This window comes from Malus domestica, chromosome 10 (assembly GCF_042453785.1).
Source record: "Malus domestica chromosome 10, GDT2T_hap1".
Classification (NCBI taxonomy): domain Eukaryota; kingdom Viridiplantae; phylum Streptophyta; class Magnoliopsida; order Rosales; family Rosaceae; genus Malus; species Malus domestica.
Genome location: NC_091670.1, coordinates 35,639,405 through 35,758,418, shown reverse-complemented (window position 1 = coordinate 35,758,418; position 119,014 = coordinate 35,639,405). Strand labels below are relative to the sequence as shown.

The 119,014-nt window shown below is 37.1% G+C and overlaps 13 protein-coding genes, 2 long non-coding RNA genes and 1 other non-coding gene across 29 annotated transcripts; 6 read left to right on the top strand and 10 right to left on the bottom strand.

The window, feature by feature from the left end:
* Positions 1–2,104: 2,104 nt before the first annotated feature.
* Positions 2,105–7,562, bottom strand: LOC103422317 (uncharacterized). Its single transcript, XM_070806003.1, has 14 exons — positions 7,354–7,562; positions 6,999–7,232; positions 6,708–6,882; positions 6,540–6,623; positions 6,095–6,336; positions 5,677–5,914; positions 5,193–5,272; positions 5,027–5,111; positions 4,679–4,810; positions 4,464–4,577; positions 4,315–4,362; positions 2,914–2,998; positions 2,666–2,722; positions 2,105–2,570 (listed from the first exon to the last, which is right to left on the bottom strand). The coding sequence occupies exons 2-14, from the start codon at positions 7,202–7,204 to the stop codon at positions 2,428–2,430; spliced, it is 1,689 nt and encodes a 562-aa protein (XP_070662104.1). The 5' UTR covers positions 7,205–7,232; positions 7,354–7,562; the 3' UTR covers positions 2,105–2,427.
* Positions 7,563–8,849: 1,287 nt separating this feature from the next.
* Positions 8,850–8,920, bottom strand: TRNAG-GCC (transfer RNA glycine (anticodon GCC)). Its single transcript has one exon. It is a non-coding gene; the product is annotated as a tRNA-Gly (tRNA).
* A 6,062-nt stretch (positions 8,921–14,982) lies between these two features.
* On the bottom strand, positions 14,983–16,003 carry LOC114827744 (protein G1-like1). Its single transcript, XM_029110190.2, has one exon. The coding sequence runs from the start codon at positions 15,818–15,820 to the stop codon at positions 15,131–15,133; it is 690 nt and encodes a 229-aa protein (XP_028966023.1). The 5' UTR covers positions 15,821–16,003; the 3' UTR covers positions 14,983–15,130.
* A 3,989-nt stretch (positions 16,004–19,992) lies between these two features.
* Positions 19,993–22,012, top strand: LOC114827745 (uncharacterized). Its single transcript, XR_011571926.1, has 3 exons — positions 19,993–20,166; positions 20,266–20,454; positions 21,767–22,012. It is a non-coding gene; the product is annotated as an uncharacterized lncRNA (long non-coding RNA).
* A 16,721-nt stretch (positions 22,013–38,733) lies between these two features.
* On the bottom strand, positions 38,734–42,235 carry LOC103446080 (protein CHUP1, chloroplastic-like). 2 transcript variants are annotated; one of them, XM_029110194.2, is made up of 7 exons: positions 41,224–42,235; positions 40,102–41,019; positions 39,860–39,991; positions 39,550–39,731; positions 39,352–39,463; positions 39,130–39,273; positions 38,734–39,038 (listed from the first exon to the last, which is right to left on the bottom strand). In XM_029110194.2, exons 1-7 carry the CDS (start codon positions 41,998–42,000, stop codon positions 38,958–38,960), a joined length of 2,346 nt encoding a protein of 781 aa, XP_028966027.1. In that variant the 5' UTR covers positions 42,001–42,235; the 3' UTR covers positions 38,734–38,957. The 2 variants fall into 2 exon arrangements, with proteins under 2 accessions (XP_028966027.1, XP_070662103.1); XM_070806002.1 differs by having other exon boundaries at positions 38,734–39,031; positions 39,123–39,273; positions 41,224–42,232.
* A 903-nt stretch (positions 42,236–43,138) lies between these two features.
* Positions 43,139–46,824, top strand: LOC103446148 (pentatricopeptide repeat-containing protein At1g30610, chloroplastic). The gene is made up of 8 exons (XM_029110195.2): positions 43,139–43,745; positions 44,434–44,625; positions 45,044–45,125; positions 45,250–45,423; positions 45,503–45,616; positions 46,083–46,173; positions 46,266–46,396; positions 46,482–46,824. Exons 1-8 carry the CDS (start codon positions 43,279–43,281, stop codon positions 46,593–46,595), a joined length of 1,365 nt encoding a protein of 454 aa, XP_028966028.1. The 5' UTR covers positions 43,139–43,278; the 3' UTR covers positions 46,596–46,824.
* Positions 46,825–47,242: 418 nt separating this feature from the next.
* LOC103412340 (large ribosomal subunit protein uL2x) lies at positions 47,243–49,110 on the bottom strand. Its single transcript, XM_008350920.4, has 2 exons — positions 48,537–49,110; positions 47,243–47,733 (listed from the first exon to the last, which is right to left on the bottom strand). Exons 1-2 carry the CDS (start codon positions 48,974–48,976, stop codon positions 47,394–47,396), a joined length of 780 nt encoding a protein of 259 aa, XP_008349142.1. The 5' UTR covers positions 48,977–49,110; the 3' UTR covers positions 47,243–47,393.
* A 1,331-nt stretch (positions 49,111–50,441) lies between these two features.
* Positions 50,442–52,395, bottom strand: LOC103446082 (large ribosomal subunit protein uL2x). The gene is made up of 2 exons (XM_008385139.4): positions 51,614–52,395; positions 50,442–50,933 (listed from the first exon to the last, which is right to left on the bottom strand). The coding sequence occupies exons 1-2, from the start codon at positions 52,051–52,053 to the stop codon at positions 50,594–50,596; spliced, it is 780 nt and encodes a 259-aa protein (XP_008383361.1). The 5' UTR covers positions 52,054–52,395; the 3' UTR covers positions 50,442–50,593.
* Positions 52,396–63,505: 11,110 nt separating this feature from the next.
* LOC103446079 (UDP-arabinose 4-epimerase 1) lies at positions 63,506–68,960 on the top strand. 8 transcript variants are annotated; one of them, XM_017335236.3, is made up of 11 exons: positions 63,506–63,696; positions 64,496–64,649; positions 64,887–65,011; positions 65,858–65,971; positions 66,060–66,167; positions 66,261–66,352; positions 66,667–66,808; positions 66,935–67,029; positions 67,694–67,823; positions 68,100–68,244; positions 68,357–68,960. In XM_017335236.3, exons 2-11 carry the CDS (start codon positions 64,589–64,591, stop codon positions 68,599–68,601), a joined length of 1,257 nt encoding a protein of 418 aa, XP_017190725.2. In that variant the 5' UTR covers positions 63,506–63,696; positions 64,496–64,588; the 3' UTR covers positions 68,602–68,960. The 8 variants fall into 8 exon arrangements, with proteins under 8 accessions (XP_017190725.2, XP_028966033.1, XP_070662102.1 ...); XM_029110200.2 differs by having other exon boundaries at positions 63,538–63,696; positions 64,606–64,649; XM_070806001.1 differs by having other exon boundaries at positions 63,568–63,724; positions 64,606–64,649.
* A 1,813-nt stretch (positions 68,961–70,773) lies between these two features.
* On the bottom strand, positions 70,774–73,269 carry LOC103446078 (coatomer subunit epsilon-1-like). The gene is made up of 6 exons (XM_008385135.4): positions 72,837–73,269; positions 72,577–72,728; positions 71,872–72,007; positions 71,629–71,784; positions 71,245–71,324; positions 70,774–71,065 (listed from the first exon to the last, which is right to left on the bottom strand). Exons 1-6 carry the CDS (start codon positions 73,098–73,100, stop codon positions 70,969–70,971), a joined length of 885 nt encoding a protein of 294 aa, XP_008383357.2. The 5' UTR covers positions 73,101–73,269; the 3' UTR covers positions 70,774–70,968.
* Positions 73,270–73,818: 549 nt separating this feature from the next.
* Positions 73,819–74,839, bottom strand: LOC103446077 (CASP-like protein 1B1). Its single transcript, XM_008385134.4, has 3 exons — positions 74,584–74,839; positions 74,360–74,486; positions 73,819–74,242 (listed from the first exon to the last, which is right to left on the bottom strand). Exons 1-3 carry the CDS (start codon positions 74,814–74,816, stop codon positions 74,024–74,026), a joined length of 579 nt encoding a protein of 192 aa, XP_008383356.1. The 5' UTR covers positions 74,817–74,839; the 3' UTR covers positions 73,819–74,023.
* A 782-nt stretch (positions 74,840–75,621) lies between these two features.
* Positions 75,622–81,732, bottom strand: LOC103446075 (protein LSD1-like). 3 transcript variants are annotated; one of them, XM_070805998.1, is made up of 9 exons: positions 81,467–81,732; positions 81,297–81,371; positions 78,248–80,894; positions 77,965–78,075; positions 77,423–77,540; positions 77,019–77,131; positions 76,260–76,340; positions 76,094–76,147; positions 75,622–75,980 (listed from the first exon to the last, which is right to left on the bottom strand). In XM_070805998.1, exon 3 carries the CDS (start codon positions 80,892–80,894, stop codon positions 79,683–79,685), a length of 1,212 nt encoding a protein of 403 aa, XP_070662099.1. In that variant the 5' UTR covers positions 81,297–81,371; positions 81,467–81,732; the 3' UTR covers positions 75,622–75,980; positions 76,094–76,147; positions 76,260–76,340; positions 77,019–77,131; positions 77,423–77,540; positions 77,965–78,075; positions 78,248–79,682. The 3 variants fall into 3 exon arrangements, with proteins under 3 accessions (XP_070662099.1, XP_028966035.1, XP_008383355.1); XM_029110202.2 differs by lacking the exon at positions 77,423–77,540; XM_008385133.4 differs by lacking the exon at positions 77,423–77,540 and having other exon boundaries at positions 78,248–78,361.
* Positions 81,733–84,734: 3,002 nt separating this feature from the next.
* LOC103446074 (lysine-specific demethylase JMJ18-like) lies at positions 84,735–90,960 on the top strand. 3 transcript variants are annotated; one of them, XM_017335260.3, is made up of 11 exons: positions 84,735–85,109; positions 85,672–85,755; positions 86,350–86,421; positions 86,682–86,759; positions 86,878–87,369; positions 87,463–87,681; positions 87,816–87,977; positions 88,064–89,450; positions 89,584–89,687; positions 89,894–90,091; positions 90,265–90,960. In XM_017335260.3, exons 2-11 carry the CDS (start codon positions 85,714–85,716, stop codon positions 90,631–90,633), a joined length of 3,123 nt encoding a protein of 1,040 aa, XP_017190749.1. In that variant the 5' UTR covers positions 84,735–85,109; positions 85,672–85,713; the 3' UTR covers positions 90,634–90,960. The 3 variants fall into 3 exon arrangements, with proteins under 3 accessions (XP_017190749.1, XP_008383353.1, XP_008383354.1); XM_008385131.4 differs by having other exon boundaries at positions 84,743–85,122; XM_008385132.4 differs by having other exon boundaries at positions 85,079–85,549.
* Positions 90,961–92,817: 1,857 nt separating this feature from the next.
* LOC139188696 (uncharacterized) lies at positions 92,818–93,417 on the top strand. Its single transcript, XM_070806375.1, has one exon. It carries the CDS (start codon positions 92,818–92,820, stop codon positions 93,415–93,417), a length of 600 nt encoding a protein of 199 aa, XP_070662476.1.
* A 6,928-nt stretch (positions 93,418–100,345) lies between these two features.
* On the top strand, positions 100,346–105,752 carry LOC114827750 (uncharacterized). Of its 2 annotated transcripts, XR_011571925.1 has the most exons (4): positions 100,346–100,475; positions 100,577–100,659; positions 105,235–105,336; positions 105,628–105,752. It is a non-coding gene; the product is annotated as an uncharacterized lncRNA (long non-coding RNA). The 2 variants fall into 2 exon arrangements; XR_011571924.1 differs by lacking the exons at positions 100,346–100,475; positions 100,577–100,659 and having other exon boundaries at positions 105,190–105,336.
* Positions 105,753–112,030: 6,278 nt separating this feature from the next.
* Positions 112,031–118,735, bottom strand: LOC103446072 (subtilisin-like protease SBT2.2). Its single transcript, XM_008385128.4, has 10 exons — positions 117,994–118,735; positions 117,280–117,439; positions 116,676–117,073; positions 116,155–116,250; positions 114,908–114,980; positions 114,460–114,742; positions 113,657–113,982; positions 113,259–113,529; positions 112,845–113,126; positions 112,031–112,623 (listed from the first exon to the last, which is right to left on the bottom strand). Exons 1-10 carry the CDS (start codon positions 118,212–118,214, stop codon positions 112,193–112,195), a joined length of 2,541 nt encoding a protein of 846 aa, XP_008383350.1. The 5' UTR covers positions 118,215–118,735; the 3' UTR covers positions 112,031–112,192.
* Positions 118,736–119,014: the final 279 nt, after the last annotated feature.

The window sequence follows — 119,014 nt, the reverse complement described above, 5'->3', positions numbered from 1 at the left end:
ACATTTAAGAGTTTATTCATACTTTCATCAAGTATAACATAAGATTTTGTGGTATCCACTAGTGTAAATATTTTAAATTGAAGATCGAATTCATTCATTGTATTCATATAGGGTCAAGGAGTGTAGCTGTAAAAAATCATTAAAATCGAAGTTAAAATAACCGTTAAATCGTGATTTTTTGTTTATAACCGTCAAAAAGTTTTGTCTCGTTACTTGATTTGTGAATGTTTATTTTTTGTAATTTTTTGCTGATGCGATCTCGAAGCATATACAAACAAGTTTGACGGTTGAATCATTGAAATTAATTTCGTATAATTCGTATCCCATGAAGTTCAATGGTGTGTGTGTGTGTATATATATTTATTTATTTATTAAGTAGATTTAAATCTATTTATTTTGTATGTATAATTATTATAGTTTTTAGGGGTATACAATTTAATTTAAAATTTAATATATATATATATAAATATAACTATTATAGTTAATATTTTGGGGGTATAATTATTATAGTATATATAATTATTATAATTATTATAGCTAATTTAATATGTGTACATATATATATATATAATTATTATAGTTTTTAGGCGTATAAAATTGTTAAATTAATATATATAGTAATTATAGTTTTTTTTTAGGGTTATAAAATTATTAAATTAATATTCTGCTTATCGTGTATCGTGTTACCTACGTGTATACCCGAAACAACTCGTTATCTTAACAGGTGCTTATCGGGTTACCCGATAACGACCCGTTTCGTTATCGTGTCGACCCGAACACCTGTTAATTTGGTGTCGTGTCGTGTCGTGTCGGGTTATCGGGTCGTGTCAGGAATTGCCATGCCTAAGAGAGAGAGAGAGAGTTAAGATGGTATTGATAAAGGGACACAGGTGTGAGGTTTAGAAAAAAAAAATACTAAAACTTATTCGTACAAAATTACTTTAATGCCTACATTGTTGTCTTTTCTAATACTTTCTTTTAGTTTTGTATTTAAGGTTATAGTAGCAATTTTGTTAGTTTTTGATTGACAAACTATAAAATGTAGTTTAGATAAATTAGAAGTAGTAGAGAGCAAACACTTTGTGTGTGTGAACAATTTCTCTTAATAAGTGCATATTTTTTTTAATATTACATAATTACTGTTTTGTCCTCCTTATGTAAATATTATGTATCAAAAGTGAGGGTAAAATATGGAAAAATAAGTATATAAAGAGGGTAAAATAGGAAAACAGGGATATGGTTGTTATTTTGTCAAAATGTACAAAATTACTATTTTGCCATTCTCATGTCAATATTGTGTATTAAAAAATGAGGGCAAAATTGAAAAAAGTGGAGGAAAAAAAGTTGACAAGGGCTTTTCTCTTAATAATAGTATAGATTAACAGTTAAAATATTCGGTGTACCACCCAAGAAAGCCGTAGTCCTCCTTGCTTGGCTGCACGCTTTCACATATATCCCATCTTTTTTTATGCTTCATATTGTAGAAATCTATCCCTTTGTAATATAGGAAACCCTCATGCTATTTTTGGGTGAGGAACTTCCAAATCTCACATTTTGTGTGTCTTGTCTCATTGGACTACTTCTAAAAGGGTTAAAAAAAAAGTGCTTTTAACATTGTTCAACTTAAAAAATAAAAAGTAGTTACGGATCCAAAAATGCTTTCTAGAGAAGCACTCAGCGTATGCTTCTTCAAGAATCATTTTCAAATGCGTTCCAGGAAACACTTTGAGATTTTAATAAAAAATGTCGTGCTCTTCAAATAAAATCGCTTTGTTTCCTATATAAACAATCCCAAACGAGACCTTAGTTCGTTGCAGCTTTTAGGTTTTTGAGCTTCTGGCCCATTCTAGTAATAAAAATAAGTAAACATACATGGAGAGGCTGCTGTTAATAAGGAATTATGGACACTAAAGAAAAGTTCATCTCTGAGTTTCTTTACCGCTGATTTCAAAGGGCTAGAAATTGGAAACAAGTTAAGACAATAATACATGAAAAATTTACATGTCGTAGGTACGCAAAAATAAGCGTCGCTTAACTCCAACCATATGCCTTGTCACTAAACCTCTATACGAGCACAAAACATCGAGCAAAGCTCACTAAAACCTTGGAAGTAGACAACGATTTCGACATATATGAGTAACATATCAAGTGTTCACTATTCTATAGAGCAACAAACACATTTTGGCCATGACCTCGACACACGCCGACTCATAAATCAATCATTTATCGTAGCCTAATTGTCAAGCTCAACCTCCTTTCCTCTAATCTACATGATTATATGGTGCCTGGACACAAGAAATTATACTTACGAATGCAATTAAACTACAAATTACAGTATTCCCCTACCATTTTCCTTTCTTTTGCAGTGTTGTAAGTTCTCGCTTTCAATTTCCTTCCAGCTGGATAATAACTTGTACACTTTGCTTGTTATCTTCGTGGTGGTTTGTGTTGATGTAGTGGGGGTCTAGTAGATTGCCGTGAAGGCTGAGAGCCTCCTGAGACACCCAACTGGTTGGGCACTCGTTGGGGAGAGGTTTCCTGAATTGGGGGGTTCGAAGGATCAGGTGTGTCTGGAAAAGGCAAACCAAATGGAGGTATGAGACTGCAAATACAATGTAGAACTAGGAAGACGATACTGAGGAACTCGATTGCAACAGGCACATACCAAATAATGATTTAACAGATGGCCGCTTTGGCTTGGTATTCTTTTTCTTCAACTCAGCTGCATCAGAGCACATTTAATGGTCAGTGAGCTCTAGCGCTATATCAACCGAATAGCTCATCCCCACCCCCAACACAAATAAAAAGTACTACCAATTGACATGTATATTGGTTTTTCCTATTTATACACATATTCCTAATTCTTATTAATAGCTTCCTTTTTTATCTAACCATTTAATAGGTAATACTTACCAATGCCAGGCATATGATGCTCATCAACAATTTCATAATTCTTGTAGGTATAGCCAACGAAATTCGTATCCATGGAAGAAAGCATCTGGAATGAATGAAAGTACATGATTATTGATTAATCAGTCAGCACATAAAATCAACCGGATGACAGCAAGACTTACTAACACTAGCACAGAAACAACAAAGACCAACCCATGAAGAAAGTTACTAGCGTCTGAAACCAGAAGAAACCCAAGACTAACCATAACCCTTCCAGAAGAATTAGGTATAACCCTTGAGAAATTTATACGATAAAATTTGATTTTCCAAATTTCTGATATTCATTATAACTAGTATATTTCATAAGATAGAATGATTTGTGTTGATGCACAAAACCGGAGGTCTTGGAACAACGTAAATCCGATCGTGAATCTGCAAGAAAGTAAAGAACACAAGATGTATCGTGGTTCACCCCAATGTTTGGACTACGTCCACACTAATGTTGATATTGTTTCACTTTGAATGGTGAATATACAAGAAGGCTAGAGGTAGTGTGCTCTCAAGCCTATTTTCTGTGTGCTCTCTTCCCATGGCCTAAAACTTGGCCTCCCCTAATGAGGAGAGTGAGGAGTCCTTTTATAGAATAAGGGCTCCTCACTTATTACATATTTACCCCTTCATTTATTACATAATTACATTTGAGTCCCCCGAGTATTTATACGAGGTCTAAATACAGAGGCCGAGGTCTAAATACGGAGGCCCTAAGTATGGTACAAACAATTTGTATAAACCTAATGAATGTGTGTGTGTATAGTAAGTGATTGAAGATTAGGGTAACCCCTAGCATATCTTGATAAGATACCATGACTTGTATAAACTTGATGAATTATGTTAAACAAGCCAACGCAATGTGTGTGTGTAGTAAATTGATTGAAGATCCCAATCATGAACATATGAGAAGTGAAACTGAAGTATTAAATATTATTTTATGAATAAAGACCCGAAAACTGCATTAACACCCTAAAAAGGTGATGACAACTAGTATTGAAATGTCATGAAGTGATCTAACTGTTACTCAATACTACCCCCATTACTCTGAATCTCAAAACTAGCAATCAAGTGAAGCAAGAATAATGCATATTTGCTAGACCAGTGTATATTCAATATTGGATGATATCTGCCTGCAAACTTTTTCCGCAAGGCATATAATTTAATTTACTTTTCCTCACACAACAGTTCTTTTTTTACTGAGTATAGGAGAACTACTTTCACATTAACTTCCTAGACAACCAAACTAAGTGCAATCTATATTCTTCCTTTAATTTGAAGAAAACTATCAAATCCTATTTTGCAGTACTCCTGCTAAAGCTAATTTGCAGGCACCCTATACAGATGCAAACTCAAGTAAACTTCGATACTTGCCTTTCTCCACGGACCAGATTTTGTCGAAGTCTCTACTGGAGCCCCCAACTGCAACCATGAAAAGAAAACGGAATTCAAGATAATGGTGAGCTAGATAAGGAAAGATGGGAAACCGTCAACACTTGGATAGGTATCATTATTTTCCTCACCTCATCAAACTTCTCAAAGTTTTGAGTGTCTAACTCATTGTTAACCTCTGGTATGAAAGCCGCTTCCATCTGATATAATCTATCCCATTGTAACCCATCAAACCATGGGTGAGCCTATCATAAGGAAACACATTTCAACTCTTTTTTTACTTAACCAAGTAAAACATCAGTCAACCAATAATGAGAAAGAGAGGGAATCTGTGAAGCGTGCTAACTTTTATTTCATGAGCTCCTTGCGTCCCAAGCCTCTGCTCGACATTGCAGAGGAGCTTGCAAATGAGATCCTTAGCTTCAGGAGAAAGCTTTGCTTCTTCTGGGAATTTCAGATGAGTTCTCCAGTTAACAATCTGCATGGCATAACTAACGATTTGTTTGATAAGAATATACAAATAAGATGTCAGCAGGAGATTCCTCAATTAGTACTGCTTTCAAAATAACTATAGTTCCAGAAAATAAGGATACAACAGGACTCCATTTCTTAAATCTGCATTGTTAAACCTATTCAGAAATCTGAATGTTGCATATTACAAAGTCAAACAGAAAAAAATCAAAATTCAGTTTGCCTTTCTGCATGTTGACATTGGTTCTTCGGAATAGAAAGGTGGAAATCCTACAAGCATCTCATACATGATTGCACCAAGAGACCACCTGATATAGAAATTCCGTTACAAATGCTATATCACTCTCACATGTCCCAAGGTGAAAAATGTCCGGAAAAAGTGAACTAACCAGTCACATTCCATTCCATATCCTTTCTTCAGCAATACTTCCGGAGCAATGTAATCTGGAGTTCCAACCGTTGAATAAGCCTAAATGACATATGTAAGGGCCATTTTATGTAAAAATTTGAAGATTTGTTACAAAACACTTGAAGAGAAAGCAGAATCAAATTACCGTACAAGAGGAATTAACAAGAAGTTCATGTCTGAAGTATAAATTGTAAGCAACAGAGCATAGCAAGAAAAAAATAATACTTTTCCCTCAAAGATAACATTATTCCTGTTGTGCATCCCGTTTTATGTAATATCCATGAGTGTCATGCCAATCTATGACTATGAGGCACCAGTTTAAGTAATTCCTAGATGGTATATTTCCTTTTCCTTGCTTCCTTGTTGAGTAGGAATCTGAATGGGTGCATAATCTAGCACAGGAACATAGAAACACTCTAACCGGACCAAAAGCTGAGTAAACCCAGAAAAGAAACAGAACATACCAGCATTCGCCTGTTCTTTTGCCAGTGCAATAACTTTTCCTGCTGGGTCCGTTTTGGTGTTGTGGGAAGGTTAGAATGCTTATGACTCGCTGAAAGGGAATTTGAATTCCTTCCAACCCCGTTGTCATTCTCACTAAGATCTGGAAAGCTATTAGAGCCCAAAGGCTTACACAACCCAAAATCTGAAAGCTTCATGTGGCCGTGAGAGTCGAGCAATAAATTATCAGGCTTAATATCCCTACAAAAAATATTAAAATTCAGACTCACACGACATTTGAGGTGAACATCTGAGAAGCAAATAAGATAAACACAGTTCTGCATCAAATAAAGCCAGCCAAAAGAAGTTTGATTCAACTTTGCATAAGGTTGCATGGCTTAAGGTTCAGATTAGTTATACCATAATAAGTGAAAATATTACCTGTGGATGTAGTTGTGCTTGTGAATAGATTCAATGGCAAGGACCGTCTCTCCAACGTAAAACCTGGCTTCGTCTTCAGTCAAGATATCTTTGCGCATTAGTAATGTCATCATATCACCCCCCGGAAGATACTCCATTATAAGATACAAAAATTCTTCGTCTTGAAAGGAGCAGTAGAGCTTAACGATGTAAGCACTATCAACCTCAGCAAGAAGATTTCTTTCAGCTTTAACATGTTCCACCTTCCATGCAAGAAAAGATGTATGAATAAATATGAACTTATCAATATATAAGTAAATAAAAGCAAGCACATTTCTTCCAAGTTACTTTCTTTTCGCGCGGGCAAGTTCATTTCCAACAATTCAGATAGAACTCATAGTTCTTCAGCAAGACTTTATCAAATCTACAATAAAGTCAGTTGCGATTACTGGCAGTAAAACAGTACCTGGCCTCTCCGGAGCATCTCCGATTTCTTAAGCTTTTTCATGGCATATACATGCCCAGTAGTTTTTTCTCTACAAATTCTGACCTGCATTTTCGCAACACATACAATATAAAGCCAATGCATTCGACTTAAACAAAAAGCCGATTGACAACAAAGTATAATGATAACCTCTCCGAATGCACCCCTTCCGATAATAGTCAAAAGCTGAAAGTCATCAACCCCCATTTTATGCCTCTGAAGGTGCATATACTCCGTCTCCTTCTGCTCCAAATACTTCAACACATTCATCTGATCCTCCTGCGAAACATCCGCATCCGCCAGCCGCCTTTCGAGCATCCACCGCCTGCAATTCCACACACAATAACACCAGATTGGAACCCAAATTCAACACAATCTATCAACCAGCTTCAATTCAAAAAAACGTTGCCCAATTTGACAAGTCATAGCTAGTCAACTCACCTCTCCTTCCTATCCTCCAAGGACTTCATTTGTGCCTTGTAATGGTTCTCAATGTACTGTTTGGCCGCCTCCACCTTCTGTTTCGTCACGCTCGACGGCGCCTCATCGGAAGCAGAATTCTGCTGCTCGTCTTTCGAATTCTCAGCCGCCGCCTTCTTCTTCACCCTCGGCTGGAACTTCTGAAGCCAACTCCTCGCAGAATCCATGGCTGAAAATTTACAGTCCTTCTCCTCCCTGCAGTTCAATCCAATCCAATCCAACTCAATTTCCCCAAAAAAAAAACGAAAAAATGGAATTAAAAAAAAAATCGTAAACGATTAATAATTCGTTATCAATTGTGAATTAGAACACTAACTGATTGCAGAGAAGAAGATCGTGAGATTTCACGTGGGAAGTAACTGAATCAACGAGAAAAGCATATGAGTTTCTCTACTGCCTCCTTTTCTTACTTTAACCCAGAAGACTCGGGAATAAAAACAAAGATTAATTAATTAATTAATTAATTTCGTTTTTAAAACTAATTAATTAGTGATAGGTTGTCTGAAATTACAAAACAATTCTTACGTTGTAAGGCTGGAGGAAAAGGAGCGGTCTATTAAGTGAGGGTATTATGGGGGGAAGTGCGGAGATTTGCGATGTTAATTAGGAGTCGTGGGACTCACGATGACGTGGACAGGGGGGATTGCGTTCTTGTTAAGGTGGTCCTTCCAGCCGGCTAGGGAAGGGAAAAGTGACCGGCAGTTGGGTTCGGGACCGACACGTGTCGGCGAACTTGATGGCTCGAAGTTTATGGGCATAAGGGCGCGCGAACTTTGGTTTGACGCGTTTTTGAGCGTCCCTGAATCCTGGCCGTACACGTCAGCGGGGCTGTGGTTGCTGGGTAACCTGGGTCGATATTGGCGTTTGAAAACGCGTGGGAAACTAAACCATGGTCAAGAACTTAATCAATTTCTCTCTTTTTCAATGAAGTAGGTGAAATTTTGTTGAGAAAGGTTCCACCAAAAAATTGTGCTTTAGACAACCAAAAGGACAATTTCACTTTGATCATGTAGTTTCTTTCAAGTTTCATTTTAGTTTTTTTTTTTTTTTAACTTTAACGAAAAGTTCTAGGTACTATTTACTTTAACGAAAAACCACACTTTTAGACTAAAAAGTCAATTATGGTACTATTCACTTTACCTTTTATTTTGTCCTTATCGTTAAAACTCAAAGTTTTCAAATTTTTTTCATTACTTTTCCTTTTTTTTTTTTTTTTGGAAACAAAAAGTTTAGGTTGAGATTAGTTATTTTCATAATCAGCGTTAAGGCATATTTACAATCTCAAGTTGGATGGACTTACATATGACACCTAGCTGCTAGCTGCCACTTGTATGGATTTATGTAAGAATTTACAGATTGCACACTAAAAAAAATTACTAGCAGTAAAGTTCAAACTTGGATTGGGGGTTAACCACCAGCATGCCCTTACCAATTGAACCAACCATCGTTGGCTAATTATGTCAAATTTAATGTTGTATAAGCCTCAAACATGTTTTTCATGTCAATTCAATCATATGAACATGTATAAGGTATTAAAAAAATAAGAGATTGACCTATTTTATAAGGATTGAAATAACTGTTTGCATGAGGAGCGAGTGGTGGTTCCATCAAGAAAAATGACATAAAGTGCAACGCTATGTACAGATTTAAAATGAACATATGAGACTTGGGGCTTAAATTACAAGGTTTGATAAGTTTATTAAACTATTGAAATTGATACAACTGAAACGACAAGAACTAAATTGACACTTGAATTAAAAAATTACAGCGATCAAACCAAAATGATAAAAAAGGGAAAGTTATAAAACAATTTGCACCAGCCGGGAATCGAACCCGGGTCTGTACCGTGGCAGGGTACTATTCTACCACTAGACCACTGGTGCTTTGTTGGAAGAATTGATTCTTTTAGTTTAATATCGAAGACACCCCCCCTTTTTTTCCTAGTCTCCCTTTTGCTCCAAAATATACGGCTTCAAATTCTCTAGGGTTTTATTTTGCTTTTACTTTTGTTTAATTATTCACTTGTAACAACCAGTTTGCTAGTTAACTGGTCCTCAATCTACAAACAATTCATTCACAAAGCACTAATACAAGTTGACGACAGTCATGCACCATTCGTATCCGTCTTCTCAAAGACATCCCTCTTTGTTTGGAAAACTCGCAGCATAAGGCCTACATAAGGCCATCTCCAACCGATGATGATGGTTTAGGACTACATAAGGCCATCTCCAACCGATAGCTAGCCAGATGACTCGTTTTAGCCCTATGATCCTCCAAGATATTAATATTTTAATGAACAGTACATGGCCATTTTTGCCTCCATCTCCAACCGAGGGCCAAATGGCTCATTTTAACCCAGTCACAAAAAACCGTCTCCAACCGAGGGCCAAAAGGCCAAACATAATTTATTATTTAAATTTAAGAACTACAACAACTTAAATTCAAAAACTACAACTTATATTTAAAAACCACGACTTAAATTTAAAAAGGACAAATTAAATTTAAAAACTACAACAACTTAAATTCAAAACCAATGGCTAAGTGACGTCAGCTAGTCATTGGTAGCTAAAATAAAACAAATTTTGTGAAATAGAAGTTATAGGAAAAAATGGAATTTAAAAAAAATATGAAACAAATTTTGTAAAATAAAAGTTATAGGAAAAAAAATATATGAAAAATAGAAGTTATAGGAAAAAAATTTGTAAATAAAAAATAATAATAAAACTGTAAAAAAAAAAATTCAAATGCAACGACTAGCTAACGTCAGCTAGCCGTTAATCGACATGAAATATGATTTTTCTGGTCAGCCCTCTCCGATTCCATGGGGCCTTCTCAGATTCCATAGCCCCCTGCCTAGCCCTTCGTTAGAGACGGTTTTCGGGTTATTTTCGACCCTCTGGCCCTCTGGACCTTTCGGTTCCTTTTCGATTCCGTGGGGCCCTCTCAGATTCCAAAGCCCTCTGGCCTAGCACTCGGTTAGAGACGATTTTCGGGCTATTTTCGACCCTCTGGACCATTCGGTTGGAGATGGCCTAACCCATAACCATTTGATTAGGTCCTAACAATAATATAATTGCGTAGAACAGGCTATAAGTTTCAGCTTTCACACTGATTCGACAAGCTACAGATACCCTAGACACCTAAGGCCATCTCCAATCGAAGGAGGGCCAGAGGGTTCGTTTTAGCCCTATGGCCCTCCAAGAAATTAATATTTTAATGAATAGTGCAGTGCCATATTTCTTAGGCCATCTCCAACCGAAGGTCCAGAAGGTCGAAAATAGCCAAAAAATCGTCTCCAACCCAGGGCTAGGCCAGAGGGCTGTGGAATCTGAGAGGGCCCCACAGAATTGCAAAGGGCTGGAATGCTGGCTAGAAAAAATGGAAATCATGTCGGTTAAAACCAACATGAATGCTTTGATTTTTTTTATAACAATTTTATTATTTTTTTTATTTACAAAATTTTTCCTATAACTTCTATTTTTTTCCTATAACTTTTATTTTACAAAATTTGGTTCATATATATATTTTTTTAAATTCCATTTTTTCCTATAACTTCTATTTCACAAAATTTGTTTCATTTTATTTTTAATTCTATTTTTTTCCTATAACTTCTATTTCACAAAATTTGATTCATATTTTTTTTAATTCTTTTTTTTTTCCTATAACTTCCTAAGCCATTATACAACATTAAATTAAATTAAATAACACGGAACAACATTAAATAACATTAACCAACATAAAAAAAAACATTGAACAACATGAAACTTAAACAACATTTAAGTTGTAGTTTTTAAATAATAAATTATGTTTGGCCCCTTGGTCATCGGTTGGAGACGATTTTTTGTGACACGGCTAAAACGAGTCTTCTGGCCCTTTGGCCCTCGGTTGGAGACAGATGCAAATATGGTCATGTACTGTTTATTAAAATATTAATATCTTGGAGGACCAGAGAGATGGTCTCCAACCAAGGGTCAAAGGGTCATAGGGCCAAACATAATTTATTATTTAAATTTAAAAATTACAACAACTTAAATTTAAAAACTACAAATTAAATTTAAAAATTACAACAACAACTTAAATTTATAGGAAAAAATATTTTTTTTAAATGTTGTTTAAGTTTGATGTTGTTAAATATTTTTTTATGTTGTTTTATGTTATTTAATGTTATTTAACATTGTTCAATGTTGTTTCATGTTACTTAATGTTGCTTAATGGCTTAGGAAGTTATAGGAAGAAAAAAATAGAATTTTTTTTTTTTTTTTTATTTTGTAGAAAAAAAAAATCAAGTATAACGGCTAGTTGACGTCAGCTAGCTGTTGCATTCAAATTTGTGGCCCAGCCCGGGCTTGGCTGGGTTGAGTCAGCCGGTTGGCCTTTTGGCCATTTTTTGTCCGGTGGGGTCTACGAGCCATTTGGCCTAGCCCTCGGTTCGAGACGGTTTTCAAGCTATTTTCGGCCCTCTAGACCCTTCAGTTGGAGATGGCCTAACTGCACCAAGATCATATCTTATCGAGATTGCTAAAAACACTTTTTAACATTTAAAAGAATCGAGATTGTTTCTTAAATGGCTAAAAACACTTATTAACATTTAAAAGAACTTTTCACTGCGTTTTGCGCAATAAATTAGGAGATTTATTCTTCTCTAGCAACCTTTCGACAAGTCCTTCCCCCACGTTGATTCCAATAAATTAAATTAACATAATTTACTAGAATTTACGTTGGTGTTCTTGAGCTGATGAACACTGGCTTGCGGATTGAAATAATAAGTAAAAAAAAAACCTAAAACCATATCTTTGGTGTTCTTGAGCTGATGAACACTGGCTTGCGGATTGAAATAATAAGTAAAAAAAAAAACCTAAAACCATATCTTCCTCCCATGCAGGGTCGCAGCCAACCCCTTCCTCCATCACCACCACACCTCTCTCTCTCTTGTTGTGAGGCACGCGACATTCACATAAGCAGATAATGAAGAAGCTAACAAAAATTGAGACAAAAAAAAGTATTATAGATATCAAACAAAGAATGAACGGTATGATATGGAATTGGCATATATGTTATTATTGCCAAACATGTGAACTAGAACCTGTACATCACATACCAACTTCATTTTTATATTTGTCAACTAATCAAGTCTTGCTATGAAGATATTAAAAAAAAAAAAAAACATTCAAAACTACTTCATCTATGATGAATGAGAGGGTGGCAATGGATAAGGAATAAAGACATTGTTACCAACAGTATGTTGTGGAATTGTAACCTAAAACATGTCAATGATTAAACTAAATTATATGCAAATATATTAAACACAGAGTCATTATAAAGTAAATAAATAAGTTTAGGTACCTGATTAGACTTCTTTTTTCTTGGTAAGGCTTTTTCCAAAGCACTCTTAATTCTTCATTTTCGTCGATGAGACACCACTTTCTCTTCAAATACTAAACCCTATATTCCACCATGCTTGTTGTAGGAATCACATGCTGCTTGTTCGGTATCAAACTTCATATTTTATGTAGGTTTCAATTTCAAAGTATCTTCTACGTCATCATTTGGTTTATCCATTATATCATTCACTATCAAATTTTATCACAAAATTAAACCAATATTTAGAAAACTTGAGCAAAAGCATAAATTTTCAATAACGACAAAATAACAAAGGTCCAGTATTTTAGTTCAACAACTCACTTGTTGAATTTCTACAGAGGCAAGCCACTATCTAATTGCAAAATTTTCATAACGAAAAAAAAATACAATAATGGAAGACTCTTTCGTTATTGAAAATGAGTGACAATGGATGATCGACCAAGGCTCTTTTTCTTCAGAATTTATGGGGAAAGGAGACCGGTAAGAGGTGGAAGATCGGTTTCAGAAGCAAAGAAAAGTCGATGAAGGAGTGAAAAAGGCGTTGAACTTTTACCTTGATCTGCGTGAAATTTTTTTACAAGTTAAAATGGTTTATGTGGAATCCGTCCCACACCGGAATTATAATTTAAATATCATAATCTCACCTCAACTAACATCAACACATTTTGTGATAAAATTTTATATCTGACGGATTAAGCAAATGGTAATTATCAAATTAGGAACAATATCGATGTTAGAAGTTGATCATTGGTCTGTCTCTCTGATAATTTTACAATTCCTTGATCACAGGATGAAACTGAATGGTCAAGATGTTTTGATCCGTTGGCTCTAAAAGGTAAGATTCAAAGATGATCCCAATCCGAAGAGACGAGCACATGGGCAGAGGCAGTTGAAGGCTTATTTAGGCCTCTCATATTGACTAGTCTAATAAGGTCACTTAAGAAGTGTTTCGTCCCACTTTATCCTGTTGGCTAAATAGTCCAATCCTAGTTCTAGTTGAGTCAATCAAATAGGCCTTGGTGATCATTATACAGACAACCGTTATGTGGCCGCCACCCGATGATACGATATGATTTTCTGCGTAATTGAGGAGGGGATGGAAAATATGGAACGATATAATGATGATGATGGAACTCCTATCAGTACCTGACTATCTGAGACGTCGACATGACTAAAGTTGGAGATGAATTGGGACCAAAATCGTGTCCTATATTGTAGAAAAGAAAACAGAAATCTTTTCTCGACCACTAGTTTGTCAAGATAGGAAATGAGGTCTTAGTCCTCCTATATTAATCAACTATACATATGTGGATGGAAAAGTTCGTCTCCACCGTAAGGTGTAATCCAATGGCAAAAAAAGTTATGGAATAACCTAATTAATAATTCGTTTTGTTAAATACTCCTATTCATCAAATCGTATATGCTATTAAACGGATGTGGACGTGTCTAATTCAGGTTTTGAGTAAGGAAAATGATTGCCACTGATTGCCAAACCCTACATTTTGTTTCTCTGACTTTAGATTGATTAAATCAAAGAAAGAACCAAACGGACATGAAATTGATATGATTGTGTGTGTAGAGAAAAAATAGGCGTGTGAATTTTCTTTTGCCTTAAGCCTACCATTATTGTGGATAAAAAGTTTTATGTTCATTTTTTATAAATGATAAATTTGATACTAATTTATACTATCATTTTATAACTTAACCCAAATATTTTACCTTATCATTTTTATCCAAAGCGATGGCGATATTTCTTGATAGATCAAAACATGATTACAAAAAGAATGTCAAACCGGGTGAATTTCTCCCATGACCAAATCTTTGATCTAGAAATTAAAGTAAACAAACCAAACCTACATCACAACCACAAACAACACAGTGCACAAGAACCAGTGGAACAAATCTACCACAATAGATCAGTGGTGATAGATCTGTGATCAATGAACACACAAAGCCATCAGAAAAGTGAGGCTACACAACCACTATGTGGCACAAATATACTCAAACAACTAAGCTGAGAAGGAAACCACCGACGACTCATCCATACAGAGAACAACATGACAGCCTACCATCAATGTGCTCGAAATAGGGACCGGTATGTTATATGTTATTATACAAGTAGAGAGAAGTTTTATTATCAAGTGTCCTTTTAATTATACAATGACATATGAGGTGTTGCAGGCACAGTGACGCATAATTCTTTTTTATCGTTAATAAATGGAAGTTGTAACGAAACACTTCCGGTACTGTTTATTTTTAACGAAAATGGCATTTTTACTTTAAAAAATCACTCATGGTACTATTCACTTACAATACATTTTTGTCATTTTATTAAAACCAAAAAATTTCAAACCCTTTTCGTTAGTTTTACTTTAATAAATTACACAAAGGTGAAACAATCTACACGCATTGTCAAGAATCCATCATTATCTTAATAATGTCATAGATCCCATATCATAATCTCTTAATTTGTTTCTAGCTATTTTGTTCGTAAGTAAATTAATTTTGGCTGATTAACAGCAAACTACAAATTAAGGAGAAAATAAAACTGCAGTCTATGATAATTGGAGAACTGATATTAAAGTTTTCTTCTTCAATTTCGGTTGCTTCTAATTAAGAAAGAAAAGGTTAACAACTTAGTAACACAACACATCAAAATCCATTGGATATTCATATCATGATGCACCTAACTACATAAATATAATTCATTACTTAATTAATTACAAGCTTAATCAGATTAGCACAGACAAAGGCATCATAGAGCACCTAGCAGCATCAGCAGATGAAGTAACAGCAGCACCATACCCATAATCTGAACCAAAAGTACCATGTTGCCCCTGCTGCTGCTCCACATCATCTTGCCCTTCCGGCTGTTGTGATGGACCTACTTTCTTTCTCTTCTTCTTCTCATAAGCAATTCCCCTGGCCTTGGCCTGGCTGTCCCTGACCTCCTTCAGGTACAGCCTCACTGCTCGTGCCCCAAACGGGTTGGTCTCGGGCTGCCCGCCGTTCTCCTCAAACGCTGCCCGAAGCCTTCCAATGATTGCGTCGAGGCTGCCCCAGGCCTGCCGCAGCGGGCACGGACAGGGTGCAGGAGGGTTAGGGTGCCCGTAGAAAGGGCAAGCGTCCGCATGGACCTTAGTCTTCCCGAACTGATCCAAATACCTAAGGAACTCCAGCACGTGGGCCCCGCTGCAGCGGGACAGGTTCAGCGGCGGGCGGTGGTTCTTGAGGTACTGCCCAAACGAGATCCAGTCCCGCCGCTTCTGGGACTCGTACCTGCTCAGCACCGGCACCACGGCCGTTAGCGAGGACGGCTTGAATAACGGTTGGTGGCGGTAGTTGTAGGTGATAGAATTACTGTTGGTGGAGCTAGACCTACTCACTGCCGCAGCGGCGGCGGCTGCGGCTGCTGCTGACATGACACAAAAAGTTAATGGCTTTCAAAACGATTAATTGGTGCGATGGTATGAGGACAAAATGCTGTGTGAAATGTATAAGAGAAGGTAGAAGGACGTGTAGGAATATATAAAGGGTAGGGGGCCGGGGAGGAAGAGAGAGAGGGAAAGGAGAGGGGATGAGAAGAGGTGGGGGACATAATTTCAGTGAGGAGAGAGAAGATGGGGAAGATGACAAAAGTAGGATCCATACAAAAATAAAATTTACAAATTAAATGAAATGTTATTAATAAAAACGAATACATTTATTAATGTTTAATTAATAATCATATCATCAACGTACATGTTATTTAGTTTACATTACTTTGTTTACAAATTTAATCTCCTAATATTAGCCAAAGATAAAACCAACTAGCGCAAACATGGTCTAATACACAAGTGTTATTATATCATTGGTTTGAATTTTTTATTTTCAAATTTTCGACTAATTTTATGATGAAGGAATTTTTTCCTTCTTATTACCATCCATTTTCTTTTCCTCTTTTCATATATATATATTTTTTTGTCTTTTTGAAAAAAATGTAAAATAATATGTTAAAGTCATTTATTCATAATCATTTAAATACAAGGAAAAATAGAAAAAAAAAATTAGAACAAAAGAAAATTTTACTCCTTTTATCACTATACTTAATATATAATAATCTCTGTAATCTCTCCAAGTGACGACAGTTTGGATGTCACTTCAGAAACGTCACGTCATGCTGTCTATAAACAAAACATCACCTTTATTACTTGCCTTTTCCCTCTCTAAATAAAAAAAAATTGTGGTCCGAAGTACCCGATAATTTGAGTGTATTCATTCTTAAATTTTGAGATATAATTTAAAAAAAAGATTCAGTTGTTGGATACCGACACTGCGGAGTCCGTTTTCTCTCCGTTCTCTCTCTTAAGGTGTGATTATGTCATCGTAATCAAAATAAGAATGTAGAATTGAATTCTGATTACGAAGTACTTCGGTATTTATTAAATATAAATGAATAAAAAATGCAATGGGGCTCACACAAATTTTGAAATTCAATTCCTTCTATCGGTGGAATTGGATTCTCTAGATATAAGTGGTAATCCAATTCATGATTATATGGGTAATCGGAATGACACTTTTATTCCCTTTATGCCCTCACTTATTTTTTTATTTCCAAGACTATCCTTTATAAACCCATTAAAGTATATAAAATATTTGATTTGGGACAAGGGTATTTTAGTAATCATATTGGTTTATATTCTGATTCTGCTAAATTAGTAAACAATTTTATAAAATTCTATTTTGATTCTAGAACATTTAAGTAAACAGTTTCAACAGAAATCCAATTCTGACTTCTTCTCATTCAAACTTCTTTTCAATTCAATTCCTCCTTAATTTAATTCCTTCTATTTCCATTACCGTTACGTAAACGCGCCATTAATCTCTCACTCTCTCTCCCCCCTTCTCTTTCTTGTTTGAAACAGTGAAATTTTGATTACAATGAGGATTTGGATCCTCTCATGAGCTCAGCCTGCTAAATATTTGAGCAAATCACACAGACCAACATTTATAAATAAGGGATTTCTCTAAAAATTATAATAATTGTAATCGTTTGATTAAAATTCAACGATATGTGTGATTTGCTCAAGAAACTCAGTAGGCTAAGCTCAGGAGAGGATCCAAATCCTTGCAATGAAGATTAAAATGTGATTTGATTAGGCAGTGGACGTGACTCGTCGTGCGGCAAGATCTTTTGTAACCTAATTCTGGTGCGGCAATCGGTGCTCCCTCTCACCTCAACTGATTAACTCACATGCTTTTCAGTTTCAAATGTTAAACTGCCCATATTTGCTCACACTGCACATTTATTTTCGAAAAGAGAGTAACAGTGCCTACTGTTTAAGGGCTGCTAGGGGATAGCTAAGGACAGAACGGACTCTTACTATGCACAGTTTGTGCTCCTCAAAATTGGGGCAAATTTTGTATGTATTTTTTTCATCCGATGAGGTTTCTTTCATGATCTTCTTTGTAAGGAAGGATCCTAGAGATCCTTATTGTTCATCGTATATTGTGTAATCCGTTTTTATTAGGTATTATTTGTGTTTAATCTTAAATAAAAAAATTCAAAATAATTTATGGCCTCAAGATATACGATAAACGATTAGGATATGAAGATTCCTAAAATCTCTCCAATTTGGCTCCAAATGGAATCCAAATCCTATTTCATGGTAAATCAATTATATATCTCTCGTCACGTATTTTTCTTTTATAAACATACAACAATTTGTGAGTGTTACGCTCTGAATACAGTTCGCAACATGTAGCATGCAAGATCCTCATGTGCCAATTGTTTTTTCTCAAACAAGATTTTTGCTCCGTTCAATTCCTCCCGGTCTTTGATGAATTATGGGGTCTATATGTATGAATAAAAGTTAGGAATCAAGTAACTTCAGCATATACACCATTAGATTCATTAATGTGATTCCACCTATTGGAAATGGGGTGTGTTCCTAATAACGGGAAGGCTTCAGACATATTTAATTTGACCTAATTAACTTCAGCATAGTGTAACTGAATTTTGCAATATGTGAAAAATGTTTATCTCATTTCCTTATTGAATGGTAAAAGTTACTACTCCTCACATTGTATACAAATGACTACATCGCTCATCAATCACTTGTATAAGTTATGTACGACGCTCGACTTACTTGTGATGCAAGTTATTTATATGCATGAATTAAATGGAGAAAATTTAGGTCATATATTTTTTCGTGCAATTGCAAAGGGAAAATGATCATTTCCGGATTCATTCCTCTTAATCCACCAAATCAGTGAATCTGTGCCATTGAAATTTGATCAAACGGCTGAAGTTATTATAACTTTTAAAGTGAATCTCTGTTTATAGCCGTTAGATCAAATTTTAATTGCACCGATCCACTAATTTGGTAGATTATGAGGAATGGATTTGGAGAGGACCCCTTTCCATTGCAAAGTAAGATGAAAACAATAAAATATAGAACATATGAAATCTAATTTTTATTAAATTAGAGGGGCATAAAAATGGATAAAGAAAATGGATAAAGGAACTAAAAAAGGTTAATAGATAACGTAAAAGAAAAGGAAAAGAATCCTCTCCCTCAAAAGTATGGAGGGTAAATAGTAATCCAACATGATTATGCTTAGGGTTGCATTGACTGTGCAACCAGAGACATTTTGGGTTGTTTGTTTGGATCTTATTTGTTGTATCGCACTGAGTTGGGTAAGAGGTGGGGGTGGGTGGGGGCAAAATAATGTTACATCTTGTCAAACATGTCAGATCTGATGAGAGAGTACTTTCTTTCTTTTCTGTCCACTCCTTCTGGTTGCGATTGGATCAATCATGCACACACACACAAAATCCTCTGTTTTACAATTTTGCCAGGTTTGGCGCTGGATTTGTGTACTTGGGTCACCAATATCTTTATTGTGCATTATATAATTAGTTTTTATTAAGTACTGTTTGCGTTCAATTTAAAAAAAAAAATTCAGAATGATTTCTTATCGTACGATATACGATGAATGTATATAATTGATTGATCATTCTGATTCCTGCCAAGAGGATACGGATAAGATTCTAATCCCTCTTTTAAATGCTCAAACATGCCACAGCAGTCTCTCGTCCTCCTATGCTTTTTGATTGACACCTGTAACCAACGTATTTGGTTAAAGCAAACGGAAGTATTATTCACACAACTAAATTTTTTTCCCACCTCTCTAAATTTCAAGTGTCGGAATCAATTGAATAAATAAATGACAAAGGGTTAATAAATGTAGAAAAAGTAAAAATAAGTGTGGAATAGAACTGTCAAAAGCAAATTACCTGCACAGGTAATTCCGTACATGTGTTTTTGCACAATCTATGATGTAAAACTTCTTATCACACTCATATCAAATCATAATTTTATATATTAAATATTTTACCTTACTTGATCTCCACGTATTGCTCTTCGAAAAAAAAAAAATTGAATTGAAGCGGTCCAATTGTAATACACTCTTTCAAAAACTAGGCTCCAAGTAACGGGCCCACGTTTGAAGGCCATGTTTTAAAAATTGCGGAATCTCACAGGCTCCGAGTCCGAATCCGAAGCCCACTCCGAGTCCGAGTCCGAGTCCGAATCTCACAGGCCACGTTTGAAGGCCATGTTGGGAAAACCCTTTTTCTATTAACTTAAAACCTCTCTCCACTTATCCCCTTTTCTGTTGATTCCGATTTTCCGCATTGCAATTGCATCAAATCTTCTGCTTTTCTCAGTACAATCGTCCCCTAAAATCCCAACTAGAAGCGCCAATCGATTCTACGCAATTTGATGTATGAAATTATGATCGATTCCGCCTCTGATTATGTTAAAGTTTTGTATTTTTGATGTATTATTTGTGTAATTTTTATGCCATTTTTTTATGGTTTCAGGCGCGATTGGTGATTTATATGGCCTACGGCGATGCCCTGAATTTGTTGTTGGCGGCTGGAGTTTGGTGTGCTGCGTACGTGGCGGTAGCAGTTCTTGCTTCTTGTCGAATCTTTTACCACGTCTGCGGCGGCTCGCTTTGATAGCTTTGCGGCGGAGCAGAGGTTTCTAGCCCAGGAGCCACTGCAATGGTGATTCTCAATTCACTGCTCTCATGACTAATCTACTGATCCCAAAATCTGATTTTTCAGTCTGGTAATTGTTGCTGGAGAGCCTTTAAGCTGCTAAGAATCTCATGTCCGCATTCTTTTCTATATAATTCGATCGGTTTTCCGTGCCACTGGATTCTCAGTGTTAATTTAGTCGCATACGTGTTTCGACCTTTCACTCTGATATGGTCGATGATTGTATAATTTTAGATGAATGTGCGTAGGAGTTTCTGGGATCAGACGTGAGGTGTGGGAGTTGGGAAGCAAGGGACTTTTAGTCGTGACTGACGGAAACAAGAGGATGTGGGCGGCTTTATTTGAACTACATTATGCTGTTGTTATGTTGTGAGTCTTGACCGAAGGCTTATCAGTTTGCAATCAGAACTTTCTGCATATATCTAGCGTAGGCGCGGATGTGTTTGACCTGTGCTTTGCATCGGTGAGGGGATGACTTAGTGAAGGCATTACCCTGATACTAGGGCCTCTATGAGTTCGTACTTGTGCTTGAACAGTCAAGGTCGGGATAATTTTGTCCCCATACCAGGCAGTCCTTTGAGGCATTAGACTTCTATGCTTATTGTGCATGTGTGTATAGTATAACGTGACTGCATTAACTCTGATACTAGGCCGTCTATGAGTTCATATAGCCCTCATCCCTGCTTGAACAGTTAACGGCGGGATTAATTTGTCCTGGTAATAGGCAGTCTATGAGTTTGTTAGCCCTCATATCAGACAGTCCTGTGAATCATTAGACTTCTATGAAGCCAAAAATATTAAGCTCTTTCATTTCAGCTTGACAATAGATGATGGATGGTACGACGGAAAATGAACAAGGGGATAAAAGTTAAATGTGTCAAATTGGGTACTAAGGAAAGATGTACCTCAACGAAATTGCATTGATCATCCAGCCAACCTTTAGGTATTGCTTTTATTTGTCAAAGCAGAGAGAAAGGTGAGTGGTTATGTTTTGGATTCGTTAAAAATACTGTGCAGGTATAGGCAAAGCTGTTATACTTGTAGTCATTCTTATATAGGGTGATAGATATCTGCTCTTTCTTTGGATTTACTAGAAATCTTTGAAGACTTGCCATTGTATCTTTAAATGTTAGCAATGTATCGCTGTCAAACAGTGATTCTTTTGGTGGCACTGCAAAGCCTACTAACGTGGGAACCTATACAAGATCCAGAACATCTTTCTTGGTTTGCATTCGAAGTCATTTTGTGCTGTGAGAAGACAGTATGCAATTTTGAATGGTATCACAGATGATTAACTTTGACTTGTTCACTTCTGCAGTGTACGTTCGATTTTGTTCAAATTTGACAACTACGCACAATATGGAGAATATCAGACGTGACGATTAGGGACTTGGATACATAGGATGACGGCTAGGCCTTCAAATGTTGATTTACTTGAGACATGTAACAGTTGCAGGAACTGTTTTTGTATAAGAATGTACAAGTTTGTCACGGTATACTGCAAAACCAGTTGTGAATTACCAGTGTTATAATGAAAATGAGCTCCGAGTATTGGCGAAGCAAATTGGTTTACTTTTTACTGGATTCGTAATGGTTTTGATGTCCTTGATTAAATGTCTGCTCGATTTGAAAGCTGCAATTGCAATTGATATGATCTGTTTTAACTGTCTTTCATTCCAATGGATATGAGACCATGTGATTATCTATGTTTACTGCACTTAGTGCCAGGACTACTGCTGCTCCCATCTTGGGCATCTCTATTTCTACTGCTCGGGTTCACCGATGACCTCAGCTCATTGCTACTGCTACTACTCAAATGTCTTAGTTGCTATCTACACCTTCACCCTAAGTCACTGTCACCACACCAATGATATCCAGCAGATTGCACATCTCCATCACCAGAGGCCGCTGCAATCTCAACAACTACTTTGCTGTTTGTCACATCCACTGCTATCACACTCGAGCCAACTTCCCCACAATCTCAATGTGGTTTTGCTCATCATCACCAACAATCTCGATGTGGTTTTGCTCATCGTCACCAACAATCTCGATATAAAAGTAAGGGGGCGTTTGTTGCGCCAGACTATCTCGGACTGGACTAGCTTCAAGGATTAAGCTGGACTGGCTTAGACTAGACTAAGTTGGACTAACTTAGTGAAGCATTTGGTGCAGTGTTGGACTAAGAAGCTGGATAATAACAAATTCTAATATTATATTATTTAATATATAAATTATTAATATTTTATTATGATCTAGGTGACTGGAGATGACGAGGAGTCCATCGGGAGTGGTTGTTGAGCATGACGAGGACGAGAGATGATAGTCTTAGCTAGTCCCATGGTTATTGGAGGGTCTCGTTAGGACCTCTTAGTGAAGGGTTTTGTCCATGCTAGTCCCCTTTAGTCTCATTAGGGGACGTTTGTTGCGCTGGACTATCTCGGACTGGACTAGTTTCAAGGACTAAGTTGGACTGGCTTAGACTAGACTAAGCTGGACTAACTTAGTGAAACGTTTGGTGCAGTGTTGGACTAAGAAGCTGGATAATAACAAATTCTAATATTATATTATTAAATATATAAATTATTAATATTTTTTTATGATCTAGGTGACCGGAGATGACGAGGAGTCTATCGGGAGTAGTTGTTGAGCATGACGAGGACAAGAGATGATAGTCTTAGCTAGTCCCATGGTTATTGGGGGGTTCTCGCTAAGACCTTTTAGTGAAGGGTTTTGTCCATGCTAGTCCCCTTTAGTCTCATTAGGGGGCGTTTGTTGCGCCGGACTGTCTCGGACTAGACTAGCTGCAGGGACTAAGCTGGACTGGCTTAGACTAGACTAAGCTGGACTAACTTAGTGAAGCGTTTGGTGCAGTGTCGGACTAAGAAGCAGGATAATAAAGACAGTAATGTTCATCAGATTTGTGTTTGCTTACACTAGGACTACAAATTTTTGCCATCGTGTAATAAAGTAATGCTACAAATGTCATGAGAAGATACTTGTGTAATAGAGTAATCCTAAACTTTATGCAATAAAATCGAACATTAACTAATGATAGTTTTCTTGGATTATAGAGTTTAAGAAAACGGAACTCATATTAGATATTTGTCTGAAACAAGTAAAATTGCCATGGAAAATGTCACTTGAGTTCTTCACGTGCATGATATATGGTGTTCTGGTTCTCTGTTGGGTGAAGATGACTAGGATCCAATGGTGGTAGGGTTTTGAAGGAAGGGGAAACGTGAGTACTAATACTTTGGTTTCAAGAATCCTCCAAGTGTACCCAACAAACCTTGCTCAAAAGAAAAGAAGATAGAAAAGCATGGTAATTAAACAGGCTATAAGGGTCGCCTCTTTTTCCATGTGGCATAATTCATAGCTGACTAGCTTAACAAGCAAGAACAAGTACATAAGAAGATACTTGTGACAAGTCAATCTTTGCCATTGATTGACTCTTAAAACATCATTCACTAAACTTTTATCCAGGATATTTTACAAAATACCAGTGAACTATAGTATACCATTCAAAAGTAGATCTCCATAATTTACAAACTCCTAGTTAACATTAGCCAAAATACTTCATAGTGGAAAGTTAAGTTATAAGTCATAACCTAAGATTGTACGATTAATAAAATACATCCATATCAAAAGGCACCACATAATATACTCATCCGCTTGCTTTGTCGCTTAAAAGCCTTTGGACAAACACTTTCTTGAGTTCCGGTTTGATTGCCCTGAACACTCCCACATTTTTTGGTTTATCCAAAATAAGAGACAATGCATCAATTTGATCCATAGGAGAAAGACTTATTTCTTCAAGTTCGTTAGCTATGTCACTATGATCTGCAGTACCATAAACTAAAGCTTCAGTTACCATTTGCATCCTCTTCCCACTTTCAACATAAAATTCTTTCAGTCCACTGATAATTGCCTCGGTTCCATCACTTGAACTTCCCACACATCTTTTCCTCTTTCGTTGGCTATTTTCAGATGGGATGCTTTGTTGGCTTTGTTCGTTCATTGAAGAAACAACATTTTCACCTCCAATATCACTTGCACCAACTTGATCATGACTTTGTTCCTCCACCATTTCAGCAGGGGTTTCGGCTACATTACCCGTAGCCCGATCTTTTCCAAATATATATGCAAATCTATCATACAGTGGAAAATGTTTGCTTCTCCATCCATCGGTTTCTTTATTTTTCTAAGATTATATCAACATAGCAAAACTAAAATTGAGCATGCGTAACAAATATAGCAGCAAGAACAAAACTAATGTATAAATAAAATAGGATATGAACCTGCACATAAGTTTGTCATGCGTCATCACTGTCAACTTCAACGCACTTTTTGACATCATTCCATGCAAATCCACTTGTGTTTATCATGTCAACGACCATACTATATGTTTTTTTCCATTTCTTCAACTTTGACTCAATATGTGGAGTTGCCTTTATATTGGAATGAGGACATAAAACATTGACAGCTTTCGCTATTTCAATCAAAGTACCTTGTTTGAAAGCACCGGTGTCACACCGTTGCTTCCGAGCAACAAAATCCTCAAGAACAGATAGTAATACTTCTTCCTCAAATGCTTCCCATTTACGCCTTCTTCCTTTTGGCTCTTGAGTAGCATTCAAAATATTGTCTTTATCCATACCTAAACAAAAAATATTTGAATGTACTAAAATACAATACAAATAATCAATTTGCATAATATCCAATCAATTTGCATAATATCCAAATAATTTGCATACCATCTAATCAATAAAAAAATTTTAACATTCACTGATGAGCAATCTAATAATTATGCTAATATCCAACAAATGCATGATAAAAAGGAATACTAAAATAAAATGTTATCATTAACACATATAGCTAGTTCGGTTGCTGGTTCCTAATTGCTCTCCACTCATTATACATTTCCTGAGCCATGGCATTCATCTTTGCAGTCCACTGGTCAGATGTTTCAACACTACCAACATATTCACCTTCTTCTGTATTTTGTCCATCTTGTATTATTGGCAAATTTTCCAGTGGATCTACAGACATCTCTTGCCTAATAAGATTGTGTAGTAGGCAACAAGCGGTAATTATTCGACCTTGTGTCCTTATCGGATAGAAAGATAGACTTCTTAGTATCGACCACCTTCCTTTTAGCAAGCCAAAACAGCGTTCAATTACATTCCTTGCCTTAGAATGCTTCATGTTAAAATACTCTTCCTTATTAGAAGGCGTTCGTCCCTCCCATTCAGATAAATGATAAGGTATTCCTCTATAGGGTGCAAGGAATCCTTCACCATTTGTATAACCACCATTTACAAGGTAATAATAGCCTAATAAAAAAAAACGTTATTAGTGTTTTGTAGTTGACAAACAAAACTAGACATAACTTACAAAGTTGAGACTAACTAATACTCTTACCCGTTGGTACCTTAAAACCATTAGGCCTAGTAATTGCATCATGTAGCACTCTAGAGTCTGATGCGGAACCCTCCCACCCCAGAAACACATATATGAACTGCATATCTCCTGAACACACACCTAACACATTAGTTGCGACTCGACCCTTTCTTGTTCGGTATCTTGGTTTGTCAATTTCATGTACATGCACATCAATGTGTGTTCCATCTATTGCTCCCAAGCAATTCTAAAAAAATAAAAAATAAAGCTTTTGTTAATTTATACAAAGGGAATGAAGAGTTAAAGCTTAGGGAAAATGAAAAAAAAATTATCATACCTTAAAACATCGCCACCTAGGATCTGTAGAATCAATAGGCACATGCTGAAGGACTTTTAGTAGGATACCTTATAATCGCAAAATTCCTTGCAATACGCTATTGAAATACCTACTTATAGTCTCTTCCGACCTATAAAATCTACCGCCAACACTGTGATTCTTAGTATGATGTGCTAGTATTTGTAAAGTCATACACATCTGCTCCTCTACAGACACCAAACCATCAGTTTTTACCCTCCCATCTTGACGAAGTAAGTCACATAATATGGCAAAAGTCATTCTATCCATTCTCAATTCGTTGACACATTCAATATCAGTATTCCCTATTATACCATTCAGATAACACAAACTAATCTCTCGTCTAACAAGTGAACGGTTAGTCAAAGTGGGTCGTTCAACATGTCTCTGTTTGGCCCTTACCATCATCAACACAAGAATCGTACAAATGCAAATTGTCTTTAAATGAGACATCTCTAACAATAAGATCAATAAAAGCTTCCTTCGATCCATATCTATCCAAACAAAAAAAAAAGGAAAATTAAATAAGGACATTATATATGTAATATTTACTGTTATTAAGGGTGATGGAAATGAAGTGATTATGATACGAAATGAACTAGATCAAAATAAACGGTATACAAAGAATTTTGAAACAAGTAACTGCATTAACAGCCCAAAAAATAACCAACCAAGTCACAATTAATGTTGGATCAACAAAAAAAAAATAACCAGTCAAGTCACAATTGCTAGGCATTGCATGTCAAGAGGGAAATTAAAGGACACCTGTAATGCAGTAGCCTTAGCCTTATCCTTCCGTTTATGTTCCTATTCTCTGCAACCAACAACCACAGAATATTGCAGTTCAGCATACAAAACATTCACATTGTAATATCATGGTTATAAACTAAATATACACACACGCAGACACACACACTTACAGAGCACACACACACACTTATAGTGCAGAATACACACACACACACACTCACAGACCAACTAAAGATACACACACACACACACACACACACTCACAGACCAACTAAAGATACACACACACAGAAACACACCAACTAAACACATCAACTAAACTCATAGACCACAAAAAAAACATCCATTCTAGTTCAAGATCAAAAGATGAGCAATTAAGTAAGGACAAAAATAGTTCAAACCGGACACTAATCTTTTGAATGAAACTCAACCACACACACACACACACTCACAAACCAACTAAAGATACACACACACACAGAAACACACCAACTAAACTCACAGACCACAAAAAAAACATCCATTCTAGTTCAAGATCAAAAGATGAGCAATTAAGTAAGGACAAAAATAGTTCAAACCGGACACTAATCTTTTGAATGAAACTCAACCGCAACATGAGGAGAAAAGCAGAGAGATTGTTGCAGGGATGACTTCCAGTTGGAACAAAAATTCTAGACCAACCTTACCCCCTTCCCTGCCTCACCCTTTCTCGCTCCCCCTCCCCCCCACGTTAATGAGTACACGCATACACACACACACACAGAGAAATTACACACACACACAGTACACAAACACACACACCCCCCCACGTTAATGAGTACACACAAACACACACACACACACAGAAATTACACACACACACACACCCCCCACGTTAATGAGTACACAAACACACACACACACACAGTACACACACACACACAGTACACAAACACACACACACACACACACCCCCCCCACGTTAATGAGTACACACAAACACACACACACAGAGTACAAAAACACACACACACCCCCCCCCCAGGTTAATGAGTACACACAAACACACACACACACATAGAAATTACACACACACACACACACACACACACACACCCCCTACGTTAATGAGTACACACAAACACACACACACAGTAATGAGTACACACACACACACACACCCCCTCCCCCTACGTTAATGAGTACACAAACACACACACACACACAGAGTACACACACACGGACAGTACACAAACACACACACACACACACACCCCCACGTTAATGAGTACACACAAACACACATACACACAGAGTACACAAACACACACACACACACCCCCCCCACGTTAATGAGTACACACAAACACATGATGCGTAAAATAACTAAACACACAAATTAAACCCTATTTTTGACAATTGTAGTATAGATGTAAGTAGGGTATCGTTCTAGGCCGGGGATTAGGAGGGATTGCTAATCTATTCTAAATTAATTTAAAAATATTAAATAAGACTCAAGGACACAAAATTAGGCTAAAAACTCTAATAACTCGAAACACACTTAAAATGACTCAAAATAATGAAAACAATTAAATTAAACACTAGGAACTGAAATGGACGGAAATTAAATTAAAAGACTAACAATAAAGAAAACTAACTAAATAATATAATTTAATAATGGATGGGTGTTTGGTTTTGATGAAAAGTAAATTAAACTTAACTAAATTACAGAATTGACAAAAACATAAAATTAAGGTAAAATGATAAATGACGGACTGGCTAGAGGGTTCTTCTCCACACATGTTATACTTGCATACAAAATGATTTCCAGTTGTTCTTTTAATAAATTGTAAATTTCAATACTCCAGATTAACCGTGAACAGCACTTTTTTAATCTTCAAGTTTTCCTTAAGTTATTGAATTGGACGGGAAAACGCATACAACAATTCAAAACATTCTTCAAAAGTCCCCTACGTGAAAAGCACAATAGAGATACAATCAAAGATCATTAAACTTTGTGAAAACTATAAGCATTGACGAGGCATTCGTAACTATGAAAAGTATGATACTCTTGCCAAGAATTCACTTAACACGATTGTGGATAACAACCTTCACTACTTGTGAATATAAGTTCATAACGATTAGGTGAAATTCACTTATATTCTAGCATCAAATTCATGCATGTAAATTAAGCGTGCACTCTCAACCAACATACACAAATCAGTTTTTATACGAACGGATAAGTAAATTGAAATCACAACTTATGAAATCACAACCGAAGGTAATCAATTCATATTACAAATATATTCATGGCTTTGAATTAACCTCTAGCCAAAATAAATTTAATTACACATTATTAAAACAAAAATAAAATAGAAGTTTGGAAAGATTAAACCGAAAGAGGAGAGTGCTTCAGTGCCAGTCTGCCCGTGCCTCTAGTCTTCTGCCCATGTGGATTGCGCCTCGCTGGCGCCCTCTCCTTGTCTGACCTTGCTCTCTCTACTGACCTCACTCTCCTCACCAATCCACGCTGCCTTCCCTTATTCGCACTCCCTCTCCAACTCTCCTGCACGTCTCTCGGTCCTCACTCTCCCCTCTGACTTGGTTACGCTGCCCAAGGCAGCGCCCCTTCCTGCTCTCTGTTTCTCGCGTCCCCTGCTGCACGTGTTTTTCAAAGCTGCAAGGGCAGCTAAACCACCCCCCCGCTCTCGGTTCTCTCCCTCTCGTTGCTAATCTCCTCTTTTCTGTCCGTCTCTCCCCTCCTCCAGCTGCCAAAGCAGCTCATTTTCTTTCTCACTTTCTCTCCCTTGGATTCTTTCACCGTCCCCCCTCTGTCCACTTCTCTCTGTCGGTTTTATTCTTCTTTTTCTGCTGTCCACCATCTCACCGTGCTGTCCCCTCTTTTATTTTTCCGCACGCTGCTTCTCTCTGGCTTCACTTCTCTCCCCGCGCCTCCTTTTATTTTTTATTCAATCCCATTTTCTTTTCTGACATGTTCTCCATTTGCCAAGACAGCCCACTTCTCCTGTGTTCTCTTGCTGTCCAATCCGTGAGTCTCCACTTGTTTTCTCCTTTTAATTTTTTATTCCTTCTTTCTGGCAGTTTAATGTGCAATACGTGAGAAATAGGCTCCTACTTGCCAAAATGAACTTTAAACACCTTATAGAAGCAGTGAATATTTCTAGCAATAATTCAAATATGCCATGATGGAGGTAAAATTACAACATGACATTCATATAAATCCTTACTAATGCACGAAAGATTTGGAGGACCAAAACACAACTTCAAATAGAGAGGGCAAGAAGACGCAAATATCTTACTTACCAAAAAGAGAAGACTATGACCACAATAATATGCAAACTACATTTGTTAATACACGCAATCTTCTAAATTAAGACTTATGTTAAAATGCAAAAAGGGCGTGGCTCTCAAGTAGCTTTTTCTTTTTAAAACTCATTTGTGCTATTTTTATTTTCTTTGCATAACAAATCCTATAAACACAAAAATAACGTAAATAGCTCAAAAATATAAGGAACTAACTAAGAAAAGACGAGTGAATTCGAAGTAAATATATATATAAATATGATCCGATCAAATACCCCCACACTTAACTTTTGCTAGTCCTCGAGCAAAACAAAGAAAACATGAAAAACATTAGCTTCCCTCTATGTGACCCTCATAGAATTTCATTTAAGAAAACAAATCATCAAGAACCATAGCTAGCATCAAACCAACTAATTCAAGTTCATCTTCCTTATTCAAATATTAGCAGTAATCTTTGAATCATCCTTGAAGTGTAGTGTGTGAGATAGTCATGCTAATGCAATTTCAAAATTTTTATTTTTAAAATCATCATATGCAAACTAGCGACCTTCTCACGGGATATGCACTCAATCACACATGTGTTTAGTTTTAATGTGTTTCGCTCAAAGAATCAAATGTGAAATTTCTACCATAAGCTTGCATAAAGATCTCATCTCCACAATCATAATTGCAAAACTTAAATCAAGAGGACTTTTATTGGATGTAATGAGGTTTAGGGAGAGGGTTATTGAAATGAAAGAATAGGAAAACACAAGTTCCAAGCTACATTGCAAGCAATTCTTTTGTTTAGATTTATAAGAACTCAATCTTTCCAGCAATTCTTCTAGCACCTCCAACCACACCCTTAAACTGAAACTTTAAACTTTTTATTTTCTTTGTATACAATCTTTCTTTTTTTTTTCTTTTTTTTTTCTTTTTTTTTTTTTAAATACAAACATGAAATACCCCCACACTTATTCTTTTGCCAAACACCTTCAAAGTACTTCACAAACATTTCTCATAAGACAATCTCGCATTGCTCGCTTGGAAAGGGTAAGGAAAAATGTTTCAGGTATAAGGGTAGACATATCTGGTGATAAGAAATAAAAGGCTCAACATACACGGCTCAAATTGGCAATCTAATGATATCATTTTTCTTTGGGAAACATGGTTATTTGGGCCATAGTGGTAAACCTAATGCCTCTATCATTTCCAAATTCATGCAATCAATGACAAACATTTCGAAAGATCGTTACGCAAGTTCTAGAGATGTATCTCACATAAGTTCATCACACATAAAAAAATAGGAGTGTATGAAAAATGCACACACTTTCAATAGGCTCAAAAACTCACATAGGATGTATATGGTCACTAAATTCACATATGAAGCTTTAAGTCATACTTTAGTTTCACATTAACAAGGCTATGTGCATTTGGTTTTTCAAAGATGGTCAAACATGTACTAACAAGAGAATAAGGAATTTCACAAAACACATGTTAACTAAGTTCTTGATGATCATGGTTCGAATTTGATCCAATTATATCATTGGGTCGGGAAACTAACAAAAATCTAATTCAAAACAATAAGGGAAACAAGACAATATTTTTGGATTTTTAAATTTTCCGATTTTTATTTTATTTTTTATTTTTAAAGAAAACAAAAAGCAACAACACAGAAACAAATGAAATTCTAGAGATTTCTACCCCCACACTTAAACTTGACATTGTCCCCAATGTCAGAAAACACTATAACGCAAATAAAATAAAATAAATAAATAATAAGAAACAAAATAAAGCAATTGGACTGAAAACTTCCCTAATTTGCAGTAAAATCAAGCGATGACCCCCAAGATAAAATTCTGCAATCAACTTCAAGGGTGGAAATAACCAAAAGTTCCTGCAAATAAAAGAAATAATTCAGTTAAGTAACGCAAGAAAATAAAATAATAATAAAAAATTGCAAACGAAAAATTGAAAATTACGATAAAAGACAATGAAAAGAACTAATAAGTAATCATTGGTCGTGTTTGTTGACTTTCCACAGCTTTCCTCTTGAACAGGGTGACACTTAGCTTTTTACTTGCAAGTGATGATTTGATGATATTGTACGGCGAAGCTTTGCTCTTTGGTTATGTTGCAGTTCCTTATTTGTTCTCCAAGCAGATGTGGCAGCTTCTCTAGTTCCTCAGTTCGGACTCCTTCCGCTGGGATGATTGTGCAAGCTGCATTCTTCTCTGCTTGTTTCTTCTGCACAACGGGCAGGCACGAGGGAAAGGTGTTGGTCATTATTTCTTTCTTCAATCTTTCCAAGTGCCCACCTCTTGCTTTCTTTCTCCTTGTCCCTAGCTGAATTGTCTCCACATGCTTCGAGGTATCATTTTCACTTCCCTTACTGTCCCCCAGGCAGATGTGGTAGACGAAGAGAAAGCATAAAATGATGAAGATGAGTACTCGAGAGCAAGGCTAGGTAAGCAATCAGGAAGGGGTTCCAGGCAGTTGGCTCCAGATTGGAAGATTGATACCAAATGCTGGCTGATTGCTCTTTTTCTCCTTGTCGGAAAACAAAGACAAGGAGAAGGACATGGAGAAAGCATGATATGAGATACTCTTGCTTTCAACCTTTATGATATGAAATACTTTTGCTTTGAATGGGTTATTCGCAGGAGTATCCCAAGGAATGAGGAACACAGAGTGACTCGAGAGGATTCTTTGGGAATGCATTTTCGGAGATGAAGAGGTGTTGAGAGGGTGTGCTGAGAGAGTGTGCTTTTGCTGTGGAAGGCGAAGGTAGAAACTTATAGGACTTGTCTTCACAACCGGAACTGTTCTCTCACTTAGTGTCGGCAGCCGGTGGATGGGTGAAGAATACAAATTACGCGCTTTCTGACAAAGCTGCCCGTAATTTCCGCAAAGCTGCTAGTTGCATGTGACAAGTGCTGACTAGGCTGAGAGAGACAGATGGTTGGAATCGGCACTTCGACAGACTGCCCGTGATTTTCGTAGAGCTGAGTTTGCGTGTGACGGGTGACAACACGTCTGGACGAATTGATCTTGCGAAATCCGGGGTTCGGCTCGTGGTTTCTGAGCAAGCCCAATTTTTAAGAAATGAAACGCCTCTTTTGAGAAAAGAATCCGACTTTTGAGAAAGGAGCCCCTCTTTTGAGAAAAAACTCCGGCTTTTGAGAAAGGAGCCCCGACTCTTCGATTTGCGAGAGGACGCCTCTCTGAGGAGCGCCTCTTTGATTTCTTCTTTTTATAGAGGCGTTAATTTTGTTCCACAACACACTTGAGTACCCTCCTGTAAACACTCCCTTCTTGCACTTGTTTAATCTTGATCATTCCGACTCTCTTCTTTCTTTACCACCTCTGAAAAATGTCTGGCCCTTCTGATCGTCGTTTTGACTTGAACATTGGTGAAGAGGCAGCTCCGCCTTCACCAGACAACATATGGCGGCTATCCTTCATATCCCCTACCGGTCCCCTTACCGTGGGGGATTCGATGATGAAAAATGACATGACCGCTGCGGTGGTGGCCCGAAACCTTGTCACTCCCAGAGATAACAGACTGCTCGCAAGGCGGTCTGATGAATTGGCGGTCAAGGAGTCTCTGGCTCTCAGTGTGCAGTGTGCGGGTTCCGTATCCAACATGGCCCAACGCCTATATGCCCGAACCCGTCACGTTGAATCCTTGGTGGCTGAAATACAGAGTCTCAAGCAAGAGATTAAAGGGCTCAAGCATGAGAATAAGGAATTGCACAAGCTCGCACACAGCTATGCCACCAGCATGAAGAGGAAGATTGACCAGATGCAGGACACCGATGGTCAAATTTTACTTGATCATCGGAGGTTTGTGGGTTTGTTCCAACAACATCTGCCTTCGTCTTCTGGAGCGGCACCGCGTAGTGAAGCTCCAACTGATCAACCTCTGCTGCCTCCTCCTTCTGTGGCCCCGCCGACTGCTGAAGCCCCGCCTACTACTGAAGCACCACCCGACCAATGAATACTATTAGTTTACATCATTGTAAAATATTTGTACTTTTTTTTTTTTATTTTTTTTTTATTTTTATGTAATTTTTTTTTTTTTTTTATCATTAATTTTAAATTTTATCTTTTTTTTTTTTTATATTTATTATATCATTTTTTTTTATTTTTTATTTTTATTTTTTTTTTATGTAAATTAAAGTAGAAAGACTTTGGTTAACCTTCCCCCATACTTAAACTAAATAACACAAACTCACAGAAATCAAACAAATAACACAACTAACTAAACAAAACAAAATGAAAGCAGTAAAGATAAGGGTGTAAAAATGCAAATCTGATTGGGTTAGCGATTCCAAAGTCTCCCTTCGTTGAATGCTTGGGTTGCCTCCCAAGAAGCGCTTGATTTAACGTCTTTAGCCGGACGCATCTTTCCTTTAAATTTCCCTCAGCTCCATTTGTGCCTAAAATCAAAGAAAGAAAAATAAATCAAATATCAAAAGTAAAATACACAAACACCAATATAAACATAAACAAAAACAAAAATAAAAGGATTAGCAAAGTTACTAATCCCCGGCAACGGCGCCAAAATTTGATGCGTAAAATAACTAAACACACAAATTAAACCCTATTTTTGACAATTGTAGTATAGATGTAAGTAGGGTATCGTTCTAGGCCGGGGATTAGGAGGGATTGCTAATCTATTCTAAATTAATTTAAAAATATTAAATAAGACTCAAGGACACAAAATTAGGCTAAAAACTCTAATAACTCGAAACACACTTAAAATGACTCAAAATAATGAAAACAATTAAATTAAACACTAGGAACTGAAATGGACGGAAATTAAATTAAAAGACTAACAATAAAGAAAACTAACTAAATAATATAATTTAATAATGGATGGGTGTTTGGTTTTGATGAAAAGTAAATTAAACTTAACTAAATTACAGAATTGACAAAAACATAAAATTAAGGTAAAATGATAAATGACGGACTGGCTAGAGGGTTCTTCTCCACACATGTTATACTTGCATACAAAATGATTTCCAGTTGTTCTTTTAATAAATTGTAAATTTCAATACTCCAGATTAACCGTGAACAGCACTTTTTTAATCTTCAAGTTTTCCTTAAGTTATTGAATTGGACGGGAAAACGCATACAACAATTCAAAACATTCTTCAAAAGTCCCCTACGTGAAAAGCACAATAGAGATACAATCAAAGATCATTAAACTTTGTGAAAACTATAAGCATTGACGAGGCATTCGTAACTATGAAAAGCATGATACTCTTGCCAAGAATTCACTTAACACGATTGTGGATAACAACCTTCACTACTTGTGAATATAAGTTCATAACGATTAGGTGAAATTCACTTATATTCTAGCATCAAATTCATGCATGTAAATTAAGCGTGCACTCTCAACCAACATACACAAATCAGTTTTTATACGAACGGATAAGTAAATTGAAATCACAACTTATGAAATCACAACCGAAGGTAATCAATTCATATTACAAATATATTCATGGCTTTGAATTAACCTCTAGCCAAAATAAATTTAATTACACATTATTAAAACAAAAATAAAATAGAAGTTTGGAAAGATTAAACCGAAAGAGGAGAGTGCTTCAGTGCCAGTCTGCCCGTGCCTCTAGTCTTCTGCCCATGTGGATTGCGCCTCGCTGGCGCCCTCTCCTTGTCTGACCTTGCTCTCTCTACTGACCTCACTCTCCTCACCAATCCACGCTGCCTTCCCTTATTCGCACTCCCTCTCCAACTCTCCTGCACGTCTCTCGGTCCTCACTCTCCCCTCTGACTTGGTTACGCTGCCCAAGGCAGCGCCCCTTCCTGCTCTCTGTTTCTCGCGTCCCCTGCTGCACGTGTTTTTCAAAGCTGCAAGGGCAGCTAAACCACCCCCCCGCTCTCGGTTCTCTCCCTCTCGTTGCTAATCTCCTCTTTTCTGTCCGTCTCTCCCCTCCTCCAGCTGCCAAAGCAGCTCCTTTTCTTTCTCACTTTCTCTCCCTTGGATTCTTTCACCGTCCCCCCTCTGTCCACTTCTCTCTGTCGGTTTTATTCTTCTTTTTCTGCTGTCCACCATCTCACCGTGCTGTCCCCTCTTTTATTTTTCCGCACGCTGCTTCTCTCTGGCTTCACTTCTCTCCCCGCGCCTCCTTTTATTTTTTATTCAATCCCATTTTCTTTTCTGACATGTTCTCCATTTGCCAAGACAGCCCACTTCTCCTGTGTTCTCTTGCTGTCCAATCCGTGAGTCTCCACTTGTTTTCTCCTTTTAATTTTTTATTCCTTCTTTCTGGCAGTTTAATGTGCAATACATGAGAAATAGGCTCCTACTTGCCAAAATGAACTTTAAACACCTTATAGAAGCAGTGAATATTTCTAGCAATAATTCAAATATGCCATGATGGAGGTAAAATTACAACATGACATTCATATAAATCCTTACTAATGCACGAAAGATTTGGAGGACCAAAACACAACTTCAAATAGAGAGGGCAAGAAGACGCAAATATCTTACTTACCAAAAAGAGAAGACTATGACCACAATAATATGCAAACTACATTTGTTAATACACGCAATCTTCTAAATTAAGACTTATGTTAAAATGCAAAAAGGGCGTGGCTCTCAAGTAGCTTTTTCTTTTTAAAACTCATTTGTGCTATTTTTATTTTCTTTGCATAACAAATCCTATAAACACAAAAATAACGTAAATAGCTCAAAAATATAAGGAACTAACTAAGAAAAGACGAGTGAATTCGAAGTAAATATATATATAAATATGATCCGATCAACACACACACAGAGTACACAAACACACACACACACACACACCCCCCCCCCACGTTAATGAGTACACACAAACACACACACGCACACACAGAAATTACACACACACACACACAGTACACAAACACACACCCCCTCCCCCCCACGTTAATGAGTACACACAAACACACAAACACACACACACACACAGAGGATAGTAAGACCCAAAAGTTCCATCTCACCCGCCAATAGCTAAATGTTAAATTTCTTGAACAAAATAACCTATATGCCAAATACCTGAACAGCTAATTAACGTTGGACATTCGTTGTACTCAATCAACATATATCCCAGGACCAAGAAAGTTATAAAGAAACAAAATGAAACAAGAATTAAAAAAATGAAAACAAAAACTTAAGAGAAAAGAGAAATGCACAATCAAGTTATCCATGCTCAGTGACATTAGAATATGCAAATAGAATAATTGACCTCATCATCCAGAAAAGTTAAGCTAAAGAAACGCAAATGTTTCGATATGAGCTAAAGCATACCAAAACAACTATGCCCAGTTATGTTCGATTCACCTAATTTGGCAGTGAAAGGCCTTCTAGTGAATGACATGACTTTAACACTAAATCGAGAAGAGGAAACTCTTATGCACTAACTCATCAATTTATCCTAATCTGGCAGATAGAAACATACAGTGAAAGAGGTGTTTGAAGAGAGTATGCTTGGAGACGAGGATTTTTGGTAATGACATACACATAAATTACACACACACACACACACACACACACACACACAGAGTACACTAACACACACACACACACACACAGACACACACACGCACATAGTACTCTCATTGTTGAAACCCCAATTTTTAAAAATGGAAAACAACATGTGGGTAGGACTTCCAAGTTTTACAACTTTGACATCCTAAATTCCCAAGTTCCATCTCATCTTATGAAAAGCCCAAATTCTAATTTCAATTTCACCTAAATATCAAAACCCTAATTTATTCAAGTGCAGATCTCTATGATTCAAAAATTATCAAACCCAAAACAACAAAATCAAATAAAGCTCAGTAAAATTACCATCTGCAACACAAATACATGAAATTAATAGAAGAATCGAAGTTTACCATACAACTCAGATGAGGGCGAGCAGATGCAGAGATCGGAAGACGCAGAGATGAGGGTGAGGAGGACGAAGATGAGAGAGCACGACAAGGACGACGTTGAGGGAACGTAGAGATGAGGACAAAGGGAAGACAGGACGAAGGGAAGACGCAGAAAATCTCTCGGTTTGCTCTGGCTTACGAATCCGCCCAATTTTGGGGTTGCTAGTTAAGAACGGCTAAAGAGGTACTTAGTCCAAGCGAGTCCGGGTTAAGCTCATTAAAGCTAATCCGGATGCACACCAAACGTTGGACTATAGTTTAGTCCAGTCCAAGCCCTCTTAATCCTGTCAAACAAACGTGCCCTTAATGTTAGTCCCAGCATGGAACAAACACGGTATTGGACTAACAGCTAGTCCTGTCCAGTCCAGTCCCACTTAGTGAGAGCAAACAAACGCCCCCTTAATGTTAGTCCCAGCATGGAACAAACACGGTATTGGACTAACAGCTAGTCCAGTCTAGTCCAGTCCCACTTAGTGAGGGCAAACAAACGCCCCCCAAGGGCTCCCAGCAAGTACTTAAAAATAAGTTTTTTTTTTTTTGAGAGATCAGTATGAAATTCTGAATAACTTGTATGATTCTTATCGTACAACTTACAAGAAGTCGTTGCAGTACATAGTGTATACATTTTTTGTCACACAAAAACTACAGCCGAATTATGCTGTCTTGCCCAGAATGCTTCCTACGGAAGGTATACATTTTCCCGTATGAAGCTTACTGAGATGGTTAGCCAAAACTTTTCCATAAAGCTTTCAGCCTTTCACCACCTTTTGCCTCTTTACTTTTTGTTGAGAAGATGAGCAAGGTAGCGAAGTTCTTCGAACGCGTGCATCGTGTCTGCATCAAACCCCCCTGCAAACTGCATATCAAGCAAGAAACATATCTCAATCATCTAAACTTGATACAGAAATAAAATTCTGGGTATCTTTTTTCGTTCTTGCACTGCTAACCTGATGAATTCTGAAAGCAAATCTCACTCCCTGAAGCAGCATGTAATCCATTGCAGGATCTTTCTCCGCTGCTGCCTTCGACTGAAGCTCCATAGCCACCCTTGTCATGTACATCTTTGCCAACTTGACTGAGCCAAACTTAATCTGCAAGACGGGCATCGAATCAGATATGTGATGCACAAAGGCGTCTGCTATTCGTTCATAGAGAATATCAAAGTCTACCTTGCTTAAAATTCCATTGTCAAGCATCCAATCTGTGGGGATTTTGAAGTCCTTGCAATTACGCATCAACGATTCTCTTGTCCGGAAAAGGTTATAAACGGTACGTTCCATCCTGTGAGAGGTAAGGAAACACTTGGTAAGTTTAATTACTAGGAAAAAGATGGATCGTCTTATGAAAAGAGCCATGAAGGTTCTTACTTCTCAGACAAGGAAACCATTTTCTTTAGTGCAATATCACAAGGTAGTCTGATGTCATCCTTGTAAGAAGACACTTCAGACTCCAGTTTCTTGAGATCTCTATAGCCGAATGCTGCTTCTCGTAGTGTGTCGGCTTTCTTTTCCGGCCATTCAAAGTGCTTTAGGACTGCCCTCTCATCAACCTTTTCAAGGGAAGGAATTAGCATCTCACACATCAAGTACTTTATCAAAGAGATATGTGAGTGAAGTTATTTTGCACACTCAGTTATAGTAAAATGGTTACTCTGGGCATGAGAGAGATCAAACTTACAAGAAAGCAAAGTTCGTCATCGAGCCACTTCACAAAGGCCACAACATCGTCAATGTTTTGATAAACTGCATTGTTCACTTCTCTTATCAACGAATTCACGAATTCCCCTTGAGTCTCAACATCTGCCTTTATCTGCAAAGGAAATGGTTATTACAAGCAATAAGGATTTTGCTCTAGTACTTCAAAAGAAATGAAGTTGAAGCAGACAAATATTATAAATAACTGGGCAAGTGAGCACTTACAGCAAGCAAGTGTGATGATCGGTTCTCAATTTCTCCGATCATGCTACTGCGAACATTTGCAACATCTGGGCCATCACTAACTCCACCATTTGAAGAATCCTTCCTAGAATCTCTCTTCATCAGTGAATGATAAAACTCGACGACTTGTGGGGCTCTTTGTACCACTCCTGTGGTGCTAGGCTTCGCCGCAAACTTGGGAGGAGGTGGTGGGGGTGGTGGGGGTGGTGGTGGTGCAACTTGGGCAGCACCATCCACTTTGGTTCCACTAGATATGGAACATGAAGGCCTTGGAGGGGGATTAGGAATTCTCAAGGCCCTTTTCTCAACATCTAAGCAAGATGGAAGTTTGTTAATTTCGTGACAATTTCCGAAGAACTGTGATCCATGAAGCATATCCAAATCATATTCTTGAGAAACTACTGGTTCTGTATCTTTCTCCATTTCTTGGATACACATAAAACCATCAGACTGCCTTCTCTTATTCGTCTGCACCAAGTCTTCTGCACAGAATCTTGATCCACTTATTGAGTGTCTTCTTTTCGGACTTCTTGCTTCCTCGTCTGAGCTTTCTAAGTTAGGCAAATCGTCGTCAGCTATAGGCCAGTTCTTTAGTTTCTTTATCAGATTCAATCTCTTTCCACCATTGTATTCTAAGTACTTGCTGCTTCTAGATGACAGTGCTCCATCAGATTTACCACTCCTTTCAATCGAGGCGGGGCTTAATGTCTTATCAGAATTTGTGGTGGATGATGAGTTCTGCAACTCATTTCGTAAACATGAATTCACCCACCTCAGGTAGGCTAGCTCCTCAACCTCATTCAACCTACTCATTTGTAAACCTTCAACTTGTTTGCACAAATCTTCGTTCGTATGCCTTAGCACGTATGCCTCAGCCTTGATCTTCTCAACGATGTCACTCTGATGATAACCAATACAACAAAATTGCAGTAAGCAAACAAAGCTAAAGCGGTAAAATTAATGAAAACAAAATCAATTAATGTGTTTGGTTGCTAAAGATAAAACGAGAAACTCCAAGCGCTTTGTACTTTTTTGATAAAAGTTTATACATGTTTATAATAAAAGTACTTCTAGTAGAAGTGCTTCCATAGAAGTTGATTCTACCTCAGAAGCCTTTGCCAGAGAAGCCAACTGGGATGTCACAGAAGAAAGTTTGCAAGCAAGATTTCTCTTCTGCAGCTGCAGCTCCTTGTTCAGACGCCTCAACTCTAAAACCTCCATTTCCACACTCCCTGATGCTGATGTGGCCGAGCTTTCGTGTTCTTCCCTTTTCGATATCACTTCCTCACTCCTCTCCGAAATCGATGTCAATTGCTCAGAGAGACTAGTTTTCTCTTCTTCCAGCAGCTCAACTTTTCGAGCCAAATCATCAAGCGCGCTCCTTTTCACCTCAAGCTCCCTCTCAAGCTCCAAAACCCTCGGGTTTCGCTTACACTCCGATAACTCAGCCTGCAACTGACACTCCCTCTCCTTGGACTCCCGAAGCAAGTTCCTCAAATGATCAAGCTCAATAAACAAGTCCCGGGACGACTGCCTCCGGTGAGTCGGATACATCTGAGGATGAACCTGATTGGCATTCACAGAGCACGCCAAATCGCCAATCAGCGAGCGCTTGACGCGCGACTGAGCCGGCGCCAAAGGCATCTTCTGGTTCGCCAAATCAGACCCCGTTAGCGGCGGTTTCTTGCTCGTGACTGCGGGCTGCGCCTTGGTCTTCTTGTCCCCTGCAAGCCCTTTGACAATGTGAGAACCCCATGAGGAAGCAGACCTCAATCTTGAAGAATTGCTGCTGCCCTTCGCATTCGAACACTTCGGAACCTGGTTTTGGTCGGAAAATTTGACCGATCGTGCTCTGGTTTCCGATTGGTTCTCTTCTCTCATTGTGAAAAACCAAAACTTGTACAGAAAAATGTCTGAAAATTGGCACTCAATTGGAGCATGGGACGCTCCAAAAATCGACCAAAAATCTAGTGGAAATGATGAACTGGGGTGATAAAGTTCAAATCTTTTGTTCCAAAAGGAAGATATAAAAGCTTGAAAATTGAAAGCTCTTACTCCAAGACCAGCTGAGAGCCAATGCGAGAGAGAAAAGTGGCAGCTCGCTCTCTTTATTTGTCCCGACTTTTAGATTTTTGAAATTTGAATGCCTCTCCGGGGTTCAAGAGCTACGTGGCCAACGGTCGTATTCTGTGCCTCGGAGGCCCCACATTTAGGGCTTTATTGTAATTTCCATCATTTAAATATAAATCAGGCTCTGGACCACTTATTGGGCCTATACCCGGCCCAATATTCTCTTCATTTTCGACCAATATTCGTTGATATTCCCGGGTTTCCAATGGGTATCTCCAACGACATTCAGCTTCTTCTCCGACTGCTGTCGTTGGAGCGACTCCTCGTCGCTCTTCTGCTTCTTCAATTTCAAGTTCGTACTTTGTCTCCTCTGTAATTCCATTCTTTTCTCTTCTCTATGTATTTTCTGTAATTTTTTCACTCAGTAGCTCAGCATGTGGGTAGGAAAGTTTCAAACTTTAAACGATAGTATGTGAAATTTGTTGGATGAATTGAAAAATGGTGGAGTTGGTTATGGCAAATGCTCAACTGGGTGTCTCCAATTTTCAGAGTAATGGGATTTTTGTCACGAATTGTTCCCCAGAGCCGTTTCCTTCATCTGGGTTTTCGATTTTTCGGAGACCTGTTTTCGGTGTTAGATTATATGAGAAGAATGTGAGGAAGAATCGGGTTTTTGGTATTAATTTTGTAAATTCTAGAACTTTTATTAGTGCTGTGTCGAAGGAAGGGTCTGAAATTTTGGAGATAGAATTTGAATTTAAGCCGTCATTTGATCAGTACTTGAAGGTTATGGGGACTGTTAGACTTAGAAGTGATAAAGATAAGCAGCAGAAATCGAAAGAAGAGAATTCGAAGCATAATTCGAGGAGTAGAGGTGTTTCCACGAGACTGTTGTCTGAGGGTAGTGGAAAGGATGCAAAATTGGGGGAGCCTGAAGGGAATTTGAATCGAGAGAAGGCGTCAAAAGTTGAGAATCGGTATGAGTCGCTTGGAAATAGAAACAGAATTGCAGAATAAAGCGAAGGGCAACGAGGGTTTGAGGATGAATGTGATAACAGACAGAGCAACAAGGATGAGAAGGAAAAGAAGATGATGAGGGGAGAGACAAGAGATGGAAGAAGGTCAAAATATACTGGTAGGGTAGAACCGCAATTGGACGTCAAAAGTAAAAGTACAATGGCAAAAAATGCAAAAGGATGGTCTGAGAGTTGCTGGTATGCTAGAAGAAGAAGTAGAAGTACAATGACACAAAATGCAAAAGATGGCCCGAGAGTTTACAAGTCAATGGATAATGCCATTGAAAGAAGCAAATTTGGTGTTAGAAATGAAGATGGAGTTGTGACGAACCACATCAATGCGGAGAAAGCCACTGATAGAGGTCTTGTTCCTAGAAGTGTAACTAAGAGTGGTAGGGATTTCCCTAACAGATTTAATGACAATAGTTTGGAGGTTGAAAGAGCAGCATTTCAGAGTTTTGATGAGTTCGGTGATATTATGGATAAGCCACGAGTTTCACATATGGAAATAGAGCAGAGAATCCAGAAGCTAGCAGAGTGGTATGCTCTCTATGCCTTTTTCCTCTTCTTATATTCGAAGAATTACATTTTTGATTGATGAAATTGGCTTTACAATTATTGATGACAAGTTTAGTGTTACTTATTTTCTTTTTAGAAAAAAAGACTGACATTATTGATTTTAGGCGTTTACAATTCCTTGTACTTCAGTGGACCAAATGGTTTAAATGTATTGGCGGTATGGCGTATGAGTGAGTTGTTCAGTATGTCATACTGGCTATATTACCGTTTTCTTTGTATAAAGCATCATGGAAGTCAAGCTAAGTTTGGCCTTCTATAGCCATCTGTATTATGTTTTGTATAATTTTTAGTTCATCAATCCACGCAGAAAAAAATATTTAATATACTGTTTCCTAGCTGGAGTTTATGCAACATGATAGTCGTGTAGTTGTAGTTTACGCTTGACTCTATACTTAATTCCAATTGTAAACTGGGTTGCTGAACGATCATTGTGAGTTTATAAAGTGTTTCTTTCCTGTTATAACGACTTGGGAGGGGGACAGTCATGTGCTAAAAAGATTTTGTTGTTGAGGATAGGCAAATTTGCTCCTTTTTTCTGGATTTTTCTCTATTTCCCTCTTGTGATTTACCAAACTTAATATCTCCGTGTTAATGTATTGCACTTATGAATTCTCGTGATCTCATTAATGTTGAGTAATTATTTTAACAGGCTGAATGGTGCAGACATCGACATGCCTGAGTGGATGTTTTCAAAGATGATGCGAAGTGCACAAATCAGATTCACAGATCATTCAATATTGAGAGTTATCCAGCTATTGGGAAAACTAGGAAACTGGAGACGGGTATTACTAGTCATTGAGTGGCTTCAAATGCGTGAACGTTTCAAATCCCACAAGCTCAGGTACTTTCCCTGAGAAAATATTAGAGCATTAAGTATAAAGATTGGCATACACTCCTTAGCAAACTATGGCAAATGATGAATATCATGAAGCTTTAGACTCCCTTTCAGCATTCCAGCATTTAGGTGGGCTTGAATCGTAGTGTTACAACACAGTTTCTTTTAAGAAATTGTCACAATTAGTGGATGGTACAAAATAAGAGTTTTCGAAGAGTAATCTCATTTACCTTATTAGACTACGCTGCTTGCGATTGTTTATCTTGTAATATAAAATTAGAAATCAAGTGGTTCCTGCTAGTTGTTACTACTCTATTAGATTTCACATGACAATTAATTATCTTGTTGAACAACCATCTAAGATTGTTATCACTAATCATTGTATCTGAGAGAAATTTGAAGCATTTCCCCTTTTGAAATTCAGATACATATACACAACTGCACTTGATGTACTTGGAAAGGCAAGGAGACCTGTGGAGGAACTTAATATATTTCATGCAATGCTGGTATTTCACATAAATTGTTATTTTCTACAGTATGCTTCATGCTCATAAAACACACTTGTAGTTAAAAGGAAGAAGAGTACTTTGACCAACCAATGTTATCTTTTCTTTTTTCTTTACTGTCCAGGAACAAATGTCCTCGTATCCTGACTTGGTAGCTTATCATTCTATTTCTGTAACTCTTGGACAAGCGGGACATAAGAGGGCACTTTTTGATGTGATTGATACTATGAGATCTCCTCCAAAGAAGAAGTTCAAAACAGGAGCAGATCCTCGGCTGGATCTTGTTGTCTTCCATGCAGTAAGTAGAACTTGGTGATAATTGATGTAAACATGAGTGTGAGTTCTATATACATGGGTGTAATGTATTGCAAATGCAGGTATTGAATGCTTGTGTTCAGCGCAAACAATGGGAAGGAGCATTTTGGGTTTTGCAGCAGTTAAAGCAACAAGGCCTACAGCCTGCCGCTACAACTTATGGACTTGTCATGGAGGTATAAGTTGCCCTAAGTTTCTTTCTTCCGGTCCATTGAATATCTCCTAAGCCTGTACTGTTTAGTTCTCATGCATTGTCTTTTGTCATTAAGTCAGTGATAACGAATTTAGTTTGTCATGTGTGTGCTTGTTTTTAGGTATTGATGTAGATATCCTGTTTGATTTTCAGCAGTCAATGAAACAGGGTACAACTTTGTTGAATTAAGTAAATTTAATTAATAGCCCCCTCAATCATTTTTATATAGCTTTCTGCCCATTCTCTCTCTGTGGAGCTTCTTACGTGCAACTTTTTGGGCCAGTCTAGGCTTATCCATAAATCATTTAACTGACACAAGCTGGACAACGATTTTCATGAAGCATATCTGTTTGATTTTATGAGATTTATGAGCCTGGTACTAGGATGCTAAATTACCCTGAATATCTCTTTCGAATTATGCATACCTGAAATCGTTTTTAATAAATCAGTTGATGTTAGCATGTGGCAAGTACAACTTGGTTCACGAGTTTTTCAAGAAAGTGCAGAAGATTTCTATACCAAACGCTTTAACTTACAGAGGTATGTTACAATTTCTACTGGACTAGTGTCTCACCTCATATTCCGTTGTAGATGGATAATATTGACGGTTGTGAACACTCCTTGGAGAGAAGGTAAAATAGATGAGGCTGTATCGGTTGTTCACAACATGGAAAGACGAGGGATAGTAGGTTATGCGGCTCTCTATTATGACTTTGCTCGATGCCTTTGTAGTGCTGGAAGGTGCCAAGAAGCTCTAATGCAGGTAATTTGAGCTGTCTTTTTCATTACATGAGTGAAATTTATTCCCATTTTCTATTTTTAGTATTTATTTTGGTTTGGCACTTCAGCATGCATTACAGTTGGATCGCTTATTCCATCATTCCTTCTCGTTGAAAATGCGGCATATGTTTTCAAACAAATGGAGAACTTTTGCTCCCCAAATCTCGTTACTTGCAACATAATGCTGAAGGCTTACTTGGACCACGGAATGTTTGAAAAAGCGAGAGATCTGTTCCTGAAGCATATCCGATTATAAGATTCGGATAATACCAGATAGCTACACTTTCAACACTTTGTTCGACACCTGCGTCACAGAAAAGAGGTGGGATGATTTTGAGTATGTTTACAAAAGGATGTTACACCACGTGTTTCACTTCGATGCTAAACGCCATCCTCGGATGATACTGGACGCTTGCAAGGCCGGAAAGGTATCATTTCTTTCTTTTTATACTTCCGTTCCAACTCTCGGAATATAGTTGTCACTTGTCTGAAAATGTCCAATGTGTACGGAGTGAATGTTACAGGTTGAGCTACTGGACGTAACCTGGATGCACTTGACCGAGGCAGACCGGATTCCACCTCCGCCTCTCGTCAAGGGAAGGTTTTGCACAACGCTAGAGAAAGATGACTATGCCGCTGCTCTCTCCTGTATTACCAATCAAAATCTCGGCGAACTTCAGGCATTCTCAAAGAAAATGCAGGTTATGGCAGCTTGCGGAGAACTTGATACAACCCGTCTAACGGAAACTGCGGGGGTCTGAACGTGAAACTGTACGTACAACTGGAACTTCAGCGGACAGAACAAGAACCATATGACAACATGAAAAGGTTTTGACTGTTACAACCATGATACATTGATCAAAGCATAAAAGGTTCAGACCGAACAAAAATGCACCAATCTAGTACTGAATGTAAATTAAAACAGTTCCGAAACAGCAAACTTAGGAAACAAAGAAAACATAAATCCCTTAAAAGCCTCTTCACTTGTCTGCCTTAGAGATGTTTGCAGCAGCTTGTCCTCTGAGACGACCCGTCCTCCTGGCGGCAATGAGACCAACCTTCTGCCCGGGAGGAGCGTCACGCCTGACAGTGCTAGCGTGTCCAATATGCTGGTGGTTACCTCCTCCGTGAGGATGCTCGACTGGGTTCATAGCCACACCACGAACCTTGGGCCAGCAGTTCCTCTTCACTCTGAACTTGTGGTAAGCATTACCAGCCTTGAGCATTGGCTTTTCTGTTCTTCCTCCTCCTGCAACCTGCCCAATCATAGCACGGCACCCACTTGGAACAATCTTCTTGGCTCCAGACGGAAGTTTGATCCTGGTTTAGAACCAATACAAACACACAACTGTTAACTCGTGTCCTAAACACCATACAGAATTTCAACTTTTACAATTAGAAAGGCAAAATATTTCTATAAGAGCAAACGACAAGCGCAAGACAAATCAAAACAACAGAAATTTTGGAAATCATATTTAACCAGCTTGCGTTATGGACAGAAAACATTTCTCAATTCACAATCTTCTGAAAAATGAGACCAACTACGGATAACGCATTCTTAAAACTAATCAATCCCCAACTAGTTCTGAATGAAAGCCAAATAAAGGAATAAGGACATCATACTCGATAAGTTAATAATGTGAACAACAACCTTCGAACCCGACTCGTTTTTCGGTATTTTGACAATCGTATAAACAAAGAAAAACTAATGAAAATGACTTGAAAACTTTGAGTTTTAACGATAAAGACAATCGATAAGGACAAAATAAAGTACCATGATTGATTTTTTAACGTAAAAATATGATTTTTGGTTAAATTGAATGCTTCCGGAAGCTTTTCGTTAAAGTTCCCTGTAAATAATAGGGTCAAATAATGGCTTCTAGTTTCAGGAAAAAATACCAGCCATTTTTCTACAGTTCTTCATGAAAAACATGTTCAACGAATGACCCTAAAAACCTACCATCTACCACACAATAACAGCTAACATGTAACCCGTAAATGCAAAGTATTAAGGGATAACAGTTCTCATTGAATCAAATTAGATACCTATACCCGTAGATGCAAATCCAATTATTCACATATGAATAAATCGAAAAACGAAATTAACAAAGCGAGAAATGGACCTGGAAGTATCGTTATCAGGGTTGTGGCTGATAACAACGGCGTAATCACCAGAAGCCCTAGCTAGGGTTCCACGGTCGCCGACATGGTGCTCGACGTTGCAGACGACGGCTCCCTCCGGGATCGATCTGAGAGGCAACACATTTCCGACCACCAAGTTGGCCTTCTTCCCGCAGTAAATGAACTGGCCGGTGTAGATTCCCTCAGCGGCGACGAAGAGCTCGTTCTGCTTCTTGTAACGGAAGGGGTGGCGGAAGCTGACGCGGGCCAACGGGGCACCGCGTCCGGGGTCGTGGATGATCTCGGTGACGACGCCCTTGAGGTAGCCGTTGCGCTCGCCGAAGTCGAGGCTCCGGAAGCGCGCCGGCCCCTTGCGGTGGTGGGTGTGGGACTTGAAGACGGAGCCGGCACCCTTACGCTGAGCTCTGATGACTCTCCCCATTGCTCCTACTCGGCTGCGAAATGCAGAAACCCTAGCATTTATTTGCTTTTATACCACGAGTCCTGAGTAAAGCCCAAAATGGAAATTTTCTTTTTTGGTCCAAGCCCAACAATGTGAAATAATTGGGCCCTGGTCCTTTCCCTTCCTCCTATCAACGATTAGAAATTTAGAGTTTTAACGAAACACTCCCGCTACTGTTTATTTTTAACGAAAAATCACATTTTTACCTTTTTCTGGTACCATTCACTACACCTTTATTTGTCATTTTTCATTAAAACTTAATATTTTTATGGACTTTTCGTTAGTTTTCATTTAAAAAGGGATTTTCTCTGCACATTTTTTTTCACGGATGAACAGTTGTGATGTGTAAACAATATTTAGTTGAATTTCAATCATTTATAGTTGTAAAATAATGCACATGGGAGAATGAGTCTATTGACAATAGAGTAAGATTCATTTTGCATTTCTTAGTTCATGAGGAAAAAGCTTTTTCCTCATGAACCCGTTAAAATTTCCATTAGGTCTGGACTACATCAAAATCATTCTCAACGAGGTCATAATAAGTGACTTAAATTATTTTCATCGAGTAGGGAAAGAAACTCAGAAGATAAAGAGCTATTTTCAATTTCTTAATCCAATGCTCAAAAGATATTAGAGGGTCATGGATCATTCTACATAAAGCAAAATCAAATAAAAACCCCAATCGACTAGATACAGTTGGAGTTTATATCGAGTTTGGCTCATTTTTTCAACCAAGCTCGACCCAACAATTCAATATTGAGCATGGGCATATTCAACTCGTAAAGCTCTTGAGGGGCTTGTTCGTAAGAAGTTTGCTTTGAATGAAAGATCTTCTAAATATGCAATGTAATTATATTCACAATACAAAAAGCTTAAAACAATTGTGTTTGTTTTCTTCCTTTAAGGGTGATCAGCTTGTGATGTTATTCAAGAATCGAATCTAAGACCTCTCATTTGTAAGTAAAGAAGAATATCACTAGAAACCAAACGTCATTCCCCACTCCAATAAACCACTTAAGGAGGACATGACAATCCATCTTTGTTTAAGATTCTAATCAATGAAGATGGTGGTCTGTCAATCCTGCATTCCTCGCTCATCTATGTACCCACATAGGCTGCGACGAAATTTGCCGCTTCATTCGCTGATCCTAGCACCCAAGACCATTTACAAATTTGGAAAGCTTTCCCGACATCTACAATACGATTGACAATGGGAAAAATTTCCCATAAAATCTTATACATTTAGAGCGTAGAAACCAGCCCGAGTTGAGGCCGAAAGAATATTTTATTATTTAATCAAGGTTAATATTTTATCGAACGTTAGGTTGTACTGTGATAAAATGCTTCAGTGTTTGGCCAACATTTCTTGAATATAATTTCATGAATAATAAGGGTAGAGCTTCAATATGCACCAAAACCACAACATTACCAAAACTTGCAGATCTTGAGACTGTTAAACTGATAATATATTAAGCAACAGATTAAAGGATCCATCCAAACAAAATTTCCTCCACAAAATGCTCCAAACTAGTGTTGAATAAAATATAACACGGTCCAAACACGGCGAATGTAGATAAAATCGAAAATGTAATCTCATCACTTATCTGCCTTAGAGATGTTCGCAGCAGCTTGTCCTCTGAGACGACCAGTTCTCCTAGCAGCAATGAGACCAACCTTCTGCCCAGGAGGAGCATCACGCCTGACTGTGCTTGCATGTCCAATATGCTGGTGATTACCTCCTCCGTGAGGATGCTCAACTGGGTTCATAGCCACACCACGAACCTTAGGCCAGCAGTTCCTCTTCACTCTGAACTTGTGGTAAGCATTACCAGCCTTGAGCATTGGCTTTTCAGTTCTTCCTCCCCCTGCTACCTGCCCAATCATAGCACGGCACCCGCTGGGAACAATCTTCTTGGCACCCGAGGGCAATTTGATCCTGTTAGAACCAGTGGAAACACACAACTGTTAACACACCTCCGCAAAACCATACAGTATGCCAACATATAAGCTTTTACAATCACAAAAGTGCAACACTTGAAGAAAATGGACAGTACAAATCACATTCAGTTCAATCATAATGCAAACAGACATGTTGAAATCTGACCCTTAATTTCACAATCTTCTGACCAATACAACCAAATAACCGTCTCTTGTTAGAAAATCAATTGCCCTATTGTTCTAAACGAAAGCAAAAATAAAATGAGATAATCACATTCGATTAGTAGTACCGTGAACATAAAATTATAACCCAACAACAGTCTCTTTTCTTTCAGAAAAAATCGTTCCTTTCTTCTAAATTGAAATTCGATTCGAAAACTGACCCAACCGCATACTGCATAATAACACCTAAAACAAAACCCAACCCAGTTCAGTAAATGAACAAAGTATCACCTAAAGGGATCAATTTTTGTGATTGAATGAGACATCACATAGCTACATGAAATTGCAATCATAAGAGAAATGGGGATCTCAATAATAATGAAATTTTGAGCTCCAATTATCGAAATCCAATGAACAAATACACTAATCTCTGTAATCGAATATAATAATCCAATGGTTTTACCAAGATTGAAATCAAAATTAAATGAACAGAGAGAAATGCATAGAGTTATAGACCTGGAAGTATCGTTATCAGGGTTGTGGCTGATAACAACGGCGTAATCACCAGAAGCTCTAGCTAGGGTTCCACGGTCGCCGACATGGTGCTCGACGTTGCAAACCACAGCTCCCTCCGGGATCGATCTGAGAGGCAACACATTTCCGACCACCAAATTGGCCTTCTTCCCGCAGTAAATGAACTGGCCGGTGTAGATGCCCTCGGCGGCGACGAAGAGCTCGTTCTGCTTCTTGTAACGGAAGGGGTGGCGGAAGCTGACACGGGCCAACGGGGCACCGCGACCCGGGTCGTGGATGATCTCGGTGACGACGCCCTTGAGGTAGCCGTTGCGCTCGCCGAAGTCGAGGCTCCGGAATCGGGCCGGACCCTTGCGGTGGTGGGTGTGCGACTTGAAGACGGAACCGGCACCCTTACGCTGAGCTCTGATGACTCTTCCCATGGCTCCGGTGAGTGTTGTCTGCTGCTAGCGGCCGCGCAAAATGGTTTTCCAAAAACCCTAGAATTTGTTTTTGGTTTTTATAGGGCTCCAAACTCTCCAAGCCCCTAACGTGACATTTGGGCCCAACCTTGTGAAATTTGGAAACCCAAGTTTGTAAGTGGATTTGAGATCACAATAGGCTCCAAGGCCCAAACTATATGGACGGTCACGAGAAATGCCAGTTATGTACTAAGAAATTGACCCAACATGAAGGATCTTAATATATCCTTGTCGAAACCTCAAGAAATTGACGTAACGAGCAAAGGTTTGGAACCTCCAACTCGAGTTCAAACTCTCACAAATAATAACAATATACGGGAGAAAATCATTTTACAAAATTTAACAAATAAATTTGAACCATAGAATATAGTTCATTGACTCGCCAATCAAATCTAATTTTACCACTTTTTGATGAGAATAACAGATTCAGGAGAATAATTTACATGACACGGATACATCATCTTCTAACGTTTAATATAAATAAAACATGGACTCATAAACAAAAGCATACACATATATTTATTTTAATGACCCGAGGTGTTAATGTGGCGGTGAACCATATATATTTTTTTTTATCAACTTTGTAGTGATGGCCAACAAAAGAGTCTTTTTGACCAGAGCCAAAGAGTTGAACTTTCCTTTCACTGCTTTTGAGTTTTGAGCGACAAACGGGTCCTCTTCCATCGAGAAAAAAGAAAGCATCGATGCATAATTGCATACAGACAATTAGACGAAGTCTAAAATCTAAATGCGCCCCAAACCCTACGGTAAAATAAAACTGGTCAAATAATGCATACCAAATTTAAGTTGACTACTAGAAATTAGAATATTAGATATAGCAGCTTAAGCTAAAGCTAGTTGCCGAAATTTTTAAATAGAAAATTTTATTATAAATTTATAATCCTTGATAAAGATGATTTTTAGACTAAAATCATGAGTAAGATCAAAATATAATTTTAATGCCTTGATACGTTAATAACCTAATTTATTAATTACATTTGTATTTTTTTAATTATTTCTCTTTTTCTTCCTAATTTTAATGTATTAATTTTATATAATTATAATTTTCATTTAATTTATCGTAATACATTTTGTTGTAAACATTTAGATAAACTAATTTTTGTTATACAATATATTTCGATGTACTTTGTCACATCCCGGCCCTGGGCGGATCACTTCCCGGGCCCGCTCCACCACCGTAACACGATATTGTCCGCTTTGGGCTTACCATTCCCTCACGGTTTGTTTTTGGGAACTCACGTGCAACTTCCCAGTACGTCACGCCTTGATTCTAGGATCGGGGTGTGTCATACTTTGTCTTCTTCATTTAGGTACATTCAATTCATTATAACACATTTCGATGCATACATTTAGGTACATTAAGTCTATATAATACATTTCGGTACATACATTTCGGTGCATACATATCGGTACACACATTTAGTTACATTAATTTAATATAATATCTTTCGGTGCATATATTTTAGTACATACATCTCGATACTAACATTTAAATACATTAGTTCAATATAATACATTTCGATACATACATTTAGGTGTATTAATTGAGTCTTTCAAGTTTGAAGAATGTTAAATAAAATTAAAAATTTAAAAAATAAAAAACTTTTTTTTGGTCAAAAAATAAATTAAAATTTGTATATTAATAAATTTAAATATTTAATGGGAAGCATTAAATAAAATGCACATTAATTATTTTGAATTAATGACACATCAAGGGGCTATAATCAATATGTAATATAACAATAGGTTTATTTTAAATTTCAATCTTATTAAGGATAAAGTTAAAAACCCCCTTTTTAAAATTGCATTGCATTATTATACAAGTAATGCATTGTTCATATATATATTGACTTAAAACTCCTTATATAAAATATCTATTGCTTAGCTTTTTCTGTATTCAAGATCATGCCAATCGTTTTGGACATCGAAATTTACACATTAACGAAGTACCTAGACGATTAGAAGAATTACAAAATCCCGGTGCAGATAGTTGTTCACTTTGAGTGATCTGATCAAAGTTTAACGAGGCCACATATATTAGTAATTATGTCAATGAATATTATACGTCCCCAAAAAAGTTCTTAGATGTAGTAGGATTTGTTAATATGTATATGAAGTCACAAGTGCATTGAGTATATATATTAATTAAAAAAATCAGATAATACTAAACCTTCTTTTGGAAAGTTAACATGCAAACTGCTTACTTTTATGATGGGACGCACCAACTCTTTAACTATTAGATCGTCACCAATCACACCAAATTTTGTTCTAACCACTCCAAACTCCAAACCTTGAGTTTCATTAGATGCTGCTAAGCAAACGTGACATGTTCAAATTATATATATATTGCATGGACAACATTATTGTAGGTAGAAAGTACACATGTATCATTATTGGTATATGGTATTGTGAGATATAATGTGTCCACCATAGATTATATGTGCAAATTTCCCTGCAACATACGTGTAGGGCATCCTTGGTAGGTTTCCCTAGTACCATGCTCAATTGTCACATGACACCATATGTGGGAAAGAAGAGGATTATCTTCCCTCCTAATTTCTCTCCTCTTTCCTTTGCTCCTACTTGAACCGTTACGATTAAGTCACGTCAACATGTTATATTGATTTTTTTATAGAGACAATAAGACAAAAAACAAAATGCAAGTGGAGGGGAAGGAATGTGATGAGAATAAAATGAGAGAAAATCCTACTCATGTGAGAAATAAGAGTTTTCCTTCACGTTGTCATGTACTATTTATACTATTTGAGTAATGTTATTTGTAATATATTTTCATATTACCTTAGGTGGCATTTGATGTGGACAAACACATCATTTGAATTAATCAGATTTTTAAATTTAGTTCATTATTTAATAAACTAATAATTAAGAAAAACTAGTTAATTAAATGATGATTGTGGTATATGATGAGTCTTTCTCCTTCCTTTCCTTGGGTTTTGCAAATTTTTCAAATGATGTGGCTGTCCATATCAGATACTACCTAAAATAGTATAGAAATATGATATAAAAATATAATATAAATAGTATTACTCATACTATTTTAATTTTCGTCCGACATACAAGATGGTACGAACAAATTTGGCTGCCACGTGTAGACAATGCAAGCCTCTTATTCATGAAGGGCAGGCTTGGTCGGTTTTATTGGGGCACCATACATTATGTTTATGTCGTTTCAACTAAAAAGTCTCGCCTTCGTGAGTTTTATTGAAAGTTAGGAATGTCATGTTCCGGTTTATATTTTTGGACGGTTTGCATGGCATTCACAGTTTGACTCATCATGCACGATGGCTAGCTTTGGCCAATTAGAACTCAACCCATTGTAATGCTCCTTAATTGGGTTTTAAACGTGAAAAAGTGGTAATTCTACGTCTTCATCATTGCAGTAAACTTTTACAACTGCTCTTTGGTATCAAATGTTACCGAATTCGTACCAAAGTCAATCGGGATGGTATCGGTTTCGGTAGCAAGATTTGAAATCGAAAAAACTGTACCCAACCGAAAGAAATTTCAGTTTTGGTTCCGTATCAGTCTACTCTCAAACCGTATCGTATATGGTCCATCCCTAATTTTTCCTATCATGGATTTGAACTTTTTTTCTTTCTAAAGTTATATTAGAAAGTTTTAAACATTGAATTTAGCCTACTCAAAGTCATCACTACCGATCATTACCATTAGTTTGATTCTAGTGAATTTTGAAAGAAATAAAACTAATTATAATTTAGTAGCAAAAACAAAATAAGGTGTATAAACATATCTGACCCTCAAAGTTAGAGTTGGAACCGACATTGCCTATTATTTATTAATTTTATATATATTTTTTGGTAACATTTTTTTATATTTTTTCCATATTTGTAGAAATCTCAATTTCTTTTTACTCGTCCATAAACAAAATAAAAAGAAAAAACACTAATTAAATGACGTTACCATAAATTAAGTGTCACATCCCAACCCGGGTCCCCATCACATCCCGGACTCGACTTCGTTGTAGCACGATATTGTCCGCTTTGAGCCCCGATCACGTCCTCATGGTTTTGTTTCTGGGAACTCACATGAAAACTTCCCAGTGGGTCACCCATCCTGGGAATGCTCTTGTGCAAACTCACTTAACTTCGGAGTTCCGATGGAACCCGAAACCAGTGAGCTCCCAAAAGGTCTCGTGCTAGGTAGATATGAGAATATACATATAAGCCTTACAAGATCTTCACTCCTGAACGATGTGAGATCTTACAATAAGTAATCAACTGACACCCGCACACATTGCACATAAAGCTAATCTATTTGATGTTGTTCAAGTTTTCCAAATTTATAATGGCAAATCCCCAAATTTGTAATGAAAATAAAGTGAACGAGCCAATGTATACTGGCTTTGCATTACTTTGCGTTGCGTTGTATTTCCTTGCTGTTTACAGGGGGTTTATAATTTAAAAGCAAAAAGAAAAGAAATGGCCACATGCAATTGTACGTGTCATCACGTACATCCAATTATTTACATGCATGGATTACTTTACATAAGTAATCACAAATTATGATTAAGAAAGGATTAGTAAACGTGAAGCAATATTTCTGTAACAACGTCCGGAAAACTCACGTTTTCTCTTGACTACTTAATATTTTTTTATGTTAATCAAATCTGACAAAGTACACAGACGAGAAGTAAACATCAATTTTGGTTAATTAAGTACCAGTAAACACCTAACACCTAGCACCTAACAAATCACATATTCTTATATTCTACTCCACGCTCTTAATTTTCTCTTGAAACTAGGGTAATTAAGACAACCGACCTTAAACTATAGTATGGTACTATAAATAAATTATTGTTTGTGGAATTAGAGGAATTTATTGGTATACATTATGTTATTTTATATATTATAATATGAATGAATAACGAGATGAGAATGTTATACTTTTGATATATGTTAATAAAATATAAATATTACAATTTAAATAAAATAATAACGTTACACGATCAAGTTTTCGATACATTAAAAATACACGAATAAATAATGTCGGCAAGCGGCAGAAGCTCCTCCAACGGCGTGCAATTGTGTATTGTTTGAAATTTGAAGTGGCCCTTCGATCACCATCTATGCTTGGGGGTGCCATGTGCAATAGTGTAACAACCCGACCCTTGAGAAAATGGCCCACCTGTTCTGTGACAGGTAGCAAGGTTTGGTACACCCAAATAAATAAAAATGTCAATACACAATGTGTTCGAAAATGAAAGGTGATTAGGAAGCTAAGAGCATCTTCAAATAATATATCAAATATAATATGTTAAAATTTTATTTGATGGTTGATGTGACAAATTGAATACAAGTACTAAATCTTCTTATTTTTCAATGGATGTGTCAAATATTTATTTTATTATTTTATTGAGCGTAGAGTTACATTAACTATTAAAAAATAATCAAAATTAGTTTTAGTTTGTATTCTATTGGTTGTTAATGAGACCCATGCATTAAAAATTTAATTTAAATTAAATATATTTGATTCATTCTTTGTTTGCTGTAAAAAAAAGGCAATTAGAAAGCAAAGAGTTAAATGACTCACATGCCACATCATATATGTCATATCTATTTGAGAACACTTGAATATCTTTTAATCCTATTTGGCATATTTGACATCTCATTTGGAGATGGTCTAATGCTTTATCGTGAAGTTAATTAGTAATTATATAGTGTACTCTAACTCTTTATAAAACCATACAATGTCTCTATTTAATTTTTTAGTATGAGATTAATATTCTTAATAAGCCCGGGTCATTTGAGTCTAAAACATTGATAACACGAATCAAGTAACATTGGAGCACATAAGCCCTTGAGCTCAACACGTGGGTAACCTTTTTGTTTTTAGTTTTGATATATAAGAGGGTTAGAATAGTAATTTTATGGAGTTTTGATTGGCAAACATAGGTTTATTAATAGGTACTAGCATTTGCCTATACACATTTTTAGAAAATGAGAAGGAGAAAGGGAGAGAGGGAATGTGGGGAGAGTAGGAGGTTTTTGTTTTTGGTTTTTTTTTTTATATGTAAGTGAGGCTTCAATTAAAAACAGTAAAATTTGGATATATGAAATTACATTATTGCACATCATTTTTATTAATTAATAGAGATTTTATATATATAAAGTGAGAAGACAAAAAAAATGAAAATTTTAAAATGTCTAAAATCCCCTCTCTTTTTTTCAATAAAGCAATTTAATTGAAAAGAGAACAAACTGTAAAAGTACAAAATAAAACTACCTCACATACAAGAGGAAGTCGTTACTTATATAGCTTTATTTGTTTTTAAACGTGTAAATTCAGTTTTTTAAGTGTATACATTTAACGAGTAAATTACCACACGTGCATATGTGTGGCAAGATGCTAATATTAATATAAATTATGAGTGAGCGATCTATATATTTTCGAGTGTATTACATACCCTTATTTTATAAAATTAACATGAATTAGTTATACCACAAATCGTGTTCCAATACTTGCACAATAACTTGTACGTATAAATACCTATAAATTATAATGCACAGGATCGTGTTATACATATTTTCATCATTGTGCTATTCTTTTTGTTTGACTTTTAGAAGACATGCAAGGTTGTGGGGAGTGGGATTAGGTAAGATATATACGACCGCAGATAATCATATTCAAACAACATAAGCTTCAAACAAAAATAATCAGCAACAAAAAAAAAATCTTGAATAATGCATTAAGAAAACTAACGAGGCAAAGTTGAAGCACAAGTGTGAGAGACTCACAATATCGTTTATCTCCCATACTTGTGTTCTCTCGTGAGAGAACCTACTTGTACCCCCATTATGGTTAATGTATCTTCACCTTATGAACATTATAATTGAAATCATTCATTCTCTTTGTCATCATCTAAAGATCATATTTGCAAAAAAAAAAAATTCATTCAATTTCAAGATCGTTTAGCCATTCACATGTATTAAACATTTGAACGGTTCATCATGAGGATACTATTTGTAACCCAAATCGTCAATTTGTTTTTATTAGAAATGATAACATGATTCCATTGATGAACAAATAGTTACAAGTGGTGCCAACACGGGCACATAAACTCCATTGACCAAATCCTTGATGCAAGGTAAATTCACCCAAACAACAATGAAAATTAAACTCTTATACGGCTACCACACAAAACAAATACACCAAAACAAATATGTCACAATAACGATAAACGCAACAGACTTAATTATATCAAGCACACGTCAAGCTATCGGTCCACGGAGAGACCACAACAAGGTATCGCCACACAACATAAGCACAAACATAAACGCATCTTGCTAAAAAGCGGTACACTTGACGATAACCAAAATTTCTACAAGTAATTCGCAAAAGAAAGAAAGAAAAAATAAAATAAAATAAAATAAAAAATAAATAAAAACGTCTCCTTGGTGAGACCACATCAAGACCGCAGCAACTTTCAAATTAATTTTTGATCCGTACATGTCACATCCCAAACCGGTTTCGTCGTATCTTCCGTCGTATCACTATATTGTTCTCTGCTTTGGGCTCCGATCATGCTCTTACAATTTTGTTTAACTTCCTAGTGGGTCACCCATCCTGGGAATACTCTCGGCCGAACTCGCTTAACTTCAAAGTTCCGATGGAACTCAAAACCAGTAAGTCCCCAAAAGACCTCGTGCTATAGAAGGTGGGAATGTACATATAAGGCACATCACCCCCTTTCCATTGGTCGATGTGGGATGTTACAGTACACATTTATATTTTCACTTCTACAAAATCAGTTTCACAATTCATAAAGACTAGTTTCAAAATATTATGCACTTTTGCAAGATCATTTTCAAAATTCCAGCACTTTTTTACAAGATCAATTCTAAGATTCTAGCATTTTTACAAGATCAATTTCAAAATTCTAGCATTTCTGAAAGATCAGTTAAAAATTTAATGCAGATTTGCAGGATTAGTTTCAAAATTTCAGCATTTCTGCAAGATTAGCTTCAAAACTTTTAGTACTTATGCAAGATCAATTTTAAAATTTCTTGAACACTTCATCAGTATCAAAATTTATGCATCCAAATCAATAAAAACCTCAAAATCAAATACTTTAATCAAATACTAAAATTGAAAACTAAAAATTTAAAATCCAAATCGTTTTTAGAAAATAAAAAGGGTAATGCTGGGGAGTTCAAAATTTTAAACCAAATGATGTGTCACCAATGGATAGGAAATAAGCACGTTAATCAACATTTAACTAATAATTCAATTATTAATAACCACATAATTTGGTTTGCAAAGTTAATTTAAAAAATTTAATCTCCTTAGCATTATTCAAAAAAAACAGTCATAAATTTAGGGAACAATATGAAAAAGAAGAGGAAGAGGGATAGTGAGAAGTATGAAGAAGAAATAGGAGAGAGAAGGGCGAAGAAAAAGGTTGAGGAGGAGAGAGAGAGGAAAGAAGGAGGAACGAGAGAACAGTAAGGAAGAAAGAGAAGATAATGAAGAAGGAGGAGGAAAGAAAGGTAAGGAGCGGGAAAGTGAGAGGTAAGAAAAAGGTGGACCGAGAAAGAGACGAGTAGAAACCAGAATGAAGATAGAGAAAAAGAGAGATCGAAAAAGACGAGTAAGAAAAAGGAAGAGTGATAGAGAAACAAGAGGAAGTTAAGCAAATACCACCAGAAATTTCTTGGGTCTGTGCATTTGCCACCCAGAGATATTTTTTTGACTTATTCACCTACACTTTAGCATTGGTGCTAATGTACCACCTCCGATCAATTCTGTCAAACTTGCCGCTAAATTCAAGGTTATGTTTGTCTATACAAAATAAATAAATAATAAACTAATAAAAACTTTGGAAAAGATTAAAATTTGCAGGGAGGAGACGAAACAAGAGAGAGATTGAGTGGGAGAAAGAGGTGGCATAGGTTCCCATGGGGGTTTGTAGTCATATAGGGTTGGTTTGGTGGGCTGGTTGAGATAAGTTGTGACCAATTAAAATGAATTTTAGTCCAATCTTTTGTTTGTCTGTTGTGTCAAAATGTGAGATGGACGTGATTAGACATAATGAGTTATGAATTCACAGTTCTTTAACTTATCTTTGTATATAAGTTACAAGTTCTATCTTATAAGTCTCTGCTAATCCAATCTTAATCCTAAGACTCAATCTCATCCAGCTCATCAAACAGGCGCATAGTGTCGGCAGTTGCACCGCGTGGGAGGGGAATCTGGTTAGGAGGAGCCGCGATGGATGGATCAAATATGGGTCAGGTGTGCGGGCTCCGAGAATCTGGTTGAGCGTTTGGGGTTGCAAATTCTTCTAGAACGAAAATCTCTGAGGGAGATTTAGGGTCGCAGATCATACTAGAGATTTTGGGATGAAATCCAATCACAAAGGGGGAGATTTAGCTGACCTTGGGGTGATCGGGAAGAGGAATTAGAGTAGAGGGAGGTGGGAGATGAGCCTATGGTAATTTTATTTTTGGATTAGGTGTGTTTTTACTGTAAGTTTTAGTATTTCATTTTATTGTTTAATTTCTTTTAAGTATTTTTTAAAAAATATTAAAAATTAAAAAGAGATACAATTTTGACAGGATGTTAACATAACTAGAGGGAGGTGGTAAATTATCACCAAAGCTAAAGTCTAGGTGGATAATTGTTAAAATTGTTTGTTTGGGTGGCAAATGCACACACCCTTGAAAATTCAGGTGGTATTTGTGCAATTTTCTCAAGAAACAAAACAAACAAAGAGATACATATCCATCTTCCAATTACCGATGGCTAAAATTGTAAATACAAAAATAATTAAAATTATCACGATGACACCACTTGTCACATTAAAGTTAAGTTTTGTTTATCTTTGAAATAAATTAAAAACTTAATCACTCTCTAAAATATAGTCTTATAATTTGAGTGCATGTGTAATTATTCATAAATATAGTTTCTTACCAAAAAGAAAACTTGAAAAAAAAAAAATAACAAGTAATGTTAGAGAGATTATATATTTATAGCATGCTAGTGTATCATTATATGTGACAAGTAATGTATGCAGTCAACATCTAATTAGATTATTTCGGTAATTAACGTAACATGTACACATCACTTGTTACATAAGATGATACATAATCAATGTGGTACAAAAATATCCAACATGATCCTCTCCAGATCCCTTCGGTGAGGATCTTGGGAATCTGAGGATTCGTGGATCGTATCCGTTCATCGTACATTGTGCGCCATAAATCATTTTAAATATTTTTATTTAAAAATAAACACAAAAATTATGAATCGCACGATATACGATGAATGAACACGATTCACGAATTTTTGAAATCCTCACAAAGAGGATTCGGACTCCAAAAATATCTCCTCTATGACATTTCCAAATATAAATATTCAACAGTCAAACTCTTTAAACAAGAAAGAGAAAGGAAAAAATATCTGTCACAAAGACATGGGTATTACAAAGTGGTGGACCCTACGAAACAGAGAAGAAAAAGGAGAAAGGGTGGTGAGATGGTGACACGTTATTGGTTAGGTGTGCAGTAACCCTGTCCACATTCGACGCTGAAAGACATCATAGAAAGATTCTGAGAAAACAATATTGTAAAGTGCTTTTTTTTTTCTTTTCAGTTTGCTTAATCGAAAAGACTTTAAATTTTTACAGATACAAGTTTTAGTTAATTATAGCAATGTTCTTTATTTTGCATCCAAATTAGAATTCGTCTCCAAAAAGTTTTAGATACATTTTATGTAATTGTCTTACCGTCCATTGATATTGCTCTGTTTTAAGTTCGATTTTGCCACTTAGTACTACGGTTTAGTGTATTATTCTTCACTTGTAAGTGAAAGGTTTATGTTCAATTTTCGCCAAAGATGAATTTGAACACATTATTACTAGTTTATTGTGAGACTAAACTTACCCTTCATCTTTAAAGCAGATAATATCGTTTATTAAAAAAAAGTTTAATTTTGAGTGTGATACTAATTTAATATGACTTACTCAAAATTCTCAACCTTTTAGTGTAAATTACATTGTTGTATAAATAAAAAAATTTCAAATTAGCAAAAATAAAAAAATAATATATAAAAGAAAGAAAAATAATTTTATGTTTTTTATTTATTTATAAATTTCCAAGTGTAGGAATTTTTTTGGGAGAAGGATGCTTGCCGGATCCTTTTCCTAAGGATCTTAGGGATCTCGTGATCTCACTCGTTTATCATACATCGTGTGGTCAGAAATTATTTTAAATTTTAAAATTTAAAATTACATATAAATAACACATAAAGAAAACTAATCGCACGATATACAATGAACGAATAAGATCATAAGATCCATATCCATTTTTTTGTGCCTCTTTTTTTCTCTTCCTGCGCACAAAAGCCAAAAACAAAAAACAAATAGGAACCCAACAACTCAAAAACATGAACACGCCGAGAAATCTCGGCCTATTAGTAGAGAGAGGAAGAGACAACTCACTTTTTCTTTCTCTCTCCCTTTATTTTCAAAAGCCACCCGCAAACATTCAACACCGCCTCATCACCCTGTAGTGACTCTCTCCTTTCCTCTTCCTCTTCCTAATTGTGCGTTTCTCTCCCCTTTCTCTCTCTCGTACGTTTTTTTCAATTTCTTCTGGTTTTTCTTACCATTGTGGTCAATTGTTTTGCTTTTTCTGTTAGATTCATGCACCCCTGCCTTAATTTGTAAGCTTTTCGTGCTCATTGGCATGTCTTTGCATCTTCTTGTACTTTTGTATTTTCTGTGTGTCAATGCTTTTGTTTGTCGTTTTGCTTTTTCAGCTTTCAGGTACTTTTGTCTGCAACAATAAATCTGTGATCATCATACAAAAAACCCAGTTTCTTAATTGATTTTAGAGAAAACCCAATTTCTTATTTGAATTTTTACACAAAATTTGAAGTGGTTTTGCCGGTGGATCTCGAAGCTTCGAGCTTTCACGGGTTTTGGTTTGTTTTCCCCATATATGTTTCAGATTCCTGACAATGGCTTTCCCTCTGCAAAATGGTCCTTCAAAGTTCGTCTCTTTCTTTGGCAGACATGCTCTGACAGCCATGTGTTTGCCTTAGATTGCGGAATGTTACTTGGGGTTGTTTATTTTTTGAATTTTTTTTCGAGTTCCTTCTTCTGGGAATGTTTGGATCTTGTGATTCTAAATCCAACCCTTTTTCTGTTTTGGAATTTGGAGTTTGCCGGTGAAATTTCCAGGGTTTCTAAAAAAATTTCCTCCTTTGGGATTTTAACCTTTTCAATTTGATTGCTTTATTTGTAGAGGGCCCAGTTATAACCACCGCTTTTGAATTTCAGTAATTTTGGGATGTGATTTTTTTTAATTTTCTGGCTGATTGTGTTTGGCTTTCACTGCAGTGCATTACACCAAAAGAATATTCAGGGATAGGTCATACTTGATTGAGGCATAAAATTTGATTCCTATTTATAAGCATTGAAGACATTCTCCCAATGCTTAATTTTGGCAGGGCCAGAAGTCAGTCAAGAACTAACAGAGCCATGTCTTTAGGAGGTGAGTTTTCGATTGCGTTCAATATGTTTATCTTTTCTTTCTGTGAATTTGTTATGTTCATCCGGCGTTATGGGTACCGATGATTTGAAGGAGGTGGAGGTGAAATTAGAGTCTGCTCAGTATGTTCTGAAATTTGTTTATAACCAAGGTTTAATGAATTGTTTCAATTCGGATCTTTTGTGCTGGGAGTTATCTGGAAGTTTTATGCTTGTGTCTTGGACCCTGTTGTGCTTGTAGGCATGGAGTACCCAGATCCCAAGAGGAAGAACAGCTTTGTTGGAAAAATTCTTTTGGCTGCTACTCTTACAGCATTATGTATTATTATGCTGAAACAATCCCCATCTTTTAATACCACAAGCTCGGTAATCCCTTAATCCCTCCGTATTTTCTTTGGTTGAATTGAACGTATACTTCAGTGTGTGCTTATTGTATTAGAGTGATTATCTGGATGCAAAAGCCAACTTTTTGCTCTTTTGTAAAAGGTGGCCCTGCTGGATGTTATATATGGCGAGGCGACTTTCAAACAGAATTACTTATAAAACTTTGCTCTTTTGTCCAGATATCAGTGATGGACAGAAGCGAATAGTTGTTGTTAGTGCTATGTTTTTAGTTAACCCTAATGAGCCACCATGGCCTGAATGGCTAGGTGGTCACCACTGACCACTGAGGAGCCTCCATGGGTGCCTGAAAAATAGGCATACACCTGTGTCCTGAGGGAGGGGGGGCCAGGGTGAGGGAATTCAGGATACCAGAGAGAATAGGAGGCTAAGGGGTCCTAATAGCCTTGTCCTAGGAAATCATGTCAGGGATTACAGTATGATGTTGATTTGGTTATCGTCATTGGAGAAAATCATTATAGATCATATCATCTTGCTTCTGGCGGGGTTAATCAGATCTGGTCCAGTCCTTTTTCTTGTTGTATATTGTTGATACCTGCTTGGGTCAATTATTTCCCATCTGCAATCTCCTTAATGTTTGACAGAGTGGTAGACTTATTTTTTGGCGTATTGTGATTATCGTTGATACAAAGATATGAAAACTTGGGTACGAGATTTTTGTGCTGTTGCATTGGAACATTTTGCGAGTTCTATTTTCTTTTTTTGTGTGGCAGAAGTAAAATGTTCTAGTTTGTATTCATGTCTTCCATAAAATTGCAGAAGTTCTATGTAAAGACCTATTCTTACCGTGTACTATTTATATTGGTCCAGTTCTCCCTTCATGAAGCAGGGGTAACTCATGTCCTAGTAACTGGAGGTGCTGGATATATTGGTTCACATGCTGCATTACGACTCCTAAGGGATCAATATCGTGTAACTATTGTGGTAGGTCTCTGTTGGATGAAGTCAAGGTCTTCTCTATTACTTAACTTGATAATTACTCTAGACCAAGAAAATTTTCTTTCTTTCACAGGATAACCTCTCACGGGGAAACCTAGGTGCCGTCAAGGTTCTCCAAGAGTTATTTCCTGAACCTGGGAGGCTTCAGTTTATTTATGCTGACTTGGGGGATCCAAAATCCGTATCCTTGTGATGTACTTTACGAGTATTGTTCAAATATTTTGTGCAAATAAAAAGCGCTAAGTTTCAATGTAGCCTTAACTGAATATTCCAGGTAAACAAAATATTTTCAGAGAATGCATTTGATGCTGTGATGCATTTTGCAGCTGTTGCATATGTTGGGGAAAGCACACTTGATCCACTTAAGTAAGTACCATCCATGAGCCAGATTAGGACCATTTACTACCACCGGAAATATGCTTGTCTTGCTTGTGTGCCTTTTTCTTTACCAGAACTTTCTTTGTTCAAAAATTTTCCCTTAATGATGCTATGTGGATACACATGAATTTCAGCTCAGTATTATGAACATAGAGATGATGTTGGATGTTGACATGGCAGTTTATATACCTCGCTTAAACAGTTGTCTTCCTTAATATAAAGGCTAAAGAAAAGGCCTGGGAAGACTTTGATATAACATGTACGAATAATCTTACTAATGAAAATTTTGAATTTTTGCACAGGTATTACCACAACATTACGTCAAATACCTTAGTGGTATTGGAGGCAATGGCTGCACATGGTGTGAAGACTTTGATATATTCCAGTACATGTGCAACATATGGTGAACCTGAGAAGATGCCTATTACTGAAGAAACTCCACAGGTGGGTTGTTGTTTTGTTTCGAATGAATAAACTTGTTTAGCCGTTGACTTTGAGAGGTTTGTTGTTTTGTTTCGAATGAATGAACTTGTTTAGTCGTTGACTTTGAGGTTTTGGAAATAAATTCAGCTACCAATTAATCCATATGGAAAAGCAAAGAAGATGGCAGAAGATATCATCTTGGATTTTCATAAGAATTCGGACATGGCAGTCATGATCCTGAGGTTCGTGTCCTAACAAAAATTTTCAAATCTTTTGATGTTTTTTTTTTTAACTGTTGTTGACATAATCCTGTGAGTAACCTTGCTGCGTGATTACTTTGTCAGAAATGGGTTTCAGTTATGTTAATTTGCCAGTAAAACATGAATCACATGTCAATATTGTTTTGTCGTCTTTAACTTTTCATAGCTTAGGTTTTGCTTTTCTTCTAAACACATGTGGGGTTTGGACTTGGAACCTTAGCACAATACGTGGCTTTGGCTTAGGTGGCAATGGATGTTGGGGTTTGGATGTCTAAAAATTTAAAACCTTCATTCGATTTTCCAAGTCGCCTCTCTGCGCAAAGCTTGTTTTACCTTTTTCATTAATAGGCCAGTATCTTTATTAGTAATGGGTTCATTATCTCATTTTCTGTATAATAGTTAACAAGGCCATGTGATACTTTCTGTAAGGTCCTTTGTTGTCCAACTGAATATACGTACTATCATCTTGTGTGACCTGCATATTGTCTGTGTTATAACTTATGTCTACGCTTGTATTATGCTGCAAGTCATTGGCCACAAAGGATGTCAACCAAATAAGGCATCCACAAACAATTTACTTTAGCAGATGAATGAATAAATTGTCCTGATTGTCTCACAACTTAATTTATTTTTCGTAACCTTCTAGATACTTCAATGTCATTGGGTCGGATCCAGAGGGCAGATTGGGTGAAGCTCCCAGACCTGAACTTCGTGAACATGGACGAATATCAGGTGCTTGTTTTGATGCAGCTCGTGGTATCATTCCTGGGCTAAAGGTAAGTCGTTGCATAATTAACTGATATATCTGTGGTAAAGATCAAGTTATAGGTTTGGCTATTAAGGTTATGATTATCGTTTTGTATTTATTATGGACACAGTGCATGAATTATTTGAAAATCTTCATACCAATTCTCACCTGCCATAAAGAGTAAAAAGAAAACAGATTGGGTTTTGATCTGTATATTTTGACGATTTCAGTTAGCTTTCTCATATCAGCTGTTTCCACTGTTCTTTTGAGGGGTTGGAATTTTAGTAACGGAAGTGCTTTGCAGGTTCGAGGTACTGATTACAAAACATCTGATGGAACTTGCATAAGAGATTATATAGATGTCACTGATCTGGTTGATGCTCACGTTAAAGCTCTTGAGCATGCACAGCCCCGTAAAGTGGGAATCTACAATGTTGGAACTGGAAAAGGTAGGATAAATGAAATTTATACGACTCTAATTCCATTTCTTATTGTGCAAAAGATTTTGTAGTGAATAGCAGAATTTTCTCTTACGCTATATATGTGGCTGTCTGTTACCAGGTAGTTCAGTTAAGGAGTTCGTGGAGGCGTGTAAGAAGGCAACTGGGGTGGACCTAAAAGTTGATTTCCTTCCCCGCAGGCCTGGTGACTACGCTGAAGTCTTCAGTGATCCATCTAAGATCCTACGTGAACTCAACTGGAGCGCTCAACACACCAACCTTCAAGAGAGTCTGCAGGTTGCGTGGAGATGGCAAAAAGCACATCGCGATGGGTACGGAACCAACCCGTTGGTGTTGTCTTCTTGAACGGAAACCCTTTGGCGGTGTCTTCTAGAAATGGTCACGGCATTGCATAGCCTGAAGATCGAGACAGTATCTGTTGCAGTGCCGAATCAAGCCACACTTCTTTAGCTCATTTAGATGAGGGAATTCAGAATCCCCATTAACCAAAATGAGAAGAAAAAGAGAGTAGAGAGGTTTGGAATCAATATTAATTTTGTTGTCAAATTATATATGTTTATATTCTTTAGTAGTCGTAGCAGGCCATCATCCGGTGGCCGGAAAAAGGAGCAGCAGCCCATGTGTTACAAACTTACAGTCGATGTATCCGAATGATGACATAGTTCAATAACGATGCCCAGGAGCGGTACAGCCTTTTATCATCATATCTACGTGCCTCTCTTCTCCGTTGGTATCCAACACTAGTGCTATTTTCATTTTGTATTTCCAGTTAGGGGTGGGCACGGTTTGGTTCGGTGTGGTTTTGAATGAAATCGAAATCGAAACCAATTTTTTTTGCGGTTTGGTTCGGTGTAGTTTTAAACGGTTTTCGGTTTGGTTTTTAAGAAAAAATGTACAATTTGCAATTTAACATATTAATAAGCATTTCTCAGTAGCAATAGGAAAAATACATTGGTTATATAAACAATTAGCATGTTGCATGCAGTTGTGATGTTAAAATATGTTTGTACAACAAAAGGGTGTCCCGTACAAGGTATAACATAAAACAAGTTCAATAACTTTGATTTCATTAAACGTGAGCGAAACTTTCATATTAGAATATGTGATATCATGTTTCAAATGAGTGCACTTCATTAGATCATTGTTCGACTCTTGATAACAAGATTAGTCCACCCTTGCACATATATGTGTGTGTGATTGTATAAAATAACAAAGGTCCTTCAAGTTAATGAACGAAAGAAAGTGATGAATGATGATATTCTAGTGTGGTTGAGTCTATATTAAGTGTATGGATTCTAACAAACAACCAATTAAAACATGAAATCTAATATGGACATTTAATTAAATGTTTATTAATATTTGTGGTGCGGTTCGGTTTCGGTGCGGTTTTCAAAAGTCAAAACCAAAACCAAACCGTTTTCTATGTTGCGGTTCGGTTTCAAAACCGAAACCGTTTCAAAACCACAAAACCAAACCGTTCGGTGCGGTTAGATTTGGTTCGTGTTTCAGTTTCGGTTTTCGGTTCTAAGTGCCCACCCCTATTTCCAGTTGAGTCGGCAGGAATCGAACCTTTGACCTATCTTAATCCGAACAAGTTTTTTTCCACCTTTTGCACCACTAGGGCACATGTCAAGCATTAGTTACAAGCCATACAAACAAAGAAGTTTTAATGAAACACTCATGATACTGTTCATTTTTAACGAAAATGACATTTTACTTCAAAAATTCACTTCTAGTACTATTCACTTACAACACCTTTTTGTCCTTTTGATTAAAACTTAAAGTTTTCAAGTTATTTTTATTAGTTTTTCTTATAAACAATAACTAATCCTAACTGGATTTGCAAACATTCCCAAAAAGACCATTTTCTTCTAGCTTTCCTATTTTTGCTAGGACTTGGCTGATGTTATTTAAGCCTTGGCTTTGTACTAGTTTCCGGTCGATCTTCCTCTCCTTGAGCCGGAAAACCTTGTGAGTGCTTTCCGAGTGCCTTATCTCCTGCGTTGGGACGTCTTACCGATCGCGTTTCTTGCTACGCAAGCTACCTCTATTTTTCCTCCATGCACTCTCGTTCTGTTCTTCTAGGAACAATGTCGGATCACTTCCTGCTGCTAGCGATGCTTCTCTTCGTACGTTTTATGTTAAAGACTGGGATACGGTGGAAAATTTTGGTTCCGGATTGTGGTGAGATATGTTTATGGGATGTTTCCGAATACATTAAAATGCTCAAGCCGATACCCCAATCCCGCATAATCAAGTAGCTCTACAAAACCTGAGTACGGATGTATCATCCTTACGGTATCTTTCACAAAATGATGCCACTATGTATTTTGGTTTCACTCAACGTGAGAGTTGCCATAAACAGCCGGGATGTATGTCCGTGGTACAACGATTGATGGGGAAAAAAAAAGTATTGTTAACATTTTTATTGTCAAACTATTCTTTCATTGAATGCTAACAAAAAGGTGACTAATGTATAAAACATAACTCTCTAGGAAAAAAAGGAAGCAAGTGCAATTAATCACAAACTTGGACTCCATATCGTTGAAAAATCAAGCAATCAAACCCAAAGATTTGATCTGCCTCCAAAATACATCTTTTCAATTAAATTTATATATTCTCAGTTTACAAATCAAAAGATGAGACGCCGTAAAAGGTGTAAGGAGTATACAATAGCACTAATCGGCTCGTGTACAAACCACTTCTGAGGTTTCAACCAGCTGCTTGAAGAGCAGCTAGGTTAAAGCTCTGTTCTGCCTCCAAGGCCCGTTTGACGAGCAAGTGATCTGGGTGACCAATTTTCAACTGGCTGAAAAAGAGTGAAAATCCCAAACATTGAGCATTATATTCTACAACAGCACGTGATATGCGGCACATATAATTTTATAATTCCAGCGTTCTTATGAAATCACGAAATAACAAAATTTATGAATGCGTAAAAGACATTTTGCATTATAACGGCTGTATGAAGTAGCCTTTGTGATTTACCTGAGGAAACGAGAAGATGGTTTTCCAAGGTGAAGACAGCATACAACAAGGTTGGCTAGAGTTTCTGGATCCTTGGCATCCTGTGACAGACATCAAATGACACTTTTATCACTCTCAAAAGTCTTAAAAAATATGCGTAATCCAATGTCACTCCTATTACAAAAATACGCAACTTTAGAGTAAACAGGAAAGTAGATGAATAAGGATGTAATCATGTAATTTTGGTACACAGTCAGATTTGAGTTGAGTATGCATAAGGATGTAACCATGTAATTTTGTTTAGTAAGACTTCGACTTTGTGAAATTTTTCTAATTGACTGGATACAAACTGTAGACACCTTAAAAGCTCTAAAAAAGCCACCAATATATCACTTAGATACTTGCCTTTTGCAGTGCTTCAAGAAGTAGTGTTTCAGCTTCATCAAAGTTTCCCATATGCATACAGCAAACAGCCTTTCCATTGAGGATCAAACTCGTAACCTGAGACTTCTCAGATAAATCTTGGTAGATGAGATATGCCTCCTGTATTTTGGAACCACCCTGATTTTGAAGAATGTGAAATTACAAACGTGGACTATGACATCTAGTCTTGAAGGGGAACTGAAAGGAAAACAAATATTTAATTACCACTGCCAGACTTAACCATGCCATTGCAAGTTGAGTTAGTGTGTGGTCCTCGTCGACCTGTTGCATGAGCCGCAGCTGTCTCTCAGCATAATCTGACCTATGCATTTTAAGGAATATCTGGATAGTCAATGCATTCCTGCAAAAGCATAAGCAGGCAGGTATCAGGCTTGAGACGAAATCATCAGCATGATATTTCTACTTTCTACTTCAACAGTTAAACAAAATGCAATTACATGGTAATGCATTAACAAGTAAAGGCACAACTTATCATTAGCCTCGGTATAAGTTACACCAACGATCTAATTTCTAAGGTGAAAAGGACACTACCCAACAGAGGGCGAGACGTAGATTGCATAAGTCATCTAGAATTTACAAGCATGCAAAGGGAATTGGTTTCTGAAGTTCACAACTCACATATTAGGGAGGGTTTTCAAATTATTTAACAGACCCTGTAATTAGCTTCCTTACTTAATCTAATCAGACTCGCTAGCAAAAAGCTGATGAGCCTCAATATAATCATTAATCAATCAAGCTAAAGGAACAAAAATGTCAAGTGTTTCGGGTTATGTCTCATTCGAAAGATAATGACAATGCGAGCAAATCTAACAGCAAAGACTTCAAATTTGATTACAGCGTTTAATCAAAACATGATCTTTTAAGTAAATATCAGAATAGTGGTCAGGCAAAGTTGAAAGTTTGACGTACAGTTCCATAGTGCCTCCGGCGTTGGTGTATTTGAGAGCTTCATTGTAGTCCTGCTCATGCATGAAGACCGTCCCAGCAATCAGCCTCAGAGTAGGGTTGTTTCCGACGGCCGGATCCGCCAACAACTCCTTCAAATTCGCGATCGCCGATTCCTGCACAATTTTAAACTTTTCAACTCATCGCACATACAATCAAATTCAATCCGATTCGATTCAACAATTTCTGATCTCGGGATTGAAATTCAAAATCGAAGACGGTACCTTGAAATCGGGGCCGGAGAGGTAGAGGGCGAGGAGCTTGACGGCCTGGAGAGGAGTGGCGGCGGAGGCGTCGATCTCGTTGATGACGAGCTGGTAGCTGCCGAGGGCGATGTAAGAGCGGAAGACGAGGCAGTCGCGCTCGACGGCTTCGTCGGGGGTGAGGTTGGGAATGTCGCTGTTGTTAATGGAGGCCTGGTAGGCTCCCAAGTAGAAGTTGTTGCGGAGGTTGAAGAGGTGGTCCGGTCCTGCTGCCACTGCTGCCATTGTTGAGAGATTTCGATTTGGTTTTTCGCAGTTGCAGATCTGAGACAAAAACGAAGAGGACGAACGCTAGAGGGGCCGGTTATTATAAAGTTTAAAAGGATTTATGATGATGCGTACGATTAATTCCAAACTTGGGCCAACCCAAAGAGAAATTATTTCATGTGCTCATAACACTAGCTGGTCCATCATATCATATATAAATATTAGTAAAAGAAATGATATATTTTTTAGCGTCGTTTCTTCGTTTGTATTATATTAGCGCTTATGTTTTGCGTACATTAAAAAATTTCTAAAATTGAAAGTCTCAATTTCATAAAGGGAATTGTTATTAACACTCAAAAAATCTTATTCTATATTCCTAACAAATGTAATTTTCTTACTAATTATAAAAAACATTCTGAATGCAAAATGAGATTTTTAGAATGCCAATACCCTATAAATTAATTATAATCAAATATTTAACTCGTTATTTACGAGACTCGAAAGCATGAATCATGATTTTTTCAAGTCAACAAGTTGTTATACCTTTTGTGAAAGTTTAGTAAGATTAACAATTATGATTTACCCTTAAACTTCACAACTCATTCCGTCATCAGTTTTAAAGTCAATTTCGGATGGATGCAATGATTCGCCTGTGAATTGGGTAAACTAAAAAGTTTCTCGTTTCAATACACGTATGTAAATGTTAGATAGTTTGAGATCACAGCAGGCAGCTCGCTTATTAGGTTAGAACATTATCATTCTCCTTAAGAACTATGCCATACTATGTTGATATAGCAAAATCATTCAATCCAAATACATGATTTCATGGCACACAGAATTAAAAGGGTGAAGTAAATTCAACAACACTGTACACTAAGAGCAAACACACATCCAAAGCAATACATTTTGATACATTAAAAGGGATTAGTATCAATGCAGCTCTAATTTCTTTTGAGTAGTTTGATGATGGACAACGCTGTGATAACCAACAAGAGAAGGAGCCCGATGTAGGAGGCGATGATGGCACCACCTGCATGGTCGCAGAACTTCTCGAACTTGTCACAGATTTTGTTCCACATTGCGTGCGAATTTCCCTTCTTCCCTAGCTGTGCCATGAAGGTTGCTGCACCATCGCCTGAAGATAATAGGGCCACAATCATCTGCATAATGCATACACAATCGATGATACAATTTAGTCGGCGTTGTTACTCTGTGTTCGATTCTTCCCCTCCCCAAATATCGCTTGTATATAAAATAAAAAACAACGGTCTGCTTACCACGTCTAAAATGGCCACCATTACAAGCTGAAGGCCCTTGTCCTTGAACGTATGGTCTCCAAAAAAGTGCACAGCCATCATGAACAAGTTATGAAAGCTGGCAATTCCATTAGCTATCACAAAGTACCTGCATCGTTCATCAATTGCGAAAATCGCCCTTCGTTCTCTAATTTCTGTTTGCATAGTAGGGAGAAAGAAAAAAGAGAGAGTGCTGTGAGGCTTACACATTTGCAGGAGTGTGTTGAAACTTGGCTGTGAGAGTGACGCTTATCGGAGTAGTCCCAACAGTGGCAACCACAATGGACTTGGTTTCTTTGTTCATTGCCATCACAACGGTTGCAGAAACCGTGGCCAAAAACGCAACCACCCTCAGTACGACAATAGTCGAGTCCGTCACCTTTCTCACCGCCACTAATTCCGTCCCGTTCTCGAGTTTCTGCGCATTTTCTAGAGCCATGGTTGATTGAGATAGACAGACAGATAGATACACAAGTGAGTAAGTTGTTGCTTCTTATAGTGATGGAACCAGCCGTTGAGTAAGTGAAGCATCTATGATTAGTCTCAACAATCCACGAACTTTTGGGCTTGTTGGGTGCAGGTAGTTTGGAAAAAACTTTTTAACCCCACACGCATGGTTTAATCTGCCTATGTCATCCAGAATTTTAGATAAATTGGGCCAACAAATGCATAACTACCTTAGTTTAAACTTTCTTCTTGGCGTCCTTGCACAAACACATCAGCAATTTCGACATTCTTCTCTACATCATTAGCTTTTCGCTTCATGAATGCAAGAAAATTTTTGATGGCGTCTTTGCTAAACATGGGCGTTCAAATTATTCCGATTCTTGACTATTCATACAATTACTAACACATACAGAAATAAATTATGTGACTTTCTCATTACACTCCGTAATTTTACAATTCATGACTTTCTCTTATTCCAATTACGTAAACATGTCGTGAGCATTCCCACACTCTAGTCAAAAGAGTAAAAGAGAGCATATTTAGAATAAGGAAGAATTGACGTTTTTTTATTTGTCAAATGATAGATTTGTAAAATTAGATGTTAAATCAGTTAGCTGATGGGGTTCGAATCCATGCCATGACGCAAGGGCAACATTCTTCTCCACCACTGTGATAAGAGGGTCACTTGCTGAGAACGAGGGATCGCCAACTATGATTTTATGAGTGGCAAAACTGCCAACCTTGAACAGAAAGGCAAATGATAAGCACTCTGGAAGAATACTTTCAGTAATGCAAGATTAGCTAATCGAAGTTGCATATACGTAAATTGTTTACATAGAAAACAAATGTGCGACAATTTGGATTTGCAGTTCAAAAAAATATATATATACTTTATCCGGCAGTCACTCAACGAAAATTGGAACACACGGTGACGTAATACATTAATCCGACGCCTCGCATTTGAAATGTCTCTCGCACAGATGTTTATGAACAACTCCAATAAAAATATACAACCAATTTGAACATGTCTAGCTTCCAAGTAATCTGTAATATGGACTTGATTTGTTCCCTGCCATGTAAAACTAGGTGCAACAGACTTCAGAATCCTGCTGTGCTATTTTTTTCCCGTTGTGACACCGACGACGACATTGCTCACCTGTGAGATTAAGGGTATTATCATCAGGAGATCTTTTGTTTGCTCAATTAGGAAAAAGGGATTTTCAAAGAAAACATAGGCAAATACGCGGATGCATTATCGGACAAGCTTACCAATTTGCCACTTTCATCGACAGACATAGGGTTCTCAACGACGACGGTCTGGCTCTGAGAAAATACAAGAGAAATAAATTCAATAGAGTTCACTATGCATCATATGGTACTACCACAAAGGCGGTCTCATCTGGGAATTATAAATAGTATGCTTTTAAGAACTTACTGCTGAAGTAGAGGGCACCATTCCTGAATTGGTTGTCCCATTAGGTCTGTGCGCTGGAATTGGAACCCTCATATTGGACATCTGTAAAATGTTCAAATCAACACTCAATCACAATGCAAGATGCATACGTCCAAATGTTATCATGTGTAGATTATAACGGAAAATAGGAGGCACCAGTTTGTCCGTAGGCCCCAAGAAGACAACAATACGAAGCAACGGAATTTTATGTTTATTCAAGTGCTATCCCTCGACTTCAGTCTTATATTCTGACATCAACATGGGACGCATACATATAAGCCATAGCTACATGCAAATGTTATGTAATTTTTAGTTTATTTTCAACCAGATAAAATTGACGATCTCTCTAAATCAATTGTGTTCCTTTTTTGGTTCCTTTGGCTAGTTTACATAACAGTGTATCCCTCCGATTCCCTGAAGCCTCCTCCCCTCAAGTAGTTTAACCCAAGATTTCCCTTGTATCAAATGCCAGTGGTTATCTGTAGGATATCTTCATTTGCAAAGAGGATGACACGCAACATTTATATCCAACCACACCTAGTATTAACAAGAGGATTCGTAACATCTAGTGAATTTATCAAAAGTTAAAAACTACCAATCAAACAATCCAAGAACTGTTGCACACACGTAAATCCAAAACAACCTTGTAACATGTGGTAAGCAAGCATCTTTAGCCAAAATTAAAGCATGACACAGAACATTCTAATGCACTCAGAAGTAAGAAGGTTCATCTATACTTACACCAACATTTGTAACATACTGACAGAGTGCACATTTGACTGAAGGAGCTCCATACGGATACATAAGTGTTGTCCGACAATTTCCACAGTTGATGTGGGCAACCTGACTGGATGCTATTTTTGCAATAATAAGACCCACAAAAGAGAAGTCAATAGCAGGCTGAGGAAGTAAAAACAGTAATCCAACATAGAATAAGCTCTACATTTGCATTTATAAAATATCCTGGTTAAAATCAAATTTTTAAGATCTTAGTGAACAACACAGAAGACAAATTTCAGTAAGTAATTCCAATTCTCCAAAAGAACATAAATGTCAAACTCTGATATTTACAGGGAGCATTGCTGCCATGTTGCTTCTAAAAGGAACAAAAATTAACAGCAAAACAATAGAAAGGGAATTCTTACTTATGGTCTTTCATTTAATACAAAGACATGTTGATGAATCAATGAAGTTTCAAAATGACTGTCCTCATAAGGTAGGTGAAATCTGCTTCCTTCAAACTTACAATCTTTGAATTTTTCTCTATCCATTACATAAAGAGAGAAGTTTTTTTTAAGTTAGTAAACTAAAAATAATCTAGAACCTTCCAAATAGAAGCATATAAAACAAAATGAGCTTTTGGGAGTTGCCTAAACATTGCAGAAATGGATTCATAGTTACACGCACATAATGCATGATCTCCTTCCACTATGCAGTGATAAACTGAAATGCCTCAGCAGTATCATGGGACTGACGGTCTCTACCTAAGATTGTTTATTTTGGAAAACATTAAGGCTGCATGATCTCCTTCCACTATGTGGCAGATTACAAGAGTGATCAATTTCCCTTTTAATATATATTTTTTCATTTTTAGGGGAGCAAAGATTGCAATGCGGCAATTCCATGACTTGACAATTAAAACTTCAGTTTTTTTTTTTTTTTTTACGCAAGGGAGCTTATATTATACCTGGAGCAAGATTCACTGTGTGACAGCAGGCACACCTCACACTTGTCGCCCCACGTGTGTGCATTAGCAACGTCCTACAACCCCCACAAATAAGTTGAGCCATTTCCGTACCTGCAAGGTCATTGCACAAACGTTTTGTGACCAAACCTATACCTCTCCAACAAAATGCTAATTAGGTTAGACAGAAGTCTATCAGTCTCTAGTCCTATAATGATAGCACACAGCATATTTATCCTTTGCTCTGCCACCCATTAAGAAAAAGGATAAGCAAAAGGGACATTACCAGGAGGAGGGACTGGGGTGATTATATTGCATAATGCACAGCAAACATTCGTTGCTCCTCTAGGATACAGAAGAATGCTCCTACACCCACTACACACAAGCTGGCTCTGCATAGCTGCAATTTTTAGAAACATACAAACACAATGAGGCGTTACCAACAGAAATACGACTAGAGAAAACTATAGAACTCCACAACTCTGATCTTTTACTATATGGCCAATATGCTACACAGTGTTGTACTCAATTACAAATTCTGAAGAAACTGACCAAACTTTCGAAAAGGAAACCTGAAAACTTGAAAATATCTATTATCAAATTTTACAATGCGTAAAAGAAGTAAGAAAGCTTATGAAGAGAAATCCTAAAGCTTACCCAAAATATGTTTTTCTTTACTTTCAGAAATTAAAAAAAAATATACAATTTAGAAAAGCAAATCATAGCAACAAGACTGAACTAACTTTCTTCATGAAAATCTAGGCCCTAGAGGTCTTCCCACTATCGAACCAACCTTGAGGTCTTCATGTCTTCAAAGAACTTGCCAATCCTAACACTCAAATTTCAACACTCGTAGATAATCTCAAATTTCAACAATCATAGATAATCTACAATTCTAAGGGTGGAAAGGACAGAAACCCCTTCTATACAGAATAAGGTCCCCATTCTTGACGCAGCATAAATACTTAAAGTTAAAACAAGTCAGGCCTTAGTAATTAAGTAAGCAATTGCATCATTCACAGAAACAAGAGATATATGTATAAAGAGAAAAAAACTATTGAGGCAAACATTCCTAACCAGTGATTTGAAGATCTATCAAGGAGAAACTACTTTGTGTTTCATGACTACAAGATGTCCCAGCATTACTGCACATGCACACCTTAATGTGTTAAAGATAGTTTATTTCCTGGTTGGTAGAGATTGCAACCTTATTTTTTTAATATTTCTTCCAGCATTTCCTGATCTACAACGCAAGATTTGAATTTCTTGCAGCAAGTCAGCTATTGTGATTGATCATGAAATCAAAGATGACTTCGTATAACTAATTAACTACAGTAACACTACAAAGGGAACACCAATAGCGGCAGACGATCCCATCTTTAGAAATAAGCTACCACACTTCCTCCTACTTTATAGGTATACAGGCAAAATGTGTCATAATTTTTTGTTTTTTAAGTTTCTGTAAGTTAAGGTAAATTTAACTAAAGGTTTATATGAGTAACACAGGAAATATAAAGAGAAACACCAAAACTTAAATCCAAGTATAAGCGAGAGCTCTAGCTGCTCCTTCAAGACCACATAGTAATACTCGCATCATTTCTTAAGCCAAATAAAAAGAATCGTTGACATTCACAGTCACGCGATATGATCAAAATTGAATAAGTTTCTGACTATTAAAGTCTTAAACTTATCAGGTTCACAGGAAGGAAAAACTGCATTAATTAATCAGAGCTACAGGTTTCTTCATTGTGCTGTTCCAGTGACTTGGCCTCCTTGTCACTAGCAAGGTTCCTCGGCTTAGAGCCATCATTAAACAAGCCATGATGCCCCAAAACGACAAGATCCAGAAGCTTTCTCCTAGCATTATAAACTGGATTTGGGTGAATCAAACACCCCCTCTCATAAGCTTCTCTCAGAAAAACAGTGTGTCTCTTTCCTTTGGTTGACAAATAGAACATCCCCGGGTGATCCAAGAACAAATCCCTTATATTCACATCAAATCCAAAACATTTCCTGAAATGGCTGATTTTCTCCACTTCAACCATCTTCTCTACTGTCAAATTCAAGAATTCATGAACAATTGCAACTGCCCGTTTCTCCACAGCCATCATTCCGGCCTTAGACAACCTCTTCTTCTCTGTCATCACATCATATGGGCCCACATAAGGTAACCTCTGCCACTCCTTGACCTTGGCTCTAAATTTTTTTCTTAATTTCATCCCTGGAGGATATCCATGTTTAAAACTAAACTGAATTTCAGCCCTATCAACATTGCTACCCTCCTTGTAATATTCCTCTACCCTCCAATTCTCAACCGCTGCAATGAACTTGTCAGAAGTTGCATTAACCAGTTTCAAGTTATGAGTATTGGGTTCATGAGCATCACAAAGATGAAAAAGATGGGAGTTTTTATATATTACAGTGTCCTCAAAATCATCGGGAAGCCCAAGTTCCCTGCCAACTTTAAAAATGGCGCGGAGTGGCAACATCTTGGAAGTAGACATTGATAGAAGCCGAAGCAGTCGATCAACAACAAGTTGCAACGAGGCGTTGATAGCCTCAGCTTCGTCTTTAGAAATTTGAACGGCTCTGTCAGTTAATCTGCAAAAGGTCTGGGACTTCATGGGATCATGGTAAATGTGGAAAATGTGAGGGTATTTGCGGAGGAAGGCCACTGCACCACGGTTGAGATGGAGCTTTTGCGAGAGCTTGGAGAGAAAATCTAGGGACACTGCAGGGTCGTGGGGGTTTGCAAGGATGAGATCTTGGACAGCAATGACTTTGAGAAGGTTCTTGTACTTGTCCATCAGTTTCTCAAACGTGGGATCTCTGGCTCTCGATGCTACATACTCAGATGAGGTTGTTTTATACCGGACAGCCAAGAAATATTGGCGGGGCTGTTTCATTATCCATCTGGAAAATCGGGTTCCCATCTACACTCAAAAGAGATATTCCTACATGTTTCAGACACAATCCACCTCCTACAATCTACACGTAAACTGAAGCACAAGCATATCAAGTCTTCAGCCAAATAAACACAAACATCGATGAACAAGGTGGGTTCTATATAAAAAGATCAAAACCTGAAAAGTTCTGGCAGACAAAATCTCAAGCCTAAATAAGTTCTGGCAGGTAAAATCCCAAACGTAATGCCGAGGCCCAAACGAAACATAGAGGAACTAAACCATAACAAATGCATTGAAATACGCAAATATGCAGCAATTCACTAACACCATTGCAAGCAATTAGGAAAAAGCAGCCTCTTAAATTAACCACCAAATTCAAATTAACAATTGTTTCCACAAAATAAGTAAAATCAGAAGAAAAAAAGATACCTGATTTCGTTCAAAAAAGTTCAAATTTCACGACCCCTCGAGCAATCGGAGCTGTAATTCGACGTAATCGAATTGCTGCATCCCAAACAAAGAGCTTCAATCAATCCAAGTCAACGCAATATCGATTATTCATCGGAAAAAAAAAACAAATAAAACAAATAAATGAATACCTGAGGTTCGAGGAAAGGTAAAATCTGAGACCAAAATATGAAATTTTTGGGAATTTTTTTAATTTTTTATTAATCCAAAACGCGGAATCGAATCCAAAGAAAGACGCGGGCTTTCTGGATACGGAGGAAATGATAAGGAAATGTCGAAGAAAAGAAGGGAAGAATAAAGTTTTTGGTCGTTTGTTGAAGTTCTTTGCGTTTGTGATATCGTTGATTGTTGTTGTGTAAATAATGTGTTGGAATATTGGAGATATCGGATTCACATTAGAATTTTCAACGGACAACCTTGTTTTTTTATGTTGTAAAACCGACATCTCGGTTCTAATCGGCTAATGTCGTCTACCTCTACGGGAGAGAAAATAAGGTCCATGTAGTGTTTAAAAAAAATATTGACATGGAAATATATGAAAATTTGATGGATGTATATTAATAATAGCGGAAATTTGTAATGGTGTGAGTATATCAACTTATTAATACTTACGGAAGTTTGTAATGGTTTAAGTATATTAACTCATTAAAACTTAGTCGAATTAGAAAATTTATTTTTCAAAGAAAGTTCAAAAATTCGAAATCTACAATGGGTATGGACAAAATTCCTGTATTTTCCTATAGCACGCCGATATAGGGTGAAGTGCAACCCAATTTTCATATCGATCTTTGATTTTTCTAACATTTCGACAGAAATATCGACAATTTTGTGGATATTTTAAACTTTGGGTCCAATGGGTGAAAATTTGGGTTGAGTTGGGTTTTGTTTAGTTCAGTTTTTTTGTCAAAAATGAAAATCAAACTACATTAATGTTCGGTTCGATTTAGTTCGGTTTTCTTTGAAGTTTTTTCGGTTTAATTTGTTCCCATGGTTGATGTGTTTCCAGCAACTTTGAGGAGCTTCCCACAACTGTTGAGGTGCTTCCTGCGACTGTTGAAGCTTTTTTGATGACTGTTGAAATGCTTCCCACGGTTGTTGAATGTTTTTGGCACTAATAAAGCGCTTCCAGCGATAATCAAATGTTTCCGACACTGATGAAGTGCTTGTGAGTAGATCTGTAAATGGGTCGGGTTTATTGGGTTTGGGTTGGGTTCAACCCGACCCGTTAAGTTAACGGGTCATCCGAACCCGACCCGTTAAGCTAATGGGTCACCCGTTTCATCCGTTAACAATTATTATTATTATTTTTTTGCATAAAGTTTATTTTTTGTTATTAAGACTTTACTAAAATTACTAAAATATCCTTAACTAAAAGGTGCTAACGGGTGTTAACGGTGACCCAAAGTGATCCGTTATTTAACGGGTTCACCCGTTAACGACCCGACCCGTTAAGCATCCACCCAAATACAAATATTAACGGATCGGGTCGGATTGGGTTAACGGGTCGGGTTAACGGGTTTGGTCCAAAATGTCAGGCCTACTTGTGACGACTTTTAAGAGGCTAACCAACACTGGGAACAATCAAGTAGTCACAATACATTATAACTTGCTTGAATGATGCGCGACGTGGGAGCTAAAAGCCTATTAGTTGACGTGAGAGAGGCTATTCTTGGTTGTATGGTTTTGAAGGGGGTAAGGAAGCTTATTAGAAAAAGATCAGAGTGAAGGGATGGTTTAAAACTCGTGGGTTGGGTTTCCAACACTTATAAATAACTTGCTCTGCTTGGTGTGTCTCTCCCATTTCATGCGTGCTAATGCTCTTGATTTATAGGTGCATGGATCGATTCAAGTTCCAGCTGGGGAATCTCTTGGTTTCTTCTCTTTTTCTAAGTCTGCTAAGTCTTCCCTTATTCTTTCCATGGTTACAGCTACATGGTTCTATTTGGTATAACATTGCAAATGATTGGTAGCCTCGTGAAGCCTAGGTTGAACACGATACCCGGGGTTCCTACTTTCCTGCACAAAGTCCCACAATACGACTCCATCTTTGGCAACGCTCTTCTATGTTTTCTCCCTCATTTCCCTATAAGAGCTTGGAAGGGAAATATACTTTCTTCTGCTCATTAAAGGAGGCGCACGGCTCAAGATCAAAACGTAATTTGGTCAGCTCAACTTTGGGTTTGGTTGGTTCCTGAATATCTTAGTTTGTAAGGGAAAGCGTAAGGACAAAAATTGCTTTCTCAAGCCTTCCCACAAGAAGGCAAACTCATGGGCTTGGACTTTGATTCTCCGAAAGCAATCCAAAGTCTTACACAATCATAATTTCATGGAGGCTAGTAAACTTCCGTAACCTCTACACCACAACCCACTCGGCAAGCCCTGTTACGTGACTCGAGCTCATTTAAGTATGTCGCATGCTTGGCGTGACTCAAATTATAGTACGACTTGACACGATAAATATGTGTGAAACATAAAAATTGGTGTGTGAATAGTACTATCCTATCTAAAAAGCGAAATCATAACATATATTTGCCACTAAGTACTACGGTATGGTGATATTCCTCTTTACTTGTAAGTGAGAGGTCTTATATTCGAATCTCGTAGATGGTGAAATTGATACCAAATTAGGTTGCTCAGTGTGTGGCTTAACCGAACTCTCCTTACTCTTAGTGTAAAATATATCGTTGTACTAAAAAAAACATATATTTGAACAATATCATCCATTAATTCGGACTTTATCACATTAATTATTCTAAACAACATTTGATCACAACACGTGCAAGCAATTATTAAATATCTAACTACTATTGATAAGAAAAAAAAGGGATAGTGTAAGCTAAGATCTAAATCAAAAGATGTTAGAACAAATGCATTTACAACTTATGTGATACCACATGTATAGAATCATGTGTAATCATTTTTTTTTAAATGTTATTTTTACAATTCGTTTGTATTATATTTTTAATAAAAATGACACTAACGTGTATTGCTGACTCTAGCTCTATAAAAAAAAATAGTACAAATACATTATAAATGTAACATTATTCTATTTTCCCAAGAACTAAGCTAAACGACCCCAAATAAGACACATCATGTGTAAAAATGCCTTCTATATTTGAGTCTAATGCTGATTAGTAAGATTAGTAACATCACGTGAATGTTCATTAATTATACGGTGCATTTGTGTGATAGGGTCCCACTTTTCTTGGCCAAGTGAGAAGGGCCCACTTTAGCTCGAATAACTTGCAAACAAGTTATTGTGGGGTTGGTTGCACTTTGGATTTGGAGTGTTGGACTCCTCACCGTTAAATCTGCGTGCGCTTGTGCGGGTTGACGAACTCCGGGTTGACCCTCTCTCCATCTTCTCTCCCTCTATATATATATATATATATATATTTTGGAAGCACCTCTCCCTCTAAATTAAATACATAAATAAATAAATATTCACAAATTCGAAGAAAACACCAAAAAAAAAAAAAAAAAAAAAAAAAGAAGAGACAAATTCTTTTCTTTTTTCTCCTTTTCCTACACGTATTAGATCCACATTCCTCGTTCAAGCAGGATTCCTTATTCCACCTCATTCTCTCTGTTTCTATTATTTATTTCTTACTATTATTATCCAAAAAAAAAAAAACTATATCTAAAATACCAAGATTTTATTTTATTTTTCTGAAAGGTGTGTTTACAGAGGAGGAGGGTTTGGTTGCATTGCATATATTCACAAGTATGCCTATTGCCTACACATCAAGTCATCACCCTACCTGGGAATTTTAGGCGTGTTCTTTGGGTACCCTCTTGATTTTTCAATCCACTTTTCTCCATATTTAATATTCTATATATTTAATTCTCTGAAAGACCATGTCTTGGGTATTTGTCTGCTTTCGTCCTCATTGTTCATAGACTAATCATTTTTTTATTTTATTTTTGTACTTTGATTAATTTTTCCGAATATATTTGTTTTGTTTACCAAGTCAATTTTTTGCTTTAATAGGAAAAAAATTTAGTTTATTGGGGGTGTAGAAAAGAATTTAAATTTACCAAAAACAGTAAGAATTTTTGGGGCGGTTAGATGCATGCAATTGAAAAAGTATTGGGTTTTTCGTTTTGATTTGGGTTCAGTTCGTGAAAATGCCAATTGGGTTTGTTTTTGTTTGATCAGAAAGTGGAAATAAATTGTTTCTGGGGAATTGCCTTTGCTGGTTTGGGTGAATTAGGTATTGCATAAATTTGTCTTCTTTTGGTTAAGTACTGTTTGGTTATGGAGAAGTAGGAAATCTGTTTTTTGGTTGATTGATTATGTATTGATTTTGATAAGTGAAAGGGTTTTCTTTTGCAGATATTATTGGTTAATCAGGGTTTTCACAAATTTTTACCGTCAATGGAACAGTTACAATTAACTGTCGAATCTCAGCAGAAGGAGGTTGGATTTCTAATCCGTAATGTTTGTATTCTTTCCATTGTGTCATATATATGTGTGGAGTTATGTCATATGTATGTGTCGGGTTTCAATGTCAGGCCGGATAAGATGTTGTGTTTTCTGTTAATGTTATCGAAATCATCTGTATCGTTAACCTGCAAGAAATTGCAGATCTGTGTTATCTGTTTCTTATATTGTAAAATCTATAGCATGTGTTTAACTGTTCTTCCTTTTTTGTTTAATTTAATTGATATCGGTTTTTCTTTTCTTCGAAGTTTGTTATTGATTGCTTTGACAATCGGTTTTTGTAAGATCCCCCTGCGCTTGTTTGCGCGGTCCTGTGTGCATCTGGAATTTCAGATTTCTATTGCATATCGTCTTTGTGGCCATTTTTATCTGCTACTGTAATGTGTTTGTCTACACCTGAACGTGTATTATGGGCGGAGAAATTGAGAAAGTAAATGGTTTTAAATAGATATTTTGAAGGATCTTTCGTATTACAGTGTTGCTTGTCTTAACTGAATGCCTTTGGTCTGTCAAAGAATGTAAATTTCGGCTGTCAATTGATTTTTTATTCTTACACAAAATGCTTTGCAGGATCATTCTTCTAAGAACTACCACAAAAGTGATAGCACACTTGAGGGCTCTGGCAGCCCTCGAATCCGAAAGGTACAGGCCGTTTTATAATTAGTTATCGTGTTGCATAGCATTCGTTTAATAATTAAGAAGTGATACCTTCACCTCTGTAAAGTTTTGTGTTTGAATAACATAACACAGGCGCCCTTGGGTACTTTATGACTTAAAAGAAAGACATGGGAAAATAAATTGGAAGAAACATATGTGTCATCAAATCCGAGATAGTCCGCATTTTTTGTGTTTTCTTCTGTTACCTTGTGATCCTTGATGATTTCATTATTGGCCTCTTGCAGATATCAGCTAGATGGAACCCAGAGGAAGCATGCAGACCTGATATTGATGAAGCGCCTGTGTTTTATCCCACTATTGAGGTATTCATTCTATTTTTTGTTTGTTTGATAGTTGCATTGCCTTTTATAATATCATTGATGGCAGCAGTTTTTGTATTTATAAGGTTATTTAATTACATGCGTTGTTCTCATCTTTTAGGAGTTTGAAGATACACTTGGTTACATAGCAAAGATCCGCCCACTGGCCGAATCTTATGGTATATGCCGGATTGTCCCTCCACCTTCGTGGACCCCTCCCTGCCCTCTTAAGGAGAAAGAGATGTGGGAACATGCCAAATTTTCTACGCGCATTCAGCAAGTTGACTTGCTTCAAAACAGAGAGGCCATGAGAAAGAAAAGTAGAAGTCGGAAGCGTAAACGAAAGAGGAACTCAAGAATGGGAGCCAGAAGACGTTCAGAAGCTACTGCTGAGGCTGATGAGAAGTTTGGGTTCCATTCAGGATCAGACTTTACATTTGAAGAGTTTCAGAAACATGCTGCTACTTTTAAGGAGAGTTACTTTGGAACAAAGGATGCTAAGGAGGGTTCAACTTATGGTGAAACTAAAAGCGAAACATGGCAACCCTCTGTGGAGGATATCGAAGGTGAATACTGGCGAATAGTTGAGACGCCAACAACAGATGAGGTTGAGGTATGTAACTATAATTTTCAGAACCTTTAACTCATTTTGTGTAGTGAATGTACTCTTATCTTTGTAAATGGCTTTTTTCTGATCGCATTTCAGGTTTACTATGGAGCTGACTTGGAAACAGGAGTATTTGGAAGTGGTTTTCCTAAGGCATCATCAACAGGAAGTGGTTCGGATAAGTATGCATTGTCAGGTTGGAATCTAAATAACTTCCCACGCCTGCCCGGTTCTGTACTGTGTTTTGAAGCAAGCGATATCTCAGGAGTTCTAGTCCCATGGCTCTATGTTGGGATGTGCTTTTCTTCATTTTGTTGGGTATGTCATGCCACTGTGATGGTCGAAAAAAAGGGCACTCCATATCCTTTCATTTCTTGTGTTTTATAAAAAGTGTAATATTTCGGTTTACTGTTTTGCTTATTTGGTCTTCTTTTTTTTGTGGCTTGTAACAGCATGTTGAGGACCACCACCTCTATTCGCTAAATTATCTGCACTGGGGTGACCCAAAAGTATGGTATGGAGTCTCTGGAAGCCATGCTACTGATTTGGAACGTACAATGAGAGCGTATTTACCTGATCTATTCGAGGAACAACCTGATTTACTCAATGAACTGGTAAGAAGATTTTTATTCGCATGCTGACATTTAAAGTTGTTATTATCATCTCAGGCACTAAGATTACACCTTTCATCTTTGTTCAGGTCACTCAACTATCTCCTACAGTTTTAAAGTCTGAAGGTGTACCTGTGCATCGAGCTGTCCAGCATTCTGGGGAGTTTGTTCTTACCTTCCCGCGGGCATACCATTCTGGATTTAATTGTGGTTTTAACTGTGCTGAGGCAGTGAACGTGGCCCCTGTTGATTGGTTAGAACATGGGCAAAATGCAGTTGAGCTCTACAGTGAGCAGTGTCGCAAGACATCAATCTCACACGACAAATTGTTACTGGGATCAGCTCGGGAGGCTGTACAGGCCCTCTGGGAACAATCAGTTCTTGGAAAGAAAACTACAAGAAATATGAGCTGGCAAATTGTTTGTGGCAAAGATGGTCTACTCACCAGAGCAATTAAGACACGGGTGCGAATGGAGGAGGAAAGACTAGATCGTCTACCAATTTGTATGAAGTTGAAAAAGATGGAAATAGACTTTGATTTGAACAATGAGAGAGAATGTTTTTCTTGCTTCTATGACTTGCACTTATCTGCCTCCAGCTGCAAATGCTCTCCTGACCGATTTTCATGTCTCAAACATGCAAAGCTCCTTTGTTCATGTCACATCAATCAAAGATATGTCCTTCAACGCCACACCATCAATGAATTAAATATGCTGGTTGAAGCATTGGAAGGGAAAGTTGAGGCCATAAAAGTATGGGCATCCGAAGACCATGAATTAGATGGTACTGATACACGTACAGCTAAGCTGGATGAAGAAAGTGGCATGCCTCGTAAAAGAATCAAATCTTGTGATCCAAGGGAAACTTCACCTTGCTGCCCAGTTTCAGAAGAGAAGGTGAACATAAATGCATCCAGCTGTTCGTCCAGTCAGGTTTCTTCTGCAGTTGTCCAGTCAGGGTCACAGCATGGAGCTTCTAGTTTAAGTACGTCTCCCATTGCTATGGATAGTCAAAATGACATTCAAATTCTGGTAAAGAATGATGAAGCAAAGACGGGGATGGAGTGCTTTGATCTGAATCTTAATTACATGTCTGAAGAACATGAAAGCAGGACAATGCACACATCTGATCATTGTGATAACAAGGCTGTCACAATTGAGGAGGAGACCTCTACGTCAGCGTCTAATCAAGAGAAAGTTTGTAGTTCAGATGTAGCCAGAGAACCAGACATGATGAAAGTTGATGATGACTGTAATGTATCTGCTCTGACAGTTCTGAACAATGACTACCCTGCCGGTTCAAGGGACATCAGGAATAACTGTGCGAGTGAGGGCAATAAGTTGTTTGGTGTAAATATATATGTGACTGACCAAAGCTATCAATTACAAGAGCTGAGTCCTTCTGTTGAGCCTATAGATTTTGGAGCTGTTGTCTCTGGGAAGTTGTGGTGCAGTAAGCAGGCAATATATCCAAAAGGTATGTTGGCTATAATGCTATGCTTATTTGGATTCAATAATTTTCTTCTGGTTGCATTTTTCGCTCTCCTTTTCTTTCCCGTGTGGATTCATCTAATTTTTCTTTCATTCTAAATAATGGTTGTCTTTTGCAGGTTATAGAAGCCGAGTTAGGTTTTATAGTGTGCTTGACCCAACAAAAGTATGTAGCTATATTTCAGAAGTTGTCGATGCTGGGCTTCTTGGTCCTCTATTCAAGGTATGTCTCTATCGACCTCCAAAAACAATAAAGTGAGAGATTGGGGGAAGTGTAAATTTCAGTGTTACTGCTGATTATTAATTTGTTGAATACTCGCATTGAATTGATAGTTTACTATGCGAAACTAGTGAACATAAAACACCATCACACTATTAATTTTTTTTTAGTTTGTGCATTTCTGAACAATTTTCTGTCATGAATTTCAGGTTAGTGTGGAAGATTTCCCAGGTGAGGTTTTCGCAAATGTATCGGCAGACAAGTGCTGGGAAATGGTACTACAGAGACTACATCAAGAAATAAACAGACGGAGTAGTGTAGGGGAAAACGGACTGCCCCATATGCAGTCATTGCGGAGCATTAATGGGCTCGAAATGTTTGGATTTCTCTCCCAACCCATTGCTGAGGTACAGTAACTCTTTGTTTATGTCATTACTTTTTACTTGTGATAAACTAATCTCCTTGGCACGAAATTATACTTTCGGTTTTGTTATGTCATTGGTGAAGCAAAAATTTATTTCTCCTTTCTCCAAAAATAAAATTTAATCCAGTATCTCACACCTGACTATGTTTCTTCCAGGCTATTGAGGCTCATGATCCTGACCATCAATGCGTGGAGTACTGGAATCACAGGCACATGGTCCCGTCAATGTCTTGCATGCTTAGTGAAATCAAGCAGCATTCATTCAAACAAAGTTGCTGTCTACGAGAAATGGAGACAAAAGTTTTTGGTGTCAGTTTGACAAAGCCAGATCAGGATTGTTCATCGGTGGAACATCATCATTTAACCGAAGAGATGCAGTTGCTACTACGAAGACTACTAAAGAAGGCGGATCCTGAGGAGTTAAGTGCATTACAGAGAGTATTCTGCAGCGAGTCACAAAGTGCGAAATGGAGAGTGGCATTCGCATCAATGATCGAAGAGATCCAGAAACATGTAGATAGTTAAGGAAAAGAAAGAAAGTTTAGGTCCCATCATTCTTTCTCATTCAAACACTAGTCATTCATTAGGCCTATTCTTTGATCGAAAAATTCATAAGGGGAAAGAGGGAGAGTTTCTGGGTCTTGAGTCGGGCACAAGATATTTGTAATGTCAAATGTGGCTACTCATGAACTGGATCTGGAGTGTTGATTTGGCGAGGCGGAATGCCTTCGACTGGTTGCAGATCTTTTTGTTGAGTAGAAATTCTGTTTTGAGGATACGATATAGGGAATCTTAATGAAACACTTCTGGTACCGTTCACTTTTAACGAAAATGACATTTTTACCTTGAAAAGTCAATCCTGGTACTATTCACTTACACCTTTATTTTATCATTTTCATTAAAACTAAAGTTTTTGAGGTCTTTTCGTTTTCTTGGGATGATCTAGGCCTTAATCAGCTAAGCTCATCTAATTTTTCTTATACTATTTCATTAAACATTGATAAAAAAGTATAAAATGAAAGGTGCTGTTTCAGATTCCTCAATGAATGCTTCAATTACTGATGATGCATGGAGCAAATGCAGCAACCCAATCACTTGTAGCAGATGCCTCTTGTTCATGTTTTAATCCACTTCGTTTTGGTAGTTGTTTCTATTCCTATGTTCGTGTCTTCCTCATGAATGATGAATGAACCGTCAAGAGCTTGTAGGAGAGTAGACTTAACTACCCTAACTGTAACTGAATATTTCTGAGATGCGCTTCATTTTTCACTACTAGAGCTTCACCTAAACTAAAAAATGAAATCAAATTTATTTTTCTTCTATACAAACGATAGTCTACTTTGAATGCAAGAAGGGGTTTTAAACTCGATTGAACTGCAAGGGCGACCACATCCGCTCTAGCCAATCCTGCTACACCCGTAAAAACACTCTTTTGGTCATATCCCAATGTTGATAATAAGAAACTCTCTTAATAAAAATAAATAAATAAAACTTAATTTTTTTTGTAACTTATATGGATTAATAAAACAATAAATACATAGTTAATACACAATATATACACCATAACTACAACATTAATTATAATAAGTTTTTTTAGTAGTTTTAATATAAAAGCATCAAATTTTTTTTTTTTTTAATGTGTCGAGACAGGTTACTTGCGTGTAAACATGTTAAGGACCGTTATTAACGGGTTCTTATCATGTGACCCGATAACGATCCGATTAGTTATCGTGATGATCTGAAATTCGTTTATTTTGTATCGTATTAACAGGTGGTGTAAGAAATTACCAAGTTTAGTCAAAACTAAAAAGAATATGAACATTGAAATTGTTTTTTCCAACATCACTCTAAATTTAGAATTTCGATAGTTAGTGGGCCATTTAATAAAAAGAATTTTAATGAAAAGTTTCCGATACTGTTTATTTTAGCGAAAAATTATATTTTTATAATAAAAAATCAATCCTGTATTCAATTTAATGTTTATTTTGTCCTAAACCTAATTTCAGTCGATACCCTACGTTGGTGCTATATAATGAGAGTTAAGAGAAGCCGAATAGTTAGCAGCTCTCCTCTCCTCTCCCCTTCTCTCCTCGCCTCTCTCCCTCCCTCTCCTGATCGTCAACTGCCTTCTCCTGATCGTCAGCTGCCTGCTGTTCGATTTAGGTTATTCCATGTTTCTAATTACGTGACTGCAATTGTTGTTACTTTTTTGAGTTGGCTGGCATCTGCGATTGATGCGATCAATTTCGATCCACCAAGCACAAGTAACATTATCTTTCCTTGCCAAATTAAATTATTTTCGTTTTATTTATTTATTAGGGTTTAGTTATGGATTTGTTGAAGTTATCCGAGATTCTAGATGATAGGGTTCCTTTATTCTAGGATTTATTCCTGGACGTGCTAATAACCCTCCTCCACTTGAGGGACAAGTTTGTTTGTTTTCTGTTTTGACTTAGTCGATTACCACGATTCTAGGGTTTGTTTATCATGGGTTGTTATTTCACTTTCTGGTTGATGTAAAGCTATATAATAGCTAGTTGATATCTTTCAGTTTAATAAGAATTCTCCCGAGTTTATCAGTGCAATATACCTTGTGTTCACAAAAACTTTACGTTAACCTAGTTCAGTTCCAACATCTGGTATCAGAGCCCCATCACGGGCCTGACCAAAAATCTGCAAACACAGTTGTGTGCGTAAGAGAACAAGAACATGACGTTCGAGAATAGCTTTGTGCAACCTGCCATCCCGAGGCTCGATGGGCACTATGATCACTGGAGTATGCTTATGGAAAACTTTCTGCGTTCCAAGGAGTATTGGAATCTGGTGGAGACAGGAATTACTACAGTCGCAAGAGGAGCTGACTCTAGTGATTTGCAGAAGAAGACACTGGAGGAGCTAAAGTTGAAAGACTTGAAGGCCAAGAACTACCTATTTCAGGCCATTGATCGTTCAATCCTGGAAACGATCTTGAAGAAGGACACGGCGAAGGACATATGGGATTCCTTAAAGCAGAAGTATCAAGGGACAACGCATGTGAAACGTGCTCAGTTGCAAGCACTTCGAAAGGAGTTCAAAGTATTGCATATGAAGACTGGAGAAACTGTCAATAATTACTTTGGAAGAACACTCATTATAGCTAATAAGATAAGGGTGCATGGAGAAAGAATGGAAGATGTAGTGATCATTGAGAAAATTTTGAGGTCTATGACTTCAAAATTTGACTATGTTGTTTGTTCGATCGAGGAGTCGAATGACTTGGATACTCTATCCATTGATGAACTTCAAAGCAGTCTTCTTGTGCATGAATAAAGGATGAGTCGGCATGTGGTGGATAAACAAGCTATCCAAGTAACCACTGGAGTCCAACAAGGAGGAATAAGTGGTGGTCGTGGCTCCTATCGTGGAAGAGGAAGAGGAAGGGGTAGATTTGGGTTCGACAAGTCTATCCTGGAATGCTACAACTGTCACGAGCTAGGGCATTTTCAGTGGGAATGCCCTAAGAAGGCTAAGGACTCTAAGGCTAATTTTGCAGAAACAAAGGAAGAAATGCTACTAATGGCGCATGTGGATGTCAAGGAAGCTGAGAATGAGCATGTTTGGTTTCTTGATTCTGGGTGTAGCAACCATATGTGTGGTAGTAAGGAAGCATTTATTGAAATAGATGCCAATTTCCGAGAGTCAGTCAAGCTGGGAAACAACTTCAGTCTCAGTGTGCAAGGCAAGGGCAAAGTGCGAATGGAGGTGCATGAGACCATGCATGTGATTACAGAAGTCTTCTTTGTACCTGAATTAAAGAATAACTTGTTGAGTATCGGTCAACTATAAGAGAGGGGACTTGCATTGCTAATGCAACATGGCAAGTGTAAGATCTTCCACCCTGAGAAATGCCTCATACTTGAAACTGATATGACATACAATAGGATGTTTGCCTTGGTTGCTCGCTGCCCAGTAAAGACATAAAGTTGTCTCTCCCTGACAACTACAGATCAAGCAGATCGCTGGCATTGTCGATATGGACATTTAAGTTGGAGCGGACTGAAGGTGCTACAACAAAAGAATATGGTTGAAGGGTTGCCAAAGTTCAAAGCCTCTCAGAAAGTGTGTGAAGGCTGTCTTGTGGGGAAGCAGCATCGTGACTCTTTTCCTAGGGAAAGTGCATGGAGAGCCTCGAAGATCCTTCAGTTGATACATGCTGACATTTGTGGTTCCATAAACCCAATCTCAAACAGTAAGAAGAGATATCTCATAACTTTTATTGATGATTATAGTAGAAGAACTTGGGTTTATTTTCTGGTGGAGAAATCAGAAGCTTTTGCAGTGTTCAAGATGTATAAAGCCAAGTGGAGAAGGAAACATGAGCATTCATAAGAAGTTTGAAGACGGATCGAGGAGGTGAGTTCACATCACATGAATTCACAGATTTTTGCAATGAGAATGGCATTCACAGACAGTTGACAGCTGCCTACACGCCTCAACAAAACGGCATTGCTGAGCGAAAGAATCGAACCATCATGAATATGGTTTGATGTATGTTATCAGAGAAGCATATTCCAAAGACTTTCTGGCCAGAAGTAGTGAACTGGGCAGTTCACGTGTTGAATCGAAGTCCAACCCTTGCTGTGAAAAGCAAGACACCTGAGGAAGCATGGAGTGGGCGCAAACCATCGGTGGAGCATTTTAGGGTCTTTGGTTGCATCTCTCATGTGCACGTACCTGATAGCAAAAGAGTGAAACTTGATGACAAAAGCATCAAATGCATATTGTTGGGGGTAAGTGAAGAATCCAAAGCTTATAGATTGTTTAACCCCATCTCAAACAAAACTATTATAAGTTGAGATGTGGTATTTGAGGAAGATCAACAATGGATTTGGGATGAAAGTCATGAGGAAGCTATCTTAGCTAATCTTGATGAAGAAACAGTTACAGAAGATGAAGGAAATGAAGAAGAAGATAAAGAAGAATCTGAAGCTCATGAGTCGAATGGTGATAACTTATTCAAATCAGAAGATGTCACAAATGAAGGCAGTGCACCTCAAGAGGGACGAGCTCGAAGGCCACCAATTTGGATGAGAGACTATGACACTGGTGAAGGTCTCTCTGATGAAGAAAGTATGAACCTGGCTTATCTAGCCTTGTTTACTAACGGCGATCCCACTACTTATTGCGAAGCCATGAAGAGTGAGAAGTGGAAACAAGCAATGGATCGAGAAATAGAAGCAATAGAGAAGAATAATACATGGGAGTTGACTGACCTACCATCAGGAGGAAAAACTATTGGAGTAAAGTGGGTTTTCAAGACAAAACTGAATGAAAATGGAGAGGTGGACAAGTACAAGGCTCGGCTTGTTGCCAAAGGGTATAGCCAACAATATGAAGTAGACTTTTCTGAAGTGTTAGCACTAGTGGCACGATTGGATACAATTCGAGTGGTTATTTCCTTGCTGCACAAAGGAGTTGGAAGATCTACCAACTCGATGTCAAATCAGCTTTCTTGCATGGAGAGATTAATGAAGAAGTCTTTGTTGAACAACCACCTGGATATGAACAGAAGGGAAGCGAAGCCAAGGTATATCGTCTCAAGAAGGTGCTATATGGGCTCAAGCAGGCTCCACGAGCATGGTACAGTCGAATAGAGGCGTATTTTATCAATGAGGGCTTCAGCAAATGTCCCTTTAAGCACATATTGTTTATCAAGACAGCCAATGAAGGTAAAATATTGATTGTTTGCCTATATGTTGATGATCTTATTTTCACTGGGAATGATGGAGTGTTGTTTGAGCAATTTAAGAAATCCATGATGATTGAGTTTGATATGACTGATCTCGGACAAATGAGGTACTTTCTTGGCATTGAAGTAATACAGACATCAGATGGTATTTTTATGAGTCAACGTAAGTATGCACATGAAGTGTTAGAAATGTTTAACATGGGTCGGTGCAACTCAGTGCATAACCTTGCGGTTCTTGGTTTTAAACTCACTCGTGATGAAGGAGGAGCGAGAGTAGACAACACATTTTATAAGTAGATGGTTGGAAGTCTTATGTACTTAACAGCTACACGACCTGATCTTATGTACACCGTAAGCCTAATCAGCAGGTACATGGAGTATCCCACTGAGACTCATTTGTTGGCAGCCAAAAGGATTTTAAGGTACATAAAGGGCACTGTTGAGTTTGGGGTATTCTACAAGAAGGGAGGAGATGAAGGGCTTATCGGCTATACGGACAGTGACTATGCTGGTGATCAAGATGACAAAAAGAGCACGTCAGGTTATGTATTTATGATGAATTCAGGAGCAGTCTCATGGTCCTCGAAGAAGCAACCAGTGGTCACTCTTTCCACCACTGAAGAAGAGTTCATTGATGCAGCTTCAAGTGCGTGTCAAGTAATGTGGTTAAGAAGGATTCTGAGTAGTTTGAATTTGAGGCAAATTGGTTCGACAGTGGTTTATTGTGATAATGTCTCAACCATTAAGCTTTCAAAGAATCCAGTAATGCATGGCCGTAGTAAACATATAGATGTAAGGTTTCATTTCCTTCGAGATCTTGTCAAAGATGAGGTAGTAGAGTTGCTGCAGTGTTCTACGCAGGAGCAGATCACAGACATAATGACGAAGCCGCTGAAACTTGAAGTATTTCAGAAGCTGCGAGATTTAATAGGTGTTTGCAAATGCCCTAGAATAAACTGAATATCAATGGTATTCAGTTTAAGGGAGGATGTTGAAGTTATCTGAGATTCTAGATGATAGGGTTCCTTTATTCTAGGGTTTATTTCTGGACGTGCTAATAACCCTCCTACACTTGAGGGACAAGTTTGTTTGTTTTCTGTTTTGACTTGGTCGATTACCACGATTCTAGGGTTTGTTTATCGTGGGTTGTTATTTCACTTTCTGGTTGATGTAAAGCTATATAATAGCTAGTTAATGTCTTTCAGTTTAATAAGAATTCTCCCGAGTTTATCAGTGCAATATACCTTGTGTTCACAAAAGCTTTACGTTAACCTAGTTCAGTTCCAACATGATTTGTGTTTTGTTGGGTGTTTGTTCCTAAAATTGGATCTTTATTTACTTCTTTCTTTTAATGTGATATTTGCATATCTTTTTCAACCCTATCAAATATAATTTAATATTTAATTTGGAATTATTATCGCATTGAAACGGTTGTTTTCAGATGAAAAAATTGGACTTAATAGTTGATTTTTGTTTTGTTTATTTAGGTGTTTTGATCTATTTTCTTTCATAGTTCAAAATGTCAACATCTTCAGTCATTTCCTTAACGGTTCTTTGATTTTCTTTTTAAATGTTTGATAACTGCAAATTTTTTTTATCAGATTGATATCTTCATGATCTTTGATTGATTTGTTTAGTCTTGTTTTAACTTATATCTAAGCTATGATAATTCCATGTTTGATAACTACATTTTTTTTATCAGATTGATATCTTCAGGATCTTTGATTGATTTGTTTAGACTTGTTTTAACTTATATCTAAGCTATGATAAGTTGGACTTGTTTATCAAATTGATATCTTCAGGATCTTGGATTGATTTGTTTAGATTTGTTTAGACTTGTTTTTTTATTAGGGTTTAGTTGTGTTTCCCCTATCAGATTTAATTTATGCGATTTGGAATTGTTATTGCACTGAAACGGTTGTTTTCAGATGGAAAAGTTAGACTTAGAGTTAGGGGTCGGAAAACCCTCCACAGAACGGTAAGGAGAATGATGGCACATGCCATGCCGATCACATAGTACCTAAAAACATAGACTTATACACATAGTACCTAAAAACAAAGACTTGGGTTTCTAAACACATTAAAGAATTGAGTTTCTAAACTAAGTAAATAGATCAAAAACTTAGTTTTGAGATTCTAGACACAAACATAAAAGCATCAAATCATATGGTGACAACCATTATTCAAGGGTTTGATCGAGGCTAGATCATCCTTATTACATTGTAGGCCATAGTCTCAAAGCAATTGGTAGTGTCCGACACATAATTCCATACATCTTCGTATGGTATAGTGATGAGTAGGATGGTTCCAGTAGCAACATAGACATACGTCGGAACTACATGCATAAGTCAAGTGTTAGGTTCAAGGTAGCAGCAACTTTTTTTTTTTTTTTGGTGAAAAAATTATTAATTTTTATTATTTTATAATAAAAATTAATAATATTTTAATAAATACGCTAGGTGCTGGCGCATTTGTGTTAGGGGTGGAACTGCTCTTAAAAATAAGGGTAAATGACTGTTTACTACCCTCATGTTTCGTGGTTTTCAACATTTAGTACATCATGTTTTTTTCGTCTCAGAGTTATACCTAAAGTGTAAATTTTGGGACAGTCTCATACATCCGTTAGTCAAACTGTTAAGTTTTTCGTTAACTGTGACGTGGCGCACTGACTGGGCGCCACGTGTCATCCACGTTTTTTCTTTTCTTTTTTCTTTCTTTTCTTTTCTTCTTCCTTCTTCCTCCGACTGCAATTTTTTTTTTCTTCTTCCTTCTCCTTCTTCCTTCCTTCCTCATTTCTTCCCCTTCTTCCTTATTCTTCCTTCTCATTCTCTTTCTTCTTCCCGAATCTGGGGAAGCTTTTTTTTTTTTTTTTTTTCTCTTCTTCTTCTTCTTCTTTCTCTTTCCTCCTTTCTTCTTCTTCTTCCTCCGAATCTGCCCAGATTCAGTTTTTTTTTTCTTCCTCCTTCTTCTCCTTCTTCCTTCCCCTTCTTCGTTCTTCTTCTTCTTCCTCCGAATTTGGGGGAAGATGAAAGTGTTTTTTTTTTTTTGAGGAAGAAGAAGAAGAAGAAGGAGGAAGAAGAAGGAGAAGGAGGAAGAAAAAATTGCAGTCGGAGGAAGAAGAAGGAAGAGGGAGGAAGAAGAAGAAAGAAAGAAAAAAAAAAAACAAACTTCCCCAGATTTCGGAGGAAGAAGAAGAAGAAGAAGAAGAAGAAGAAGAAGAAGAAGAAGAAGAAGAAGAAGAAGAAGAAGAAGAAGAAGAAGAAGAAGAAGAAGAAGAAGAAGAAGAAGAAGAAGAAGAAGAAGAAGAAGAAGAAGAAGAAGAAGAAGAAGAAGAAGAAGAAGAAGAAGAAGAAGAAGAAGAAGAAGAAGAAGGAAGAAGCAAAAAAAAAAAAAAGAAAAAAAGAAGAAGAAAGTTGCAGTCGGAGGAAGAAGAAGAAGAAAAGAAAAGAAAGAAAAAAGAAAGAAAAAAAAAACGTGGATGACACGTGGCGCCCAGTCAGTGCGTCATGTCACAGTTAACGAAAAACTTAACAGTTTGACTAACGGATGTATGAGATTGTCCCAAAATTTACACTTTAGGTATGACTCTGAGACGAAAAAAACTTGATGTACTAAATGTTGAAAACCACGAAACATTAGGGTAGTAAACAGTCTTTTACCCTAAAAATAAATACAAATCATCGCTTTAGGTTTGAGCCTTGAACATGCCCAATGTTTATTCTCAGTCCAAATAAAAGTAGTGCAAATTCAAAAGCCGAACTGCATGTATAAGTCAAGTGTTAGGTTCAAGGTAGCAGCAGCTTTGGATACCTGAGATATATGTGATAGGTTGCAAGACAACTTTGTAGTTAATGATTCAATCAATGAAGTTCTAAACTTGTAATGATGCACATGCTGTTTTTGATGAAAGTGCCCTGTAAATTTAGAATTTCGATAGTTAGTGGGCCATTTAATGACAACGAAAGAGCCCAATAGAGCCGCTTTAAATCCAGATCTAAACAGAGGGGTAATTTTGTAACTTCATTTGAAACCCTAAGTTGGTAACGCTATATAATGATGGTTAGAGATGGTGAAACCGATCAGACGGCAGCCTTCCTCTCCTATCCTCTCCTCTTTGTCCCTTTTCTCTCTCCCAACACAAATCTCTCTCCAATGCCGTGTACAGAAAAAAAATTGTGTTGAGGCCTTAACAGCCTAAGAAATTGAAAACAAATATGATATCAAATACTCATCCTCAGAAATTGATAACAAGCAAATTTGTATCATTTGATATTATGCTTGTTTTCGGTTTCTGTGTTTGCACATTTGATGCTATGCTTGTTCTCTATTTCAGAAGTTGTGGATCTGAAATTTTTTTCCTTGTATCAGCTTTTTACATTTTTTATTATATTTATTTGTTTTTACATGCTCTTATTACTCGTTCAGATCGGCGGGGAGTCGAGGACTCTGGACCGTAGAACTATCCAGATCGGACGGATCGTGAGTGAGATTTAGTCTCTTATAAATATAGGCGCAGTAAATTTCAGGAACCGTAACAAATGTTACAAATCGATCCCGCGCATTCGGTCCTGTGCAAGAACTCGCGCATTCGCTCTTGCATCTCTCGCATTCGTTCGCGCATTCGATCTCCTTTGACATGGTAGATCCCTCTCTCCTCTCTCCCTCGCCTCTCTCTCCCTTCCTCCCTGACGTGCTATGCTATTTGATTTAGGATTTAGGTTATTTTGTTTTGCTAATTAGGTGTCTGCAATTGTCGCTGCTATTTTGCGTTGGGTGGCATCTGCTTTTGATGCGATCGATTTCGATCCCCTCGCAAGGCACATGTAAGATTACCTGTTGAATTCTTTTTGGATATCTTATATTTTCAACCTTATCAGATCTAATTTGATATTTAATTTGGACTGAGTTCTAATGCAAATTGGAATTTTTATCGCATTTCAGATGAAAAAACTGAACTTAATTGTTTTGATGTTAAATGTGACATGTTTTTTATTTATCAGATTGACATGACATCTTCAGGATTTTTTATTGTTTTGTTTAGACTTGTTTTTAGCATATGATATCTAAGCGAAGTATCTTTTTTTAGGTACTACGTGATCGGTGTCATCGTTGTCCTTGCTGTTTCTATCGTTGTCCTTGCTGTTGCTGTTATGTGGAGGGTTTTTCGAGCCCCCAACTCTAAATTTTTTGATTGTCTCTAGCCTTTCCTAGGGCCGTTTTCAGCGGTATCTGCGTTTGCTTAGAGGTGTAGTCAAACTCTACAGATATGGGTGCACAACCATTGTTTCCTTAATTCCAAATACCATATCCCTGCTATGCCAGTCTCTTTCTGCAGATTCTTTTTTCGCAGGTTTTCTAGTAAGTTGTTCCCACTCTCATTTTCTATTCATTTGTTGATATCTAGGTTCTGACTTTTATTTTTGTTATTTTAGTTTACGATAGTCGTAGTTGTTGCCACTATCATTGGACATTTAGGGTCTCAATTGGCTTTTCCTGCCCCTACCCGATCTATTTCCGCTTCACGAGCAACAGGACCTTTCGGAAGAATGGCTAGTAGCCCGCGAAGCGCAACTGGATAAACACTGCAACCGGTTTTGAGGTTCCTGCGGAACGTGCCTAGTTGCTAGCGAATTGCAGGTGTCGTGGTGGTGGCTGGAGCTGCAGGGGTTGCATTAAGGAATCCTATACATACTACATAGCCACCGGTAATGGAATAGTCTAAGTTATAGGGACGCTGTGGCCCGACAACGTAAACAGATCAAACCCAAGTTTCTAAACACATTAAAGATTGATTGTCTAAACTACGTAATAGATTAAACACTTAGTTTTGAGTTTCTAAACACAATCCTAAAACCATCAAATCATCTGGGGCTCGACCCTGGCGAGAAATTCCTCCTTGCTCTGCGGACCATAGTCTCATACTGAGTGGCAGTGTCCGAGACGTAATTCCATACATCTTCGTATGGAATAACGTCGAGTAGGATGGCTCCAGTAGCTACCAAGACATTCCTCGGAATGTGGTTAACTTGTGCCGCAAAGATGTCCAGGGGAGAAACTTCATCTGTAACAACCCCTGCAGCTCTAGCAGCAACCCCTGCAGCTCCAGCCACCACCACGGCACCTGTAATTCGCCAGCGACTTGGCACGTTCCGCAGGAACCTTAAAACCGACTGTTGATCCAGATGCACTTCGTGGGCTATGAACCATTCTTCCGGAAGGTCCTGTTGCTCGTGAAGCGGAAATAGATCGGGTAGGGGCATGGAAAGCCAATTGAGACCCTAAATGTCCAATGAGAGTGGTAACAGCTACGACTATCATAAACTAAGATAACAAAAATAAAAGTTAGAACTTAGATATCAACAAATGAATAGAAAATGAGAGTGGGAACAACTTACCAGAAAACCTGCGGAAAGAGAACCTGCAGAAAGAGACTGGCGTAGCAGGGATATGATATTTGGAATTAAGGAAATAATGGTTGTGCACCCATATCTGTAGAGTCTGACTACACCTCTAAGCAAACGCCAGATACCGTTGAAAACGACCTTTAGGAAAGGCCAAAGACAATCATAAAATTTAGAGTTGGGGGCTCGGAAAACCCTCCACAGAACAGCAACAGCAAGGACAACAATGACACCAATCACGTAGTACCTAAAAACAGATACTGAGCTTAGATATCACATGCTAAAAACAAGTCTAAACAAAATAATAAAAAATTCTGAAGATGTCATGTCAATCTGATAAATAAAAAACATGTCACATTTAACATCAAAACAATTAAGTTCAGTATTTTCATCTGAAATGCGATAAAAATTCCAATGTGCATTTGAACTAAGTCCAAATTAAATATCAAATTAGATCTGATAAGGTTGAAAATATAAGGGCTTGTTTGGTATCCTATTTGAAATTTTTTATTATTTCTTAAGAACATTTCTTGAAAACAATTTTCTTTAAGACTCAAAAACTTAATTGGTTTGTGATTTAAAAATTTTAAATCTTACAACTTCAACTAGACAAAGAGATCTAAAAAGATGGGGTCGCAATAGAGGGAGAAAAAAGAGAGAAGAATAAAGAAAGTAAGAGATGATTGAGGAAAAGAGAAAGAAGAGAGAGGATTGGACGAGATAGAGAGGAAGAGGAGTGAGAAAGAATCCAGAGAATGAAGAGAGTGGATTGGAGAAGAGACGAAAAATGTAAAAAAAAAAGAGAGGGAAAAAAGAAAAGATAGAGAGATAGATTTAGAGAGAGGGGAGGAGGGAGCGAAAAGAAATGAGTGAGTTTAAATTTAAAAACTCTAAAAACTCACTTTTTAATGTTTTTAGAGAATATACTATATTTTTTTGTCAGTCTTGAGTTCAGTTTTTGAAAATAGTCGTACCAAACAAGTTTTTAAGGCCTAAAACTTGAAAATTGTTTTTGAGTTTAAAAAGTTGGATTCAAGTAGAGTACTAAACATGCCCATCCACTTGTACGGACACAATATTAATTTTTTGAAATAGACACAGTAAGATTATGATAAAATCTAAATTTTTTTTTCTTACTGGTAGCTAAATTGCTTTGAAATGAAGTTTTCTTTCAAGAAATCGATAATATAAGTAATGTAGCAGATATTAAAACATAAATACAATTTGTAAAGGTGTTGAATTACAAAAAGAATTGGGAAAAGGTAGGCTAGACAACTTTGAAGTCTTTTTTGTGTTTGTGAGTTTAGTGTTCTTGTCTTCTACTTTTTTACTACCTTATATAAAACATATTTTTCTTCCTGGTTAAGCGCTTTATTTCCAGAATAATTATCTACGACAAAATATAAGAATTTACATTGCCACTTAATCTTTCATCCTCACAAAACTACCAAAATGCCATAAAAAAAACAACTTTTCTCTATAAAAACCTACCGAGCTAAATTCAAAAGCCAAACTGCGTGCATGAGTCAAATATTAGGTTCAAGGTGGAAGCAGGATGGGAGCCCTGAACACCAACTAGGGGAGCGAAAGGTGCAGCCCCAAATTTCAAGGGCCTCAAAAAAATTTCCATGTAAAATTTATATGTAATAATGCTATATATTAAAAAAATATTATTGTGCACTCTTTATACATGTAAGTTTTTTTCTTTCTAAATATATATAAATATTTGGAGTGTATTTTAATGAGATGTTTGAAGTGCTAATAATAACATCAAAAAACATTTTTTTTTTCTTTCAATTCTATTATATAATAATGCTATATATTCAAGTGAAACTTTGACATTAGAGTTTTTGAAACTTTTTTTTTTGTTTGGTTGTTTTAGATTGAAGTGATTTTGACTATTTAGTAAAGGTTATGTTTGTAACTCTTTTTACTTATTATTTAATGACATTTATAAATTTACAATCAGTAAGTCTTAAGTTTGTTTTGATTTAAGTTATTGCTTTCTAACATCAGTACATTATCTTTACTTTTTTTTGAAAAATTATCTTAAGAATGAGCTATTTTGTAAATTTCGCATAGGGCCTTGAAAATCTCAGAGAGATGACCCATGCACCAAAAATAGAAAGGAAAACTAATGAAAAGAGCTTGAAAACTTTGAGTTTTAACGATAAGGACAAAATAAATGGTAAAGTGAATAGTACCAAGATTGACTTTTTAGTGTAAAAATGTGGTTTTTCGTTAAAATGAACAGTACTGTGTGCATTTCGCTAAAGTTCCCAAAATAGAATTCACTTTCTCTCTTCTCTGCCCTTGTACTATTACTTAGCCTTCCATCAATCAGTTTTCCTTATTAATCCAATATCACCTTGTGTCTATCATAGAACAGGAAAGAGGTTGATAGAATGAGATGTATACGACAGATTACAAGACAAATTCGTAGCTAATGATTCAACCAATGAAGTTCTAATCTTGTAATTGAGGCACATGCTTTTCTTGATGAAAAGTCCCTAATCTCATTAACAAAGTGAAACACCAAAACAGTTCAACTTCCTATTAGATGAAGTCAAAAGCCAAAAGCCAAAATGTGTGCATGACTCAAGTATTAGGTTCAAAGTAGAAGTAGCACGAAAACCATGAACCAACCATTAAGTAGCCAAACTATAATTCACTCTCTCTTCTCTGCCCCTAAATATATAAAAAGCGCCCCACTCTCTGATCACCATCGATATATATCATCACTTAATTTTCTCAGTTGACCTAATAATTATTAGGGAACTTTAATGAAAAGCACCCGGTACTGTTCACTTTAACGAAAAACCACATTTTTACACTAAAAAGTCAATCCGGGTACTATTCACTTTACCCTTTATTTTGTCCTTATCATTAAAACTCAAAGTTTTCAAGGCTTTTTCATTAGTTTTCCTTAATTATTATGGCTTTCACTGGTCTCAGTTCTCTCTTGTACTTGCTCTTTCTCGGCTCGCTACTTTGCAGCTTTCACTTATGCTTGGCATCCAGCCGCTTGTTGGAGCTAAAGAAGCCATCAACGATGCAATTCTTGGGATCGGACTCTTCCTCCTCAGCTGTGCAGTCAGGGTGCGTTTGGTACGTGGGACGGGACGGGACGGGATGGGACGGAACGGGACGAGGCGTTCCGTCCCGCGTTTGGTGCGCCAAAAATGGGTGGAACGGGCTGTTCCACGGGACAGATTTTGAGTGTTTTTGCGTTCCACCTCCCCCCTGGAACGGGTTTGTTCCACGTTTGTGGAACGCAATGTTTTACCATTTTAAGACAAATATACCCCATGTCTTTTTCAAAAATTACACCTTCGTTCCGTCCCGTCCCGTCCCGTTCCGTCCCGTCTGCGTACCAAACGCACCCTCAAGTCTCAACAGCCAAATGGAACCAACAGTGCCATACTTCAAAGAGCCCATGGTGCAGCAGCTTCCCAGCCCAGTTGAAAATATGAACTTTTTGCTCCCATTTCCTGGCTTCCCAACAATTCCCAAAATCCCTTCAATTCCCCCATTCCCATTCCCATTCCCAACCATGCCTTCAGTTAATAATCCTTTTGCTCCTCTACGGCCACCAGTGCTGGCTAAGATTTCAGACCCAGTGATTCCAACCAAGGAGGCAACAACCACCCCATGAATTACCTTTGTTGTAGGCACGGCAATTTCTTTTTTTTTTTTACTACTCCTAGCAAGCTAGTTCATATTGTGTGTTCTCAAATTGCAGCTTGATTTAGTGATGATTCACCTTTTTTTTCCTTTCAATGTTTTAGAGATGATGTTAACTTCATCTTTTTAGCTATAATGCACTCAATCTATTGATGACTCATTGTTCCTCAATTACTCATACCACAGGCTGATATCATAAGTACTTTTTTCAACCTTTGCGTAGCGTTTTTGTCACTACTATTTTAATCTACTCTCTAAATTGAATAATTTGCCAGTTTTTGTACTTATTGAAGGAGTGCTCGAGGCCATATAAAGTGAGTATTAATATCACTATACTAACTATTTTTAGCTATACCCTACAAGTTGGACAAAAAAAAAAGTGTTAATATCATCATCCCAATTATTTTAACCGTAATTGATCTGAATGGTGTAAAAATTGTAATTAGACCACAATACAAATGTTGCATATAAGTTGGTTAGGGAAACTAAATACTTTTCACTATTAAATTGAAATTAACATCATACGAAAAGTACATATTAACCCAGCTCACCTACTTAAGTTGCAAAAAAACATACACTCATTAGTTGATAGAACTTGCAAAGTAACATAAAGCTTACTAATTAATTAATCAACTAGAAAAGTTAAGCAGGAGGAGGTGAAAAGAGGGGGATATTAGGAATATTAAAAGGAGGGAATGGGAAATTGGGAATTGATGGGAATGGAGGGGCATTAGGAATCTCAAATGGGGGTGGGAAGGGGAATTGCGGAATTGGAAGGCCAGGAATTTGGGGTGGAAACGGGAATTGTGGAATTGGAAAGCCAGGAATTTGGGGCGGCAATGGGAATTGGGGTGGAATGGGAATATTAGGAAGTGGTGGCAAATTCTTCATCTCACCCAACTCATCCATCTTTGCCTTTCCTGAGGACTGCTCCATCACCTTTCCTTCACTTTGATCATTACCACTTCCTCCTAGGGGTTTTCCCTTGGTTTGCTCCTCCTCAACCTGTTTTGGAATCTCTGTAGGCTGCTGACGTGCTTCAACATGATTGGCTACCATAACGATCAGACACAACAACAAGCAACAATGAATCAGTCCCATTTTGAAACTCATCGTTGGAGAAAACATGAGTGAAGATATAGAGAGAGCTCAAGTTCAAAGCCTTAGTGTATGTGTGTATATAGATATATATAGAGAGAGAGAGAGAGAGAGAGAGAGAGAGGCGCATGCATGGCTCTTGATGGTCGTGATAACCATTAGAAAGAGTAGACAAGAAACTGGCAGGATTTAATTAGATGGCAATCGGCATTCGGCAGCGGCTAGCAGAGGATTGAAAGCAGTGCCGCTTCTGGCCTAATCTCATCCGTAAACTTAATGATAATTAAATGTGACTTGACTTTACATCTCTCAATACATAATAGGCAATGTGAATCAGAAGTACGTGCCAAGAAAACAGTGGTTTTCATGCATGCGCGACTGCATGTGTCTAGCATGCATACAAGCTGCTCAAGACATTCAAAGGATTAGATTTCCAGTAGTAAATTAATGGGCACACATTGCAAGAATACAATACATATACAGCACGTATTGCGAAGGATTCTACACAATTCACATTTCGATCTGAGCTAGGACCTTTTTCTTAACAAGGATTGTTGTGATGGCCGGAGATTATTCCTTCAAAAGTTAAGATTACACAAAGTTGATTGGTTAATGATTTACGATTTATCAACTTGGACATTATAAATCACGTGATTCATTTACGAATAAATTAGGTTCTCATCTCTCTTTTTGTTACTCCATGGATTAAAATATTATTCCTTTTTAATTTTTGATCAAGGTTCTTAGGTTTCAATAAACGTCATTAATAATTGGGGCATTTTGATATAGATGCCTCAAATTTGAATTTTTTTAATCAAACATCTATAACTTTTAAACTTTTGATCAAACATTCTTCTACTAATTTTTAATTAAAAATTATGATTTTTATTGTATTTAATTAATCAACTAGTTCAGAAAATAATATCACAAATATTCTAAACTCATCACAAACTTCCTATCTTATCTTATCATAATTCGTTCAAACTGAATTTTTCTTATTCAAATAATTTGTTGTTTTAAATTCTAAAAACACATAAACATCCTATTAACATACAATTATGAAATATAATATGCACATATATTAAATATAACGTACCAAACAGATATATTAAATATAACGTACCAATCATTTGGTACGTTATATAAATTTAATCTAGGTACATATTAGTATTTTGGTACGTTATAAAATATTGCTTTTGGTACGTTATGCAATTCTTTATTTAGTACGTATCAAGTTATTAGTACGTTGTATTATCCTTATTTTGGTACGTACAAAACTTATGGTACGTTATGTGTAAGTTGTGTAACCCAAAAAAAAAAAATAACTGTTCACATTAAAACATTGCACTAAAAAATATTTTGTCAACTCTTAATAATTAATTATTGGAATAAGGACTTATTTTAAATATAAATAAAAATGTGAAAACTCTTATTTCACGTTTCTACTATAAGTAGTTGTTAAAAAATTCAAATTTATTTTCAGTTGCATGAAATTAGGCAGTCTAGTCTACATCTCAATTTTAATTATAAACGAACTCTTGTTTTTTTATTATCTATATAAAATGTTGAGTTGGAATTGGAAAAACTATATTTCATCTAATTAATCTTGAACCCCAGTAGATATAATTGAATCCTTAAATTGAGGAAGGGATGAGATTCCATAAAAATAGTAATAAATTAATGAATATTATTGAGTGCATTTTTTTTTACATAAAAATGGATTTAAAAGAATTTATAAAATACTTAAATTAAGAATATACCTGGAATATAAAGTTTAATTAAAAGTAAAAGCACTTTAATCAAAAGTTGAAAAGTAATAGATGTTTAATTTAGAAAAATCTAAAATGAGGCATCTAATTCTAATTAACTGTTAATTATTTCAATAACAAAATATTTTTTTATTTCTAAATATATTCATTTATTGTTAGAAATGTTACATAGGGTATATTTATATTTATGGCTAACTTATTATGGGAACTTTAACGAAAAGATCCTGGTACTGTTCACTTTAACGAAAAACCATATTTTTACACTAAAAAGTCAATCCTGATACTATTCACTTTACCATTTATTTTGTCATTATCGTTAAAACTCAAAGTTTTCAAGCCATTTTTATTAGTTTTCCTAATTTTTTAAGGCTTATTATATTAACACCCCACAAATTGTTGAATAAACCCTACATACTTTCCCATAACACCCCCACACCCACATTCTCAATATACACCTTATATTTTATACATACACCCTACATTTTCTGTACACCCCACATTTCTCAAATCTTATAACACTCATTTTTAATTTTCTATACACCCCACTTCCTCCAAGCTTTTAGGTTTCTTTTCACTTCCATATCACCTAACAATTATGCTTTGAACTCGTTATTTGAGGCCGAGCGGGTACCTACTTTGTAATGGTATATGACTCTAGCACTAATACGACTTATGTTACTCGGTACACAAGATTAATATGAACCCTAAAAGATGATTATGAATATAGAAGTTTAAATAACTCAGCAAATGCAAGATTAAATAATTATCGATGTCATCGAAATCACTAAAACAATGAAAATAATGAAGTCTTACCTCATGTGAAGCTTCCGAAACATCGATTTCGTGTTCCATTCGTCAAAAACAATTTTTCTCAATCAACATGTTTGCAGTATCATTGGTTAGGGTTTTGTTCAACAATGGAGGATGAGAGGGTTTTGATAGTTGAGAAGATAAATAATACGCTAAAAGTGATTTGGGGTGTATTTAGAATTTTTTTTAAACCTAATAAGGTCAAATTGTCATTGCATAGTGGGGTAAATAAGTCATTTAATATTAAATTTTAATGTGAGGTGCATTCAACATTTTGTGGGGTGCTAATATAAAAAGCTAATTTTTAATCATATATTTTCATTTTTAGTTTGTACCCATTTTTAATTTGCAATCCTTTTTTAATTTGTGCCAATTTTATTTTTAGTTTTAATTTGTACCCATATATTAATTTCTTTTTATGCCCATATTTTTTAAACTTTTGTTTGTATTTGTACCCATATTTTTTATTTTATTGTACTCATTTTTAATTTTTCCAAATGTACCCATGCTAATTATATGTATTTGTTTTATGTTTTAAAATATATCAATAGTTATTTTTTAAAATATGTTAATAATTATGTGGGTACATTATTTTTTTGCTATAATTTTGTGAAGAAAAATATTACCCTATTATTGATTTTTAAGTATTATTATATTTTAAAAATATTATATGAATTTGTTTAAATTTCATAATTTGTGGGACATTAAATGCATAAATGCATGAGTTAAATCTCTTAAATGATGCTAATTAAGGACCCAATCAAAATATTTAAACAAATAAGGTTTCAATCTAACAAGCTAATTAGGGACCGAAACTAAAATGACCTTTAATTTATACCTAATTTCCTACATAATTTTTTAATCATTTGCATTGGACAATAGGTGGGTCTTGATGAATGATCATCAATGAAAACATTTTTCACGAAATAAAAATAAGTGAGTCTCATATTAATATTAATTATTGAGTAATGCTAGGGAGATTAAATTTGTAGACAAAGTTTTAAAAACTAAAGGACATGGAAGTTGATGATTAGTTTATTACTTACACGTTGATAAACATGCTTATTTAATCTCCCTAACATTACCCTTAATTATTTGATACTTGAACAATTAGATACCAAATCACCTTAAAGAGAGTAAATTTATCTCAAAAATGAATGATCTATTTAATGTATCCATTTTTTTTAAGAAAAAGTTCGAAAACTTTTCCAATTTTCCATGTTGAAAAAGAGACTATATAATGCAAAGTAACTGCATTTTAGAGGCTAAAGATGTTGAGAATGACTTCCACATTGATGGGAAGAGAGACTTTGCATGGACTTACAAGAGGTTGAGCTACTCCCTATATTGCCAATTGGTTTTATGGTGGAACCTCAACCCCTTCTTGGTATCAGAGCAGGTTGTCCCACGTGTAAAGCCATACGGCCACGCGTGCTGCACATCACCCTTGTCCATGTGCCCCGGTCACCTTTGTCCACATGTTAGGATCCACATCACCCTTGTCCATGTGTTAGGCTCCACATCATCCTTGTCCATGTGTCCGGGTCACCTTTGTCCACATTGAGAATGAGTCATGCATTAATGGGAGGAGAGACCTTACATGGGCACGTCATCCTTGTCCATGTGTAAATGTGTGGGACAACTCGCTCTGATAATGATACCATGAAGAAAGTTTACCCTTGTCCTTGTGTCTAGGTCACCACATGTGACCCACATCACCCTTGTCCATGTGTCCAAGTCACCTTTGTCCACATGTTAGGCTTTATTAAGAATGAGTCACACATTGATGGGAGGAGGGACCTTGCATGGGCATGTCACTCTTGTCCACGTGTAAATGTGTAGGACAACCTACTCTAATACTGATACCATGAAGAAAGTTGACCCTTGTCCATGTGTCCAGGTCACCACATGTGCTCCACATCACCCTTGTCCATGTGTCCAAGTCACCTTTGTCCACGTGTTAGGCTTTACTGAGAATGAGTCACATATTGATGGGAGGAGGGACTTTGCATGGGCATGTCGCCCTTGTCCACATGTAAACGTGTGGGACAACCTGTTTTGATACTTATACCATGAAGAAAGTTGAGGTTCCACTGTAAAACCAATTGACATTATGGGGAATAACCCAACCTCTTATAAGCCCATGCAAGGTCCCTCTAAGGTCTCTTCTCATCAATGTGGGATTCATTCTCAATAGAGGAGTAGTAGAGTTCTAAAGAGAGAGAGAGAGAGAGATTCTGCACAAGCCGCAGCTGCCATGGCCAGTTACAATTCGTTTCTAACTTATTTTCATAACAAAGACGACTTTCATTAGCTACAATCAAATTTTAAATGATTAATCACAGCCCGATCTAACTAAACCCTTGTTATTAACTGATATGCTGCATAGAGAGAGAGAGAGAGAGAGAGAGAGAGAGAGAGAGAGAGAGAGAGAGATTAACACTTCTGTAGAATTTTTCACTGTATCTACAAAACAAATGTTACAAGACTTGCATGACCTTACATTTACAATACAATGAATGAATGGTTAATCACATTTTGCAAGCCAAAAAACCAAAACCAACCAAATCAAATAAAGCAGACCGTGTCGATTTTTAACCGTTGGCAGTAGTATTATATGTGATTTTGACAATGACTGACAATGGAATGTTGACAACATGACTTAGATGTCCAAATAGTCCGATCCTCCCATAGCTAGCAGTTGTGCTGTTACTCGTAGCATTAACGAATACACTTAAGACCTGTGTCTCCCCACTGGCAATCGAAAAATGAAGTGGAGACACCTTCAATGAAACTCCGAAAGGAGCACTCCAGCCAACGCTATAGGTTTCATTTGCAGCAACGTTCCTCACTGTTCTCAGCACCGTTCTAGACTGGTTTAGTTTTGCTATTGTTATTGATGGCAAGTTCAGGTCACCGCCATTGATGGTAGAATTATACGTCCAACAGCTCTCACCGGTGTAATTCAAGACCACAGGAGCCGATCCATTGATGCCACAAAGAAACGACATATAATTGTCATAACCTACAAGAAGAAAACATGGTTTTCAGACAAAATATACTGTGAACCATAAACATAATCACTTAATAAAAGAAACACCAATGAGTCTTTAATCAATATCACAACTTTTGATAAGATGATTGTTCTTACCACATATCGGTTTTCTCAAAGATAAGTAAAGTTGCAATCATATGGCTCAGAGAAGAGAGCAACTTTTTTTTACAAGAAGAAACACAGAAACTTACTGGTATCAAAAATCAACCCTGGATTCAGCGCTGCTGTAGCATTTACAAAACCACTGCCCATGTCAAAGGGTGTTGCTGGAGACTGGTTTTGATCTGGAAATGCATAAGCACGCTGAGCCATTATGGGCCCACCATTTCTGTCATATAGAGAAGCTGTTGTGGAAAGTGCAGATGCAATGGCAGAAGGACTGAAATTGGGGAACTTCTGCCTAACCAGTGCAGCAAGCCCAGCAACATGAGGAGCAGCCATGCTTGTCCCGGACATCATTGCGAAGTGCTCACCTGAAGTTACACAATAATGTTTGAAGTAAAGAAAATTGTCATCTATCAACCAAAACACTAAATTAGTAAGCAAATTTTTCAATAAACAGAGTAGTTGTAATTTGAATTTAATCACTATGTCAAAGTTCTCACCTTGAAATTCAATCGAGTCTTGCCCAACAGAACTCCAAGCAGCCCATATAGAATTTCCAGGAGCTACCAAGTTGGGTTTCATTATATCTGCATCGTCTAGAAAATTGTCTTCCGGATCTGGACCTCTAGCAGAGTAATACATGATCTTTGGAGCAGAAGTACTGTAGTTTGCTTTCAAACCTCCACAAATGGTTGCAAGTGCCCCAAATTTGGTAATTCTCTTTGTCATGATATCTCTCTCCAAGGAAAGATTGTAGTATTTGAGTAAAACCTACCAAATATAACATAAAGCCTCATTAAAAGATAATAGAGAGAGAGAGAGAGAGAGAGAGAGAGAGAGAGAGAGAGAGAGAGAAAGAGAGAGTGAATCTGGACCGCGCATTGACAAAGTTGCACACCTTGGAATCCTCTGGGGATGGAATTATGATGCCGGGTAATTTCATTGGAGTAGGGTTAAGCTGAAAACCAATGACAAAAGCATCCATGGTGAACACAACACCAATTGCACTTAGGTTTTTGGCTGTTTCTAAGGATTTATGGATTGTGGAGATCCCTAGCACAAATCGGATTGAGTAGCTGCAGATCAAGAGGTTCCCCCGGACCAAATCCCGATTAAAGTTGCTCGAGTCTTGGCATTCACCAACATACATATCATCTGACACAGTTGTGCCATTGTTCAAAGCATGTGTGGCAGAAATCAGAGTGTACATCGTATCTGTTCCCGCTGTAACAGAAACAGAAGTAATCAGAAATGAGCACGCAAATCTACCACTAATTGAAAAAGGAGCTCCCACATTAAAAATCAGAAAAGAAGATAACTCAAAGTTAGGCAATGTAGACATCGTGTGAACATATCTCTTTTGACACCACCACATCGGATCTTAAAGTTCATCATATGAAGATCCAGATAACTTTAAAATTCAAATGTATCACTACTGAATGTAGATCTCTTTTCACATCTCTCTAGTTAAAGTTATTGGACTACCATACTGGATTTCAAAGTTGCATACCATATAAGATCCAAATGTGAATTAGGTAGCTTACACACTAAAATGCTATTAGTTTAACTAAGAATGGTGAACCAGCTCAAAAGTTAATATTTAACCTAAAGCATAAAGAATCAAGACAGGAATAGTTGTTAAGATTATCCTATGTGACAAATTAAAGCGAAGGAGCAATAGAATTCAGGAGAAAAACTTACGTGCAAGTCCAACTCCAGTAATGGTGACATTGTTGCCAAGCATTATAGAATTGCTGTAGTTTCTGTCATGAGAGGAAGAGCCAACGGTGAATATCCATGGACTGAAGGAAGACATGCTCTTTGGTGATGGTCCCGTATTTCCTGCTGCTTGGACAACAAATATACCAGCCTTTACAGCTGATAGTAATGCCATGTCTATGGGATTGAAAAATGTTGCAATTCCGGGAGGACGCCGGTTGGGAGTGATTGATAAGCTTATTATGTCAACCCCATCCTGAGCAGCCTGGGAATGCATAAATACGTAAAATTAAAGATGCTAAAATGGCAAATAAGCTATATAGAATAAGAAACATAGATAACTGATTTCTTATAGGTTTGAAACCCCAATAGAGATTCATCAGCATAATATAGTTCACACTTCGCAGAACTAGACAAAATTGGCATGTACCTGGTCTATGGCAGCAACAACATCAGCAGCAAAGCCTCCAAAGCTTTTGTACAATGCCTTGTAAACAGCGATGCTGGAATAGATAGACAAGTAGTTACACATAAGAACATAAAGCATTTTCAATTGTTTATGTACTGAAAAGAAATGACTTCTGTTGCACATCAAATGATTTTTTAGGTTCTAATTTTATAGAGATTTCTTAGGTTCTTAAAACAGAAGGAACAAGATGTAGGCTGTTTGAGAACCTGCTTTGGGCTGAAATGAGCTGTATGAAATCTACTCCTAGTGAAAACTCTAGTGCTTAACATATATTCTACAGACAAAAAAGAAGCTCTGTGAAAAACCAGGGCATTAAACCCACCCTCAGGTAGCATGGGTGGCCGTTTACCCTCTCAGCCACCCAGCTGAGTAGCAGAAGCTGTCCCTTAACACTACGGCCATCACAGGGTTACCGACCAAAAACAAGATGGGAGTAACTGGTAATCAATAAAACTAAGAGATCTGCTCTTAATTTGGGGTAGGAATGGTTGTGGTTGTTTACTTGTTGAAAAATTTAGGTATCAAGTATTTTTGGTGCAAAAGCACGGAACTTGGCATATAATCATCCTAACATTAACACACCACAAGTCTGCAATGACCTTGTCATGCTAACATGGTAAGCCAAAACTCAGAACAGGGAATCAAAAGACTATCTATTCTGCACAATGTTATCCAATACAGGATTGTTGCTTCAGTTCCCAACCAAAAGAAGGAAAAGAAGACATTGTTGATTCAGTTCAAACGTCACAAATGATAAGGGTTAGTGAATCTTCTAGCTGTAGGAAATCACAAACAAGTCGTTGCAAGTAAGGAATTACCTGTTTAATGTCATTATTAAATTAACCTATCATTAAGTGCCGTATCATAACTCTGCCTGTGTAAGTTTATCTTACATTGCCGGTCCCAAGTCCGGATAAAGGAGGAGGGGGAGGGCGTTAGGTAGTCGACAGCCGACACTCCTAGGTTACGTCAAATCTTTATGAAAATGAATTTGTTGTTGTTGTATTAAGTGCCGTATCATCACGGTTAAGTTTGTCTCAGGTGAAGAACATATTCTGAGTGCATTACTGATTAAATCATTCTCAGATCTAGGTTAATTTTGTTTGTCACAAGTCAAAGAAAATGTGGTTCAATAGAGCTCCTTTTTGTACCAGTAATACAAGCACAATATCAATAGACAAAGTGACACTAGGATCTAGAATTATTACTGTGAACGAGGAGCCATCCCACTTGCATTTCCGAAATGATGCCCAGCAACAACCACTCGAATTCCATGGTTTCCTGCAGCAATGGAAGCGGTGTGCCTGTAAATTAAAACGAGATCCATCAACTGTCTTTTGAAATGGATGTTAAACACATGAAAGTAAACATAAATATATCACCTTTCCATAAAATTTTAAACAATACTATATTGTTCTTAATTATCATTAAAACAGCTATATAGGTTTTTTTTAAATCAGAATGTAAATTGAGGGGTAATATGACCTTGTCAAATTTTCAACAATTTGTAGGGTTACTGGTTTATTAATTATTTGCTTTCATGTCAAAATAAATTGCATAACTTATTTATCCTAACACCAACAATTTGTTGGGTTACCAGTTATCAACAGCATTTTTCCTGCGTCTTTATGTGAATGCATTAATGCTATAAAAATGAATTTGAAAGACATAACACAGATGCAAAAGACACAATAGAGCAATTTCTCCCGGGGCAAGTTAGAAAACTCACGTGCCATGACCTTCTCCGTCAAAGGGAGAAGCGTAGTCCTGAGATGAATTGAAAACGCCTCTGGTTATAGCAGATGATGCAAAATGGCGAGCTGCAATAAGCTTCCTATTGCAGGACCCAGATGGGAAATCCGGAGTAACCTCACAGATGCCAGAAAAATGGGCTGGAACTGGATATGGACGTTCAGATGTATGGTCATCAAAACTACTGTGAGTTGGATCAATGCCAGTATCAATAAACCCAATAACTACCCCTTCTCCAGCTGATTCATATCCTCCTCCTTGAACCCATGCTCCTTGTGGTAAACCCAAGAACCGAGGAGTATGCGTGGTTGCAGTTCTAACAGAAAAGTCCAAAACCACATTTGCTACTTCTCTCCTCCTCGAAAGCTTATCAACCTCCAAAATCCAGCAATATCACCAAATTAGGAACTTATGATCAGTTACATAATTGTACATAGTGCCAGGAATATGAGTCACAAGATGATACATCACAAGGCCATGTAATGTTCCAATTTCTCACATACAAAATTAATAAATAAGATTATCATGACATATATCACATCATATTTACCACATTTTATATAGAAATGAATAATTCATACCTGATCTTGGGTAACAAACACAGCAAACCCGTTTATCAAGTAGTGGTAGCTGTACAGCTTCAGATATTTTTCCCCTCTGAACACTCTCCTCAATAATGAATCATGAACCCGAGCGATATAAGAGCTATACCTACGATCTGTTCTCGAAATATTTCTAAACCTATAAAGAAGACGTTAAAAGCATCATCGTCAATCATGTTCAAGGTCCTAAAAATACAAGCTACCGAAAACGTCAAATAGTTTAAGATAAAATGAAACAATGAGGAACAAATAAGGGAGGGGGAAAGAAAGAGAAAACAAAAAACACCATATGCATTTCGGATAATGATTAAGAACTGAATAAACTACTTTTAAGAAAGTGAAGATCTCACTGCCCATACCGAAAGATTTAAGCACTTGTTGGTCATGATAAAGTGAGTAAAGGGACAACATGATATGAACAAGTTTCCACACGTTTACAGGAGAATTCGTACAGACAACGTATGAAAAGTGACCAACATAAGACCCCATGAACCAAAAACATCCAGGCAAATTGGTTTCTCAACATTTGAACATTCATCTTAATTCTTAAACTGCATAATTAGCCATCAGAAAACAAAAATTCACAACTTTAAGAAGTAAGAAATCACAATTGAAATACCAATTCAAGGTGTAAAAAAGCAAAGTAAATTTTGAGTGACAAAATCTTGGTAAATGAAGGGTAAAAATGGTTACCTTGGTTTGTGAATGTTCAACCTCTCAGAAGCACCGCCATGTCTGACACCATTTATACTGCTCCTTCTCAACTCGGCATCGTAGTGAACGGCCGGAGCTTCTCTGAGAGTGACGATGTAAACAGCCGAGAAGTTATCAGAATCTTCGTCTTGACACAAAGAACTCACAAGCATCCCCAAAAAAAACAATCCCACTAAAAGCACCCCATGAAAGCTTCCCATTTTAGACCTAAAGCAGCAACAAGAGCAAAATCCCAGAAAAAGCACTTCCCTGGATGACCAAATCAGCTTTTGGGCACAAGTGCTTAACAACCCATATCCTCTATTTCCAAAAGCAAGCTTCTTTCATGGAGCATTTGCAGAATATGGGAAGAAGCAGAGCTGCGGAGGGAAGAAGAAGCAGAAACCCAGAGACCCTTTTTTGTACAATGTGAAAACTGGAGTGAAGGGCCGAGATAAGAAGTGATGTGGCCGACAAAACTGAGTGCTTTTCGGTGAAAAAAGTTTCTTTTTTTTGGTGCACTTTCGCTTCTGTGTGTGTACAAGAAACTAGAGAGAACACAGAAGACTCGAGGGGAGAGAGATGGAGGGAGAAGGAGGAAGAAGGAGGGAGAGAGTATTAATAGCTGGAGGCTGGAGCACCGAGAATATGTGCACACTTTCTTGGATGCTGTGCAGTTGAACGTTTAGTTTATGTAAAGAAAAAGCCACCGTCTTTGAGTCTTGGACTCTTGAGAAAATATGAACGTTTTATTTTGTTTGTATATGGTTTTATTGGATATTATTTCCTGTATCATTCTTGCACCGTCATGAGTCACTTCCCAACATTTTTATCATTGTTTGCTACTTGAAAACGATAACCACCCTCTTGAAAATGAGTCACTTTTAAAATTAGAACTCTTTAAAAAGTGAGATGGTTCGGAAATTCTTTTATTTTATGTTTTTGACATAATTCACGTACCAACATTATAAAATATTATGTCAAAAAAAATAAGGTGACAGATAATCCATAAAGAGTCTTT

Excerpts from the sequence above, each read along its gene's own strand:
- LOC103422317 (XM_070806003.1), bottom strand. The coding sequence starts at position 7,204 with ATGGATTCTGCGAGGAGTTGGCTTCAGAAGTTCCAGCCGAGGGTGAAG. Across the intron at positions 6,337-6,539 it reads AGATGCTCCGGAGAGGCCAG|GTGGAACATGTTAAAGCTGA; the intron begins GTACTGTTTTAC and ends CTTGCATGGAAG. Across the intron at positions 5,915-6,094 it reads AAGCACAACTACATCCACAG|GGATATTAAGCCTGATAATT; the intron begins GTAATATTTTCA and ends TATTTTTTGTAG.
- LOC114827744 (XM_029110190.2), bottom strand. The coding sequence starts at position 15,820 with ATGTCAGCAGCAGCCGCAGCCGCCGCCGCTGCGGCAGTGAGTAGGTCT.
- LOC103446080 (XM_029110194.2), bottom strand. The coding sequence starts at position 42,000 with ATGAGAGAAGAGAACCAATCGGAAACCAGAGCACGATCGGTCAAATTT. Across the intron at positions 39,992-40,101 it reads GATCATCACACTTGCTTGCT|ATAAAGGCAGATGTTGAGAC; the intron begins GTAAGTGCTCAC and ends TTTCCTTTGCAG. Across the intron at positions 39,732-39,859 it reads ATGACGAACTTTGCTTTCTT|GTTGATGAGAGGGCAGTCCT; the intron begins GTAAGTTTGATC and ends TCCCTTGAAAAG.
- LOC103446148 (XM_029110195.2), top strand. The coding sequence starts at position 43,279 with ATGATGAGGGGAGAGACAAGAGATGGAAGAAGGTCAAAATATACTGGT. Across the intron at positions 45,617-46,082 it reads CTTATGGACTTGTCATGGAG|TTGATGTTAGCATGTGGCAA; the intron begins GTATAAGTTGCC and ends TTAATAAATCAG. Across the intron at positions 46,174-46,265 it reads AAACGCTTTAACTTACAGAG|GTAAAATAGATGAGGCTGTA; the intron begins GTATGTTACAAT and ends CTTGGAGAGAAG.
- LOC103412340 (XM_008350920.4), bottom strand. The coding sequence starts at position 48,976 with ATGGGGAGAGTCATCAGAGCTCAGCGTAAGGGTGCCGGCTCCGTCTTC. Across the intron at positions 47,734-48,536 it reads CCTGATAACGATACTTCCAG|GATCAAACTTCCGTCTGGAG; the intron begins GTCCATTTCTCG and ends GTTCTAAACCAG.
- LOC103446082 (XM_008385139.4), bottom strand. The coding sequence starts at position 52,053 with ATGGGAAGAGTCATCAGAGCTCAGCGTAAGGGTGCCGGTTCCGTCTTC. Across the intron at positions 50,934-51,613 it reads CCTGATAACGATACTTCCAG|GATCAAATTGCCCTCGGGTG; the intron begins GTCTATAACTCT and ends TGGTTCTAACAG.
- LOC103446079 (XM_029110196.2), top strand. The coding sequence starts at position 63,797 with ATGCACCCCTGCCTTAATTT. Across the intron at positions 65,012-65,857 it reads CTTTTAATACCACAAGCTCG|TTCTCCCTTCATGAAGCAGG; the intron begins GTAATCCCTTAA and ends ATATTGGTCCAG. Across the intron at positions 67,030-67,693 it reads ATGGCAGTCATGATCCTGAG|ATACTTCAATGTCATTGGGT; the intron begins GTTCGTGTCCTA and ends GTAACCTTCTAG.
- LOC103446078 (XM_008385135.4), bottom strand. The coding sequence starts at position 73,100 with ATGGCAGCAGTGGCAGCAGGACCGGACCACCTCTTCAACCTCCGCAAC. Across the intron at positions 72,729-72,836 it reads TCTCCGGCCCCGATTTCAAG|GAATCGGCGATCGCGAATTT; the intron begins GTACCGTCTTCG and ends AAAATTGTGCAG. Across the intron at positions 71,066-71,244 it reads CCATCTTCTCGTTTCCTCAG|CCAGTTGAAAATTGGTCACC; the intron begins GTAAATCACAAA and ends ACTCTTTTTCAG.
- LOC103446077 (XM_008385134.4), bottom strand. The coding sequence starts at position 74,816 with ATGGCTCTAGAAAATGCGCAGAAACTCGAGAACGGGACGGAATTAGTG. Across the intron at positions 74,487-74,583 it reads CAACACACTCCTGCAAATGT|GTACTTTGTGATAGCTAATG; the intron begins GTAAGCCTCACA and ends TGAACGATGCAG. Across the intron at positions 74,243-74,359 it reads TGGTGGCCATTTTAGACGTG|ATGATTGTGGCCCTATTATC; the intron begins GTAAGCAGACCG and ends TGCATTATGCAG.
- LOC103446075 (XM_070805998.1), bottom strand. The coding sequence starts at position 80,894 with ATGGGAACCCGATTTTCCAGATGGATAATGAAACAGCCCCGCCAATAT.
- LOC103446074 (XM_017335260.3), top strand. The coding sequence starts at position 85,714 with ATGGAACAGTTACAATTAACTGTCGAATCTCAGCAGAAGGAG. Across the intron at positions 85,756-86,349 it reads TCGAATCTCAGCAGAAGGAG|GATCATTCTTCTAAGAACTA; the intron begins GTTGGATTTCTA and ends AATGCTTTGCAG. Across the intron at positions 89,451-89,583 it reads GCAGGCAATATATCCAAAAG|GTTATAGAAGCCGAGTTAGG; the intron begins GTATGTTGGCTA and ends TGTCTTTTGCAG.
- LOC139188696 (XM_070806375.1), top strand. The coding sequence starts at position 92,818 with ATGACGTTCGAGAATAGCTTTGTGCAACCTGCCATCCCGAGGCTCGAT.
- LOC103446072 (XM_008385128.4), bottom strand. The coding sequence starts at position 118,214 with ATGGGAAGCTTTCATGGGGTGCTTTTAGTGGGATTGTTTTTTTTGGGG. Across the intron at positions 113,530-113,656 it reads CATCCCCAGAGGATTCCAAG|GTTTTACTCAAATACTACAA; the intron begins GTGTGCAACTTT and ends TATATTTGGTAG. Across the intron at positions 112,624-112,844 it reads AGGGTTGATTTTTGATACCA|GTTATGACAATTATATGTCG; the intron begins GTAAGTTTCTGT and ends TTCTTCTTGTAG.